General features: G+C 49.7%; 5 protein-coding genes and 1 pseudogene across 12 annotated transcripts; 4 read left to right on the forward strand and 2 right to left on the reverse strand.

Moving 5' to 3' along the window:
* The first annotated feature begins 1,188 nt into the window (after positions 1–1,188).
* AP3D1 (adaptor related protein complex 3 subunit delta 1) lies at positions 1,189–50,668 on the forward strand. Of its 6 annotated transcripts, none has more exons than XM_036282069.1 (32): positions 1,189–1,419; positions 16,037–16,132; positions 17,069–17,149; positions 18,890–18,970; positions 23,456–23,563; positions 25,012–25,141; positions 26,669–26,808; positions 26,981–27,054; positions 28,609–28,658; positions 30,238–30,287; positions 31,088–31,136; positions 32,046–32,191; positions 32,272–32,420; positions 32,496–32,726; positions 33,231–33,462; positions 34,165–34,310; positions 34,731–34,872; positions 35,929–36,000; positions 36,757–36,832; positions 37,080–37,276; positions 37,717–37,790; positions 38,046–38,220; positions 38,526–38,591; positions 39,207–39,308; positions 40,591–40,734; positions 41,192–41,239; positions 41,638–41,827; positions 42,067–42,155; positions 42,454–42,539; positions 43,438–43,559; positions 43,644–43,723; positions 49,500–50,668. In XM_036282069.1, the coding sequence occupies exons 1-32, from the start codon at positions 1,324–1,326 to the stop codon at positions 49,593–49,595; spliced, it is 3,618 nt and encodes a 1,205-aa protein (XP_036137962.1). In that variant the 5' UTR covers positions 1,189–1,323; the 3' UTR covers positions 49,596–50,668. The 6 variants fall into 6 exon arrangements, with proteins under 6 accessions (XP_036137962.1, XP_036137967.1, XP_036137968.1 ...); XM_036282073.1 differs by lacking the exon at positions 1,189–1,419 and adding an exon at positions 5,837–6,026 and having other exon boundaries at positions 16,037–16,128; XM_036282070.1 differs by lacking the exon at positions 1,189–1,419 and adding an exon at positions 5,839–6,026.
* Positions 50,669–52,011: 1,343 nt separating this feature from the next.
* IZUMO4 (IZUMO family member 4) lies at positions 52,012–54,867 on the reverse strand. The gene is given in 9 exon segments (XM_036241084.1): positions 52,012–52,510; positions 53,405–53,422; positions 53,425–53,469; positions 53,642–53,736; positions 53,833–53,859; positions 54,333–54,404; positions 54,492–54,572; positions 54,662–54,770; positions 54,772–54,867. Coding segments are annotated over 9 exon segments (651 nt in total). The 3' UTR covers positions 52,012–52,402.
* A 486-nt stretch (positions 54,868–55,353) lies between these two features.
* Positions 55,354–82,192, forward strand: MOB3A (MOB kinase activator 3A). 2 transcript variants are annotated; one of them, XM_036240787.1, is made up of 4 exons: positions 55,354–55,446; positions 71,682–72,224; positions 81,037–81,239; positions 81,627–82,192. In XM_036240787.1, exons 2-4 carry the CDS (start codon positions 71,804–71,806, stop codon positions 81,654–81,656), a joined length of 654 nt encoding a protein of 217 aa, XP_036096680.1. In that variant the 5' UTR covers positions 55,354–55,446; positions 71,682–71,803; the 3' UTR covers positions 81,657–82,192. The 2 variants fall into 2 exon arrangements, with proteins under 2 accessions (XP_036096680.1, XP_036096679.1); XM_036240786.1 differs by lacking the exons at positions 55,354–55,446; positions 81,627–82,192 and adding exons at positions 67,858–67,887; positions 81,375–81,502.
* LOC118615665 (lysosome-associated membrane glycoprotein 1-like) lies at positions 68,725–70,106 on the forward strand. Its single transcript, XM_036240785.1, is given in 1 exon segment — positions 68,725–70,106. A coding segment is annotated over 1 exon segment (1,275 nt). The 3' UTR covers positions 70,000–70,106.
* Positions 82,193–87,626: 5,434 nt separating the features above from the next.
* LOC118615667 lies at positions 87,627–88,308 on the reverse strand (annotated as a pseudogene).
* A 17,874-nt stretch (positions 88,309–106,182) lies between these two features.
* Positions 106,183–117,955, forward strand: MKNK2 (MAPK interacting serine/threonine kinase 2). Of its 2 annotated transcripts, none has more exons than XM_036240156.1 (14): positions 106,183–106,280; positions 106,427–106,562; positions 109,266–109,353; positions 109,453–109,554; positions 109,639–109,736; positions 111,690–111,769; positions 112,053–112,126; positions 112,362–112,466; positions 112,627–112,682; positions 112,818–112,913; positions 113,448–113,642; positions 114,216–114,380; positions 115,155–115,198; positions 115,764–117,954. In XM_036240156.1, exons 2-14 carry the CDS (start codon positions 106,512–106,514, stop codon positions 115,999–116,001), a joined length of 1,392 nt encoding a protein of 463 aa, XP_036096049.1. In that variant the 5' UTR covers positions 106,183–106,280; positions 106,427–106,511; the 3' UTR covers positions 116,002–117,954. The 2 variants fall into 2 exon arrangements, with proteins under 2 accessions (XP_036096049.1, XP_036096050.1); XM_036240157.1 differs by lacking the exons at positions 106,183–106,280; positions 106,427–106,562 and adding exons at positions 107,979–108,058; positions 109,011–109,044 and having other exon boundaries at positions 115,764–117,955.
* Positions 117,956–140,841: the final 22,886 nt, after the last annotated feature.

The raw sequence follows: 140,841 nt of genomic DNA on the forward strand, positions 1-140,841 counted from the left end.
ACATTCTGAAGACTCTCACTAAATGTTTGTTGAATGAATGACTGCTTTGAGGGGGGATCCTAGTTCTGACCCATGGTTATTCCCGTCCTACCCATGTCACAGGATTTAGTCAGATGTGCAGGAGATGCAGGATCCGTTCACTGCAGCGTTGGGTTTGCAGGTTCTTGACCTGCATCAGCTTTTATTTATTTATTTATTTTATTTTTTAATTCTCAACCGGGCCCTGGCCGGTTTGGTTCAGCGGTTGGAGCATCGGCCTGCGGTCCAGAGAGACCAGGGTTCGGTTCCCGCTAAGGGCACGTACCTTGGTTGCAGTTTGTCCCTGGCCCTGGTTGGGTTGTGCCGGAGGCAGCCACTCCATGTGTCCCTTTAACATTGATGTTTCTCTCTCTCTCCCCCTCCCACTCTATCTGAACAAAAAATGAAAAAAAAAAAAAAAAAAAAAAGTCCTTGGGTGAGGATTAAAAAAAAAAAAAAAATCCTCACCCAGATATTTTTCTATTTACCTTCATAGTGAGAGGGAAGGAGAGGGAAAGCGAGAAAAACATGGATCCCTGAGAGGAACACATCGACCAGTTGCCCCCGGCAGGGCCCTACTAGGGCCACGGACCAACCGCAACCGAAGTACATGCCCTTGACTGGAACTGAACCGCGATTTCTTGGTCCGTGGGTTGACGCTCTTACTGCTGAGCCAAACCGGCAGGGCAGCGTCAGCTTTCAGAATCAGAAAAGGCAGAGCTGGATTCTTCTCCAGGAACTTGCCAGCGAAGCTCCACGTGGGCATCCCGCCCACAGCTGTCATTTAGTAAGGGCAGAGGTCTCTTCTAGGGGGCGTGGCTATCACCAGAAAAGAGAAGGTGGGTGGAGCTCCAGAGGACACTGACCAATGAGAGGGAAGAGTCCTGAGCCGGAGCGGACACAGCTAAGTGGGCTCCAGGGGTGTTGTCCGCGTTTCCATTGGGTGGTCTGGTGTCGTCAGGGAAACGTAGTGTCTTCGTGGAAGGCGGAATTTCCGGGGGTGGACCGTCGGCTGCCCAGCCCGCCGTCAGCTGACCGGCCGCCATCTTGTCCGCCATTTGCAAGTGCCGCGGAGCGTGAGGGGAGGGAGCACGGCTGCCCAGCGGATTCCGCCGCGGTCGCCGCCGCGGTCGCCGCCGCCCCGCCCCGCCCCGCCCCGGACCTCCGCCGGCCTGGTCTAGGAGCCCGCCCCGCAGCGGCGGCCGGCAGCGCAGCGCTCCGCGGGCGGCAAGTGCAGCCCCCGACCCCCTGCACGGCTCCCGGCCTCGCGCCTCTCGGGGCTCCAGGTCGCCGGCGGCCGCCGTGATGGCCCTCAAGATGGTCAAGGGCAGCATTGACCGCATGTTCGACAAGAACCTGCAGGACCTGGTGCGCGGCATCCGCAACCACAAGGAGGAGGAGGTGAGCCGGGCGCGCGACGCGTAGCTGGCCTGTCCCTGCCCGTGAACCCAACCTGCGGCTTGCCCCAGAGGCGCCGCACAGCCGCTCCTCCCTCTCGGAACCTCAGTTTACCTTCGAGAGCCGAAGGCGGCCCCAGACGAGACCCCAAAGGCCCCAACTCGCGGTTCTCGGATACCTCGTCCCTTCCGCCTGGGGGGACCTGCCACTTGGTGGCCTTCCTCTCGGAGTCTCAGTTTACCGGCTCGGCGATGGGGTCCTCTTTCCCCTTCCCGCGATGACCCCGGAAGAGACTTCGCAGGTCGCCCCCAGAGGCGGCCCTCCAACCTTGTGTGTGTTTGTGGATTATCAGTTCAAAATACAGGGGCCCCGCCCCCGGCCCAGGCTTCTGGACTCCTGGTTGAGGGACCGTCCTGTCCGCAGGTCGCTCCTGGAGGAACCCCTTGTGAGATTAGCGCGTGTCTAGGTTGCTCCCTGGGGCCGGCCCGGAACTGGTTCTTAACTGCTGGGTCCGTGTCCCAGAGAAGGTGGGTCCTTCCCTCTTAGGGAGCGGGCGTTCCAGGCCAAAATAAGGAAGCTGCTGAGGGGTAGTGGAATAGAGAAGCCAACTTCAACTAGAAATCCAAAAGCCAGGGGGAAGGAAAGGTTTTCCAGAAGTAAAATTGTAACCGTGAGCACCATTGCCTTTCCCTCCCAACCTGTGACCTAAATTTAGGAGTGGGGACAGTTAGTGGCCACTAGGCCTCTAGCTTTGTGGAAAAGGACCAAGCAGGTCCTTACACGATGAGACATTAAAGAAAGTCCTCGCTTCTCCTGCTAGAGAAGGAGGCTACCCTGAGGAGAGCAGTTGTTTGATATTGTTCAGGTCCCACTATCAGATGCTAACCGGCACTCCAAACAATGGCGCCCAGGAAGTCTGGCATTACAGAATAGAAGGTGCAAGGAAGTTGAATTTGCTGGGAGGCATTTGCGCCCTCAGCCTAGGTCCCTCTGCTGGGAGCCTGAATTTCTGCCTCTGTGGCACTTTTTTCCGTGTAGGTGTGACCTCACTGAAATGTGATTAGGTTATTTTAGTTCATTTCCATAATCCTCTGGGTTTTGCATCATTTTGGAAAGCTCTCCCTAATGACAGTGGTTACAAATGTGTAGCTCTTTTTTTATTTTTTATTTTTTATCCTCACCCGAGGATATTTTTCCATTTTTTGTACAGATAGAGTGGGAGGGAGAGAGAGGAAGGAGAGAGAGAGAAACATCGACGTGAAGGGACACATCGAGTGGCTGCCACCCGCACGACCAACCAGGGCCGGGGACAAACTGCAACCGAAGTACGTGCCCTCAGCGGGAACCGAACCCAGGTCTCTCCGGACTGCAGGCTGACGCTTTAACCGCTGAGCCAAACTGGCCAGGGCCAAATGTGTAGCTCTTATCCTAATCTTTCGTTTTGAGTTGAAAGAGTAGCTGATTGTCCTTTATTACTGAGCAGCAGCTAAGCAAATTTGATATGCACCCTTAGATTTCTTTTTTTGTACTGGTTTCCTCCTCTGTTCAGTGGACATCACTGTGCAGCCTATTTGGGATTCTGAGGACAGGCCTGGTGTCTTTCTGACCGAGAAACAAATACTCTAGTTAGGGTATCTGGTTTTTTAGGAGGGTATGTCCATCATCACTAGGCAGTACCCTGATTTCTTTCTTTTTTTTCTTTTTTCTTTTTCTTTATTGGTTTTAGAGAGAGAGGAAGGGAGAAGGAGAGAGAGATGGAAACATCGATGAGAGACAACATCGATTGGCCGCCTCCTGTATGCCCCCCCACTGGGGATCAGGCCCACAACCTGGGCATGTGTCTTGACCAGGAATCAAACTGGCGACCTCCTGGTGCATGGGTGTGACGCCCAACCACTGAGCCACACTAGCCGGGCAGTACCCTGATTCTTGGTTTTTTCATTTGGAATTGGTGGAAATTAATAGCACTTTCCCCACAGCCTTGAGACCCATTGAACAGGGGTATTGATGGTGGAAGCATCTTGTAAGTAGCACAGGGCCAGTTTGGTGCTGGAAGCCCTCAAAAGTCCTAGGTTTCCTAATGGGCTTTGTCCTTGGCTTGTTGATGATTCCTGGCAGGGCATGGCATCTGGGTGCTGTGGTTTTGTCATCAGAAGATCCTTATGATCTCCAGGTGTCACTTCTGGCTTCAGATGTTTATCTTTGTTCCTGTAGGAGTGCAGTACATGACTACTGAGTTACTCTCCTAGTTCCCCTACTCTCTAAAATAGGCTCTTCCCTACTACCTCACCCTCTCCAACTGAGACCTCTGACAATGTACTTTTTCTGCAGCAGTATAGTTTCCCCCAAGAGTTTACTTTTTTTTTTTTTTCCTCACCCGAGGACATTTTTCCATTTTTTTGTACAGATAGAGTGGGAGGGAGAGAGAGGAAGAGAGAGAGAGGGAAACATCGATGTGAAAGGGACACATCGAGTGGCTGCCACCCGCACGACCAACCAGGACCGGGGACAAACTGCAACCGAGGTACATGCCCTTTGCGGAAACCGAACCCGGGTCTCTCCGGACCGCAGGCAGACGCTCTAACCGCTGAGCCAAACCGGCCAGGGCAAGAGTTTACTTTTTATAATAGGTTTTAGCTTAAAACTTCTGTGTGGTATCATAGAAATGAGGTTTAGCAGTGACTTTAAAAGCTGTGTGGAAAGGAAGGGTGAGTTAGTGGAGTTTGTATGAAATTTTGGAGATCAGAGTACAAGTACTTGGGCCTGTTTAACTGGGTGACCTGGGGAGAGCCCCTGACCTGTTTCTCATCTGTAAAGTGGGAGCAGCTGCTGCCTCCCCTCCTTGCTAGTGCTTATGAGGATGCAGTGAGTAACATAATGCAGGCTTCTATGAGCAGTAGAGCGTCCATGAAGTCATCTACCTGGTTATTTCCCAGTACTCAGCCTGTTACCCTTTAGTAGGTTATTAATTCAGTTTAATGGGTTATATTAAAAAAATAAAAAAGAAGGTGTAGCCGGTGTGGTTCAGTGGTTGAGCGTTGACCCGTGCACCAAGAGGTCGCTGGTTTGATTCCTGGTCAGGACACATGCCCAGGTTGTGGGCCCGATCCTCAGTGGGGGGCATGCAGGAGGCGGCCAATCAATGGTCTCTCTCATCTATGTTTCTCTCACTTCTCTCTGTAAAATCAATAAAGAAAAAAAAAATTCTGTTAAAAAAGAAGAAGAAGAAACTAGAAAATCCCAGATTTCATGTACATAAAATAGTTGTTTCTTGGAACTTTTATTTTGGTTTATGATACTGTGTATATTTACCATGGAAAACATTTTTTTGTTTTTCTTTTTGCATTTATCATCAATCAGATAGAGCAGGAGGGAGAGAGAGTGAGAAACATCGATGTGAGAGAGACACATCGAGTGCTCACCACCCACAGGACCCCAATCGGGGTCAGGGACAAACTGCAACCGAAGTGCATGCCCTCAGCGGGAACCGAACCTGGTACTCTGGTCCGCAGGCTGACGCTCTAACCGCTGAGCCAAATCGGCTAGGGTGGAAAACATATTTCTTAATATAAGTCCCAGAAGTTTAAAAATAGTGGTCTGATTTATACATTTTTGGAGTGCTTGAATTTATTATGCTTAAGATATAGCAAGGATAATGTTGGCAGGTAGGGGGAAATCCACTTGCAAATGTCCTTCTAAAAGCTTGGATATGACTAGGAAAAATTCAGTTGACAATGTTTTATTCTCATGGACACTTTTCATATTTGAGGGGAAACATTTTTGGGGGGGCGGTTAATCCTCATCTGAGGATATTTTTTCCATTGACACCTCCCCACCCCCACAGAGAGAGAGTGGAAGGGAGTGGGGAGGGGAGAGAGAGAGAGAAACATACATTGATTGATTGCCTCTTGCATGTGCCCCGACCAGGGCCTGGGATCAAACCTGCAGACCCAGGTATGTATTCTTGACCAGGAATCAAACCCTCGGCGCTCTAACCACTGTGCATACTGGCCAGGGCCAGAAACTTTTTCTTTAAATCTTTATAAAATTGTACCCATAACTTCTTGTAATAAACTCCAGTGTTTATTAAGTAAAAGGGGATAACACCTCTCCCTGTAAATCAGTTTGGTGTCTGTATTTTGCAAATTTTCCTGTCTGCATACAAATTGTGGGTGATTCTGAGTGTAGGTTAAGATTCTGTTGTGACTTGCCTGTGAGTGTATTAGTCTCACTGACAGTTTTCTGTGAGAGCGTAGGAACAACTCCATGAATTTATTTATCTAGTCCCCCTTGGATGGGCATTTTACATGGTTCCAGTTGTCTGCTGTTTGGGGCTGTAGTTCACTCCCCATTGAGCACAAGCTCTGCATGTACCTTTCAGTATTTGGGTAGAATAGGTTCTGGGAAGCGTTGTGTTGGCATCTGCTGCTTAGCTACCTGGTGCTGAGTACCTAGTGACTGCTCATCCTCCCTTTGCCTTTGCTTTTGTATTCAATTTAGAGGCAGGAGGGCCAGAGTCAGAGAGAAATGGATGAGACTGTGCTGCTGGCTGTAAAGATGGAGGAAGGGGCTACAAGCCACATATGCAGCTTCTCTAGAAGCTGGAAAAGGTTGGAACATTCTCCCTAGAGCCTCTGGAAGGACCAGCCCTGTCATACCTGTCTCGTTACAACAGCTATAGGAGACTCACACTGACCAGCCTGCTGGCCTTTGAGTCTCACCTCCTTCCCCCAGTTAGCTCTGCACAGCCACTGCTCCCTTGGCCTAAGCCCCTGAAGTTTTGCAGTTACATACCTGCTGCCCCATGCCACAACCCCTCATCCTTCTGAACCACATCATCCTCCAGCTGCTCTTCTGCCACTGTCTCATTTGCTATCCACTTTGAACAATACCAGGCCTGGGCTGGCCCATCATGCTTCTTGTCTCCACTTGTGCTTTAAAAGTCTAGCCCGCCAGTTATGAAATAAGTTATAAAGATATAATTATTATGGCATAGGGAATAGGGTCAGTAAAATCATAATAACTATGGTGACAAATGGTTACTAGACTTAAGGAGTGATCACTTTGTAAGGTATGTAAATGTTGGCTGACTATGTTGTACACTTGAAACTATTATAACATTATGTCAGTTATAATTAAAAATAAATTCAGGCTCTGGTCGGTTTGGCTCAGCAATTACCGCATCGGCCTGCGATCCAGAGAGACCCGGGTTCAGTTTCTGCTAGGGGCACGTACCTCGGTTGCAGTTTGTCTCCAGCCCTGGTTGGGTCGTGCAGGGGGCAGCCACTCGATGTGTCCCTTTCATGTTGATGTTTCTCTCTCTTTTCCTCTCTCTCCCTCCCGCTCTATTTGAACAAACAATGGAAAAATGTCCTCGGGTGAGAATAAAAATAAATAAATTTAGAATAATAACAACAACAAAAAAACCCACAAGATAATTCTAAGTTTTTTTAATTCCATCATACAGATGGGCCGATCTGCAGAGATGCACTCTAGAACCAGGCCCTTGAACACCACTGGGGACCTTTCTGGTGAAGTCTTCCTGTTTCACACAAGGGCCCCCTCCGCCGCCTTTTGCACGCTCCTCAAACTACCCACCTCTTCTTACCGATGCACTTTCCCTGGAAAGCACAGAAGCCATTGGGGCTGTTCATATTGCTGCTGCACCCCCAAACCTATGGGTCTATGTATCCTGCTCTATGGCAATGGTTCTCACTGGGTGCTTCTGTCCCTGGGGACACTGGGCAGTGTCGGGAATGTGGCTTTTGAGCTTGCCAGCACCTTGGAGTCCATGTGGGGTTTTGTAAAAACAGACTCTCTGGGCCTCGACCTGAGATATCCTGACCATGGAGAGCCCTGAAGTCTGGATCTTTTAAAAAGTGCCCCAGGGGGCTACCTGAGGTTGAAATGGCTATTTTGTTACAGCCCTCTGGGGCTCCATGAAGGATGTTTGTATCCTTTGTTGTAAATTAAATTCTGTCACAATGAAATGGATGCTGAAACTGGCATCAGTATTTCAGGACTCCATTTGCCCTTTGGTGAAGTGTGAATTGACATGGGATAGGCTGAGGTGTTGGAGAACTGGAACCATGCTTGCACTTCTGATTTCTTCTAAAAATATGTCAGTGATATATAACCATTTATCTTATACCTTAAAATATTTCTAATTTATATTTTTTTCCTTTTTTTAATAGATAATTTATGTTTTATTTATTTTTATTTTTATTTTTTATCCTTACCCGAGGACATTTTTCCATTTTTTGCTTAGATAGAGTGGGAGGGAAAGAGAAGAAGAGAGAGAGAGAGAAACATCGACGTGAAAGGGACACATCGAGTGGCTGCCACCCGCATGATCAACTAGAGCCAGGGACAAACTGCAACCGAGGTACGTGCCCCTAGTGGGAACCGAACCTGGGTCTCTCTGGACCGCAGGCCGACGCTCTAACTGCTGAGCAAAACCGGCCAGGGCAATAATTTATGTTTTAAACATAATTTTGTGGATCTAGATTATGTCTGTATACCCTGACCATTTTTTTTCCTTCTTGTAAAAGGGGGAATGATATTCTTTTTTCTGTCAGCAATGCTGTGTGGAATAAAAGAGTAATGTAATCACTCGTCCCACATTCTTCACTTTAACTTCATATAACTGTTTTAGATCAATGTCTAGTGCTCTGAGTATATTTTCCATATATAACCCTTACCTACCTTTTCCTGTGTGGAGGAACCATGATCCTGCATACCTATTTTATACCTAAAAGTAAGGTTTAGGCACTTTGTGTGGGTCTCATTTGTCTTCCCTGTGAGTGCTCTGAGTTACAGGGATGGATGTCATCAGTCTCTGTTCTGCCTTCACTCCTGAGGGATATAATCTTGGGTAGAAATCTGGGTCAGTAGTGTTTTCTAGCCTCTTGTGGTCTCCGTTATTTCTGACAATAAATTGACAGAAACTTATCTTCTGTATGTACCATATCATTTCCTCTGGCTACTTTTTAAAAAAATCCTCACCCAAGGATATTTTTCTGTTTATCTTCAGATAGAGTGGGAGTGAGGGAGAGAGAGAGAAACATCCATGAGAGAGAGACACATGGACTGGTTGCCTCCCGCATGACCCTGACCAGGGCCAGAGACAAACCACAGCCGAGGTACGTGACCAGAATTGAACCCAAGACTCATTGGTCCGTGGGCTGATGCTCTAACCACCAAGCCAAACTGACCAGGGCTTCTCTGGCTACTTTTAAAATTTCCTCTATCTTCAGTTTTTGGCAGTTTTACCACGATATGTCTGGGTGTGGTTTTCTTTTCTGTTTCCTGTCTGGGGTGTTGAGCATCTTGAACCTGTACATTTATGTCTCACCAAATTTCAGAAAGTTTCAGCATTATTTTTTCAAATATTTTCTGTTTCATCCTTTCCAGTTCTGAGACCCCAATTATTCATATGTTATACCTTTTTTTTCCCCCCCTCACTCGAGGACATTTTTTGTTCAGATAGAGCAGGAGAGAGAGAGAAACATCAACGTGAAAGTGACACATTGAGTGGCTGCCACCCGCACGACCCAACCAGGGCTGGAGACAAACTGCAACCGAGGTACATGCCCTTAGTGGGAACTGAATCTGGTTTTCTCTGGACTGCAGGCTGACACTCTAACTGCTGGGCCAAACCAGCCAGGGCCATATGTTATACCTTTTGACATTGTCCCACACTCCCTGAGGCTCTGTTCATCTTTTTTTTTTTTTTTTAATCCTCACCTGAGGATTATTTTACATTGATTTTCAGATAGAGTCAGAGGGAAAGAGGGGGGAGAGGGAGAGAAACATTAGTTGGTTGCCTCCCGCATGACTCCATCTAGGGCTGGGGATTTTTTTTTTCCCCAAAAAACTTTTTTCTCCTTCAGACTGGGTGACTTCTCTGGTTCTGCTTTTAAGTTTGCTGACTCTTTCATCTCCAATTTGCTATTCAGCGTCTCTCCACAAAGAAGTTATAAAAATACCTGTTAGTACATTAAAATCCTGGAGTGAAAATTCTAAAGTATAAAATATGCTACATCTATGATTTACAAATAATAAAATTCTACAAGTTAGAATTTCTGAATAATTTTTATAGAAATTTACTAAGAAGAACTAGAACATCAAATTGAGCTTTTGAAAAGCTATAATTTGTTAGGCACAATCCACTACCTAGTGCTGCTGCCACTAATGAAGTTAATCTGAAGGACAGAGATTTGTATAGTAGATGTACCAGGTTCTTCCATGCAACTGACTGAAGTGCTCTTTTATTTTTTTCCCTTATGTGTTTAATAGAAGTAAATGTGCATATGGGAAGACATTTAAATGGTACAGAAGGATCTAAAATAATAAGCAGCCCTGGCCAGTTTGGCTTAGTGGTTAGAGCATTGGCCCATGGACCAAAGAGTTGTGGATTTGATTCCCAGTCAGGGGCACGTACCTGGGTTGTAGGTTCAATCCTTTGCCCTGGTCAGGGTTGTGCGAGAGAGTCTCTCACATCGATGTTTTTCTCTCCCCTACCCCAGGTGAGAATTAGAAAAACAAATAAGTAATGTTAAACAGCAAATATCAGCCCTGGCCGGTTTTGCTCAGCAGTTAGAGCTTCGGCCCGTGGTCCAGAGAGACCCGGGTTCCCAGAGAGACCCGGGTTTGGTTCCCACTAAGGGCTCATACCTCAGTTGTACTTTGTCCCTGGCCCCGGTTGGGGTTGTGTGGGAGACAGCCACTCAGTGTTTCTCTCTCTCTCTCTCTCCCTCATACTCTGTCTGAACAAAAATGGAAAAATGCCCTCAGGTGAGGACTAAAAAACAAACAAACAAATATCAGCAAATGTGGTGTCTTCAAAGTCACTAAGAAGTCATATGAATAATTTACAAGCTGAAGTCAACCTTGGAGTCTCTATCTGAAAAAAATTCTCAGGCCTCTGGAACCATGTTGATTTTCTTACATATTAACCTCTGTTGTAGAGGAAAACCATTGCAGTCTGCTCCTTCTTTAAAAAAAAAAATTACAAAAGCAGCACTCCACTCAGAGAGAGCAAGTCTAGGCACCACCTCGGACTTCATGGATCTGGTCCTGTCACCTGACAGAGTCCCTGGTATCATCCAAGGGTAGGTGGCAGCTCAGCCGAGCCCTTCCTGAATGCCTCAGATCCTCCACCTTCAGGAAGTGCATAATACAATCAGCATGTAGGAGGAGGAGATAGGTGTCCTCAAAGAGATGTATTAGAAATGTTTCTACTCCCTCTTATAGGGCCAAAAGGGCCTGGGCTTGCCAATTGAAGTTCACACCATAAATTTAATACATATTTTTCTCGCCAGGTGGCTGAAGGGGTTCCTCCTTAAATTAAGTATGTGCTGTTCGGAAGATTTTGAATCTCTTGCAGAACCAACCAACCCAATGGAAGGAAATGCCTACGGAGGTCCCCTGCTGGAGGGTGGAGGGACAGTTGGTCTTGGTGTTACATCCTTGGGGTTTTGGACTTGTGGCTCCAGCGGTGCAGGTTCATGGCTGACAAGGAGGGTCTTGGTCCCACAGTTTCTTCTCTGCCTTCTGGATTCTGGAGTAAAGGCTGGTGTCCGGAGGAAGTCTAGGAACACCCCAGCCACGTGTGTCCATGTAACAGCAAAGCTGCCTTGGGTTCAAATGACCCGCCCATTTGGTTATTTTCTGTCACTTTCTCTGTTGGGATTTCCTCTTTTTATTCATTGTGAGTACATTTTCTTTGTTTTCCCTGAGAGCATGGTTACAGTTGCTGAATCGAAATCTTTGTGTGTTAATTTCAACATCAGGTTCTCTTAGGGCCAGTATTCCTTCATTAGTTCTTTTCTTCTTGAGTTTTCCTGTTTCTTATTTTGAATAATTTTGGATTGTATCCTGGACATTGCGAATGGGACATTGTAGAGACTCAATTCTGTTGTTTTCTGAGGAGTATTGATTCTGTGGCGAGGGGGTTTGTTAGGTGGGCAGTTAATTCATCTGACTGAAACTCCAGCTCTGCCTCTCTTACAGGGACACAAGGCCTGTGATAGTTTATTTTTATTTTTTTATCCTCACGTGAGGACATTTTTCAATATTTTGTTCAGATAGAGTGGGAGGGAGGGAGAGAGAGAGAGAAACATTGATGTGAAAGGGACACATTGAGTGGTTGCCACCCACACGACCCAATCAGGGCTGGGGACAAACTGCAACCGAGGTATGTGCCCTTAGCGGCAACCAAACCTGGGTCTCTCCAGACTGCAGGCCAACGCTCTAACTGCTGAGCCAAACTGGCCAGGGCTAGGTTTACTTTTTTAGCTTTGAGTGGGTTGTGTGGAATGTACCCATGCATTCATAGTTTTGGGGTTGGCCAGAGATTTGGGTGATTTTCTATTCAGAATGTGGGAACCACTCCCATCTCTCTTTTCTTTGGCATTTTTTTTCTCACTTTTTAGTGGCTGTGTTCACCCCAAACTCTGCTGTGGTTCTTAAAGCCAGTTGGACGCAGGTCTCCTCTCTTAATCTTAGTTTCTCTACATGACACTCAAGATAAAAGCTACAGAGAACAGGACATTTCCAAGTGCTGTTGCTTGTTCTCCAGTGTGTTTGGATAATTGCTTAACTGTTGAACAGTATTGGTAGGGAGCTTGGTCTGATGGGAGCTGCTTAGACATTACTGTAAGTGGACCGACATTACTGTAAATGGACCATGCCCAGCCCTCCTGAAAGCTGCCATAGGCAGATGGACCAGGACCACATTGTATGTCATCAGCCAGTGACTATTTGGGTTGTTTCTTCTTTGGGGCTATCACAAGTTGTACATTTGGGTGCCAGTATGTGTTTGAGCACCTTTGGGAGTGGGCACTGTATTCTCTCTTTTGAGGAGCTGCACTGTCTTCTATAGTGGCTACACTGTTCACTGCCCCCCCCCCCCATCCACTGTGTATGACCAATTTCTCCTACACTTGTGATTGTCTTCTTGTTCTTTCCCTTTTTTTTTTTTTTTTTTTTTTAATCCTCATCCGAGGACATTTTTCCATTTTTTGTACAGACAGAGTAGGAGGGAGAGAGAGGAAGAGAGAGAGAGGGAAACATCGATGTGAAAGGGACACATCGAGTGGCTGCCACCCTCACGACCAACCAGGGCCGGGGACAAACTGCAACCGAGGTACGTGCCCTTAGCGGGAACCGAACCCGGGTCTTTCCGGACCTCAGGTGGACGCTCTAACCGCTGAGCCAAACAGGCCAGGGCTTGTTCTTTCCCTTTTAAATCATTAATAGTCACGATCCAGGGGGCAGGAAGGGGTCATTCATGCACAGGGACAGGAGCTGAGGTCTCCTAAGCAGGATTTAGTAATCTGAAGCCTGTTGGAAGGATATGGTGACAGTTGTTCCATTGTACCTACTCTTGATCATAAAATATTCATAAAACATTGTGTGGCTGAGGGCACTAGAGCAGTTCTTTTCCCTGTGAGACTGCTGGGTGGCTGAGGGTCTCAGGGTGTGGTCTAGGGTGGCATGTGAATGGCAGGTGTCACTTGGCCACCCTTGAAGAGCTGAGCCTGGAGTGCTCAAGGTAGCAGGAACCCGCTGCTTGCTATTGCTTTGCATTACTGTCGCTTTCGTCTCTGGGAGGCAGGTTCTCTAGATAGTGCAGCAGGGAAACATGGACTCCCGCCACCAGCTGGACTACTATTGTTGTTATTGGTCAAATAACTGAGGGAGGCTCTTCATGCTTCATGGAATGCTGGACAAACTCATTCTGAGCCCCATGGTGACCGCTCCTTGCCTCGCAGCAGGTTTCAGTTCTGTTTGGGGCTGCCATGGTATGTCTCCTGGGAGTGATAGGAGGCTTGTGCCCTGCTGCTCCCAGAGGGCACATCAGTTGCTTTGGACCTCATGGATTAGTATTGCTTCAGGTCTAACCTTTTTGAATGGTGTTTTAGGAGATGTGCTGAGTTAGCAAGGAAACCCAAGGGACTTGAAAACATACGTGCACACAAACACCTGTACAGAAATGACCATAATAGCACTATTCACAAGAGCCAAAAAGTGAGAAAGATCCAAGTGTCCAAAGGGAAATGGGATAGACACAGTGGGATCTTTATGCACATGGTGGAACCTAAATGAAGCATTGATGATGCTTTTTGCAGCTTGAGTGATCCTTGACACGTGTTCAGAGAGAGGCAAGGGAGCCACCCACAGAGATGCTTAGTCAAGCTTGTGCCACTTTAGGAGAGGCTGCCTGGGTGACATACTCAGAGAAAAGGCACTGGGGAGCTTGTTGGGAAGGAGCTGTCTGGGTGTGGTTGGTACCCCGTGCCCTGGGGGCAACCAGGTGCCTGGGGCCCCAAGGGCAAGAGAGTCTTCTCACAGAAGGATCTTCCCCCAGACCTCCCCCATCCTGGCTCCCCATGCCTAGTCACAGCCCCCAGTGCCAACACAATCTGGCTTGCCTGTACTTTGTGCACCTAGACACTGTTTCTGGGTAGCCACAGGGCCCAGCCCTTCCCCTCACCAACCATCTTTCCCCACTCCCCTGGTCTCCCTGCCCTCCGGAGGATGGTGAAGGAATCACAGGCATATTATTTTTTTAATTGAATTTAGAAGGAAGGGGGAGGAGAGAGAGAAACATTGATGCAAGAGATGCATTAATCAGCTAGCCTCCCACCCCTGCACTCGCTCCAACTGAACCACACTAGCCAGTGCGAATCACAGGCATCTTATGACATTGAAATGGCTTTTTAGAAGCTGGCCAGATAGGTCAGTTGGTTAGAGCATTTTCCTGATATGTGGGTTCAGTCGCGGTTGGGCACATATAAGAAGAAACCAATGAATTAATAAAGTGGAACAACAAATCGATACTTTTTTAATAATTCTCACCTGAGGATATTTTTCCATTTATCTTCAGATAGAGTTGGGTGGGGGGGGAGAAACATTGATGTGAGAGAGACACATCGATTGGTTGCCTCTTGCATGCCCAGACCAGGGCTGGGGACCAAACCACAACTGAGGTACATGCCCTTGAGTGGAATTGAACCCGAGACTCTCTGGTCCATGGGCTGATGCTCTTTAACGGTTGAGCTAAACAGGCCAGGGCCAAATCGATATTTCTTCGTCTCTTATCCCCTTCTTCCTCTCTCTCCCCCTCCCCCTTTCTCTCTCTCTCAAATTGGTAAATTAGTCCAGCTGGTGTGGCTCAGTGGTTGAACTTCGACCCATGCACCAAGAGGTCCCCGTTTGATTCCTGGTCAAGAAGAAAAAAAAATTTAAATCGGTAAATTAAAAGAAAATTGTAGAAATCCAGCCAGAGTGGCTCAGTTGGTTAAGTATCATCTCGTGCACCAAAAGGTTGCCATTTCAACCCTGGCCAGTTTGCTCAGTGGTTAGAGCATCGGCCAGTGGACCAGAGAGACCCAGGTTTGGTTCCCACTAAGGGCACGTACCTCGGTTGCAGTTTGTCCCCAGCCCTGGTTGGGGTCATATGGGTGGCAACCAGTCGATGTGTCTCTCACATTGATGCTTCTCTCTCTCTCTCTCTCCCTCTCCCTCTCCTGTCCTCCCTCTCTCCCTCCCACTCTATCTGAAGATAAATGCAAAAATGTTCTCAGGTGAGGATTTAAAAAAAAAAGGTTGCCATTTCAATTACCAGTCAGGGCACTTTGGAAGGCAACCAATCACTGTTTCTCTTTTACATCATTGTCCCCCCCATCCCACTCCCACTCCTTCCTCTCTCTAAGCATGTCCTCTGGTAAGGATTAAAAAAAAGTTTTGTGCCCAGGCCGATTTGGTTTGGCTCAGCGGTTGGATCATCAGCCCATGGACCAGAGTCCCGGGTTCGGTTCCTGCTGAGGGCACATACCTCCGTTGCCGTTTGTCCCTGCCCCAGTTGGGGTTGTGTGGGTGGCAACCACTCAATATGTCTGTCTCGCGTGGATGTTTCTCTCTCTTCCTTCCTCTCTCCCTCCCACTCTATCTGAAGATGGATGCAAACATGTTCTCGGGTGAGGATTTTAAAAAAAAGTTTTAATTTTTTTATTTTATTTATTTATTTTTTTATATCCTCACCCGAGGATATTTTTCCATTTTTTGTACAGATAGAGTGGGAGGGAAAGAGAGGAAGGGAGAGAGAGAGAGAGAGAGAGAGAAACATCGATGTGAAGGGACACATCGAGTGGCTACCACCCGCACAACCAACCAGGGCCGGGGACAAACTGCAACCGAAGTACATGCCCTTAGCGGGAACCGAACCCGGGTCTCTCCGGACCGCAGGCCGACGCTCTAACCGCTGAGCCAAACTGGCCAGGGCTAATTTTTTTAAAGAAATGCATTTTTAAGTGACAGCTTTAGTAGATGTAGAGTTCAGTTGTGTTTTAGTATATCACAGCCTTGCCACCATCACACAGTCAATTTTAGGACATTTTATCATCCCAAAAAGTAATCATCCCCATCCTATTCCTTAGCCCCTGACAACCAAGAATCTACTTCCTGTCTCTGGATTTGCCTGTTCTGAACTTATCATATAAATGAAATCAAACACTACATGGCTTTTTGTTTTGGGTCTGGCTTTTTTCTGAAATAATTATTCTTAACTGTTTTAATCAGGCACTCATTATTTCTTAATTTTTTTTTCTTTTAGGCAAAATATATCTCTCAGTGCATTGATGAAATCAAGCAAGAGCTGAAGCAGGACAACATCGCAGTCAAAGCAAACGCCGTCTGCAAGCTGACGTATGTGAGTGCTTAGGCGGTGCTTCCGCATAGTGCCCTTGTCCTGCACATGTGTGCTGTTATTAACTCCGGCATCAATCCATCCTTCCATTGGTCTGTCGTTTGTTCACCTGCCAAATGTTGATTGGCGCCATCAGCTCCAGGCACTGGTCTTGGTCACACAGGGCTAATTCTTAAGAGTCAAGGGAGAGGTGAGCAATGATTATCAGGTGGCACAGAGCATGGTGGAACCCCCAACCCAGCTGGCCCAGGGTTCAGTGGGGCCCTTACTCTCAGCTCCCCTTTGGACTGTACTGAGGAGTCTGGTGGGTGGAGCTCTGAACTGGGCCAGGCACACCCAACCCCTCTTGGTCAGAGAAGGGAGATGTGGGATTTGCAGGGGCGGGGGTCCCATTGCATCATAGGTTTCATGAATGTAAAATTGTAGGGAATTTTTTTTTTTTTTTTTATCCTCACCCGAGGACATCTTTCCATTTTTTGTTCAGATAGAGCGGGAGGGAGAGAGAGAGAGAAACATCGATGTGAAGGGACACATCGAGTGGCTGCCACCTGCACGACCAACCAGGGCCGGGGACAAACTGCAACCGAGGCACACGCCCTTAGCGGGAACCGAACCCGGGTCTCTCTGTACTGCAGGTGGACGCTCCAACCGCTGAGCCAAACCTGCCAGGGCTAAAATTGTAGGGAATTTTAACCAGTACACAGGATGCTAGGATTTCAGTTGCAGATATTCATCATCCTGTAATGTTTGTTACTAATCCGTCCCTATAGTCTTCATTGTGAAGACTAACTGGTCAGAAGAATTGAAATGCCCAGGGTTGTGTGTTGAGTAAGCATATGTATTCAGAGTGTGAGTGGCATGTGTCCTTCTATGAGTTGGTATACTGAATGTTAGGGCTTAGGCTATGGCTTGTGAGTCACTGTTTCTCCATCCTTACAGTTGCAAATGTTGGGATACGACATCAGCTGGGCTGCCTTCAACATTATAGAAGTGATGAGTGCCTCCAAGTTCACTTTCAAGGTGAGCTTGCTTTGGGGCCTGAACCCTGTGGTGATGGGGACTGGGGAAAAACAGATTTCTCATTGGGGGTCCCTTGGGCATTCTTGTGGTCCATCCCATGGCCAGAGGCCACACTGTAAAATAACAAAATAGCGACCTATTCCAGTGAAACTAGTTACATAAACATCACATCTCCAATTTTTGTCAAATGATTTTTTCCCCCTTTTTCTTGATTTTAGAGAGAGAAACATTGATGTGAGAAAGACACATTGATTGGTTGCCTCCTACACAACCCCAACTGGGCCAGGGATAGAACCTGCAACTGAGGTACATGCTCTTCACTAGGAATTGAACCTGCAATCCTTTGGTCTGCAGATCTATGCTGTAACCACTGAGCCAGACTGGCCAGGGCTGTCAAATTATTTATCCTATTTACATAATTTTCTCTAAGTTTTAAGTCATATCAGTGAAATTATGGGTTTATAGGATTAGTTATATATTTTTATTTTATTTATTTATTTTTATCCTCAACCGAGGACATTTTTTGTTATTTTGTTCAGATAGAGTGGGAGGGGGAGAGAGAGAGAGAGAAACATTGACGTGAAAGGGACACATCGAGTGGTTGCCACTCACACGATCCAGCCAGGGCCGGGGACACACTGCAACTGAGGTACGTGTCCTTAGCGGGAACCGAACCCAGGTCTTTCTGGACCGCAGGCTGATGCTCTAACTGCTGAGCCAAACCGGCCAGGGCAGTTATATATTTTTAAATACAAATTAAAATGATTTTGTAGCTTTTCAAAAGAAATTAAAAAACAACCACTGATCATGTCACCCAGAGGCCACCATTTGTCACCTTGTCCTTTGGAGTCTTAGTCATCTGAGAGATATTACTCTCGAGCAATTTGGGACACTGATTTCTTCTCACTTGATAATATAGCAAACATGTTTCTTGTTTTAGTACACATTCTGAAAAATGATTTTCCACACCCTGGCCCATTTGTGGGTATTCTGGAATGTCCCTGGGTTGGCTCAGTTTTCAGTGAAAATACACACTGGCCAGGCAGCTGAGGCTTTTTCCAGCCCTAAGGGCCCTGAGCAGCTACCTGTGGATCTTTGTTGTGGTCAAGCCTAGGCTCCCTGTGAAGGACACCATTGTTCTGCCTCCTGGTTACTCTTGGAATGAAATGCTACATTTGCCAAAATTGGGATGGTACTCTGCATGTGTCTTAAAGCATTTGTATACATGTGTGAGTGTGACTAGGTAGCCGAATCAGCCTGGCAGAGAGATTTTAATCTAAGAAAATCAGTGCTTAGGATGAGTTACTGTATCAGATCGTGAAAGCAGTTCCTGGCTGAAGACCCCCAGGGTGGTTTTTGAATGACATCTCTGTGCCCACCCACCTGTGGCCCCCAGGCCTGGGGCTGCTTGGTTTCAAGATCAGGGCTGGGAGCTTCTGGGAAGACTGTGGTCCCCTTGTCTCACCTCTGATGCCATCTTTTTTTGTTGTCGTTGTTAATCCTCATCCTAGGATACTTTTTCCATTGATTTTGAGAGAGAGAGAGAGATCTGTGTGAAAGAGACACATCGATTGGTTTGCCTCCCGCACGAACCCCGACCAGGCCAGGGATCGACCTGCAACCAAGGTATGTGCCCTTGACTGGGAATCAACCTGAGACCCTTTGGTGTGAGGGCCGATGCTCTAACCACTTAACCACACAAGCTGGGGCTCTGACACATTTTTTTGTTACACTCAACAGCGCATTGGCTACCTTGCTGCTTCCCAGTGCTTTCACGAAGGGACTGATGTCATCATGCTCACTACAAACCAGATTCGCAAGGTAGGCTGCCCTTCCTGTAGCCCCTGTGGTCTCTGGGCTCCTTGGGGTCCCTACATGAATGTCTCTTCTCCACACTGGTTTTTCTGTCACTCATGTGAATGGAAAACACTAAGGTCAGCACGATCTCACTGTCATAGTTCCCTTATCAAGCAGTCTTCGGCCCTTGGTTACATCATTCCCAAGATACACCCACACATGGCAGAGCAGATCTGCCTTTTAACCTGGGCAGATGGGAGAGGTGGAGGCTTGTTGGCCTTGCCTCTTCTCCTTTTTATTTCTTGGCATTGGAGGGCTGTTTCCATGGTCACTCTTCTCTCTGGTCCTTTCCCTCTTGCAGGAGTGCCTGTTGAGGTTACATGCCCTTCCTAGTATGCTGGTTTTCTGCCCACTAGGTCTTTTTGAGTCAGACTGCATTTATATTTCAGTTATGTGTAAGTTTATGTTTTGAAATGGGTTTTGAAGACCATTGAGTAATAAATTTTCTCATTGACCCCAGTATGTTTCCTATGGTCAGAGGGGATGTCAGCGAGAATCAGAGACCCACCCTTTCCTGGCCCCAGACCACACATTGGAGGCAGTATCCCTAGGCTCTCAGTGACTGGGTGCCAGGGCCAGATCCCTATGAGCTCTGCTCACCCCACATGGTGACCTAGGAATAAGCACTTGGGTGGACACTGTGAGCAGGCAGGCTAGCTGTGCTAGCATTAGCCAGGTACTGGTGCCAGCACAGGGTGAGATATGGGTCTAAGAACTTAACTGCCATGCTCTCAGTTCTTGGAGGTGAGGAAGGGGGGACTCATGGCTGTGGGCCAGGTTGCGCAGCAGCACTGGGTGTTATACATGCCACGGGGTGGTGAGGGTTGAGCTTGGCTGGTAGTGGCCTTGAAGAGGAGGGGGAAGAGGGGAAGCACTCTGGGTGTGGGGTGTCGGGGATAGTAAATGGGAGGTTGGCAGGAAGGTGGAGGGGCTCTGGATACCTGATGCCAGCCCACCTGGTAAGGCCCAGCTTTGATTTTCCTGCTGGCCATATCTATACCTTGCCTTGCCACCTTGATTTAGACAGATTTATCATCAATTCACATTGAAATGTGTTAGAGATTTCTGATCCGCTCTGCTGGGCAGATGGCCGAAGCCTGAGAATGTCCTCATAATAAAGCAGATGATACATCCTGTTGTAGTAAGATCTGGCAGGTGACCTTGACAGCCACTCCTGCACCCTCTGCCTGTTGCCATCTTGGCTTCCCTCATAGGGTCCTATCTTTTTTTTTTCCCCTTTATATTTTTAGAGAGAGAGGAAGAGAGGGAGAGAGAGATAGAAACATCGATGAGAGAGAACATCAACTGGCTGCCTCCTGCATGTCCCCCACTGGGGACTGGACCCACAACCTGGGCATGTGTCCTGACCAGGAATCAATCCAGTGACCTCCTGGTACATAGGTCGACACTCAACCACCGAGCCACACCAGCCGGACTTTTTTTTTTAATCCTCATGAGAGGCCCAGGCCAGTTTAGTGATTAGAGTGCCAGCCCATGGACCAATGAGTTGTGGGTTTGATTCCAGTCAAGGGCACGTACCTTTGTTGTGGTTCGTCCCTGGTTCTGATTGGGTCGTGTGGGAGGCAACCAGTCAATGTGGCTCTATCACATTGATGTTTCTCTCTGTCTCTCTCTCTCCCTCCTTCCCCCTCTATCTGATAATAAGTAGAAAAATATCCTTAGGTAGGGAATTAAAAAAAAAATCCTCATGCAAAGATCTTTTTCCATTGATTTTTCAGGTAGAGTGGGAGGGACGGAAAGAGGGAGGGAGAACATCGATGTGAGAGAGACACATTGATTGGCTATTTCCCACACGACTCCAACCAGAGCCGGGGATCGAATTGCAATGGAGGTATGTGCCCTTGACTGGAATCGAACCCACAACCCTCTGGTTCCCAGGCTGACGCTCTAACCATTGAACAAAACTGGCCCGGGCACAGGATCCTATCTTTATGCAGTGACAGACCTATTTGCCACTGTCATTTCTTTCCATTCACATCCCTAATGTTGGCAGTCCCTGTGCATGCCATTTTAAACGAACCTGAGACTTCTGAACACAACTGCCACAGACCTGCCCGCTAGGGCGAGGCTGTGGTTCCCTCCTTTTTTTAAAAAAAAAATTTTTTTTCTTTTATTGATTTTAGAGATAGAGGAAGAGAGAGGGAGAGAGAGATATAATCATCGATGAGAGAGAACATCGATTGGTTGCCTCCTGCATGCTCCCCACCGGGAATCTGGCCCACAACCCGGGCATGTGTCCTGACCGGGGATCGAACCAGCAACCTCTTGGTGCATGGGTTGACGCTCAACAACTGAGCCACACCAGCCAGACCCCTCTTCTTAACAGTGACTGTCCTTGCCCTGGCTGATTTGGCTCAGCAGTTAGAACGTCAGCCTGTGGTCGAGAGACCCAGGTTCGGTTCCTGCTAAGGGCATGTACCTCAGCTGCAGTTTGTCCCCGACCCTGGTTGGGTCATGTGGGTGGCAGCCACTCGATGTGTCCCTTTCACACTGATGTTTCTCTCTCTTCCTCTCTCTCCCTCCCACCCTGCCTGAACAAAAAAATGTCCTCGAGTGAGGATTAAAAAAGAAAAAAAACCAATGACTGTCCTCTCCAAATACCCCTTTTTTAATCCTCACCTGAGGACATTTTTTAATTTATCTTCAGAGAGAGAGAGAGAGAAACATCGATGTGAGAGAAACAGCACATCGACTAGTTGCCACCCACACAACCCCAACCAGGGCTGGGGACAAACTGCAATGGAGGTATGTGCCCTTAGTGGGAACCGAACCCGGGTCTCTCTGGTCTGCGGGCTAACGCTCTAACCACTGAGCCAAACCTGCCAGAGCCAAAAAACCCATTTTTGAGAGTCCCTGTGGTATCTTCTCGTGGTGTCTACCTTCTGCTTGGCCCTTTGTGAATCAGAAATGGAAAGTCCTCCAGTCAGGGATCAAGTTCTGTGCTATGGGTTTAATATCCACTCCTCAGCCCTGGCTGGAGTGGATATTAAAAGTCACTATTTTTGCCCTGGCCGGTTTGGCTCAGCGGTTGGAGCGTCAGCCTGCGGTACAGAGAGACCCGGGTTCGGTTCCCGCTAAGGGCACGTACCTCGGTTGCGGTTTGTCCCCGGCCCTGGTTGGTCGTGTGGGTGGTAGCCACTCGATGTGTCCCTTCACATCGATGTTTCTCTCTCTCTCTCTCTCCCCATCTCTCTCCCTCCCACTCCATCTGAACAAAAAATGGAAAAATGTCCTCGGGTGAGGATAAAAAACAAATAAAAAAAAAAAGTCACTATTTTCGCCCTGGCCAGTTTGGCTCAGTGGTTAGAGCATCAGCCTGCGGTCCAGAGAGACCCGGGTTCGGTTCCCGTTAAGGGCATGTACCTCGGTTGCAGTTTGTCCCCGGCCCTGGTTGGTCGTGTGGGTGGCAGCCACTCGATGTGTTCCTTTCACATCAATGTTTCTCTCTCTCTCCCTCTCCCTCCCTCCCTCCCACTCTACCTGAACAAAAAATGGAAAAATGTCCTCGGGTGAGGATAAAAAAAAAGAAAGTCACTATTTTCGTATTAGCATAGTCTGTAATCTTAGCTCTTAGATGTTTTAGTTGGTTTGTTTTTTGTTAATTCTCAACTGAGGATATTTTTTCATTGATTTTTAGATAGAGTAGAGGGAGCGGGGGGAGAGAAACATCATGTAAGATAGAGACATTGGTTAGTTGCCTCCCACAAGACCCTGACCAGGGCTGTGGATTGAACCTGCAATCCAGGTATGTGCCCTTGACCGGCAATCAAACTCACGACCCTTCGGTCCTGAGACTGACGCTCTATGACCACTGAGCAAAACTGGCCAGGGCTTCAGTATTTTTCTTTTTACCACACATGCATATATAAAAAGTTTTTCGAAGTTCTTTAGAAAAATGTCATCACAAAAATGAGTTTGTGATGTAAAAAGAAAACTTTCCTAATGTTGAGATGAAGTGCTTCTGGGATTGGTCTTAGAACTAGAGTTTGAGGGCAGCAGGTGAGTGACTGTGGGGGCATAGGATCACATGTGCACTCCTCCTCATGGCTGGTTTTCCTGTTCACCTGCAGGATGAGGCATAGGTCTAACTTTATGCTTTGGGGCAGGGCCCAGAGGAGTGGTCCCTGGCTCTTGTATGGGAGACACACCAATGGAGGTAGAGGGGTCCCAGTGGGCTGGTGGGGCTGACTGGCCACAACATCTCCTCGGCCCTGGGTTCACAGGCAGGAAGCTCAGCTCTGGTCACACCCCTGGGACAGGGGCTATGCCAAGAATGAGGTACAGCCTCTACACCCATCCCAGATCTTCTCTTGGTGACAGCAAGGAGCTGGCTGCTCTGTGTTACTCTTTGGGCTGGTGGGGGCAGAGCGATGACCCGGGCGATGCTTGATTGGCACCTGCCCCTAACCTTTCTTCCTTTTTTTCCAGGACCTGAGCAGCCCCAGCCAGTATGACACTGGTGTTGCACTGACTGGACTGTCCTGTTTTGTTACCTCAGATCTTGCCAGAGACTTGGCCAATGACATCATGACACTGGTGAGTTTGTGAGTGTGCTGCCGACTCTGGGCATATGCTTTGTGAGCAATTTGAAATACATGGATGCCTGGAAAACCGAGACTAAAACGTCATGCCAAGAACACTTAGGCATATGGAAATGGGTCTGGATCCCTGAGATGGGAGGGGGAAACTGAGTCACTTTCTGATGTTGTTGTTGTTGTTGTTCATCCAAACCAGTGGATATTTTTCCATTGATTTTTGAGAGTGGGGGGAGGGGGACATCGATGTGAGAGAGATAACATTGATTGGTTACCTCCCACACAACCCCTTCTGGGGCAGGGAATCAAACCTGCAACCCAGGTGTGTGCCCTGGACCAGGCATCAAATCCACAACCCTTTAGTCCAAGGGCTGATACTCTAACCACTTAGCTGAACTGGCCAGGGCTGAGTCACTGTCTTCATCTCCATCACCTGATGGCACCAGGCCTCAGGCCCCTGTCATTCTCGAATTCTTACTTCATCTCCTTTGAAATAGTTCTACTTGGGGAAGGGGTGTGTGTTACTGGCAGGTGAGGTCTAGCTGAGGGCTTTCACCCTCGAGGTCAGGCATGTGACCCATCACTCTCTTACTGAGGTTAAGGTGATGGTATCAGTTGTCTCAACAGGCAGCATGGTCAGGGTTATCCCCTTCTTCTCCATCCCTAATGCCATTTATTTCTGTTTGGTCACAGTTTGACTTCTCACAGTTCAGTTGATCCAGAAGACATAACCCCAGCCAGTTCTGATCTCCAGGGGCCTGAAAGTTCATTCTAAATATGGATACCCTTCCCTGGCTGGTGTGGTTTGGTGGTTAGAGCATCGGCCCGCTCACCAAATGGTTACAAATTTGATTCCTGGTCAAAGACAAGTGCCTGGGTTGCAGGTTTGATCCCTGGCTCCAGTTAGGGCACATGCAGGAGGGAACCAGTCAATGTGTGTCTCTCACGTTGATGTTTCTGTCTCACCCCTTCTCTCCCTCCCTTCTACTCTAACAATCAATGGAAAAAATATACTTTGGTGAGGATTAACAAAATTAATTAATTAATATTCACCTTTTCTCCCACCCCCACTCTTCAGTAGGCCCTAATGAGTCCAGGGAGGAGGGTCTTGGCCTCTGGAGGACAAGCCTAGGGTCATGGATGCAGGGAGACAGTTTTTGATCCCACCCAGGACTGTTTTGTGATCCCTGGGCTTGGGACTTGAAGGTTGGAAGCTGGAGAGAGGATTTTCCTTTGGGAAATGGTGGTGAGAAACAGGCAGGTTTAGGAGGTGAACAGGGCAGTGTGGGAGGTGAGCACGAATGTGAGCAGGGCAGGTGTGGGGAGGTAAGACGTGTAGCTGATGTGGAAGGTTAGCAGCACAGTAAGGCAAGTGAACAGTGCAGGTGTGCAGGGCAGGTGCATGGGATGCAGTACCATGGGAGGCCCAATGGCACTCTGCTTTCATAGATGTCACACACCAAGCCGTACATCCGGAAGAAGGCTGTGCTGATCATGTACAAGGTGTTCCTGAAGTACCCTGAGTCGCTGCGCCCTGCCTTTCCCCGCCTGAAAGAGAAGCTGGAGGACCCTGACCCTGGTTTGTTGATTTGAGATGAGATGGGAATCGTACTAGGCTGTGGTGCTTTACCAGCATCCAGGACCTGATGGAGGGCGTTGTGAGGAAGGCATTGAGGGCACCGAGGACCTCTGTTCTACAAACCCCTCCTCCCCCGCACCTCTTTACTTTCTGGCACCACAAGAGGCAGCTTCAGCACTGGAATCCACCATTTCTCTAAGTAGCCCTGGTCCTGTTTATTGGTGTGGGATTTAGAAACAGAATGTGGCACTGGGTATGCTCATGCTCCTGGGGAATTGATCTTTTAGGCCCTCAGTAGACACCTGCACCCTGGGCAGGGGCCTTTCTGCCTGCATATTAATAGTCACAAGTTTGTTCTGATGCCTCAATGCGTTGACTCTCGTCCGTCCTACACCATGGGGCTCATTCTAGCATTCCTTCTGCCCATTATTTTCTCTCACTCCTTTCTCCTGTGTGGAAACCTGGGCTGAGCAGGTGTAAACTAGTTTCTCTAAATCCACCGTGGGTTCCAATGTGTCTGTGGGAATCTGCTGTGTGTCTCAGAGAATTGCAGGTGCAGAAAGTTCTGACTGGGGAAGTAGCAGCCAAGTCAGCCAACATGGTGGGCTAGGGGCAGGAGTTTTTGCTGCCCTAGGTGGAGGGGAGCACAGTCACTTCATGTGGTGGGCATCTTGATCCTGGGGTTACTTTGATCCTGCAGGTACCCACCTCACAGCCTTGGGTCCTCTCCTCTAAGGAGTGATAGTGGTCAGGGCCCCAAGGGGTTGGGGTTTGAGCTATGCCCACAGGTGATGGGTGCAGCACCTGGCACAAGCAGGAGCCCTGCACTCAGAATGGCCAGCCTGCCTCCCCATTACTGATGAGGACCTCTGTTATGCAAAGAGCTGAGGTCCAAGAAGGCCTTAGTGTAATGTTTGCCAATTCCAATGAAATAATCTGGAGTACTGGCTGAGAAAGACATGAGTTTATTAGGATATGTGTGCACCGGGGGCAGCCAGCTGGTGAAGTCTCTACAACATAGGCTTTTGTAGCACAGGGTTGTACAGAGTACAGAAAGCAAAGCAAACAGCATACAGGGTGGATGTGCTCATGTGCAAGCTGTGTGAGATCAAAATGCCAGCTATTTACAGTCCAGGTTCAAATCTGAAAATAGTTTTTTTTTTATCCTCACCCAAGGACATTTTTGCATTTATCTTCAGATAGAGCAAGAGGAAGAGAGAGAGAGAGAGAGAGAGAGAGAAACATTGAGTGGTTGCCACTCACACAACCCTAACTGGGGCTGGGGACAAACTGCAGCCGAGGTTCATGCTCTTAGCGGGAACTGAACCCGGGACTGTCTGGTCTGCGGGCCGATGCTCTAACTGCGGGGCCCAACCAACCAGGGCCAGAAAGTTTCTTTATGGCCATTCCTTGATGAGCTGGCCAGTATAGATGGCCTTCATTATAGTCCCACAGGGTCGGAGGGGGAGTTGGAGCTCGGGAAGCGGCTTATATTCTCACATACCACACACCCCTCTGATCTCACAGGGGTTCAGTCGGCGGCAGTCAATGTCATCTGTGAGCTGGCCAGACGTAACCCCAAAAACTACCTTTCCCTGGCCCCGCTATTCTTCAAGCTGATGACCTCCTCAACCAACAACTGGGTCCTCATTAAAATAATCAAACTGGCAAGTGTCCCCAACTTTCCCCCTTCTTGTGTATGGAAAGACTGTGAGGGTGTTCTGGGAGCTCTCAGTGCTGGGAGGCGGTGAGGGTTAGAGTTGGTCAGTATGCTCATGCGGAATCCCAGATGTTTCGTCCTGCTCCTGCTGCCTGTGACCTGGGCCTCTCGTCCCCTAGTTTGGTGCTCTGACCCCCTTGGAGCCAAGGTTGGGCAAGAAGCTGATCGAGCCTCTCACCAACCTGATCCACAGGTGAGCCTTGGAGACCTGTCCTCGGTCACACACACACCTGTCCTTGGTGCACCTGCTGCGGGAAGGCCTGTGCTCCCTGGGAGGCTGCCAATGTGTGGGAGGGGTGAGCCCAAGGAAAGTCTTAGAATGGAGCAGCAGACACACCCATTATGACTTTGGTGGAGATGAGAAGCTATGCCTTAGTACCTGCTGGCCCCCCAGGGACACAGGCTGGGTTCATTTTCTCTCATTCAGTTTTCGAAACAGCACAAACATAAGGAAGAAAGGTGCTCACTCAGCCCACTGGTCACAGTGGACCTTGGCAGTCCTGGTTGAAGGCCTTAAATGATCATTGTTGTTAATTCTCGAGTGTTCTAAGAGCTGCCAGGCCACTTAAGATGCCTGTAGTTGAATTATTGGGGCCAAGTGGCTGGAGACTCAGTAAATCTGCTTCCAGGTTCCCCTGGTGAGGGAGACAGGAGGAACCAGATCCATGATATTGTCTTCTCTGGGAAGCAGTGGTGGTGAGGGCCCCAAGTGGGTTGGGTTTAATTGTGCCCACAGGTGATGGGTGCAGTGCCAGGCACAAGCAAGGGCCCTACACACAGAATGGCCAGCCTGCTGAAGACCACCCCCCCAGTCTTCAAGATAGGTTTCCAGTGTCCTCTGGGCTTCAGGTTCCTTGCTCATAAACCAATCAGATGTTATAATTAGGTACAATAGGTTTTTAGGCTTGGGACTTTTTGGATTTTATATAAATAACCAGTCATGGAGTTTACATTGTAGCTGTGGTTTCAGAGAAGATTAACAAGGGGCCATCGGTGTTGTGAACTAGGGATGTGGGCGGCTCTGATAGCCTCTGCTCTCCATACTCTGAGTGGTCTCCATACTCTGGGTTTTGGGTAATTGGGCTGTAGCATTACCTGTGAGAATATCAGCTGAGTAGATACACTTGGTCCCCACTTCAGTCTTCGGCCTGGGCGTACTCCTCACATTTCCCTAGGTGCCCTTGGTGGGACGAGAGGGGTTAGGGCCACTGACTTCTGTGATCTGCCTGCCCTTGTGTGGCCATGTCTGACTGCCCCTCGGGCTCCTCCATCGGAGTAGAACTTGGCAGTGGTTGTCTGGGCTGGTAGAATTGTCTTTGTGCTGCCAGAGCAAGTGGAGAATTTGGCTTTTCCCTATGGGTGTTGCACAATTGGAAGGTTAAGGGAATAGGCTTCTGTGGAGGGAGTGCTTCAGGTTGTGCATGTGGTGAGTGGATGGGATGCTGTTACCTTCGGAGCATTCTGATGACTCAGGTGAGGGAGCAGCCTCTGGGCCTCACTGACCAGGCAGAGATACCAAATGCCAGGAGCCAAGACTCCTACCCTAGCCCCACCTTGGAGCAGGGTAAGTTGGGGGGAGTGGGGGCTGCTGGGCCAAAGAGTGACGCCATCCCCATGTGACTTTCAGACATTAGGTGTCATGGACCCATTGCTGTCATGACCATATTTTTTCAGACATAATGCACTTGGGTCTTGCTTCTCAACAGAGCAGCACATTGTTCTCACGTCTTCTTTTTTCCTTCTCCAGCACATCTGCCATGTCCCTTCTCTATGAATGTGTGAACACTGTCATTGCAGGTAAGAACCACAGTTACCTGGTTCTGAAACATGGCTGATGTTAGTGGGAGACCTTCCCTCCCTCCTGCCCCAGGGGGTTTCAGATGGGGACAGGAGGGTGCCCATCCTGGTGGTGTGGCCTGCGATAGGCTGGTCCCTAATGGTTGTCACCAGGCTGTGCCAGTGTGGTTCAAGGTTACTTGGAGTTGCAATTTCTCAATCTTCTCCATCCAATTCCCACTTGCTGTCAGTGTTGGATGTTTACTTCCATCTCTGAGCCACACCCAGCCCTGTGGGAAGTGTCACAGTCAGAGTCCACTGCCTTCACAGGCCTCCAGTGTCAGATCCCACTGTTCCTGTCCCATTTATCACATCTGCCAAACAGGCCCTTGTTTTTCCTAAGTATGTTAAATCAAACCATTTTCCCTGTAGGCACTTAGGTATAGGAATCCACAACACAGACTATGTGAAGTCCACTCATGGGTACTCCTCAGAAGGTCTTCTGAGAGGCCGTTTGTTGGGGTCAGGATTTGGCTCAGGGCCACACAAAACGCTGCTGATTGATGTCCACACCATTGATGAGTTAGAGTTCCTTTCCCCCACTCTGTATCTGTTGGAACTCCAAATGTTACTTCCAGGCCTGGCCAGCTGTCTCCTGGTGCAATATCTGAACCACGTGTCTGTGCAGCTGGGCCTCTTACAGACTGGCAGTGAAAGCTGGAGGCTCAAGGGGCTCAGCTTCTCGCTGCCTGCCTATCCATGTCCAAAGCTGTTGGGAAGCAGCCTCTCGGTCCCTCATCGTGGACCCATGGAGAGCCTCAAATTCAGTGATTCATAAGAAGCTGACCCAGGGTCTGTGCTCTGGGCCATGAGTGTCCCTGAGGGTCGATGACAGTAAAGGAGAGAAAGGGCCGGCTTACTGGGCAGGCTGGTGCCTAAAGGTGGTGACCACAGTCTCCAGAAAGTAGTCTCCTACATTTGGAAAGTTGATAAGGCAGACTGGGGCATGACCGGATCAGACATGGCCCTGGAGGTAGGTGGGGCAAGTGGGGATGCAGGCAGGGCAGTGGGCCTGAGTGAGGTTGTCCAGGGGCTGGCACGTTGCAGAGACAGTGGGTCTCATGCGATTGTGCCGAGCACCGGCAGGACCATGTAGCCTGATTTTCATAGAACTACTCTGGACAGAGATGCCTGGTACCCTTAGGGCTTTGATCTGCTCTCTTGACCACAGAGACTCAACCAACTCCCAGGGTTCTCACTGGGGGCTGGTCATGCAGGTGCCTCTGCCCAGCACATTTGAGATCCCAGACTCCTAGAGAAGAGCAAGTACTCGGCATGAACCGTGTTTGCAAAGTTTAGAGACAGTGCCTCCACTGCCATCAACTGTTTGAGGGCCAGTCTTGAAAGACTTGCAAGCCTGCCTTCCCAGGGAGAGTGGTCCGGCTGCTGTGTTAATTCTTTGCTTCACAAACATCAGCTGGGCCAAACAGTTCCCAATGTGGTGATATTTTCACCTTGGGTCCTTCCCACCCGGCACACACTGGACATGTTGAGTAGACATCTGCCTGCCAGGCTCTTAACCCAAGGTTGTCTGTTTCAGTTCTCATCTCCCTGTCCTCCGGCATGCCTAACCACAGTGCCAGCATCCAGGTATGTTCTGGGCCAGACACATGCCACAGGGTCCTAAGGCTCTGCCACTGGCTGGGCCTTTTCTCCCTTCAGTGTCCTTGGCCTGGAAACCTCCTTTCCCTGTGATCTGAAAGCTCCCAGTCCACTCCTCACATGCTCTCATCATTCATGCCTAATGCTCGGTACCCTGGACTGTGCCCAGTAGGGAGCAAGCCAGTGGCTGTGCATCATCTGCTTGATTTCCCTGGTACAGTTCTGAGTTTTCTAGCAGCTCCTGGTCCCCCCTGCAGCCACCTGAGTGTGTGCCTATGTCTTGTTCCCTGTCCTAAGGTCTCCCACCATTCTAGATCCCCGTCTTCTTTGTGACCCCTGTGAATGCTGTGTTCACCCCGCAGCACAAGTCCCATGGCCTCCCTGAGTGGCCCAGGAACCATTGCAATGGTCATTCCATTGTTTGGGGGGTTAAGTTTGTGTTTATTACATAAGTAATATGTAAGTAGATCCCTGGATATCATCCTTTTCCCAGAAGGCACCGCCATGCTGTCGTCTTGTGTCCTCACACACGTGAGCACTCGTGGAAAGCACCAGGGTGTCCTGTGCCTGTTTCTGTGGGTGCTTCCCATGCATCTACGTTGGGTATCTACTGTCTCTTTGTCCTCTGTGGCTCTGGCAGACAGCCCTCCTGAGCACTGGGTGCTCTGCAGTATAGAGGCCATGGTGTGCACAAGCCACCTTGTTCATGGGGGTGTGGGACAGGCTGGAGGTCACTGCGTTCATCATTGCTTCAGGAGATGTAACCAGTGTCATCTCCTCGTTTGCAGCTCTGTGTTCAGAAGTTAAGGATATTAATAGAAGACTCTGACCAAAATTGTAAGTTGCTCCCCTTTGTAGACCTGTGCGCATTCCTGTCAGGATGCATGAAAATTTCTTGTCATTAATTAGATGGGGTAGCTCATGGCTCCTTGGCGTCTTTCCTAACAGGCATAGAGCAACCCTGCTGGTCTTGTGTGCCTGCATGTACTCTTCTATTGTAAATGTGTTCTGTTGAGAGGTATCAGCCAGTGACACTGCCTAGTGCCTGACTACACTAACCAGGGCTTCTAAGTTCTGGGTGTGTTGACTGCTGTTTTTGAGTTCAGATATGTTTGTTTAAGCAGGGCCAGCCCGTAAGTTTTCAGCTTTGTTATCACAGTCTCTGCTCTTGTAGTTTGAAAGCCAATTTTAGTCAACATTTACGTACAGGTGTGGCTATGTGTCAATTTAACTTTATTTACAGAACAGGCTCAGGCTGGATGTGGCCTAGGGGTTGCAGTTTAACGCCCCTGGTTTAGATGTATTGGTGCTGCTCAGGGGTGGATAGTGGCCCCTGGTATGTGTGAGGTATGCAGTGGGCTTATTGGGGCCTGGGACTTCTCTGTCAACTCTTCTGTTGTGGGCCATGCAGGAAGATAGGTGTCATGTTAATTGCCACACTTAGAAAGCGTTGGTAACCACTTTCCTGACAGCAGAGGTAACAGTGCTGAGTGGGTATGGAGGCATTCCTTTCTTCTCACTGCCCCATCCTAAGTCCTGGCTGTTCCATTACACCCTCCAGAACACCTTTGGAATCTACCATATTGTCCAGGACACCTGGGGGCCATCAGTGAGGCACGTTCCCAGAGCGCCCAGGTGGTCAGGGCCAGGCAGCAGGGCACCTGCAGACTTGGCCTCTCTCTGTGTATCAGCCTTGAATCTTTTTGCAATGTGTTTGGGTTTAACCATATTTCACTGTCTCCTCAGTGAAGTACCTGGGTCTGTTGGCCATGTCCAAGATACTGAGAACTCACCCCAAGTCTGTGCAGGCTCACAAGGACCTTGTTCTGCAGTGTCTGGATGACAAGGACGAGTCCATCCGGCTGCGGGCCCTTGACCTCCTATACGGAATGGTATGTGCCCCTCCCGGGTTGGGTCTGTCACTGCTCTGTGTTCCCTCGCCCGGCTCCTCCCTCATCAGGCCCCCACACAGGTGTCCAAGAAGAACCTGATGGAGATTGTCAAGAAGCTGATGACCCACGTGGACAAGGCTGAGGGCACGACCTACAGGGACGAGCTGCTCACAAAGATCATCGACATCTGTAGTCAGTCCAACTACCAACACATCACAAACTTTGAGTGGTGCGTCCCCATGTGTAGCCTGGGGGACATGGACCAGCCTTATGGTGGGTGTATCTCAATGGCTCCCTTCTACAGGTACATCAGCATCCTGGTGGAGCTGACCCGGCTGGAAGGCACACGCCACGGCCACCTTATTGCTGCGCAGATGCTGGATGTGGCCATCCGAGTGAAGGCCATCCGCAGGTTTGCTGTGTCGCAGATGTCTGTGCTGCTCGACAGTGCTCACCTGGTGGCCAGTAGTACCCAGCGCAATGGGATCTGCGAGGTGCTCTATGCTGCTGCCTGGATCTGTGGGGAGTTTTCTGAGTGAGTGGGCTCAAAGGTGTTCCCAGAGCCTATGCTCATGAGAGGAAAGGATAAGGGAACGTACTTGGCGGGCCTGTCTCCTCGCGGGCCTGTCTCCTCCCGTCCCTGGCACCTGCCACACCAAAGCCTATTCTGCAAACTTGGTTTTCCCCATCATAGAGTGCTCTAGCTCTGGACTGCCACTTTCTCATTGAAAAAAAGTCTCTGTAAGCCCTGTGACCATCTTCACAGGCATGGGGTCTTTACCCAGGTTTTCTTCCTGTACTTGTCCATTACAGGTTGTTCATCGCAAGTTCTTGCTGGTGAACCGTGTCGTTCCCTTTTTTCTCTAAACTCTCTTCCTTTCAGCTACTCTGGTTGTCACGTTGTTGCCATGGTTTCTTCCCTTAAATCTCCTCCCTCAACCTCTCAACCCCTGATGCTGGGGGGTGGTTGGGAGTAGCCCACTCCTTTAGCAGAGTGTGCAGCCCCTCTTCTCCACTCATCCCGCCTCCCTGCCTTTAGGCACTTGCAGGAGCCCCACCAGACCCTGGAGGCCATGCTGCGGCCCAAGGTCACCACCCTGCCTGGCCACATCCAGGCTGTGTATGTACAGAATGTGGTGAAGCTATATGCGTCCATACTGCAGCAGAAGGAGCAGGACTCAGATGCTGAGGCAGCCCAGGAGCTCACACAGCTCATGGTGGAGCGGCTGCCCCAGTTTGTGCAGAGTGCAGACTTGGAGGTCCAAGAGCGGGTATGTGCCAACAGGCGGCAACTCTGGGGGGCACATGTGAAGGCCAGCAAGGGCGTTGGGGAGCATGTGGACAAATAGGAGTCAATTTAAGGGTGTGATCAGCAGACTCTGGGTCAGTGGGCTGCACTTTTGATTCCTGAGTTAGAACTCCACAATGCTGCTGGATATCTGGTCATGGCCCCTTCTGCACATCTTGCTTGTGGGCCTGTTTTTGTCCCCACACTTTCTTCTGCTGAAGGAACTGGGAACCAGAGCTGTTTCTTTCTTGGTTAGATTCCTCCACAGCTAAATGTTTCTTATGGAGCCCTGGCCGGTTTGGCTCAGCGGTTAGAGCGTTAGCCTGCGGTCCGGAGAGACCCGGGTTCGGTTCCCGCTAAGGGCACGTACCTTGGTTGCAGTTGTCCCCGGCCCTGGTTGGGTTGTGTGGGTGGCAACCACTCGATGTGTCGCTTTCACGTCGATGTTTCTCTCTCTCTCTCTCTCCCTCTCACTCTATCTGAACAAAATATTGAAAAATGTCCTCGGGTGAGGATAAAAAAAAAAAAAAAACCCAAAAAATAAAAAATAAAAAATGTTTTTTATGGAGCCTTGCAGGTGTTCTCAGTAGGGCTCCTGCATGGTTTGAGTGATACCCTGTGGTTGCCAGGTGGCCTTCAGAATCCCATTCTTGATTCATCCTTGGCTCTTTTGTGGTCCCCATAGGCATCCTGCATCTTGCAGCTGGTCAAGCACATCCAGAAGCTTCAGGCCAAGGATGTGCCAGTGGCAGAAGAAGTGAGCGCCCTCTTTGCCGGGGAGCTGAACCCAGTGGCTCCCAAGGCCCAGAAGAAGGTTCCGGTCCCCGAAGGGTGAGCCATGTGGCTTGTAAGAGGACATGGAGCCAAGGGGAGAGTTGGTGGCCCCAAGAAGGGCTATGGGAGCAGTACTAAACCCTAGGCAGGAGGAAGGGCCTCCTGTACCTTAGCCTTCCATAGGCTGGAGTGACCACCATCACTTAGACTATACCAGAGCTCACCACATCTTGTGGAACCCTATTGTCCCCATCCTTGGTGCCACTTCCAGGAACTGGGTCTGCTGGCAGTCCTTGCCCACAAATGGGGGAAGTGTGAGCCTGCATGAAGGCCCCAGAATGTGGGTAGGGTTATTAGCGGGTAACCCAGGCCCCAGGTTCCCTTGGGCTCTCTCACATCCTTTGTGACCCCTGCCATAAGTGTTCAGGGTTGGGCACACAGGCTGGAGCCGCTGTGTGACCTCGTTATGTCTTGCAGCCTGGACCTGGATGCTTGGATCAATGAGCCCCCTTCAGACAGTGAGTCTGAGGATGAGATGCCCAAGGCTATCTTCCATGATGAGGAGCAGCGGCACGCCAAGCAGCAGCCACCCAAGGCCGATGAGGAGGAGCTGGCCCGGGTGAGTGTCATGGCTCTAGGGCAGTTGGCTCTCTTAGAGCTGGCTTTGAACCCCAAGCTTGTGACACCTATGCATGGTCCTGCCGGATCTCGTCTGTCCTGCTGTCCTCCACGGAGCGCTGAGCCAACTCTTGACACCAGAGTTGAATTTTGTTGCAATGAGAAGCTTCTCTTGACCTCAGAGGTCCCTGGAGAGACCCATGGGGGCCTGACCTGCTGCCCAAAGGCCTGTAGGTGCATTTGACATACTTTTGTCAGCTCCATGGCCTTGTGGGTACAGGACTTTGTAACAGTATGTAAGGTTTACACAACCCTAAAAAGTACAGAGATGTTGTGTTTCCCCCGCTCCCCACCCAACCACATTCAGCTCCTCTCTTTCTGAAATTAGGGACACCACACCTCACCCCAGGAGCCCCTCCTCTACCCTGCTTATGAACTGCCCTGGGCCTCCCCAGGCTGAGCCTTTGGGTAGTGTGACCTGGCACCTGTCTGTGCTGTGCCCTGGAGTTGAGGGGCCTCCTCACCTGAGACCCCGACCTTGAACTGGATATGGTAGTCCCTCCCTCCTGGGATTATTGGCGCCTGCCTATCTCCAACCTGCCACTTTCCACTGCTGACCTCAGTATCCCTGTTAGTCAAAGACCCATAATGAAAATACTAAGAAACCCTGTCCCCCACCCAGTGCCTGCAGCACAGAGGTGGCCCATACCTGGAAAGGAACAAGGGCTTACGCCCTGGCCGGTTTGGCTCAGCGGTTAGAGCGTTGACCTGCGGTCCGGAGAGACCCGGGTTCGGTTCCCGCTAAGGGCACGTACTTCGGTTGCAGTTTGTCCCTGGCCCTGGTTGGTCGTGCGGGTGGCAGCCACTCGATGTGTCCCTTTCGCGTCGATGTTTCTCTCTCTCTCTCTCTCTCTCTCTCTCTCCCCCTCCCTCCCACTCTATCTGTACAAAAATTGGAAAAATGTCCTCGGGTGAGGATAAAAAATAATAATAAAAAAAGAAAGGAACAAGGGCTTATACTCCATGTGTTCACTGACCTTGAATCTTGTCCTCACAGCGTCGAGAAGCCCGGAAACAGGAGCAGGCCAACAACCCCTTCTATATCAAAAGTTCCCCGTCCCCCCAAAAGGTGAGGCCTGCCTGGAACATATTCCAGGGACATCCCTGGCCCTGCTGGGGCCCCGTCGTTTTTGGGGGGACCAGGAGCCACCATCTTCAGAGCAGCAGTGGGTTGTCTTCATAGATCCATGTGTCAGGACTGAGAAAGGGTTTCCAGGCATGGGACTTGGGAGAAAGCCAGTCTCACACATGGTACTCAAGTTCAGGCTACTCTGACCAACAGGCAGAAAGACTGCAGGGGTGGTGCCTCTCTGTAGGTGGGTGCTGCACACCGGATTGGGGGTAGCACCGGCTGCCTTCATTGATATCCTCATCTGGTGAACTCGCAATGGAATGCACAGTGGGCTCCACACAGGAGATGTGGCTCTGTGGAGTAGGCACTCAGGTGCTTCCCTTCTTGGAATAGCTGGGTCCCCTAGTGACTCTGCTTGGACTCCTGAGAGGCCCACAGACCTTTTCCTACCCACAGTGCAAGAAGGTACCTGTGTCATCTGCGTTCTTTATCCTGCCATTGGGGTCATGTCTGCCATCTCACTGAGATTTCAAGCCTGCTTAACTTTTCTTTCTTGGGAAAAGAGGATTCAAAGGAGGGAAAGTCAGTGGAAGTTTTGTGTCTTCATCTATACTTGTTCATGCTGTAGATAAGCTCCTAGGAGGACCCCTTGCTTCCCAGTGTCATTGGCACCCCTCTCACTGGGCAGTGACCCCCGTCCTCAGGTGTCACCATCCATCCTGCCCAGTAATGTTTTGCCGTTTGCCTCTGCAGCGGTACCAGGATGCACCGGGTGTGGAGCACATACCTGTGGTGCAGATCGACCTCTCAGTGCCCCTGAAGGTGCCAGGCAAGTGTCTATACAGTTTAGGGACAGGGAGCCCCCTGCTGGCAAGGGTGGCGGGAGACCTGGTTCCTGACTATCATTCAGAAAGCCCCCACCTGCATCTTGTGTCTCAAGGGGCAATGCCTGCATGTCCCTTCACCCTCTAGTGCATAACTGGTTGCAGGGTGTTTCTCCCCTGCATCCCAGACTGCCCACACATGGCTCTGGAGCTAAAGTTGGGTGGGGCTGAGAGCTGTGTCCATGCCTGTAGGGCTGCCCACATCAGAGCAGTACGTGAAGCTGGAGGAGGAGAGGCGGCACCGGCAGAGGCTTGAGAAGGACAGGCGGAAGAAGAAGCGAAAGGAGAAGAAGGGCAAGCCGCGACGCCATAGCTCACTGCACACCGAGAGTGACGAAGACATTGCCCCAGCTCAGCAAGTTGACATTGTCACTGAGGAGATGCCTGAGGTCAGCCTTTTCACCTGACAGTCTTCCTCCCATCTCCATGTAACCTGGGTGGTCAGAGGGCCCCATTCAAGTGTACTTCTTCATTGCCACCATCTGTATGCCCCAGGAAGTCCGAAAACCAATGCTGTTTTATGCCTAATCCTGCAGGCCAGGGCTTGTTGAGCTATGAGTAGATGTGTGTGTGTGTTCTCCCTTCCCCAACCTGCCCTTCCGCTCTCCTGTATGTGGCGTGGAGGTGCTGGCACATCCCTACCTTTTGGGCTGATCACATACACACGTAACTGTGGACCTGGGCATTTGTTTCTGAGAAAGGGGTGGGACCTCCTGTTAGGCTCAAACTCAGGGTCCAAAAGGCTGAATGTCATTGGCACCCCTTTCACTGGGCAGTGACCCCGAGTCTCATGGCCTTGTGGGTACGCCGAGTCTCTTTCTTCTCTCAGAATGCTCTGCCCAGTGACGAGGATGACAAAGACCCTAATGATCCCTACAGAGCCCTGGACATCGACTTGGATAAGTGAGTTTGGGGCTGGGGCTGGGTAGCTGCCAGTAGGGCTGGTCTCAGGCTTAGGCTTTCCTGGTGTTTCTCTGTCCTTGCTGTCCCACTCCATCCTTTACGTTTTTTAACACAATGTGTGCGGACAGAAGGGGTGGCAAAGGGTTCATCCTTCTCTAGACCTTGTCACAGGCCACACATATGTTTAGTGGCAGGGATCAAGTGCAGGAGGACAGGCCCGGCTCTTCCTGTGACCTGCCCCCACCCCACCCCCAGGCCCTTAGCCGACAGCGAGAAACTGCCCATCCAGAAACATAGAAATGCTGAGACCTCCAAGTCCCCTGAGAAAGAGGATGTACCTGTCATAGAAAAGAAAAGCAAGAAACCTAGGAAGAAAGAGAAGAAGCACAAGGAGAGAAACCGGGAGAGAAGGAAGGAGAAGGAACGGAAGGTGAGGCCCGCCTGTGGATTTCGTACCCCTTCCTCCCTCCCTCAGTGCAGGCTGGCGACAGTATGGAGTAAGGCCAGGCACCCCAGCCTTTGGCAGCACTGAGACTTGTCACAGCCTGTAGTGATGGAGGGGAAGGGGAATTCTTGCCAATCTCCCTAGGTGGAAAATCCACACTTTTTTGTGGTTGCATGCATGTTTATCCATGTGGCCCTGTTTCTGGTGGGGGCCTCCTTTCGGGTTCCATCTAGAGTTTCTTGGGCCCATCTTGCTGCTTTGGCCAAAGGCCTGTTTTTCTGTGGTTTCAGAGTGAGGACTTAGATTTCTGGCTGTCCACCACACCGCCACCTGCCACCACTCCAGCCCCATCCACGGTAAGACCCTGACAAGTGCATGTGGTGATCCCACAAGGTCCTCATCTGGGTGGGTGCACTTCACGGCCTTGGACAAGCTGCCTCTCCAAGGAGTGCAGGAACACCCCGTCTGGGTATTGCCCACATCAGCCCTTCTCCTCCATCACCCATTGGACCTTCCAGTGATAGACCCTCACATAGGCCAGCCAGATTTGGGACAGTGTTCATGCCTCATGTCTTGCCTAGGCAGTGGCTATAGCATTATGGGGGTGGTTGGGTGGCTGGCCATCAACATAGAGCCTGGTGCCCCCACCTGAGTTAGGCAGCAGCCTTGAGCAGTTACTTTATGAAAGTACATGATGCTTAGTGGCTCTAGGGTCTTGTGCATTGACCCCAGTTAGTGCCAGTTAGTCTCAGACCAGGCTTCCTCTCCTATCTGTTGGCCACTTGCACTTCCTGGTGGCCACACACCTGCATGCTGACAAAACATCTGGCATGCAAGAGGAGTCCCAGGCCATGTCACTCACAGGGTGTCCCAGCACAAGGGCAGAAGATACCTTGTTCTGGGCCCTGGCTACCCTCTCCCCCCCCTCCAACATGACCCCTCCCAAGCCTCCACCGCTGGGTTCCCTGCAGGAAGAGCCAAGGGTGAACACAGTCGTTGAGGAAGAGTGCGAGGAACCCAAGAGACAGGAACAAGATGATGAGGAGGAGGAAGAGGAGCGAGACTCTGAGAAGGTAAGGATTCCCACCAGGTCTTTTTTTTTTTTTTTTTTTTTTTATCCTCACCCGAGGATTTTTCCATTTTTAGTTCAGGTAGAGTGGGAGGGAGCGAGAGGAACAGAGAGAGAGAGAGAAACATCGATGTGAAAGGAACACATCGAGTGGCTGCCACCCGCACAACCGACCAGGGCCGGGGACAAACTGCAACCGAGGTACATGCCCTTAGCGGGAACCGAACCCGGGTCTCTCAGGACCGCAGGCCGACGCTCTAACCGCTGAGCCAAACCGGCCAGGGCCCCACCAGGTCTTTTTATGGGGGTGGGCTGTGTACCTACGCTGAGGGCTGTTGGAAAGACCAGGTTCAGGGGAGAAGGATGGTTACCAGTGGGGCCGTCATCCTTCTGATGGTGGTCTCCTGTTGGTGTGCTTATGAGGTCCTGGTTTTCATGACAGCTTTTTTGAGTTATAACTCATACCATAAAGCACACCCTTTGAAGTGAACTGTTCATGGTACTGGTTGATAGTATAGTCTCAGAATTATGCAGTCATCTGCCTAATTCCGGAACGTTTTGTAATCCCCCTTCACCTGAAAAAAAACTTGTCCCCATCAGTAGTCTCTCTCTCCCTTCCCCCTTCCTCCTCCTCTCTCTCTCCCCCCCATCCCCTCTCTCACATACACACACACACACACCCTGACAACCACGAATCTACTTCCTGTCTCTGGATTTGCTTGTTCTTGACATAAATGAAATCACATACTATGTGACCTTTCTATCTGGCTTCTTTCACTGAACATCATGTTTTCAAGGTCCATTGACATTGTGTCAGTGCTTTACTTCTTTTAATGGCTGAGTAATGTTTCAGTGTGTGGATGGACACATTGTGTTTATCCTTTCATCTGCTGAAATACTTTTGGGGTTGTTTCCACTTCTTGGCTGTTGTGAATCCTTTGGCTATAAATGTGTGTGTGTAGATTTCTGTGTGGACATAGATTTTCATCTCTTGGGTGTATTCTGAGGAGTTTCCTAGTGGCTAGGCTATCATGTGAGAATTCTTGCTCTTTTTCCTTATGTGTTTTCACCCAAGTACATAGCAGCTGTCCAGCAATGAGTTTTTATCTCAGCCAGACTGGGCCTCATCCATTCCCCATGGACCCTGTGAGATTGCTGGCCTATCCACCATGACATGTGATGCTTACCTGGGTACAATTCATCCCTGTGTCTTCAGCCATGGGACATGAAGGGTGGGCATTGCCGGAGAAGTTTGGGGTTGATCCTGACCTATCCTCTGGCTTCAGAAACCTTCTAAGCATAAGAAGAAGAAGCATAAGAAGGAGAAGGAGGAGAAACCCCAAGAGAAGAAGAAATCCAAGAAGAAGCTTACTGCGAATGATGGGGTGGCAGAGCTCCTAGAGAACGGCGCTCTAGATGAGCCTCTCCCGGTGAGGGGGTGCTTCACTTGCCTCCTGCTGGCCATGGTCTCGACTTAGGGAGACTGAGCCAAGTCTAGGAGCCAGCTTTGGCAGGCATTAGGGCCTTAGGCGATGGGCTGGTGGCCCCTGGGACCTGACTATGGACACTTGGGGCAAGGGAGGGGCATCTCTCTTGCCCTACTGGTGTCAAAATCTCCTGGGCATAAACTTGTGTTGTCGGGGGGGGGGGGGGGTTCTTCTTGCAGTCCTAGTATTTCAACCTAGAGCACTTGGCAGCTTCCGACAGTCTTTTATTTTTATTTTTTGGTACGTGCCCCTATCGGGAACCAAATCCAGGACTCTCTGGTCCACAGGCCGACGCTCCAACCACTGAGCCAAACCGGCCAGGGCACGACAGTCCTTGTTTTGTGAGTGGGTGCTTTGAGGCTCCGGTGACCCAAAGCTGAATCATTTCCTTTGTTCCCAGCCCATGTCCAGCTACTCCCTCCTGGCTGAGAATTCCTACGTTAAAATGGTGAGCAATGCAGCATTTCAGAATCACTGGCAGGTAGCTTGGGAACCCTGTGTATGAGAGGGGGAGGTGGCTGCGCCATGGGGGCACACATGACTCCCACTGTGCATCCCCCATTGGCAGCCTCTCCAGGGAAGGAACCCCACTCCACATTTATGACAGCAAGGCCTGTTCATCGTGGGCTTGGCCAGGAATAGACTGGATGGCAAACTGTTCTTGAAGAAAGGACAGGAATAGCTAAATAATGCAGACAAAACAAGTTTTCAGTGAGGCTGGGAAGCATTCCTTTGCACTTTTCCGAGCTAATAGAACACGTGTTGCATTCCCTTGGGTCCTGTGCCAGCTCAAAATGGGTCCCATGGGCTCCTACCACAACCATTGACCCCAGCTTTGCTCTGCAGACATATGACATCCAGGGCAGCTTGCAGAAGGACAGCCAGGTCACTGTGTTCATTGTACTGGAGAACCAGAGCAGCAGCTTCCTGAAGAGCATGGAGCTCAATGTGCTGGACTCACTCAACACCAAATTGGCCCGGCCAGAGGGCTCCTCTGTCCATGACGGTGTCCCCGTGCCTTTCCATCTGCCCCCAGGTGAGCAGTGGCTGATGTCTAGGGCTCAATGGAGGCCAGGTGTTCTCTCAGGTTTGAGCTCCTCCTTATCACACCTCCTTTCTTCAGTCCTAGGGGCGCCCACTCACCGCTTTCGGGGGGCTGGCTAGGCCCCTCCTGGGCCTGCCTTGTGCTGCTTCTCAGGACAGCCTGCCCCCCCCTTCCTTCTCTGTCCCCACCCTTTCCCACTCTCTTTCCGTCCCCCCTCCCCCTTCCACCAGGCATCTCCAACGAAGCTCAGTTTGTGTTCACCATTCAGAGCATCATCATGGCCCAGAAACTCAAGGGGACCTTGTCCTTTATTGCTAAGGTATGTAGGACCTGAAGCAGTGGAAGGGCCTTTAGTAACCCCTGCACTACTCTGAGGACACCCAGAACCCAGGGCTGGATGTCCAGAGAGCTAGTGAGGCCCTGAATGGGAGCCACCTGGCTACACCTGAGTTCAAAGGGCCAGCCTGCATTCCTCACTCACCCTGCTCTGGAGCTCTCAGGCACATCCCCACATCCCACTGAACCTCTGCCTGAACTCACAAGCCTGGCCCCCACTCCCTACTCACACAGTCCCTCCTCCCCACTCACTCTGTACCCCCACTCCCCTGCTTCCACAGAATGATGAGGGCTCCACCCATGAGAAGCTGGACTTCAAGTTGCACTTCAGCTGCACCTCGTACTTGATCACAACTCCCTGCTACAGGTACATGAGCCTGCCTGCCTTCCCTTCCCACGTTCACCCCCCGAGTCCCATGGGGCAGCCACAGTAGGCCCACCACACTTTACTGCTGTGTAAGGCTCTCTCTGTGCAGTAACCTCAGAAAGTCCTCTGACCTAAGGTGTGAAAGAGCACAAGTGTTGGGCGACCAGCTTGTATGTAGTGCAGAAAGTTCGGCTGTTCTGCTTTCGGCAGCTCAGGCCACATAGCAAACACCACAAGCCAAGCAGCTCAAACAGCAGACATTGGTTCTCTCAGCCTTGGGAGCTGGAATCCAAAGTCAAGGTGTTGTCAGGGATGGTTTCTCCTGAGGCCTGTGTCTTTGGCATGTAGATGCTGTTTTCTCTGTGTCCTTACATGGTCGTCCCTCTGTCCTGATCTTTGTTTATAAGGACCCAGTTATGTTGGATTGGGGCCCACCCAAATGACCTTAAGTACCCCTTCAAAGACCCACATCTCTCAATGTAATAACATTCTGAAGTCCTGGGGTTCGGGACTTCAACATGTGAATTTTGGAGGCACAGTTTAGCCCATGACATCTTTTTTTAAAATTGATTTTAGAGAGAGGAAGGCAGAGGGAGAGATAGAAATATCAATGAGAGAGAACATTGACTGGCTGTCTCCTGCATGCCCCCCACTGGGGATTGGGCCCACAACCTGGGCATGTGCCCTGACCGGGAATCAAACCGGCAACCTCTTGGTGCATGGGTCAATGCTCAACCACTGAGCCACACCAGCCAGGCATCTTATGACATTTTATAAGGTGCTTGGAGAAGTTATATGTATACAGGAGGGGTCCCACCCCTAGAGTTGGGGGCTTTGTCTGCCTTGATGCTGGGGGTCTGCCTGTTGTTAGACTCCCTGTCCTATGTCTTTCCCACAGTGACGCCTTTGCCAAGTTGCTGGAGTCTGGGGACCTGAGCATGAGCTCAATCAAGGTTGATGGCATTAATATGTCCTTCCAGAACCTTTTGACAAAGATCTGTTTTCATCACCATTTTTCTGGTAAGGGATTTGATGGGACTGGGAGGTGGCACAGCCTTTGCTCACAAGTGGCCACATGGGCCTTACCCACTTGCTTTGTTGCAGTTGTGGAGCGAGTGGACTCTTGTGCCTCCCTGTACAGCCGATCCATCCAGGGTCACCATGTCTGCCTGCTGGTGAAGAAGGTGAGCCTGCATGAAGGCAGCTTTTCTCATCACTGACCACCATGCCCCTCACACCATGTCTCCTACCTCTAGTCCCTGCAGATTATCCTATGTAACACATGGCTGAATTTCAGTCTGTGACTGCTCTACTGAGGTCTGTGAAGCCAGTGTTCGTGAGGACAGTTGGCCTTGCATTTTCTGTCTGGTTTGGGCATGAGGACACCCATGGCCTCATTTCCTGGAAGAGGTTGTATTTCTTCGGTACACGTGTTGCAGAATCCACCAGGGACACCATTCAGGCTTGGAGGTTTCTTTTTTGGGGAGATTTTTACCTGCACATTCACTTTCTTTAATAGTCATGGGATCCGCGATGTTTCTATTTCCCCTCAGGTGAATGTTGATAGTTTGTGGTTTTCAAGGATTTAGTTTGCTTCACCTAAAGTTACTAAATTGATGTGGGCTGTCATTTGTGCTTCTCCTGTTGTTCTTGGCATGTCCAAGTGGTCAGTAGTGATAACATTCCTTACTTCCTGATGTTAGTAGTTTGTGTCTCCTCTCATTTTTTTTGGTTATCCTAGAGTTTATCAATTTTATTTCTTTATATTTTATTTTGCAATCAAGCTTTTTTTTTTTCTCTCTTCCTTTATTGATTTTAGAGACAGGGAGGGAGAGATGTAGGAACATCGATGAGAGAGAACATCAACTGGCTGCCTTCTGCATGCCCTCCACTGGGAAATTGGCCCACAACCTGTGCATGTGCCCTGACCGGGAACAGAACCAGCGACCTCTTGGTGCATCAGATAGAGTGGGAGCGAGGGAGAGGAAGAGAGAGAGAGAGAAACATCGACGTGAAAGGGGCACATTGAGTGGCTGCCACCCGCACGACCCAACCAGGGCCGGGGACAAACTGCAACCAAGGTACATGCTCTTAGCAGGAACCGAACCCGGGTCTCTTTGGACCACAGGCCCATGCTCCAACCGCTGAGCCAAACAGGCCAGGGCTCAATCAAGCTTTTAATGAAAAGATCATAAAATAATAGTTCTTCATTACTGTACATTAAGACTCCACACTTCTGAATGGAGATACCAGTTGTCGGTGAATTGCTTCTCTTTTTCTTTCTTTTTTTTTTTTTTTAATCCTCACCCAAGGACATTTTTCCATTTTTTGTTCAGACAGAGTGGGAGGGAGAGAGAGAGAGAGAGAGAAACATCGATGTGAAAGGTACACATCGAGTGGCTGCTACCTGCAAGACTAACCAGGGCCGGGGACAAACTACAAACGAGGTACGTGCCTTTAGCGGGAACCGAACTCGGGTCTCTCTGGACCGCAGACCGACGTTCTAACCACCGAACCAGACAGGCCAGGGCTGAATTGCTTTTCTGTGACTCTTGAGGGCCTGTTTACTTACAGCTCTGACCTGAATTTATCCAAACACTTTTAATTTTATTCATCTTTTCAGAGATCAGTATAAAAACTTTGGGTGGAATGTGGGCCCCTCACTACCCTGTTGTCCCTTGACCCTCCCTCTGTGAGCAGTTGTCACATTGCACTTGCAGGCATCAAAGATGCCATTGTGTCACATTACACTTTGTTTTTTCAGTCCTTAACAAATTTCAGAGAACTAGGAAGCACAAATTGTTTCATTCGGCCATGTTTACCATTTTTATTGCTTTCTTTTTTTTTTTTTTCTTTTAATCCAAGGACATTTTTGCATTTATCTTCAGATAGAGGAGGGAGAGAGGGAGGGGGGAGAGAGAGAGAGAGAGAGAGAAACATTGATGTGAGAGAGACTTATTGAGTGGTTGACACCCACATGACCCCAACCGGGGCTGGGGAAAAACTGCAACCGAGGTACATGCCCTTAGTGGGAACCGAACCCGGAACTCTCCAGTCCACGGGCCAATGCTCTTAACCACTGAGCCAAACTGGCCAGGGCTTTTTTGCTCTTTCATTCCTAACGTTCATGTCTTCTTCTGGTTCAGTCCCTTCTGTCTGAAGAACTTTATTTAGCAATTATTTTAGGACAGGTCTGTTGGCTATAGATTTTCTCAGTTGTCCTTCATCTGGTTATTCTTTATTTCATCAGTGCTACTTTTGCTGTATATACATTTCTGGCTTTGCTAATCTTTTCTCTTGGTACATTGCTCCTGAGTTTATAATGGATTTTATCCTGAAAAACCCATCATAAGTCGAAAATTCATTTGAGGCCCTGGCTAGGTAACTCAGAGTGTCATCCCAACATACCAAGATTTCAGGTTCAGTCCCTGGTCGAGTGGCTCGGTTGGGCGTCATCCCATGCACCAAAAGGTTGCTGGTTTGATTCCAGGTCAGGGCCCATGCCCATATTGCAGGCTTAATCCCTAGTAGGGGGCTTGGCAGTCTGTTAATGTTCTGTTTTCACATTGATGTTTCTCTCTCCCTTCCTCTCTCTCTAAAAAATCAATATAAATACTTTTTAATCAACCAATGAATGCATAAATAAGTGAAACAACAAATCAGTTTTTCTCTTCCCTCTCTAAAAGAAAATAGTAAGTTTAAAAAAAAAATAATGCGCCCTGGCCGGTTTGGCTCAGCGGTTAGAGCGTCGGCCTGCGGTCCTGAGAGACCCGGGTTCGGTTCCCGCTAAGGGCGCGTACCTCGGTTGCAGTTTGTCGTGTGAGTGGCAGCCACTCGACGTGTCCCTTTCACGTCGATGTTTCTCTCTCTCTCTCTCCCTCCCACACTCTATCTGAACAAAAAAAATGGAAAAAATGTCCTCGGGTGAGGATTAAAAAAAAAAAAAATTAATAATGCATTTGATACACCTAACCCACCAAAAATCAGAACTTCGCCCAGCTTGCCTTAAAGGTGCACAGATCTTGCCCTGGCAGGTGTTACTCAGTGGTTAGAGTGTCGGCCTGCATTCCGAAGGGTCTTGGGTATGATTCCCAATCCAGAGCAAATACCTGAATTGCAGTTTGAATCCCTGGCCCCGTCAGGGCACGAGCATGAGGAAACCGATCAATGTGTCTGTCTCACATCAATGTCCCCCACCCCTCTTCCCTCCCTCTCTCCCTTCCACTCTTTTTTTTTTTTTTTTTTTATCCTCACCCGAGGACATTTTTCCATTTTTTGTTCAGGTAGAGTGGGAGGGAGAGAGAGGAACAGAGAGAGAGAGAAACATCGATGTGAAAGGAACACATCAAGTGGCTGCCACCCGCACAACCCAACCAGGGCCGGGGACAAACTGCAACCGAGGTACGTGCCCTTAGCGGGAACCGAACCCGGGTCTCTCAGGACCGCAGGCCGACGCTCTAACCGCTGAGCCAAACCGGCCAGGGCCCTTCCACTCTCTTTAAAGAAAAAAAGAAATCTATGGAGCCTGGCCAGTGTGGTTCAGTGAATTGAACATTGTCCCATAGACTGAGAGGTCCTGGTTCAATTCCCAGTCAGGGCACATGCCTGAGTTATGGGCTCAACCCCCAATACGGGGTTTGCAGAAGGCAGCCGATCAATATTCATTGATATTTCTGTCTCTCTCTTTCCCTTCCTCTGTTGGGGGGGGGGGGATTAAAAATTTTTAATCTAGGATTTTTAATCCTCAGGTGAGGATTAACAAGAACAAAGGGTGTGCAGAACACAAGATTCAAAAAAACAGCTGCATCCAACACAGCACACTGTGGAGTATATGTTGCATACCATCATGATCATGAGGCCAGTAGGTGCACCTAGCATCACGAGAGAGGTTGTACCACATATCACTAGCACGGAAGAGATCCAAATTCAAATTTATTTATTTTTTTATTGATTTTAGAGAGAAAGGAAGGGAGAGGGAGAGAGAGGGAGAAACATCAATGAGATTGGCCACCTCCTGCATGTCTCCCACTGGGGATGTAGCTCACACTGGGCATGTCCCCTGACCGGGAATTGAAGTGGCGACCTCTTGGTACATGGGTTGACATTCATACTGCTGAGCCACACCAGCCGGGCACCAAATTTAAAATTTGACATTGGGTTTCTACTCAATACAAGTTGTTTTCACACTGTCTTCAAGTCAAAAAGTCAGAGACTGGCTATACTTTAAAAATATGCTATTTCCACTTGGAATCCATGGTTTCTGATTAGATGAGAAGTCTGCATTCCTGTGCACTTTTATTCTTGTTAATGGAAATGCAAGTTTTTCTCTGGCTGTTCTCAGATATTTGTCTTCAGTTTCCAGCAGATTATGATGTTTCTGGGCATTAAATTCTTTGAGTTTGCCCTGGCTGGTTTTGCTCAGCGATTAGAGCATCAGCCTGCGGTCCAGAGAGACCCGGGTTCGGTTCCCACTAAGGGCATGTACCTTGGTTGCAGTTTGTCCCCAGCCCTGGTTGGGTCATGCGGGAGGCAGCCACTCAATGTGCCCCTTTCACGTCGATGATTCTCTCTCTCCCTCCCTCCCACTCTATCTGAACAAAAAATGGAAAAATGTCCTCAGGTGAGGATTAAAAAAAAAATTATTTGAGTATCTGTTTGGAGTGTGCTGAACTTGGTGAATCTTTGCATATATTTCTTTTGCAAAATTTAGGGAGTTTCTGCTTTTATTAACTATTCTTTCAGCACTGCAGGGGTTTTTTTTGTTTTTGTTTTTCTTTAGAAGAGAGGAAGGGAGAGGGAGAGAGAGATAGAAACATCAGTGAGAGAGAACACTGATTGGCCATCTCTTGCATGCCCCTGCACTGGGGATTGGGCCCACAATGTGGGCATGTGCCCTGACTGGGTATCGAACCAGCGACCTCTTGGTGCATGGGTCGACGATCAACCACTGAACTACACCAGTCGGGCTCAGCACTGCATTTTTTATTCTGTCCTTCTGCGAGCCTAAAGACCTGAACCCAGACTTTCTGTTGCCGTTTTTTTGAGTCTTTGAGGCTCTGTACACCCTGCTCTGCCCCAGCCCCTTGTGCTGTCTGCTCAGACTAGAATATTTCTAGTAATCTGCTGTCAACCTGACTGACTCTTGGCTTCTGTTGTGTCTTTATATTTTCCATTTCTTTGCTGAGGTGCTGTTTTCTCTTTGTTTCAAGAGTTGTGATTGTTTCTGGGAGATTCTTATAACAACTGCTTCACCACCTTTGTCAGATTAGTCTTACATCTGCTTCATCTCAATGTGGGTGTGTATCAATTGTCTTTCCCAGGGAACTGAGTTGTCCTGGTCTTTGTATGCTGAGTAATTTGGGACTGTATCCTGGACATTTTGAATATGCCAAGACTCTGGGCCTTAAGTCTCAGGGAGAATGTTGACGCATAGGCTTCAGCTGCAGGACTCCTGGTTCCATTGCTCATTAGTTTCCACAGCCTTTGTCCTCCAAAGTGCGGAGCTGCCTTGCATGCCCTGTGTGTGGGGCCAGGGCTGGGTGGCGCTCTGTGTTCTCAGCATTGGTGTGTTGGCTCATCAGGGCGAGAGCCACTTGTGCTCAGCCTCAAGCAGACCTTCAATTCACAAAATTTTAGAGGTCACTTTGCCTGAGTTCCTCCCCAGAACTGTCCAGACTCTGGGTGCTCTTCTTGAGGTTCCTTACCATAAAGTAGTCACTCTACTCTGTCAAGCTCTCCCCAGCCACTTCCAGGTTCTGGGTCCAGGTTCCACAGCTCCTCATGGGAGATGTGGTTGTACATGCTTATGTCATCTACCTGGGACCCTCCTCTGTTCATATTTTTAAAGCACCCATACATAGGACTGCATTTGGGAAAAAATCAAAAGTACAATACATGTAGTTGTGAGGCAGGATTTTCATGTAGTTTTCAACATACTGCACGGTGTTTTCCCTTTTTCAGGGTGAGAAGTCTGTATCGGTAGATGGGAAGTGCAGCGATGCTACATTGCTCAGCAACCTGCTGGAGGAGATGAAGGCAACACTGGCCAAGTGCTGACTGTTGTTGCCAAGGCCACCACGGAGAGGACGTGAAGGAGAGACACATTCCAAGTGCTAGTTTCTCCTCTGTCGCATGTGCTCATTCAGCCCTGCATTAATTTAAGTCCACTGTCATCACCGGTTAGACCTTGAGGTCATATGTTCATTGATGTCTCCTGTCATTTTTTTTTACTTTGACTCTTTCCACTCTCTTTGGGGAGAAACCCCGTTCTAGTCTCCAAACCATCAGTGACTCCTATAGCCGGGGCCAACTACACATGGCCGCAGGAGCTGCCCAAGGAGTGAGCGTGACCACGGTCCAAGCCAGGACCTAGTGGGTCCAGGTGATGGGTGTTCAGCAGACAGGGCAGGGGGCACATCCAGTCCCACAGTCCTCAAGTTTCCATTTGGAGGGTGAAAAATGGGCTGGCTACTCACCACAGTGACATTCCCCTTTATCCCTGGTCAGTCAGTTCTCTCTCCCCAGGACACATGGTGGGGAAAGGGTCATGCAGGCTATTGTCCATTGCATTCTGTGTCCCACTGCTGTGCTTGTGTGCCAGGTAAATAACAGCAGTGAACTCTAAGGCACAGGGGGCTGCCCTAAGGGTAGGGATTCATTTGGGATCCTTAACAGAGCAGAGACTGGACATTGTTGGTTTTCATTGTTTCCTTTTCAGTAGAATATGTCTTGGTTGACATTGCTTGGGGTGAGCCACAGGGTTTGCCCTCCCATCAAGCCTACAGCTGCCGGGAGGGCCTAGTCCTGGGTTCCATGGCCCTGATGGTGAAACACATGCGTCCTGGGGAGGCTGAGTCCCTTAATGCGCCTCATAGGCAGGGCAAGATAACTCTGGCCCACCCTGGTAAGACTTTCCTCAGAGATGATGGTCCTCAATGATGTTTTAACTATCTTTTTGATGAAAACTGTCACTTTAGCATGTAATCTATTGCGGAATCTAGTGCAGTGATTCTAGAATCTCGAAATTGTATGATGTGTTATATAAGAATTTGCTATCAACATTCCCGTGTAAAGGAGACATATCACGCTGCTGTCATGATTTTGTGTCAAGATGATCCAATAAACTTGCAAAACAGATGTTTATATGTTGGGGGGCTGTCACACCACATTCTGGTGGGGGGGGGGCTGTGGGACAGCCTCATGGAGGTCACAGTATGCTGGAAAGTTCTGTCCCCCACCTTGCACCCTTCATCCTCTCAGGAGGTGACATGATCCCTGCATACCATCCATAGGGTCCAACAGACTGGCCATCACCCTCCCATTCCCAGGAACCACACTGCTAATAGGTGTGCTGGTGACTGAGGGTGAGTGGTGGGAGCAGATACTGAAAGGAAGGCCCTGCTGCTGTTAATACACCACATTGCTACTGGTTTTCCTGACACCGCATGAATAGGGGTAACTCAACCTGGTCAGGCTGTGTCAATGGTTAGAAAGCCCAAATCAACCCTAATTTGAATTCCCAAGTGTGGGAGGGTGTGAAGGCACAGACCAGCCCCATGCTAAACCCGGTTTGGAGCACAAATAAGGAAAAGGCCTCAGCAGCCCTGCCTTCTACCACCTTCAGCCAGCAGGCTCCTCCCACTTCTCAGTGGGAAAATATGCATCATGCAGCACACCATCCCTTGATGGGCCCTCCTGCTGGGAAAGCCAAAGGCCAAGGCTGCAGACACAGCAGTGACAGAGTGACCAGGATCCTATCCTGCTGATAAGCCAGCCCCGTTCCTGGCACACTGCTGTGCTTGTTGAAGACATCCCATGACTCCACTATTTAACGGAGTCTCTCATGCTGTTTTATTTTTATCCTCACCCAAGGACATTTTTGCATGTATCTTCAGATAGAGAGGAAGGGAGAGAGACATCGAGTGGTTGCCACCCACATGACCCCAACCGAGGCCGGGGAGGTATGTGCCCTTAGCAGGAACCGAACCCGTGTCTCTGGTCTGCGGGGTGATGCTCTAACAGCTGAGCAAAACTGGCCAGGGCTCCTGTTTTGTTTAAATCCCGCCAAATAAACAGTCAAGTGAAAACTTCGCTAGCATTTTATTAGGTAAACTAAAGTAGGAAGGCATGCAGGGTGTATGGGGGTCCTCAGTAGCAATGACTCTCTCCACTACCACCCCCAGCCCCCACTCCCAAGCAAGGATAAGGGATCTGGAGGAAGGTACCTTGGGACAGCACTTCCAAGCCTCCCTCCCATCTTAGAACAGCCAACCAGCCTGGATCAGAACCCACCCACTTCGAGTGTTTTCAGAAGCAGTACTGTAGGGTTCCTTGGGCTGAGGTTCAACCTCACATGAGCTAGTGACCTGAGCCCCAGGTTACACTGAAGCTAGCCCTATTTCACCAGACTGCATCTCACTTTGAGTCACCAGAACCATCTTGCTCCCAGGTTCTTTTCCAGGTGAGCCTGTCCAGGTACGCTCAGGTAAATCAGTCAAATTGGTGTGGGGACCCCGGTCCTGTGCCCGTGACCAGATGTGCCTTGCCCAGGGATCTAGCCCATTGCGCCACATGGTTCTCCCTGCCCCCACAGGGACTGCACCATGATGAGAAGTGTCAGACATTTAATCATCCATAATACAACTCTGTGATCCCACCTAGCATCTGCAATATACAGGCCATCTCCCTTCCCCTCCTCCTGGCCCTGGCACTATCTGGGCTCCGATGGGGTTGTATGGGGACCCCAAAGAGCAGCAAGCCTGCTTCACAGGGTTAGGATGGGACAGTCCAGCTGAGTCCTGGCCCCACATTACAGCTTGGATGGGCCCAGTGGGCCTGACGGCCATCAGTGCTATGTCAGGCACTCAGGCATTTTCCAGGGTTAGGTTGGCAAGGTGTGGGGGCTCTAGACCAGTGAAACTTGGTGATATCAGGCTGCAGAGAAACACAGGTGCCTCAGTACTTCCTCTCTCCTCCCCATGTGCTCCTAACTGCTGGGTGTTTGCTGGGGGCCTGGGCCTCTCTTCTCATCTATGGCATGTGACAGGGTTGCAGACCCTCAAAGCTAAACTCAGGAGGCCCTGCCTGTTTTCTTTTCCCCACCCAACTCCCATGACTAGGGAGGGCTGCAAAAGTTTGTGGGTGGGTCTATGATAAATTGGCTTCTGGGTTTTGATCTTGAACTTAGGCACAACCCCTGCCCCTGGAGCTGCCATTTGCACCCCCTCCTCCTGCCCCCAGCCCTGCAGATTCCTCCCTCTGGGTGACTCATAAGGCTGGAGTGGTTTGGGGCATCCAAGTGGTGAAGAGGAGGACGTGTTCATTTATAAAGTGATCATAACGGATACAGTCGCACAGGTGATATCTGGCATGGCCCTGGTGCAGAAAGCCCTGCTTGGCTGTGTGGGCTCTGTCGAACACCCCCATCCATCTGCTACCACTAACCTGGAGAACCTCACACTACCCTATTCTTCCTCCCCACACCCCTCCAGGCCAGGGCTATGGAGAAGAGAGGCAGGGCAAGGGAGGGAATCTCATCTTGTATTGGTGCCCTGTCTAAAACACATTATGGGTCCCTGGTTAGCCCTGAGTTTAGGGCCCAGGCCCCCCCAACTAGGGCGCATCCATCATGGGAAGCTCTCCTAGATTCTGACATACACTCAGGGCAGGGGTAAGACCAGACCCTTTGTGGAGGGACCCTTCAACCAGGATGATCTGACCCCCTTGTGCCAGCTGAGCTGAGACCCTTGAGGGAGGAAGAGACTGGGGTCCCAAGCACAGGGGCCCAGTACTGCTTCCTGGTAGCTATCCTCACACATACCCTACCACCTCTGATAAAACCCACTTTGGATTTGGTGAGGGGGCACTCATTTGTGCCAATTATTTCTACAACTCACATGTAAAGGAGGAGGCCCTGCATAGCTGTCTTCCACTGCACCAACAACTTGTGGGGACACGGAGTATGGAGCCAGTGTGGCTCTGAGTTCAGAGGGCCAGCTGTGTCCACCTCATCCAACGCAGGTGATGAAAGGTAGGCAGGAAGCGGAGGAGAGGCCCCCTGGGGAGAGCTTTGGACCCCATGGATAGTAGGACCCTCAGCACACCATTTTGCCTGAGCCCTACTCACAGTGGTAGCCAAAGCACACAACGTGCAAGTCAGTGCAGTTGCTACAGAAGATGGTATCGTATTGGAAGATACCTGAAACACATGAGAGGTGACTGGGGGTTCCCATCAGCCTCCAGGCCCCTGAGCTGCTGCCCCCACACGCCAGGGTCTGGACAGAGGCTCGCTCACTACAGTGATGCTGACAATCAATGCAACCTGTGTGGGGACAAGAGCATGGATGTCACCTTATCAGGTCATCTGTCCCCACTCCAGCACACCCTCTCAGGTCTGCCAAAGGCATAGATCTATCTGTCAGTCACTTGGAGTGGCGCCTAACCTGAAATGGAGTGACCATTGGGTAGGCTGGCAGCAATACTCACAGTGCCTCTAGAGACTGGTTGGGGAAGGTGGCAGGGAGGTAGGGGTGGGATTTATCTTTCAAGGGGCCCTGCTGGTGCCCACGGGATGAATGGGTCCCTTCCTCAGGGAGATGCCCTAGTTCCCAATTTCTGTCCAGTCCCATGCTGGCTGCAGGCTCTGAGTTCAAATGCGGGGCTACACTGAGACCCTATCCATATCACTCCTGGCTCCCAGCCCCCAGCCTATAAGGGGACTCTGAAATACTCCTGTGGCCCTGGGTTCCCGAGGTCCTGAGCAGCATGCCCCTCCCTCAACCCTCACTGGTTCACTTTCAATGATGGCATTCTAGAGGAGGTGCACCTGCTCCCAGATGATGGCTCGAAGCTCCTTGGGGAAATACCCTGATGGGGGGAGGCAAGAGGAGGGAAGTCAGGGTTCAAGCAGTGGGCAGACAGGGGTGTCCTGGGGCGGGTGGGCTGCTCCCTTACCCGGGAAATACATCTTCCCTTGGTACAGCTGATCCATCTTCTAGTACACGGCGTTTGCCACTTGGTCTAGCTTTTCCCGGGCTGGGGGTGGAAGGAGGAGGCGGGTGAGTGGCCGGGGTCGGGGGTCTGGCTGGGCTGGGAACGGGCCCGGGTGCGGCACCCGCACTCACTGATCTTCGCGGGGATGGCCAGGCGCAGCTCCTTCATCATGTCCTGGCTCCAGTCAGTGAGCAGCGAGCCCGACTCGGGAATGTCGCCCACCTACCAGGACTTGAGGTTTCACGTGATGGCTGTAGAACTTTGAGAAGTTGCCATGGCAATGCAGGCAACCGCGGGCCAGCGCAGCCTTCAGGCCCAGGCCCAGCAGCAGGGCCATGGCCTGGCCGCGACCGCGACCAACTAACCCACGGCACCTCCCGCGCTGCATCTCCCGCGCCACGCCTCTCCGTCGTGCACCAACTAACGGCGCCCTCCGGTCCCCGCAACGGAAAACCTAAGACGCGGGCTCAGACTCCAGCCCGCGCCCACGAGCCGCCGCTCCCAGAAAGTCTTCATTCCCCAGATCCGCCCAGCGCTCAGACCGCGAGCCTCGTTTGCGCCCAGGGCGCGCACAAGCTTCTCCTTCTAGGCCATCCCCTGCCCGAAGCCCCGCCCCATAGTCCCACTACAGCGGAAGCTCCTCCCACAGGCTTCAGACGCGCGCAAACCAATGGCCGCGGCCAGTCGCCGCGTGCGCCCCCTCTCGGTTTAGACCTCCGCCCACCAGCTCCGCTTCCGGGGAGGCCTCAGTCTGTAGAGGAAGTAGATCCGGCCGGGCGGGGCCGGGCGGGGCCGGGGCGGGCACTGGTCGGAGTTCCTCCTCGGCGGGAGTCTAGGTCCGGGCTAGCGGGCGGCCGGGGTCGGAAGTTAGCGGACGGAGGCGAGCGCAGCCCTGCTCATCGGCGTGAGGTGGCAGGTGGGTCCTCCGAGGTGCGAACGCGAGTGGCGGGAATTCTGGCCCTTCGGGAGGGGCGAACGCGGGCGCCGCGAAGGGAGTAGTCGTGGTCTCTCGGTCGCATTCGTGGCTACAGGTGTCACTTGGGGATCAATCACGAGCCGTGTCACTAACTATCGCTGGGCCCTGGCCAATTCCACAGGATTTCAGGGCTCCCAAATCACGGGAAGTCGGCCTTTTAGACGCGCACTGGGCAAGGGCTGGGCGTGACTCTGCACTGGCTGGTGGGCTGGCATTTCTTTTAAATGACCATGTATTTTATAAAATGTCACTGAAAGGGGAAGGGAGTTGGTTGGAAAATACAGAAAGTGACAAAGCAGAAAATAAATCATGGGTGACCTACCCCCCAGAGAGTCAGTGTTAATTTTGGGGTAAAATTCTTCCGGTCTTTTGAGGTTTAATTGGCATACAATGCACTGCACATATTCAAAGCACACAGTCGGGTAAATTTTGAATATGATGCACATGTATTTTTGCATATTTCACAGCCCAGGGGCCTGTCTGCACTATCTGGTTTTGGACTTGCTGGTGTTACACGTGGCCTCTGGGCAGCTTCTTTCTCACCCCTCCCTTCACCCAACATAAAGGGAGCTCTTATCAGCCCATTTTACAGACTCAGTGCTGAGTGATGCTGGGGAGCTGCAGACTCCCAAAAGCCCTGAGCCCTGTTCATATCCCACCCCCTACCACCCCACCACCACCACCACCCTACATCTTAAGGAATGAATGATTTCCCCCCCCACACGTGTTTGGGGTAGCCTGTGTGGGTCTGTTATCAGAACTCATTGAGGGAGTGTGTGTACTGAATGGAGTGAGAACACAGCAAGTGAAAGTCCTGGTTGCCCTGCCCCCCCCCCCCATGCCCCAGGACACGGTGATTCTCTCCTTCCTCCTAGAAGGCACCTATTGTTTCTTCACCCCAATCCTGCTCTGATGGCTGTCTTTCTCCTCCCTGGGGTCCAAATTGACACCCACCTCAGACAACAACTGTCCCACTGCTCCTGTCTTCTGACAGGTGGGTATCCCCACTTTTAAAATTCTCTGGAGCTGAGCTGTCCAGGGAAGCAGCCACTGACTACATGTGGCCAGTAAACCCTTGAAACATGACTGGATTAAATTAGGACCTGTTATAATACGTGCAAAATGAACACCAGATCACAGAGACTCATGTATTTTAAAAAGGCAGAATATCTCCTTAATATTTTCTATATTCCTTAGGTGTTGAAATGATATTTTGTTGCCCTTGGGTTAAATAGAATATATTATTACTACTGATTTTACCCGTTTCTTTTCATTTTCTTATTTTTCAGTGTAGATACTGGAAAATTTGAAATTAAGCATGGGTGCACATTATATTTTTAGTGTCTTCCATGGTGTTTATTTTTTCTGCAAATACATGTTCAACTCTTGCTCTCCTAGGCTTTGTGGTTTTCTGCTTCCTCTTTTTGGCTTTAGTAATTTCTTTTTTTTTTTCCTTTTTATTGACTTTAGAGAGAGAGTGAGAAACATCGATGAGAGAGAACATCAGTTGGCCGCCTCCTACATGCCCCCCACTGGGGATTGGGCCCAGAACCCTGGGCATGTGCCCTGACCTGGAATCAAACTAGCGACCTCTTGGTGCACAGGTCAACGCTCAACCAATGAGCCACACCAGCCGGGCGGCTTTAGTAATTTATTCAAAGGAGTGATCTACTTAAAGGATTTAGCCAATTGCTTGGTGTTTTGTATTTGGTGAATTAGTGTTAGCTATAATTTTTTTTTTTATCATCCCCCGGGGACATTTCTGCATTTATCTTGAGATAGAGCGGAAGGGAGAGAGGGAGGAAGAGAGAGAGAGAAACATCAAGTGGTTGCCACCCACATGACCCCAGCCTGGGACTGGGGACAAACCATAACCAAGGTATGAGCCCTTAGTGGGAACTGAATCCGGGCCTCTCTGGTCCACGTGCCGATGCTCTAACCACTGAGCAAAACCAGCCAGGGAAGTTGTAATTTTTTAATAGACTACTTTTTAGAGCAGTTTTGGGTTTATGGCATAACTGAGCAGAAGGCACAGAGATTTCCCATTACCTTCTACCCCCACATATGCACAGCCTCTCACACTGTCAACCTCCCCAACTAGAGCAGGACATTTGTTACAAGGATGAACCTACACTGATTCATCACTATTACTCCAAGTCCATGGTTAACATAAGGGTTTATTCACTCTTTGTGTTGTACATTCTGTGGGTTGGGACAAATGTATAGTGACATGTGTCCACCATGACTATGTTATACAGAGTAGGTCACTGCCATAAAAATCCTCTGTGTTCTGCCTATTCATCCCTCTCTCCCCCAACCCCTGGCACCCACTGAACCTTTTGATGTCTGTATAGCCTTTTCCAGAATGTCCTAGAGTTGTAATCACAGTGTCACCTTCTCAGACAGTATTCTTTCTCTTAGTTAGTCTCCCTAAAGGAGAGAGTGTCTGTATCATCTTTGCATCTCCTACAAAGTTGAGCTTAGTGTTCTCCATGTACAAGGATGACTGTCATCAGCTGAAGTCTAAGTTCTCTCTCTCAGCAAAAGTTATATCTTCGTCCCTCAGGGGATTTGTGGAAGTGCTAGTTCGGTTCCTGAACTTTTTTATTTTTAATCCTCACCAGAGGATATTTTTCTGTTTATCATCAGATAGAGTGGGAAAGAGAGAGGGAGAGGGGGGAGAGAGAGAGTAACATCGATGTGAGAGGGACACATCGACTGATTGCCTCCCGCATAAGTCCAACCAGTGCCAGAGACGAACAGCAACCCAGGTACATGCCCTTGACTGGAACCAAACCTGCGACTCATTGATCTGCGGGGCTATGCTCTAACCACTGAGCAACCAGCCAGGGCCTTTCCTGAACTTTTTAAACAATTCATATTCTAACAAGTTGAGGCCAGGCTGTTTCTTTGTGTGTGTGTGGGGGGGGGGGGGATGGGGGGGGGGATACGTGCCCCTAGCAGGAAACGAACCCCGGACTCTCTGGTCCATAGGCCGACGCTCAACCACTAAGCCAAAGTGGCTGGGGCTGGGGCAGGCTGTTTCTTATGTGGAAATCCTCCTGCTCCAAGGCTGAGCTCTTAAGTTCATGGAAAAATCAGCTATTATCTTTTGGGAGTTGTTCTCACATCTCCAGAACCTCATAAACTGGAATTTTAACAAAATCCCCCACCAGCAGCTAGGAAGTTGGGTTTTTACTCTGGGAAGTTCCAGATGTGCCCCAATTGGTGAACTCTTTTTCTGATTTCCTGGAATTTCAAAGTTCAGATAGCTTAAACAGAAAAGGGGAATCTGACTTAAGAAACTGGATTTTGCACTGGCCTGTTTGACTCAGTGATTAGAGTGTCAGCCCTCAGTCTGAAGGGTGTTGGGTTCGATACCCAGTCAAAGGCACATACCTGGGTTGCAGGTTCGATCCTTGGCCCCGGTCGGGGTTGTACAGGAGGCAACCAATTGATGTATCTCTCTCACATCCATGTTTTTCTCTCTCCTTCTTTCCCTTTCATTTTATCTAAAAAAATCAATGGAAAACATCCTTAGCTGAGGATTAGTAAGAGAGAGAGAGAGAGAGAGAGAGAGAGAGAAACTGGATTCTGGGAAGGACAAGGTTATTCCTGCAGCCAAGTCCCAAATAAGACATTTGGGGCTAGTCAAGGTCACTTTGTGGGGGGCTTTACTGGGCACTATGGAGTGTTGAGCAGAATCCCTGGCCCCCCAGACATTGCCTGGGGTCTTGTGGGGGCAGGACCACCCCCGGTGATACCCACAAGTGTAGCTGACTTACTGGGAACTCTTCACAGTCCCCTTGGAGAGAATTGCCACCCTTGAGTGGATGGGCCTGGCCCCCTCAGTGGACAGCTCAGAGCTGTAACTCCTTCCCTCCATTGCCCCCTGCCTCTGAGGTCAGTGCACAGTCAAGTCCATATCTGAGAATCCTGATGTGAAAAGGAAGTGTAGTCCAGCTGGTGTGGCTCAATGGTTGAGCATCGTCCCATGGACCAAGATGGGACTGGTTCGATTCCCGGTCGGGGCCCATGCCCAGGTTGTGGGCCCGAACCCCAGTGGGGGGCATGTAGGAGGCGGCCAATCGATGTTCTCTCTCATTGATGTTTCTGTCTCTCTCTCCCTCTCCCTTCTTTCTCTAAAATCAATAAAGAAGAAAAATAATAAAAGGGTCGAATTTATGGGGTGTGAATTATATCCCAATTGGGCTGGAATCCGTGGAACCCCTCAACAGCAACTGGCCTGGAGCAGCCCCCACAAACCTTACTTCCTGCCTTCCTACAATACATGTTGGAGAACACCACCCACAAAACCATGACCTGAGCACAAAAGGCCAACAAAATGCAAATCCCCACCCTGCAGGATGTCGGGGGCCTTCCTGCACAGGGAGCTATGGTGATATTTTAAAATGCACATTAGGATGGTGGAAGACAGTGCTAGGGCAAGGCTTCTACAATGGGACAGGTACCCTAGGCCTCGAGCACCTTTCAGCTAAATACTTGGGCTGCTGGCCTGAACCTAGGGACTGATCTCCCAGATTGGGGCCTGTCCCTCCACCCCACCCCCACCACCAGGTCAGGGTCGTGTCAGCAGCAAAGACAGGATGTGGAGGCACTGGAAGGAAGTGGTAATGGGCCGGGCTTTGCTGCACCTCTTGAGGCTAAGACCATTGCTTAGAGGAACTGTTTTGTTTTCAGGAAATAAAGGAGGGGTGGGCGTGTATTGGGTCGGGAATTTTGTCATCTTACCTTGTGTCATTCTAGAAGCTTCTAGATGCCACACACATCTCATCTGTGGGGAAAACCAAGGAGCCAGGAAAGCCGTTAGCATTGAATTCTGAGATGATTCTCCCAACCCTCCCCCACGCCAGTGCCCTTGGAGGTGTTCTAAGAATATCAAGAAGAAAGGCGCTGGAGACCATAATGGGGGCAGCAATGAGGACTTGTTCAAAGCTGGCCACCCCTCAGCCATGGGATTTGTGTTTCTAATACAACGTTATTTGTCTTTGATGGGAACTCTGCCCATCCAGGATGTATTTCAGAAAATCATTGCTTCCACTTAAAAAAACTCCTCCAACCTTCTGAAAAGAGTCAGAAAGGCGAGCAGGAGCCTTGCATGCCCCTTCCGCTGCCTCACTCCATCTTCCAGAACCGTCTGTGCGATGGCATGAGAGAGTGTGGACAAAGACAAGGTGGCCTGCCTGGGGGGCAGTGGGGCTGCCACTTTCCTGAGGCTTGGCTGGGCAGGGGCTCCTCCCCAGGGTCTTGTCACTGTCCCTAAGGCTCCTGTCTTCCTAGGTCTCATAGCCCCCCAGTGATATCAGAGGTTAAACTCCCAAAGCCATCACCAGAGAGGCCCCAAAATAAATAGAAGGCAGCAACTGGGCCCTGGAGGGGTGCAGATTTCTTTGTGTTGGGATCTCTCTCAGGGTAGAAGGTTTACTTCAAGATAAATAGGAACCTGGAATAGAGGCAGCTATAGGCTCTGAGGCCTGGCTTGACCAGCCCCACTCTGCTGGATGAGGGGTATAGCCCCCACTTCATATTCTCATTACCAAGTGAAGCTACCCTTGCCCCAGGTAGAGGGACGTTTGGAAGCTGAAATAAGACCAAGGATGAGAAAGTGTCTCCATGGTGCCAGCAGGCAGTGGACCCAGAAAAGGTGGCTGGCTTTTTTGGGTGGCCCACAGGGCTGCCCAGCCCTGGGGGATGCAGCTAGTCTCTATGATAAGGGTCAGGGAGGTGGCCTCTTTTTTGTTGTTGTTTTTTAAATATGTTTTTATTGATTTTTTAAAGAGAGAGAAAGGGAGGGAGAGAGAAACATCTGTGTGAGAGAGAAACATTGATCAGCTGCCTCCTGCACTCCCCTCACTAGGGACTGAGCCCACAACCGGGGCATGTGCTCTGATCGAGAATCTAACCAGTGACCTCTCAGTCCATGGGACGATGCTCAGTCCCCTGAGCCACACTGGCCGGGATGTTGTTATTATTTCCATTCATTTTTAGAGAGAGTGGAAGGAAGGGAGGGTGAGAGAGAAAAATATCGACTTGAGAGACACATCGATCAGCTGCCTTCCACATGCCCCATGACTGGGGCCAGGAATTGTACCCTTGACCCTTTGGTGCACAGGCTGACGCTCTAACCACTGTCCCACACCAGCCAGACAGGGGAGGTAGCCTCTTAATCTGAGCTTCCAGGTTTGAGACTGGGCCCCATCCTGTCCTTTCATGGTAGGAAAGAAGGGCAGATGGAGCTTTTCTGGCAGCTGCTTTCCCTTCTTGGAGGCTCTACCTTCCCACCCTCCAGGCCTTGGGTACCCAGGGCTGCGCTAACTCTCCAAAACCAGGGAAGGGGGCTGGTATGGACTCTGTGCTGGCATTGCAGAGGTTTCCAGTGGGGGCGAGACCAACCTGGAGGGCGCCTGGCACTGGATTTGGTATCAAACAAGTGGAAGCTGGCATAATGGACAGGTGGTGAATTATGGAGGCATATGGCCCAGCAGAAAGAACTACAGCTTCACTCGCACAGTCCAGGATTCAAGTTCAGGCTCCTCCTACCAGCTGCATGGCCTGAAACACTGACTTGGTAATCAGTAACTAGTTACTACTGAATCATTATCTTCTAACTCTGGGTCAGTCATGCCCCCCAAGGGATGCTGGGGCAATGTCTGGGGACACCTGTGGTTGTCACAACTAGGGGTGCCCCTGCCATTGAGTGGATGGGAGGTGGGGCCACCCCACAGTACCCAAGATGGCTCCCCGCAGAGAGTGACCCAGCCCCAATATCAGCAGTTCATGGGTGGAAGGGTTGGGAGAATAGCCAGGCTGGGCCTAATCTTCCCCTACTGTAAAGTGCTTAGCTGGTTATTAACCGAGGTGACAGGAAGTGACAATGGCAGCCAAGTCCAGATCTGAGGAAGGAAGTGAAGGCACTTCTGGTCTGGCAGGAGGCACCAGGTCCTTTTTGCTCCAGAGCACAGGTGGTCAGTCTTTACATGGGCCTAGTTCACTCTGGGGCAGATCATTCACTGCACCTTGTAGTTTGTGTAGTTGTTTTATTTGTTTGTTTGTTTTTATCCTCACCCAAGGACATTTTCTTTCTTTTTTTTTTTTTTTTTTATCCTCACCTGAGGACATTTTTCCAGTTTTTGTTCAGATAGAGGGAGAGAGAGGAAGACAAAGAGAGAAATATCAACATGAAAGGGACACATCGAATGGCTGCCACCCGCACAACCCAACCAGGGCCGGGGACAAACTGTAACCGAGGTACATACCCTTAGTGGGAACCGAACTCGGGTCTCTGTACTGCAGGCTGACACTCTAACCGCTGAGCCAAACTGGCCAGGGCAGGACATTTTTCGATATTTTGTTCAGATAGAGTAGGAGGGAGAGAGAGAGAGAAAACATCGACGTAAAAGGGACACATCGAGTGGTTGCCACCTGCACAACCCAACCAGGGCTGGGACAAACTGCAACTGAGGTACGTGCCCTTAGTGGGAACCGAACTCGGGTCTCTCTGTACTGCAGGCTGACGCTCTAACCGCTGAGCCAAACCAGCCAGGGCTTGTGTAGTTTTTTGTAGTTGTTTCACATTTCATAGCAAATAACAATTTTGTAGGTAGTGTCTGCCTCGGTTTGAGCCAAGAGGGAGCATCTTTAGTTCTTCAAGGTTCCTAGGGCGGAGGCTCAGCTAGCACTTGCTCTGCTTATCTCTCACTCACCTTTAAAAAATAATAGCTTTGCCCTGGCTGGTGTGGCTCAGCGGTTAGAGCTTCAGCCTGCAGTCCAGAGAGACCCGGGTTCGGTCCCCGGCCCCAGTTGGGGTTGTGCAGAAGGCAGCCATTCGATGTGTCCATTTCACGATGTTTCTCTCTCTCCCCCTCCCATTCTATCTGAACAAAAATGGAAAGATGTCCTCGGGGGAGGATAAAAAATAATAATAATAATAATAACAGCTGTAGCCCTGGCCAGGGCTAGATATGCCAAGCTTGTAGATTTCAATCTCTGGTCAGGGCACATACAAGAATCAACCAGTGAATGCATAAATAAGTAGAACTACAAATCAATGTTTCTCTCTCTCTCCCTCTCTTTCTCTGTCCCTTCCCCTCTCTCTCTCAAATCATCTTTTTAACTCTAAAAATAACAGCACTGGCTGGTTTGGCTCAGTGGTTCTCAGCCTTCCTAATGCCGTGACTCTTTAATACAGTTCCTCATGTTGTGGTGACCCTCGACAATAAAATTATTTTTGTTGCTGCTTCATAACTATAATTTTGCTACTGTTATGAATTGCTATCGGAAATATGTGTTTTCCGATGGTCTTAGGCAACCCCTGTGAAAGGATCGTTTGACCCCCAAAGGAGTCACAACCCACAGGTTGAGAACTGATGGGTTAGAACGTCAGTCTACAGACTGAAGAGTCACGGGTTCGATTCTGGTCAAGGGCACATTTATCAGTAGCGATTCATCCCCGGCCCTGGTTGGGGTCTGCGGGAGCCAACCAGTCAATGTGTCTCTCTCATGTCAATGTTTCTCTCTCTCTCTTTTCCCTCTCCCTCCCATTCTGTCTGAGATAAATAGAAAAATATTTTCAGGTGAGAATTAAAATAAATAAACACAATAACAGCTTTTAAATTATGTATTTTATGAATGTAAAAAAAATTTTTTTTTTCTTTCTTGAGTTTTAGAGAGAGGAAGGGAGAGGGAGAGAGATAGAAACATCGATGAGTGAGAACATTGACGGGGTGCCTCCTGCATGCCCCTCACTGGGGATCGGGCCCAAAGCCTGGGCATGTGCCCTGACTGGGAATCAAACTGGCCTCCTCTTGGTGCATGGGTTGACGCTCAACCACTGAGCCACACTGACGTGGCTAAAAAAATTTTTTTAAATAATAGCTTTATTAGCTGTCACTCACATACCGCCTACCCCACCCATTTAAAGTGCACATGCACTGGCATCTAATGTCAGAGTGGTGCAACCACCACTTCTATCTAGTTCCAGAATGTTCTCACCTCCACAAAAAGAAGTCCCGTCCTGCCCTGGCCAGTTTGGCTCAGCAGTTAGAGAGTCAGCCTGCGGTCCAGAGAGACCCGGGTTCGGTTCCCACTAAGGGCATGTACCTCGATTGCAGTTTGTCCCCGGCCCTAGTTGGTCGTGTGGGTGGCAACCACTCGATGTGTCCCTTTCACATCGATGTTTCTCTCTCTCTTCCTCTCTCTCCCTCCCACTCTATCTGAACAAAAAAATGGAAAAATATCCTCGGGTGAGGATAAAAAAAAGAAGTCCCGTCCCTGTCAGCAGTTGCCCCATCTCCTTCACCAGCCCCTGACATCCAGAAGCCCACTTTCTGTCTCTGGATGTGCCTGTTCTGGACATTCCACATCAATGGGATCACATGCTGGCCTTTTGTGTCTGGCTTTTCCCACTGAACATGTGTTCAAGGTCCATCCACGTTGTAGTGTCAGTGCTTCACTCCTTTTCACGGTTGAGTGACATTACAGTATATGGATAGATCATGTTGTGTTTGTCACTTGTGGATGGACGCTTGGGTTGTTCCCACCGTTTGGTGATTTTAATAAATCTTGTTGCTGTGGGCATTCATGTATAGGTTTCATGTGGATGTGTGTCGTTGCTTCTCTTGGATCGATACCTAAGAGTGAGTTGCTGGATCAGATAGTAACTCTGTTGTTTAACTGCCAGACTGTTTTCCACAGTGCTGTACCCTTTCATGTTTTTACCAGCTGGGCACAAGCATCCAATTTTTCCTGGTCCTCACCAGCACCACCGGTGGTCTTTTTTTTTAATCCTCACCCAAGGATATGTTCATTGATTTTTTTTTTTATTATTGATTTTACAGAGAAAAGAAGGGAGAAGGAGAGAGAGATAGAAACATCGATGAGAAAGAACATGGATTGGCCACCTCCTACATGTCCCACACTGGGGATCAGGCCTACAACCTGGGCATGTGCCCTGACTGGGAATTGAACTGGCGACCTCTTGGTGCATGGGTCAATGCTCAAGCGCTGAGCCGCACTGGCCAGACTGTTCGTTGATTTTAGAGACAGAGAAGCACCAATGTGAGAGAGAAACATCACTCAGTTGCCTCCCGTACCTACCCTGACTAGGGATTAAACCCACAACCTGTGTATGTGTCCTGACCAATTGAGCCACCCAGCCAGGGCTTGTGTGTGAGGGTAATTCACTTCTCTTTGCACTGGGGTTTCTCCTGTCCTCCAGCCCTGCTGTCTTTGGTTGGCTCCATTGTCCCCATGCTCAGCTTCTGTGTTTTACATGGCTCAGGCCAAACAGTAGGGAAGCTCTGCCAGATTTCACCAATTGTGTGAAATGACCGAAATCAGGTTCTCTTCCTCGTTACTCCTCCCCTCCCCCCTGGCACTGCTGACACTGAGACCAGGTCACTCTCTGTGGAGGGCTACCTGGGCACTGTGGGGGGTTGAGCAGCATTTCTGGCCCCCTCCCACTCAATGCCAGGAGCACCACCAGTGTGACAACTATAAATGTCCCCAGACACTGCCCAGGGTCCCCTAGGGGCAGGATCACCCAGGTGAGAACACTGGTTTAGGTATTTATTTATTTATTTATTTATTTATCTATTTACTGATTGATAGATTGTTACTCCTCACCTGAGGATATTTTTTCATTGATTTTTAGATAGAATGGAAGGAAGGGAGGGAGAGAGAGAGAGAGAAACATTGATGTGCGACACATTGATTGATTGCCTCCCCCAAACCCCAACTAGGGCCAGGGATCAAACCTGCAACCCAGGTACATGCCTTTGACAAGGAATTGAACCCATGACCGTTCGGTCCGCAGGCTGACACTCTTAACTGCTGAGCCAAACTGGCCAGGGCTAGGCTTTTTTTATTATATATCTGAAATTAAACCAAAGGCTTTTAGAAGGCAGAGCCTGGCCTTCTGACATGAAGTGTCCATTGAGTACATAGAGAAGTACAGAAGGATGGCTCTGGTGGGCTCTGCTGTGTTTCCTCTGACCCCGGCAATGGGAGGGACTTGTATTGGCAGTGGTTCTGAAGGAATCTCTCGAAGGCCAGGTCCCAGGAGCCCTCCACCCTCAGAGACTCTTCCTGTGCCCAGAGATGGGCAGGGCCAAGCCTGAAGGAGGCTCTGGGCTCCAGGATGTGGCCCAAATCATGACTCAGCTCTCTCTAACTTTGCTGAAATCCTCAGCACCCTTGGGCCATCTTGTACCTGAGTCACTTCACCTTGGCCCCAGCTCACTCACTGGGGCCCGGGAAGAACGAGACTTGACCATGGCTACACCTTACTGCACTGAGCTGGGTGCTGTGTTCAGAGTGAACATGTTCTTCCCTTTGGCTGAGTTTGGCCTTGGCAGTGCTGACCTCGGTGGATCATACTCTGTTGCCGCATCCCTGTAGAAGATGTGAGGTCCAATCCTCTTAGTTTGTGATCATTTGCTGCATGGTATGCTGTCTTGAGGGTGGGTAACCAGACAAGCCTGCTGGCCACATGTCACAGAAATGAACTCCCACTGTCAACAAAAGAATGTCCAAACCTATAGAAGGATCTTATAATAATTTATTAGAGGTTTTTTGAGCAAAACTGAGGACATTTCTGGATGCTAGTTCTCAAGGGATTGAGAAAATGCTTCCGGAATGGCCATTTGCATTTCTTTTTATGTATTGGGAATCAAAGGAGGGACAATAAGAAAGGTTACATGAAATCATTGGTGGGGGTTTAAGGAGAAAGCAAAGTGGGAAATCCTAGGATTGGGTAAAAAGTAAAATGGAGAGCCCTGGCCGGTTTCACTCAGTGGTTAGAGCATCAGCCTGCAGTCCAAAGACTTGTGGGTTTGATTCTGGTCAAGGGCACGTACCTTAGTTGCAGTTTGGTCCCCGGCCCTGGTCAGGGTCAAGCGGGAGGCAGCCAGTTGGTGTGTCTCTCTCACATCAATGTCTCTCTCTCTCTTTCTCCCCCTCCCACTCTATCTGAAGATAAATGGAAAAATGTCCTCTGGTGAGGATTTAAAAAAACAGTAAAATGGAGAGACACATACTTCTTGTACATTGGAGGGTACAGGATAGTTAACATTTGGCATTTACAGTAAATAGGAATGGAATGTGGGCAACAAGATAACACTGAGGAATGTACCAGCTGGTGCGTGATTACTCTCCTGGAAGAAAAAAATCACTCTAACATTTCCAAGGTGTTAACCTAGATGCACAAGAACAGAGGGCAGGGCTCACTTAAGGTAAAGACTTAGTTGCTGTTTGTCCCCGGCCTTGGTTGGGGTCGTGTGAGTGGCAACCACTTGTCTCTCTCACATCTACTCCCTTTCTCCCTCCAGCTCTATCTGAGGATAAATGCAAAGATGTCCTCAGGTAAGGATTACAAAAAAAAAGAAAAAGAAAAAGGGGATGGGGATTTACTATAATACTATAAATGGTTATTTGCTACCTCTCATCGGTGAACGCCCAAAAGATCCCCACCCCTACAGCCCCACTGGCCTCCACTCTCCCTCTGTTTCCACCATGTGCACGCTCCCGGGAGGGCGTCCACCTGGGCCTGCAGATGGAGACAAGGAGGCAACAGGTCGGCTGGTTCCATCATTGTGGCAGAGTGATGGTGATATTGGTGGTGATGCAGTGATTGCAGCCTGAATGTGAGCAAGGCCTCTGGCTTTGCATTTTCATTTCATCCTCTCTCCTCTGAGATGGAGCTTGTTAGTCTCTTCACATAACAGAGGAGGAGACTAAGCACAGTCAGGAGAAGGTGGATCAGGTGGGAGACTGAGGCCTTCATAGCAGGAACGTGGGCTGCAGCACCCACATGAAGGCCTTGTCCCCAGAACTGGTAGGTGTCTGGCATGTTCCCATTTAGGCACAGACAAGATCCAGACAAGCTCGTCCAAGCTTCTTAAATGCTGTTCTTGGATGAATGGTGTCCCCCCAGATTCATATCCACACATTGGAAATGGGGTCTTTGCAGATGTCATCAAGATGATCAAATAATGAGGTCACGTGACAGCGTGGGTGCCGCGGCTTCACGTGATGGGCGCCGGCGCCGGGGTCTCTTTCCTGCCGTGTGCGCTACAGCTGCTGGGCCTCTAGACCACAGGATCGACTGGCCAGCCGGCCGTAGCCCTTCACCAGCGCCCTCCCTCCCGCTGCCCAACCACCCGACCCCTCCCGGCTCCTGCTCTGGTGAACCTGGTTCCCATGGCGGCCCTTGGTGGTGCCCAGCGGCAGCCACTGCTCCTGCTGTTACTCGAGTTAGCAGGCCTCATGCATGGTGCATCAGCAGTGTTTGTGGTGCAAGATGGCATCAGGACAGCTTGTATAATGACTAACTTCTCTGCTGACTTCTTGACCAACTATATTACCAAGACTGGCCCTAAGAATGTGACCTTCAGCCTGCCATCTAATGCAAAAGTATTAAATACCAGCTCCTGTGGTAAAGAGAATGCTTCTAACCCCAGTCTTGTGATTGCTTTTGGAGGAGGACATACACTGAACCTCACTTTTGCAAGAAATGCAACTCGTTACAGGGTTTAGTTGATGAGTTTTGTTTATGACTTGTCAGACACACAGATTTTCCCCAGTGCAATTTCCAATGAAACCAAGTCTAATGAATCCATAACTGACATCATGGCAGACATAAATAAAAAATACAGATGTGTGAGCAGCAACCAGATACACATGAAGAATGTAACTGTCACTTTCCATAATGCCACCATCCAGGCATACCTTTCAGATGATAGCTTCAGCAAGGAAGAGACGCGCTGTATGCAAGATGGACCTTCTCCAACAGTGTCACCAACAACTCCCCACCATTCAACATCCCCTCCTCACCCTTCTCCCCACCCTTCGCCATCCCCAGTGCCTGAGAGCCCCTCGGTAAAAAAGTACACTGTGAGTGGCACCCATGGAACCTGTCTGCTGGCCAGCATGGGGCTGCAGCTGAATGTCACCTACAAGAAGAAGGATAACACGACTATGACCAGAGTGTTCATTATCAACCCAAATAAGACCCAAGTCACTGGGTGCTGCGCTCCTCAGCAGGTGACCCTGGAACTCCAGAGTGAGAGCAGCACTTTCCTAGTCTTCCAGTTGGGAATGAATGCAAGTTCTAGCCATTTTTTCCTGCAAGAAATCCAGTTGAACATGACTCTTCCTGATGCCAGAGACCCCACCTTCAAGGCCACCAACTCACTGAGAGCACTTCAGGCCACTATGGGGAATTCCTACAAGTGTAACACCGAGGAGCAAATTTGGGTCACAGAGGCCTTTTCTGTCAACATTTTCCAAGTACAAATCCAGGCTTTCCAGGTAGAAGGTGACAAGTTTGGGTCTGTGGAAGAATGTTAGCTGGATGAGAATAACATGTTAATCCCCATCACCGTCGGTGGTGCCCTGGCAGGGCTGGTCCTTATCGTCCTCATCGCCTACCTTATCGGCAGGAAGAGGAAACATGCCGGCTACCAGACGACTTAGCACAGCCGCAGACCAGCAGAAGCTACGGGGCCTGTGTTCATTTCCCTGAGCTTAGGTTGATGTTGAGGGAGGCATACTTTATTGCAAACTGATTTTCAGATCTGCTTTATCCAGTGTGAAGTTCATCTGCAACATTTACTATGCACAAAAGAGTAACTATTGCAGTGACGGTGTTAATTTTGCTAACGGGGTTAAATATTTTGCTAACTGGTTAAATATTTTGCTAACTGGTTAAACATTAAGGAGGGGAGGGTAAAGTACTTTTCTAATTGGGCACTAACTCCACTATCATTTGACTTTTTATGGTTCTGCTGTTTGGTCTCTCTTCATTCTTGACTCAGATATAAACTTTACAAAGGGAGGTTCTCTGGTCTTAAAACTGAAGAAAGCTGGCTAACTGTTAGACTGACACAGTTAAGAAATTAGCAGAGAAAGAGAATTTTAAAACAGAAGTACTTCAGCCCTGGCCAGTTTGGCTCAACGGTTGAGCGTCAGCCTGCGGGCCAGAGAGTCCCAGGTTCGGTTCCTGCTAGGGGCACGTACCACACACACACAAAAAAAGAAGAAGTACTTCAAAAGGTGAAACTCTGGAATGCTTAAGTTGAGCTTTAGAAGCCAAGACATCCTGGCCCCCACAGGTTGTACAGCTCAACACTCGAGTGAGCATTAAAGCGATTGGTCTTTCCATGCTCTGCCACTCAAGAGCTGGCACCTTTTTAAATAGAAAAAAAAAATGGGTGTTATTTTTATTTACTTCTTTTTTTTTGTAAAGTGATTTTCAGTCTTCTGTTTGAGATTCAGGGTGATCCTGTGTCTGCACCTGCGTACAATAATCGGTTTCACTCTGATTTATCTGCTTGCAGCTCAGGCGGGCTGTGCACTGAGGATCCCTTCATGTACCGCATTGCCGTAACAATGTTAATAAAATGTCTCTTTCTTTAAAAAAAAAGATGATCAAATGAGTTCCCACTGGATTAAGATGGGCCCTAATCTAATGTTGAGATTTAGACACAGAAGAACAGAGAAGCAACAGGAATTTATTCCCTCTCAGCCCTAAAGGGTGTCTGCAAGGCTGGTCCCCTCTGAGGCTCAGAGTGAGTGACTGTCTCATGGCTGTGGCAGTGATCCCTGCGATCCCTTGGCCTATAGACAGGTCACTCCATCTCAGTCTCCGTTATTACATGGACTTTTCCCTGTGTGTCTGTGTGTTTCCTCTTGTAAGGGCACACGTCATCTAAGTTCCCACCTGGATAATCCAGGACAAGCGCATCCTAAGATCCTTAACTTAATCATGTCTGCAAAGATCCTTTTTCTAAATAAGGTCCCATTTGCAGGTCCTGGGGATGTGAACATGTCTGTACAGAGGCCGCCACTTAGCCCTCTGTGGTCACCCTGTGCCCGTGCATGTTTTAGTACACTCTGTCCCACTTTATAGTAAGTGTGTGGGTGCTGGGGGCAGGAGTAGGATGCTGGCTGGCCTGGGCTCTCAGAGGTCCTGACTCAGCATCTGCTCTGAAGCGGTCGTGACATGCTTGAGGGCAGTTCTGTTTACTGAGGAGCCAGCACCCTTTTGGTAAAACTCAAAACCACAAGTCCTTGGAAAACTCCCCAGTGTGGCCCACTCTTGCTTCTAGAACAGGGTTTCCAGGAACAGGTGACAATTTTTCCTCTCTGTATTCCAGATCTCAGGGAAGACCTGGGAGCTAGTGAATTTCCACTTGCCTCTGGGTTGGTGGCTGACATCAGCATCCTGCCCAGCCCCCTTTGTGGAGGCCTCACTCAGGAGCGAGCAGTGAGGACCACAATGTCCAACCCCTTCCTGAAGCAGGTCTTCAATAAGGACAAGACCTTCCGCCCCAAGCGCAAGTTTGAGCCTGGCACCCAGCGATTCGAACTGCACAAGAAGGCACAGGCATCACTGAACGCTGGGCTGGACCTGAAGCTGGCCGTGCAGCTGCCTGCCGGCGAGGAGCTCAATGACTGGGTGGCCGTGCATGTGGTGGACTTCTTCAATCGTGTCAACCTCATCTACGGCACCATCAGCGATGGCTGCACCGAGCAGTCCTGCCCCATCATGTCGGGAGGCCCCAAGTATGAGTACCGCTGGCAGGACGAGCACAAGTTCCGCAAGCCCACAGCACTGTCGGCCCCACGGTACATGGACCTGCTCATGGACTGGATCGAGGTGCAGATCAACAACGAGGAGGTCTTCCCCACCAACGTTGGTGAGTCGAGCAGCCTGGGATGGGAGTGTGTTTTTTTGTTTGTTTGTTTGTTTTTGTTTTTTTTTTTGTTATCCTCACCCGAGGATACTTTTCCACTTTTTGTACAGATAGAGTGGGAGGGAGAGAGAGGAAGGGAGGGAGAGAGAGAAACATCGACGTGAAGGGACACATCGAGTGGCTGCCACCCGCACGACCAACCAGGGCCGGGGACAAACTGCAACCGAAGTACGTGCCCTCAGCAGGAACCGAACCCGGGTCTCTCCAGACCGCAGGCCAACGCTCTAACCGCTGAGCCAAACTGGCCAGGGCGGGAGTGTGTTTTTTTAATAACAGCTCTACTGAGCTAGAATTCACAAATTGTGAAATCCACCCATTTAAAGTATAAGTTCAGTGGCATTTAGTACATTCACAGGGTTATGCAGCTATCCCTTCTTTTTGTTTGTGTGTGTGTTTGTTGTGTTTTGTTTGTTAATCCTCACCCGAAGATGTTTTTCTTTTTTTTTTTTAATCCTCACCCAAGGACATTTTTGCATGTATCTTCAGATAGAGTGGGAGGGAGAGAGGGAGGAAGAGAGAAAGAGAAATGTTGATGTGAGAGAGACACATTGAGTGGTTGCCACCCATACTACTCCAACCGGTGCTGGGACAAACTGCAACCAAGGTACGTGCCCTTAGTGGGAACTAAACCTAGGACTCTCAGATCTGCGTGCCAATCCTCTAACTACTGAGCCAAACTGGCCAGGGATCCATTAATTTTTAGAGTGGAAGGAAAGGAGGAGGAGAGAGAAATCGATTGGTTGCCTTCCACACAACCCCGACCAGGGGGCCAGGATTGAACCTGCAACCCAAGTATGTGTCCTTGACTGGGAATCGAACTTGTGACCCTTCAGTAAGCAGACCAACACTCTAACCGCTGAGCCAAACCAGCCAGGGCTACAACCATCCCTTCTAATTCCAGAACATTTCATTACCCCAAAAAGATTCCCTATCCCCATTAGCAGTCACCCCAGCCCCTAACAACCACCAATTCACTTCCTGTCTCTGTGGATTTGGCCTTTTGTGTCTGGCTTCTCTCACTGAGCATCATGTGTTCAAGGTCCATCCACAATGTAGAGTGTCAGTGCCTCACTCCTTTCATGATTGAGTACTATTCTACTGTGTGGGTGGGCCATGATTTGCTTCATGTTATATTATGGCTCTTGAGATGGGGAGATTATTCTGGATTATCCAGGTGGGCCCTAAATTTCATCAGAAGGGTCCTTGTAAAAGAGGCAGAGGGACATTCAATGCACAGAAGAGAAGGTGATGTGACAACAGGAGAAGGAAGAGGGAATCATAAGCCCAGGAATGCCAGCAGCCTCCAGAAAGGGAAGGAAATGAATTCTCCCTGGAGCCTCTAAAAGGAAGCAACCTTGCCCACACCCTGACGGCAGCCCTTAAGTCTGATGTGGGCCTTCTGGTCTCTAGGACGGTGAGAAAGCACATGCAAGTTGTTTTGTTGTGTTTTGTTTTGTTTTTAATAGAGTGTGAGAGGGAGGGGGAGAGAGAGAGAGAAAGAGAAACATCCACAGGAGAGGGACACATTGACAGGTTGCCTCCTGCACGACCCTAACAAGGGCCAGGGACAAACCTCAACAGAGGTATGTGTCCTTGGCTAGAATCAAACCCACGACTAATTGCCGACACTCTAACCGTTGAGCTAAACCAGCCAGGGTGCAAGTTGTTTTAAAAGCACTATGTCGGCCCTTGTTGGTTTCGCTCAGCGGTTAGAGTGTCGGCCCACAGACCAATGTGTTGCAGGTTCCGGTCAAGAGCTTGTACCTGGGTTGCATTCGTCCCCGGCCCTGGTTGGGGTCGTGCAGGAGGCAGCCACTCAATGTGTCCCTTTCATGTCGATGTTTCTCTCTCTCTTCCTCTCTTTCCCTCCTACTCTATCTGAACAAAAATGGAAAAATATCCTCAGGTCAGGATAAAAAAAAAACCAAAACCAAAAAAAGCGCTATGTCGGCCCTGGCTGGTTTCGCTCAGTGGTAGAGCGTCGGCCTGCAGACCAATGCGTCCCGGGTTTGATTCCAGCCAAGGGCATGTACCTCGGTTGCAGTTTGTCCCCAGCCCTGGTGGGGGTCATATGGGAGGCAACCAGTTGATGTGTCCCTCTCACGTCGATGTTTCTCTCTCTCTCTTTCGCTCCCTCTCTCTCTACCTGAAGATAAATGGAGAAATATCCTTGGCTGAGGATAAAAAAAGTAAAAGCACTATGTCAGTGATAATTTGTTACAGTAGCCCTAGGATACCCACACAGAGGCCCTTCTCCCTTTCCCCATTGGCATTGACACAGCATCATGGAAATCAGTAAACAGGTCTCAGGTCCCAGCTCTTAGTTGCTGACAGGTTCTGCACATGGTCAAGTTTCTCACTCCTCTGGACCTCACTCATCCTTTGTACAGGATACAGGCCTGCCACTAGCAGAGGGCTTTCAGAGGCCTGAGAAAAGACCAACTCAGAATAGACACTTTCCCAAAATAGGGTTTCACAGATGCTCCTACCCACCTATCAGGTCACCAAGTCTTGCTGTGGCCCTGGAGTCCATATCTGCACGTGCTCCCTGTTCTGACTCACAGCCTCCTGGGTCCCCCTAAAGTCCTGACAGCTCCTGAAGGGGTCCTCATCCTAGAACTTAGACCCTGAGTTCCTCTAGTCAGCTCCTCACCTGTGGAATGATAATTTTAGCAGTTTTACCAAAGAACCACAAATCTGTTGTGGCAAGGACAGCCCAGCTGGTCATCAGAATCACCAATCCCAGGGCCAGGCTGCACAGTGAAGAAAATGAGTACACATTGGGCCCTGGCCTCTGCCACATGGCCACATCACAGGATCTGGGGTCACCACTGCTTTCCTTGAGAGCCTGTCTCTCCCAGGCCACATCTTTCTGAGCTATATGCAAATCCTGGGGCCCCTCAGACTGTTTTGATTGACCCCCAGCCAGGAAGGTGGAATGGAATATTTTGCATGGACAGCTGGCCATCTCTGCTTGTCTTTGGTGCTTCCAAGAACCAGAGCCTGCTGGGCATTCCATGGGGTAAGATATATGGCTGAGCAAAGAAAGGATTGGGTCCAAATTTCATCCCAGTCTCCCACACCTGTGCCATTGACACCTGTACATCTACTTAGGCCCCAAGCCACCAGCTCATGCTCTTTAATGTGACATTGGGGTGGCAAACTTTTCTGTAAAAAACACAATAACTTGTACCTCGGTTGTAGTTTGTCCCCGGCCCTGGTCGGTTGTGCGGGTGGCAGCCACTCGATGTGTCCCTTTCACATCGATGTTTCTCTCTCTCTCTCTGTTCCTCTCTCTCCCCCCCACTCTACCTGAACAAAAAATGGAAGGATGTCCTCAGGTGAGGATAAAAAAAAACAAAAAACACAATAACTCTTCCTTGGCACTGCCTACGGAGGTGGCAGCCATCTCCTACCGGCACCATCACTGCCCTCAGACCCTTCATAGAAACCCAAGATTGTCAAATGGAGGACCAAGAAATTCATCCAGCACCAGTCAGACCAATACATCAAAATTAAGTGTAACTGGTGGAAACCCAGAGGCATTGATGATAAGGTACACAGAAGATACAGGGGCCAGATCTTGGTGCCCAACATTGGTTATGGGAGCAACAAGAAAACAAAGCACATGCTGCCAGTGGTTTTGGAATTTCTTGGGCCACAGTGTCAAAGAGTTTGAAGTGCTGAGATTGCTCATAACGTCTCCTCGAAGACCCACAAAGCCACTGTGGAAAGAGCAGCCCAGATGGCCATCAGAGTCCTCGATCCCAATGCCAGGCTGCACAGCGAAGACAGTGAATAGTCAGATTGTGTACACATTGTATTTGTGTTAATAAAACCATAAAATCCTAAGGACAAAGAAAAAAAAAAGACCACACAGTGTATCTTTCAGGCTTTATGACCCAGAGGTCTGTGTCTACTACTCAGACCTGCCATGTAGTCCAAAAGCTGCCATAGACACTATGTAAACCAGGGGTGGGGAACCTTTTGTCTACCAAGGGCCAACCATTTGGATATTTATAACATCATTCATGGCCCATACAAAATCACCTTAAAAATTAGACTTCTACCCCTGGCTGGTTTGGCTCAGCGGTTAGAGCGTTGGCCCGCAGACCAGAGAGTCTCGAGTTCGGTTCCCACTAAGGGCACGTACCTCGGTTGCAGTTCGTCCCCGGCCTCTGTTGGGGTGTGTGGGTGGCAGCCAATCCATGTATCTCTTTTCACATCAATGTTTCTCTCTCTCTCCCTTCCTCTCTCCCTCCCACTCTGTAGGAAGATAAATGCAAAAATGTCCTCAGGTGAGGATTAAAAAAATTAGCCTTCTATATTTGGTCAAACTAATTTGGTGAGGTATGTGATGTTAGCTGGTATTGATTTCATGGGCCTAATACCACCCGATGGACTGTCACTCCCCACCCCTTACAGGTGGGTCTGTGTTCTAATAAAACTTTATTTACAAAAGCGGTAGTGGGCCACATTTTAACCCCTGCATGAGAATACTGTTGCAAGTGTGGGCTGTGCGGTCCTGGAGATTACATTTCTTTTTTTTTTTTTAATCCTCACCCAGGACATGCTTAGAGAGAGAGAGAGAGAGAAACATCAATTGGTTGCCTTACATAAGTGCCCCTAACCAGGATTGAAAACCCACAACCCAAGTACATATCCTGACCAGGAACTGAACCAGCAACCTTTCAGTGCACAGGACAATACTCAACCAACTGAACTACTCTGAACAGGCCTAGAGATTACATTTCTAAGCCCTTCTCCTGGGCTGGGCTGCTCTAAATCACTCCCCTTCCTCAGCTTTACCCTTGCTGTCTGCTGGTACGCCCTCTCCCAGGGAATACAGTCAAGAGAATACAAGAGCCATCAGTTCTTAGGTGGGGGAGGTGATCTGGCCCCAGACACAGAGGAGGGAGCAGAGCCAGGCTGGACTTGTCATGTACAGAGAGTCTGTCCTTTCCCAATTACCTTTTAACTGGACACGTCTCAGACTTTCCCCAGTGGCGAGCAGCTGTCAGCTTCCCATTCAGGGCTGCGGGTCCCAGTCTTGCTGCAGACACTTCATCTTGAGCTTTCCTACACATGGATGTCCTGCACTCCCCTGGACCTCTTTGGGATGTTAGCCATCTGCAGGCCTGATGAGCACAGTGCTATCTAGCTGATAATATTCCATCTCCTGAGAGGTCCCATCTCCTGAGAGCATGTGCCTAGTGCACTGCCGCTTTCCCATGGTTAGCCACATCTGTGTGTCCTCAGCTGGTCAATCAGCCTCTCAGCCCCTCTCTTCAAGGATGGGCTGGTCTGGCCCTGGCTGGGTAGCTCAGTTGGTTAGAGATCATCCTGATATGCCAAGGTTGTGGATTCAATTTCTGGTCAGGGCATATATAAGAATCAACCAATAACCCTGGCTGGTTTGGCTCAGCGGTTAGAGCGTTAGCCTGTGAACCAGAAAGAATCAACCAATGAATGCATAAATAAGTAGAGCCACAAATCTCTCTCTCTCTCAAATCAATTTTTTTTTAAAATAGATGATGGGCCAGCCCTGGCCAGTTTGGCTCAGTGGTAGAGCGTCAACCCACCGACCAGTGAGTCGCAGGTTTGATTCTGGCCAAGGACATGTACCTCAGTTACGGTTCATCCCCGGCTCTGGTCCGGGTTGTTCGGGAGTCGATGTGTGTGTGTGTGTGCCTCTCTCTCCCTTTCTCTCCCTCTTACTCCCCACTCTATCTGAAGATAAATAGAAAAATATCCTCGAGTGAAGATTTTAGAAAATGGGCCAGTCTGTCAGTCCTGGTCCCAGGCACCTTCCTAGTATAGTGCTGGTTGGATCTCATGAACATGTATGTGGCTTCTGTCTTGCTTTGGGGATGAAGAGGACATCTTGGTGGAGGAAGCAGGCAGGAGTGGGAAGGAACCCATAGGTGCTCACAGCAACGTGAATGTGCCTAATACCACCAAACTGTCACCTAGAATGTCTCGCATAGGGAATCTCATTTTACCACAATTTTTTAAAAAATTTTTCTTTATTGATTCAACTTTTTGTTGTTGTTGTTAATCCTCACCCAAGGATATTTTTCTTTCTTCTTTTTTGAATCGTATATGAGCATTTATTCCAGTATTGCTGGCAGTGTGGGAGAGCAGTGGCTCATCCCTGACAAATCTGCTCTGCACTCCCTCTGTAGCTTATATTGGGTAGCTATGTGGGGAAGGGCAGGTAGGCAAAAAAGAAATAACAATGGGTAACACAGTTAAAGATTACAGGCATGAGGAATATCAATGGGTAAAATGGTTACAGAATACAGGTATGGGGAAGTAATGTGGGCTGGGGTTGTCTGCCTCCAGGGCTCCAAGGTTGTTAGTCTTTCCATGATGTGATGTTGAGCAGCTTTCCCTTGTTCTCAGGTAAGGAGGATGGATAGCATTTCTGAGGTCAACTCCCAGGGTATACAATTCCCAGCCAGGTCAGAATGGGCTTTCTTTAATCAAGACAAAGCAATCACGATTAACAGAGCAAGGATATTTAACATTTCTTATAACTATAACTAATGCCCTACTAGGATTAATTCTCAATTATTCTATTATTCTCTCCCACCCTTTTCATTCCCTCCTGTTGATTTTATCATCTCATATTTATGACATTAGTTTTAAATGGAAAGTGTCTTGCTTAACTGTATTATTCCTGGCCTATTATATTTCCCCTTATGGATTTGGGCTCTGAATCCTTTCAAGGGAAAGGAGCATCGAGTCTCTTCTGTAACTGCTTCCTGCTGATGGCGGTGTCGGGGAGGGCGAAATCCAGAGATTCTCCCTTCCTTCCTCACCGGGGTGGTGCTACCAGTGTGAGCCAGGTTGCTGGAGTCTTAGATATGGCGGATGTCTGTCCCCACCAGGGAAGGGCTCACCAAAGGAACAAAGGCCTCTGACAGCACGCTTCTCCTGGAGAAAGCCCCCTCTCCAGCCCTCGCTCCAGTGCCAAACAGCTCAGTTCTTCCCTGTATGTCTCTGGCGCCCCTCGAGCTGCCTCCCCTCCAAGCTTAGAGGGAGGGAGTCCGATAAGTCCATGTGCGGGCCCTTTAAGAGGAGCTGCCTGGGGCTCCAGCTGCCTCAGCCTCACTGAGCCTCAGTTCCCACTGGTTTTTCCAGCCAGAAGTTATGGGGACTTCTCTTCCTGGCACTGGACCCCTGATTGGGGCACCTGGTGTGGGACAGGGACCCCCTCAGGGAGGACCTTCCCAGCTGAGGTATCCTCCTGATTTTTATCCGTCACACGTGGGTGTGGGACCAGCCCAACAGCCCCCTCCCCTCCTACCGGTCTTGATGTGGCTGCTGCTTTAATTCTGTAGTTGTAGGACTTCCTTTCAGCTTGATTTCAGGCGGTTTTAAATGATGGTTGTTCTGTAGTTTAGTTGTAACTTTGATGTGGTTGTGGGAGGACGCGATACCCCGTTTACCTATGCTGCCATCTTGACCGGAAGTCTTTACAGATGACTTCTATAACGAGGCCTATACTGTGTGAGTAAGCAATTATATAAACAAGAACACAGGCATACATTCTATGAAACAGAAGAACACAAAACTAAAAGGTTAATGTATACAGTAAATCATAAACCAACTGAGAAGATTTCTAGATGTAAGGCTTCCACTGGAATGAAATCACACAGTGACAGTCTGACAATCTATCAGATTGTCTGCATTTAGAACATCTTTGGTGATGTCATCAGATGCTGAGGCAATAGGGTATTTTTCTATTGATTTTTTAGATAGAGTGGAAGGGAGGGAGGGAGGAGGAGAGAGAGAGAGATTAATGTGAGAGAGACACATTGATTGATTGCCTCCCACACAATCCCACCGGGACCAGGGATTGAACCTGCAACCCAGGTACATACCCTTGACGAGGAATTGAACCTGTGACCCTTTGGTCTGCAGGCCAACGCTCTAACCACTGAACCAAACATGCCAGGTCTATTTAACCACAGTTTTGAAAAGTAATTAGCCCTGGCCAGTTTAGCTCAGTGGTTAGAGAGTCAGCCCGTGGACCAGAGAGTCCCAGTTCAGTTCCCGCTAGGGGCACGTGCCTGGGTTGCAGTTCATCCCCGGTCCCAGTTGGGATCGTGTGGATGGCAGCCAGTTGATGTGTCTCTCTCATGTCGATGTTTCTCTCTCTCTCTTCCTCCTTTTCTCCCTCTTGCTCTATTTGAAGCTAAATGCAAAAATGTCCTCAGGTGAAGATAAAGAAAGAAAAAAAAAAGTAAAGAAATTAGCCCTGGCCGGTTTGGCTCAGCGGTTGGAGCGTCGGTCTGCGGTACAGAGAGAACCGGGTTTGGTTCCCGCTAAGGGCACGTACCTCGGTTGCAGTTTTTCCCCAGCCCTGGTTGGTCGTGCGGGTGGCAGCCACTCGATGTGTCCCTTCACGTCGATGTTTCTCTCTCTCTCTCTCTCTCTCTCCCCCTCCCGCTGTATCTGAACAAAAAATGGAAAAGTGTCCTCGGGTGAGGATAAAAAAAAAAAGAAAGAAAAGAAATTAGCCCTGCCTGGTTTGGCCCTGGGACAGACACCTCCCACCCAATCAACACTTGGCTTCAGGAGGATACCAGAACATGGGCTCTATGAACTTGGGCAGGCTTCTCAGCCTCCCTGAGGCTTGCTAGTTTCCAGGCTGGTTCACGCCCCCAATCCAAGGGTGGTGTGGTTTCAGGGCCAAGCTGGGCCCCTGAGGCTGCTTCCTCAGCCCTGGCCCTCTTGCTGTTCACAGGCACACCGTTCCCCAGGAACTTCTTGCAGGTGGTAAAGAAGATACTGTCCCGGCTGTTCCGTGTGTTTGTGCATGTCTATATCCACCACTTTGACCGCATTGCACAGATGGGTTCCGAGGCGCACGTCAACACCTGCTACAAGCACTTCTACTACTTTGTCAAGGAGTTCGGCCTCATAGACACCAAGGAGCTGGAGCCGCTAGTGAGTGGGGCAGGGATTGAGGGGACCAGGGAGGGGGACACTGGGGCACCCGAAGGCAGGGGCCAGTAAACTGGATTTTGTGAATGGTTTTATTGGCACACTCGGCCATTCAGTTACTACTGCCACTGCTTTCAGCAACAAGAACAGAGGTGAACACCAGACAGACACCATCTGACCCTCAGAGCTGACAGAGTAGCCTCGCAGGCCCTTCACAGAGTTTGCCACACCCAGCCCTACATGAGCTGCTGTCCATTCTCTCTTCTGTAAGGTTTGGCCTTAAATGAGGCCCATGAGTCTCTTGAGAGTGCATCCCCTGCTTTTCTGTAGGTGTGTGTGATTTCTGTCGCCTCTTATGTCAATACCTGATGTCCTGCTTGTTCTTAACAGAAAGAAATGACTGCACGGATATGCCACTGAAAGCCCCTTGGCCCCACTTTCACTGCAGCAGTGCCAGGGACACTCAACTTGAGGGCCACCTTCCTGGAACATGGACTGTGTTTTCGGCCCCAGCGGCTCAGTGACTTCCACAGCTGTCCAACAGTGACCTCTGTGCCCCCAATGCTGCACTGGACACTGGAGTTGAGTCCTTTCTCTAACTCTGAGGTGGCAGTTTCTGTGGGTCCACGCACATTGGGGCCCAGCTTCCCAGAGCCCCACGGCGGGAGATTGAACTTGAAACTCTGTGATTCTCTGTGCTGTGGGCAACTGGGAAAATCCACTTTATCTATAAAGCACTTGGATCTGCCAAAAGGCTGGAGCTCTGCCTGCCCTTCACAGGCCTGTCCCTTAATGTCCCTAGCGTGCCCAGAGGCTGCGCAGGCTCTGGGTCAGCAAGACAGGGACTGCTTCAGCCAGGCCTTCAAGCCTCAGTTCCCTCACAGCAAGCCTCCTGCAGCCTCATGTCTGTGTCATGACAGGTACGACGTGGCCCTGGCTCCCTTCCCCCCACTCCTCTCTTCCTTAGTCCTCTTCTGTTCCTTTAGTTCCTCTAAAACATTTTGCTCATCTGTCACAGTTCCCCAGACCCTGCATCCGCACCCCAGGTGTCCTTTGGCCTCTTCACATATCATAAAAGATTGAGTTTTTATACAGTCTCAGTGATAACTACCTTGAGATATCAATGGAAAACAGCTTTTTTTTTTTAATTCCTCACCTGAGGATATTTCTCTACTTATCATGAGATAGAGTGGGAGGGAGGGAGGGAGAGAGACAGAGAGAAACATCGATGTGATAGAGCCACATTGACTGTCTGTCTCCCGCATGACCCGACCAGGGCGGGAAGCGAACCACAACTGAGGTACGTGCCCTTGACCAGACTCAAACCTCATACTCATTGGTCCACGGGCTGACGCTCTAACCGCTGAGCCAAACCGGCCAGGGCAGCTTTTTGTCTATAAATAGTGAACTCACCTCCCCTCTAAATAAATATCCCTCCATTATGAATAACCCAGGATGACCCTCCCAGAGAGCCTGTCCTGAGTTTGGGGGTCTCTGAACTTGGCCTTTCTTCAGGTTCCTTCCCACTTTATGTGAAACCCTTGGTATAGCCCTTCGTGGCCAGGGGACCAGAGTCCCAGCGCTGTCTCTCCAAAGAACAGGAGCATATGACCAGGCACGGAAGTGACCTCAGAAAGCCACATGCTGCCCCTCAACAGTGGCCTTTTTCATGGCAGTCCTTCCCACCCAACCACACCCACCTCTGAGGATCTCTGGGTGTCTGGAATGCCCACAGAAGAGAGGCACCAACAGCTGACACCGAACAGTGCAATTAACACAACCTCAGCCTAATCCTTCTGGACACCACCCGGTCCAGCTCTCAGATCCCTGGGGACATGGACCCTGTAGGACTGCAGAAAACCGTCCAATTGAATGTAGTTCCATTTAAATACAAAACCAGGACCAAATGCCAGAACCACTGTGTCCCTCCCAGGTCACCACTCCCAGGCCAGGTTGGAGAAGGTGGTGGGGACTGTGGGGCAGGAAGGGTCTCCTCCCCACCCTCTTGTGCCTGTTGGGTATTCCCACATGAACATCAGAATAAATTGTGCCATTTTTGTACCCTCTGCTGCTGGCTGTCATTTCTGTTTTCCTGGAAGGAGGGCCTGGTGCCCGAACACATCACTGTCATTGTCATTGGGGTGCTCTTGTCCCTAAGGGGTGAGGAAATAGATGTCACAATTGCTTGTGGTCCACCAAAGCACCCCCAATAGATAAACAGATGCAAAGAATGTGAGTAGGTTAGAATTTCATGGGGTGCAGAGTGGGGACTATTAGGATGAAAGTGTCAAAAACAACTTCGCGTCCCCCAGTGTCTGACTTACTCCCCCCACTCACCCAATGTGATTCTAACTCTTTTTAAATTTTTTTTTTCTGCCCTGGCCGGTTTGGCTCAGCGGTTAGAGCGTCTGCCTGCGGTCCCGAGAGACCCGGGTTCAGTTCCCGCTAAGGGCACGTACCTCGGTTGCAGTTTGTCCCCGGCCCTGGTTGGTCGTGCAGGTGGCAGCCACTCGATGTGTCCCTTTCACATCGATGTTTCTCTCTCTCTTCCTCTCTCTCCCTCCCACTCTACCTGAACAAAAAATAGAAAAATGTCCTCAGGTGAGGATAAAAAAAAAAAAAAAAAAAATTTTTTTTTCTTTATTGAATTTAGAGAGAGAGAGAGGAAGGGAGAGATAGAAACACCGATGAGAGAGAACATCGATTGGCTGCCTCCTCCGTGTCCCCAACTGGGGGTTTGGCCCACAACCTGGGCATGTGCCCTGAACTGGAATCAAACCACCGACCTCTTGGTGCATGGGTCGACGTTCAACCACTGAGCCACACCAGCTGGGCTCATGATTCTAACTCTTTGTCTTTTTGCCATGTGAGAGAATTTTCCAGGAAATGTACCAAGTGCAGAAGAATTGACTGAGAGGGAAGAGAGCCGTTACTAACTAGCCCTGCAACCTTGGACACGGGACAGAGTGACACTCAAACTTTTCTCTCATATGTAAAAAATGAAAGCAGACATCTTCCTCTCAGGGGCTCCTTTCAGATGTAAAATGTCACGGTGTCAGAGCCAGCAGGATTTGGTTTTTTTGCAAGAGGGGTTGCAGGCCATGCCTCTGGGGGAGAGCAGGTGGGGAAAGGCGCCTAGTGGACGGAAAGGGCTATGCGGAGCCACTGGGCGGACTGGCAGCAAGGAACCTGGGAACCCAGTGTGGCTTCTGGCCCCTAGAGGGCGTGCTAACTCTGGGAAAGGAGAAGTTTCTCTTCCAAGTGAATTAATTCCGTGTTATTTGTAAATACCTTCTGTAGATACTATTACTCCTTACTGTTTGGTTTGCAAGTGTACCACAACAATTTCCAGGACCAGTTTAAGAATTTGGGAGCTGTTACTGTTATTTGGAATAATGGCCCCCCCAACACATCTCCATCCTAGTCCAGGGATCTGTGGACATGTCGTTCCCACAGGGTAAAGGGACTTTGCAGATAGGATTGAGTTAAGGCCCCTGAGATGGGGATGATCCTGGATTTCCTAGGGGTTGGGGGAAGGACAGTGTCCTCACAGGGTCCTTATAAGAGGGAGGCATGAGGGTCACAGAGCTGGAAGAGGCTATGCAAATGGAGGAAGGGACACAAGCCAAGGTTGCAGCACCTCCAGAAGCTGGAAAAGGCCTGAAACCATTCTCCCTGGAGCTTCCTGAAGGACCAGCCCTGCCCACAGCTGGGTTTAGCCCCATGAGACCCATGTGGACTCCTGACCCCAGAGCTTTAAGGGAATAAATTTATATTATTTAAGCCACTGAATTGGTTACAACAGCCATAGGAAGTCATACACTGTTTTTTTTATCCTCACCAAAGGACGTTTTGGCATTTATCTTGAGATAGAGTGGGAAGGAGAGAGGTAGGAAAAGAGAGAGAGAAACATCGATGTGAGAGAGACACATCGAGTGGTCACCACCCGCATGACCCCAACCAGGGCCAGGGACAAACTGCAACCGAGGTACGTGCCCTTAGCGGGAACCGAACCCAGGACTCTGGTCCGCGGACCAATGCTCTAACCACTGAGCAACCGGCCAGGGCTATACACCCTTTAGAAAGAAGTGCTTTGCACACAGAATGCCCTGGGACGCATTAACTTGGGCTCCTGGAACACAAGACTTAGAGGTGAGTTTATAAAAGACTCCACCCAGCTCTGGCCAGTTTGGCTCGGCGGTTAGAGCATTGGCCTGCAGACCAGAATCCCAGCTTCGTTTCCCGCCAAGGGCAGGTACCTTGGTTGCAGTTTGTCCCCGGCCCCGGTTAGGATCGGGTGGGTGGCAACCAGTCGACATGTCTCTCTCACGTAGATGTTTCTCCCCCCGCCCCCCCTGCTCTATCTGAAGATAAATGCAAAAATGTCCTCGGGTGAGGATTAAAAATAAATAAATAAATAACTCCACCCTGAGCCTTGGCCGGTTTGGCTCAGCCGTTAGAGCATTGGCCTGCAGACTAATGAGTCATGGGTTTGATTCCAGTCAAGGGCAGGTACCTTGGTTTTGGTTTGTCCCAGGCCCTGGCAGGTTGTGCGGGAGGCAACTAGTTGATGTGGCTCTATCACATCGATGTTTCTCTCTGTCTCTCTCCCTCCCTCCCACTCTGTCTGATAATACATAGAAAAATATCCTCAGGTGAGGAATAAAAAATAAATAAAAGACTCTACACTGAGAGTCACTTATCCCAACAGGACAGTTCATCCCCAAACTTGTCCTACCAGGAGAGGTAATGGGAGGCAGCTACTGGTGCCTGGAAATCTAGTCAGATGAATGGTGGTAGAAAGAACCAGCAGTGTTCAGCTTGGACAAGACTAGTTGGCCATGTTCCCTCCTGGCCAGTGCCCAAGGGGCTGTCATTTAGGAGTGGCTGTGGATTTGTATCATCCCAACAGACGGGACAAAGAATGGCAGAACAAGGCAGAGGGCAGCCTCTAATGTATCTAAGATATGTTCTTCCAGAAACTCAAGACCTCAGTGGGGCCATCCTAGAGGATTAGGAGCACGGTTACTGAAAGTTTCCACATCAGGGCAGGCACTAGCTGCATGTGCCTTGTTTAAATTATAATTTAAGATTATTCCTCAGCTCTTCCCTTCATGGTAGCCCCTGTCAGTGGGGTCTTGATAGTCACTCATTTCCACCATGAGCAGGAGGCTTTTATCCTTCAGCAATGCTTCTAAAAGCAGTTCCTGAGTCAGAATGAAAGTCAAGGTAGAGACTGTTTGAATCCTTGCCAGTTCATAAAAAAACTAATGGTTAAGTCTTGGAATTTGATGACTAGTCCTCATCTTGACTTCCAAGTGGAGAGGGAGCGTGGGGTCATGGAAAGGGAGACAAGCCTGAGTAACATGGGGGAGACAGCACTGTGGAAGGCTGGGTGATTTGGTGAAGCCCAGATACACATATACACACACACTCGCCTCTCTGTTGAGAATCATGCATTTTATGAGTGTCCCATAGCTTAATGAATCCCCTCTTAATTTTAGCCATTATTTTATAACTACAATAAATATTTCTCTGGTCATTTTTTTTTGGTATGTGCCCCTAGTGGGAACCAAACCCGGGACTCTCTGGTCCTCAGGCCAATGCTCCAACCGCTGAGCCAAACCGGCCAGGCGGTTTATCAAAATTTTTTACATATGGGCTTATAAATGTTTTTTGTTTTGTTTTAAATTTTTTTTTCTTTATTGAGTTTTAGAGAGAGAGGAAGAAAGAGGGAGAGAGAGATATAAACATCAATGAGAGAGAACATCGACTGGCCACCTCCTGCATGCCCCCCACACACACTGGAGATGAGACCCACAACTTGGGCATGTGCCCTGACTGGGAATCAAACCAGCGACCTCTCGGTGCATGGGTCGACGCTCAACCACTGAGCCACATGGCCAGGTTTTTGTTTTGTTTTTAATCTTCACCCGAGGATATATTTTTCTATTTATCTTCAGACAGAGGGGGAGGGAGAGAGGGGGATAGAAAGGTAGAGAGAGAGAAACATTGATGTGAAAGGGACACATCTACTGATTGCCTCCCACATGACCCTGGCCAGGGCCAGGGATGAACCGCAACCGAGGTACGTGCCTTTGGTCACAAAGTCGGAACTCATTCATTGGTCCACAGGCTGACACTCTACCACTGAGCCAAACTGGCCAGGGCTAAATGTTTTTTGTTTTGTTTTGTTTTGTTTTCCTGAGAAAAGTTTCTTTTGCCCTCTAGAAGGAGATACCCTGCAAAGTTCTATTCTGCAGGAAAACAGCTGTCCCTATCGCCCTCCCTTGTCTTTATCCAAGTAAAACAAACAGCTGCTCCCCCAAGAGAGGCAGTGACAGTCCCGCGTGCCCACCAGCAGCCATGGTCTACATCTGGTTCTTCTGCCTACTCGGGCCTGCTCTTTGGCAAATCATCACCCATCTGTTGGAACCTTCCAGACTGTGCATCCCACATGTATTTGATGGTCACCTTGAATTCAGCCATCCCAAATCGGAAAAGCTTCAGGATGGGGGCCTGCTCTGGGTTCAGCATGTTACCCTCCTTGCACACCTCATAGTCGAATAGCAGGGTCACCACACCTCTCCCGAGGACAGTGGGCAGGCCCAGCTGACTCCACTGTGGCTCCATGGAGTGGGGGAACTGCTCCAGGGGCCCCGGGGCCAGGTTCACGGTGAAAGGTGCTTTGTTTCCAGCTCGGGTATAGTCCATTCCATGTATTTTGTGAACCACTCATTCACTTCCTCCTCAGTGCAATTGGTGAAAAGGAGACCAACTTCACCCCTCAACTTCCTGCTGACCTGATGTAGGTTGTCTTTGTACTCATCAGATGGGCTTCCACTGAAGGTCACCATCATCACTTTGTTTTTGCCAAAGAACATCTGGCTGTGCTTCCAGGCATTTCGAATACCCTTCAACTTGTTCCTCATGTTGGCCCCAGAGAGGATTAAATGTACTTTTACATGTCCACACATTTCTGAAGCTCTTCTACCAGGTTCTATTTCAGTTCCAAACCTTTCTTAGCAGTTTTGGTCAAAGAGACATTCTTGCTGTGCTTGGATTTGGCCATCGCTCTGCAGGCACCTGCAACAGAAGGCCCTGTTCCTTATAAATGTTTTTATATACTTGTTTATTGTTTATAAAAGCTTTTCTATATATAATTTATCGTATGTGTTACACAAATTTCTCCCAGTTTCTTGTTTGTCTTTAATTTTGCTTAGGATCATTTTGACATATTTTTCCTTTTTTTTCCGACTGTCACATTTTTTGTCAATCTTTTCATTGATGGTTTCTACCCTTGGTGATAAACTTATAGACTTGGACTGGGGAAGGCCTTTATGTAAATAATTGCCTCCATTTTCTTCTTATTCTCCATGTTGTTTTTTTCTATTTATATTAAACACTGGGTAAACTAGAGAGTTTCATTTTTTTTGTATGGTGTAAGGTAAGGTTCTACAGAAATCTTTATTTGTTCGATAACAAATGAACCCCCATTCCAGCACCATACAGTGCTTCTGCACTAATCAGAAGGCTACTTATTTACACAGGGGTCTGTTTCGGGATTTTGTAGGAGTTTGTCTATCCCACCTCCAGTTTTAATGTACCTTACAAAGTTAGAGTAATTTTAATATCTGGCAATGTAAGTTCCTTGTTATTTTTGTTGTTGTTGTTGTTTTTATCCTCACCTGAGGACATTTTTGCATTTATCTTCAGATAGAGCGGGAAGGAGAGAGGGAGGAAGACAGAGAGAGAAACATTGATGTGAAAGAGATACATCGACTGGCTGCCACCCACCCCACCCCACCCGGGGCTGGGGACAAACTGCAACCGAGGTACGTAACCCTAGTGGGAATCAAATCCAGGTCTCTCTGGTCCGCGATCAGACGCTCCAACCACTGAGCCAAACCGGCCAGGGCTTATTTTTGTTTTTATATTTTCTCAACTATTCTAAATACTTAGCATAGTAATATTATATATAGGATAGTAATAGTAATAGTATACTTAGAATAGTATTAGTTTGCCCTGGATGGTGTGGTTCAGTGGTTAGAGCGTCAGCCTGAAGACCAAGGGGTCTCAGGTTTGATTCCCACTCAAGGGCATGTACCTGGGTTGCAGATTCAATCCCTGGCCCTAGTTGGGGTCATGCAGGAAGCAACCAATCGATGTATCTCTCTCACATCAATGTTTCTCTCTCTCTCTCCCTCTCTCCCTTCCACTCTATTTAAATACAAAAAAGTCAATGGAAAAATATCCTCAGGTGAGGATTAGCAAACAAACAAACAAACAAAAAGAATAACATTTAGTTCATAGTCCAGCATAGTCTAGGTGAACTTCAGAATTACTTTAAGTTTAAAAAAATTACCTCTGGGCCCTGGCCAGTTTGGCTCAGCAGTTAGAGCATTGGCCTGCGGACCGGAGAGTCCTGGGTTTGGTTCCCACTAAGGGCACGTACCTTGGTTGCAGTTTGTCCCTGGCCCTGGTTGGGGTCATGTGGGTGGCAGCCACTTGGTGTGTCTTTCACATCGATGTTTCTCTCTCTCTCTTCCTCCCCCCGCTCCCTCCCACTTTATCTGAAGATAAATGCAAAAATGTCCTTGAGTGAGAATAAAAAAAAAAAATTTACCTCTGGGGTTTTGGTGAAAATAGTAAATTTAGAAAATAACATGGGCCCAGATTGTCATTCTGAGACATAGCTTGGTACCCAGGGGCCTCATGTATCTCTCCATTTATTCCAGTGGTGCATAAGTCACATGCCATAAAATTCAACTGAGTGATTTTTAGTACATTCCCAGAGTTGTGTAACCATCACTATTAACTTCTAGAATATTCTCATCACCCCAAAAAGAAGCCCCATCATTATCAGCACTCACTCCCCAATCCTCCCCCAGGCCCTGACAACCAGGAACCGACTTCCTGTCTCTGAGGACCTGCCTGTTCTGGACATTTCACATCTGCACATTTTTTTATTTGTTTGTTTGTTTTTGTTTTGTTTTTAATTTATTGATTTCAGAGAGAAAGAGGAGGGGAGAGGGAAAGAGAGAGAGAAACCCTAAGTTGTTGTTCGGGATCAAACCCCAAATCTTGGCGTATCATGACCAAGCTCTAAACAACTGAGCTACTTGGCCAGGGCTTCATGTTTCTTTTAAAGTTAATTCTTAGTTATTTTTGGTTGTGACTATGCAACCACGATGGCTTTTTTCCATTGTACTTTCTGGATGGTTATGTCTGGAACATACAGGAAATCTCTTGATTTCGCCATGGATTTTGTAACTGGCTTCTTTTCTGAACTTTAAGCTGATCCTCCTGCATTTTCTAGGCTGAGGCTCACACCTGCAGATAGCATTAATTGAATATGTTCACCTTTTTGTTGTTGTTGTTGTTAATCCTCATTTGAGGATATTTTTCTATTGTCTTTTTTAGAGAGAGTGGAAGAGGGAGAGAGAAACATTAATGTGAAAGAGACACGTCAATTGGCTGCCTCCCACATGACCTGGACCAGGGCCGGGGATCAAACCCAAAACTCAAGCATGTGCCCTCTAATGGAATTGAACCTGCGACCCTTTGGTGGGTGAGCCAGTGCTCTAACCACTGAGCGAGCCATCCAGGGAGAATATGTTCACCTTTAATCACCAGAATTAGTAGATACTATTTCATAGATTATGATAATTGGCAAAATTAAATTCAGTGTGATAGATATATATATATACATATATATGTAAAATATCAAACAGTCTGTATATTTTTAGATTAATTGGAGGGACAAAGACAGGAAAACAGCACCTACAAAAGATAGGATGCCCAGAAAAAAGCAATGATGAATTTTTTGAAATATTTTTATTGATTTTTTTTTTAGAGAGAGAGGAACACTGATGTGAGAGCAAAACATTGATGGGCTGCCTTCTGCATGCCCTCTACCAGGGATTGAGTCTGCAACCTGGGCATGTTCCCTGACCTGGAATCAAACTGGCAACCTTTTGGTGCATAAGACAACATCAAACCAAATGAGCCATACCAGCCAGGAAAATGATGAATATTTTAAAGCATGACACAAGACTGGCTCATGGAAAACCAAATGCAGCTGTCATTGATTAGGGTTGGCTAAAGGCAGCCTACTGCCTGCTTTTTTCAATAAAGTGTTATTAGCACATAGCCCTGCTCACTCAGTTGAACATCATCAAGGAAGCTTGCCCTACAAAGCAGAGCTGAGCAGCTGGAAGAGTCCCCAGCCCCACCCCTCTGAGCTGAAAATAGCCACTATCTATACTTTACAGGAAAAAATTGACCAACCCTGATACAGAGATCGTGGTTGATTCTCCTCTTGAAATGTAAGGACCTCTCTCTTTCATCAATGTTTCTATCTCTCTCTCCCTCTCCCTTCCTCTCTCTCTAAAAGCAATAAAGGAAAAAGAAAAAGAAAAAAAAGCCCAGCTGATGTGGCTGTAGTTGAGTGTCGACGCATGCATTAAGAGGTCGCTGGTTCAATTCCCTGTTATGGCACATGCCCAGATTGTGGGCCAAATCCCCAGTGGGGAGCATGCAGGAGGCAGCCAATAGATGTTCTCTCTCATCAATGTTTCTGTCTTTCTCTCCCTCTCCCTTCTTCTTTTTTCTAAAATCAATAAAGAAAAAAAAATAAATGAGGACCTCATGAGGGAGAAAAACCAAAATCTTAACACTTTATTCTTTTCTGACAGATATGAATGGTGGCGATGGTTGCACAACTCTACTAAAACCCCTGAGCTAGCCCTGGCCAGTTTTGCTCAACGGTTAGAGCGTCAGCCTGAGGACCAGAGAGTCCTGGGTTCGGTTCCCGCTAAGGGCACGTACCTCGATTGTGATTTGTCCCTGCCCTGGTTGGGGTCGTGTGGGTGGCAACCGCCCAATGTGTCTCTCTCACGTTGATGTTTCTCTCTCTCTCTTCCCCCCTCTCTCCCTCCCACTCTATCTGAAGATAAATGCAAAATAAAAAAATGTCCTCGGGTGAGGATTAAAAAAAAAAAAAAAAAACAAAAAACCCTGAGCTGTGCACTTCCAAGGGGAGAATCTTTTACATGCATTATATCCTGACAAAGCTGTTATGAAAAAGGATTAAGAGTTCAAAATTGATCAGGCAAAGTTATGTCTAAGCCAAGGAAACCATGAAAAAGCAGGAATTGCAAGGGTAATATAGATGGGACAAAGTACACTTACACTGGTCAAGTTTCCTAATTAATATATTTGTAGGAAAAATAGTTAGAAAACATATTACTTAGATTCATTAATGAGATATAAGTCCAAGGGAAACATGGTAAAATGATTTCATAAATATTTAAAGTTCCTTTTCTGAGAGGCTAACAATATATATTATACTGATATATTAAGATCTAAGTTTATTAATATGTTAATTATTATGTTACATATAAATTTATTAGTATATCTATATATAATATAATTCTTGTATATATTAAATTAATATATAATTAAAATTAAAATATTTTATATATAAGGTTTATGTTCTGGCTATTTTTAAATTTTCTTACTTGACAACTAGAGAACCTCTTTTTCTGCCAGAATATCATAAAAACATTCATGAAAATTGATTTTCTTTTTTAGTTATTGTATATTTGACTCTATGAAAAATGTCAAATTAAAAAAAAAACATAAGCCCTGGCCGGTTTGGCTCAGCGGTTAGACCGTCGGCCTGCGGTCCTGAGAGACCCGGGTTCGGTTCCCGCTAAGGGCGCGTACCTCGGTTGCAGTTTGTCCCCGGCCCTGGTCAGTCGTGCGGGTGGCAGCCACTTGATGTGTTCCTTTCACATCGATGTTTCTCTCTCTCTCTCTGTTCCCCTCTCTCCCTCCCACTCTACCTGAACAAAAAAATGGGAAAATGTCCTCAGGTGAGGATAAAAAAAAAACAAAAAACATAAAACCAAACATTGTACAGGCCATTGCCTCTAGGCGAATGCAGGAAATCTAGAAATTAATAGCCAGGGTTAAATACTCTTGGCTGTGCAAAGGTTCAAAGCCTTCTGGATCCCTCTGGAGAGAGAGAACAGCCCAGACAGAATTCAAGGGAAGAATTCTAGCTGTAGGGTCAGAACACCTAACAAAAAATGTAAACTTTTGCCCGGCTGGTGTGGTTGAGTGTCAATCCATGCACCAAGAGGTCGCTGGTTCCATTCCCAGTCAGGGCACATGCCCAGGTTGTGGGTCCAGTCCCCGGTGCAGAGGTAGCCAATCCATGTTCTCGCTCATCGATGTTTCTTTTTTTTTTTTTTTGTTCAGATAGAGTGGGAGAGAGAGAGAGAGAGAAACATCAACATGAAAGGGACACATCGAGTGGCTGCCACCCACACAACCCAACCGGGGCCAGGGACAAACTGCAACCAAGGCACATGCCCCTAGCGGGAACCGAACCCAGGTCTCTCCAGACCACAGGCCAACGTTCTAACTGCTGAGCCAAACCGGCCAGGGCTCGTTGATGTTTCTATCTCTCTCCCTCTCCCTTCCTCTCTCGGGGAAAATGTAAATTTTCCCCGACCGGTGTGGCTTAGTGTTTGGATCATCAGCCCATGAACCAAATTGTCTTAGGTTCAATTCCCCGTCAAGGGCTTCAGGTTCAATACCCAGCCCCAGTTGGGGTGCATGCGGGAGGCAACCAGTCGATGTCTCTCTCACATTGATGTTTCTCTCTCTCTCTCTCTCTCAACCCTTCCCTCCATCCCTTCCACTCTCTTTAAAAAAAATCAGTGGTGCCCTGGCCGGTTTTGCTCAGTGGTTAGAGCATTGGCCTGCGGTCCGGAGAGACCTGGGTTTGGTTCCTGCTAAGGGCACGTACCTCAGTTGCAGTTTGTCCCCGGCCCTGGTTGGATTTTGTGGGTGGTGACCACTCAATGTGTCCCTTTCACGTCGATGTTTCTCTCTCTCTCTCTCCCCCTCCCACTCTATCTGAACAAAATATTGAAAAATGTCCTCGGGTACGAATAAAAAAAAAAAATCAATGGAAAAAATATCTTTGGGTGAGAATTAACAAGAAAAAAAGAAATGTAAACTTTAAACATCAGCTTCCTGTGAGTAATATGGAGATTGTATATCTGTGTCTTTAAGAGAAGCTGTATTAACTATTAGTTATTAATCAGGAAGTAGCTGTATTCGTGGGCTCCAACTATGTAACAAATAACCACAGACAAAGCCACTTAAGACAACACACCGGCCCTGGCCGGTTTGGCTCAGCGGTTAGAGCGTCCACCTGCGGTCCGGAGAGGCCCGGGTTCGGTTCCCACTAAGGGCATGTACCTCAGTTGCAGTTTGTCCCCGGCCCTGGTTGGTCATGCGGGTGGCAGCCACTCGATGTGTCCCTTTCACATCGATGTTTCCCTCTCTCTCTCTTCCTCTCTCTCCCTCCCACTCTGTCTGTACAAAAAATGGAAAAATGTCCTCGGATAAGGATTAAAAAAAAAAAAAAAAAAAGACAACACACCGGCCCTGCCACAGAGATGGGCTAAGTTGCTATCTGGCTACCCTCAGGGGCAATGCCTCCCCCAGCACCAAATACATCAAGAAGATCCTGGAGAGCTTGGGCATTGAGGCAGACAATGACCAGCTCAACAAATCATCAGTGAGCAGAATGGAAAAAACGTCAATTGTTATCACCCAGGGTACTAGCAAGCTGGCCAGAAATCCTGCTGGTGGGGCTGTGCCACTCCAGGGTCTGCAGTTCCTGCTGCTGGTTCTGCCCCAGTTGCCTCAGAGAAGAAGGAGTCAGATGACAACGTGGGATTTGGCTTGTTCGATTAGAGTCCTGCTCCCCTGCAAATAAAACTGTCTTTACTGCGGTGTGGCTCAGTGGTTCATCGTTGACCCATGCACCAAGAGACTGCGGGTTCAATTCCCAGTCAGGGCACATGCCCAGGTTGTGGACCAAATCCCCAGTGGGGAGCATGCAGGAGGTTGTCAGTCAATGTTCTCTCTCATCAATGTCTCTCTCTCTTCCTCTCTCTCTGAAATCAATAAGGAAAAAGAAAAAAAAATTTTTTAAACCTCTCTTTACATTTGAAGGGGGAAAAAAGCCTGGCCAGTGTGGATTAGTGGATTGAGCATCGTCCCGTGGACTGAGAGGTCCCAGTTCGATTCCTGGTCAGGGCACATGCCCGGGTTTCAGGTTCAATCCCCAGTGGGGGTGTACAGGAGGCAACTGATTGATGTTTCTCTTTCACATCGAAGTTTCTATCACTCTCTCCCTTCCTCTCTCTAAAAAAAAAAAAAAGCAATACATGTTCACTATCTCACAATGTCCATGGGTCAGAAATCCCCTGCTCAGGCTGCAGTAAAGGCATTAGCAGGGCTGGGGTCTCACCCAGAGGCTCAACTGGGAACTGATCAACTTCTAAGGCCTTGTGATTGTTGGCAGAATTCAGCTCTCTGCAGGTGCAGGACTAAGAGCCTCAGTTTCTTGCTGGCTGCCATGTGGGCCACCCCAACATGGCCATGTTCTTCATTAGAACCATCAAGGGAAAGTGGACCAGAAGGCCATCACAAGTTGATGTAACTACTGCCACTCATTGGTCAGAAGCGAGTCAGGGGAGGGAACCACAAAAGGACATGATCACCTGAGAACTGTCCAACTTTCTCTTACTAAGTGGAAGTGACATTCAATGAGTCACAGGTCCAGCTCCATTACATGACAGGAACACCAATCAGGTGGCTATTTAAAGACATGAAGGCAGTTGGAGTTATTCACCTCTAGAGACAGTGCTGCTGGAACATTCTTGACAATTCCTCCTGCTTTGCTTCAGGAACGTCTCTCTAGACCAGTTCCCCCGCACTGCTGACACTGAGCCAGATCATTCTCTGTGAGGCTATCCTCAGCACTCTGGGGTGCTGAGCTGCATCCCTAGACCAACCCACTCATGCCAGAAGCTCCTCCAGTGTGACAACCACAAACGTCACCAGACATATCACTAGGTGCAAAGGCTCTGGGTACATTCCTGGCACAGGGTGTTGGTGCTTTCCCAGTCTGCCTCTGGGTAGAGTTTGGCTACCCCTGAGCACATGTTCTCTATCATGCACAGTTCATTCTCCTGAAACTTCGTGTGAGAAGCAGGTGTTTCCCAGTGTCATGAAGCACACTTCCTTCTCAAAAGTGCAGTCTCAGCTCTTGGTCTGCATGTTGCAGACTCTCAGGGATCCTCACTGGTTCCCCTCCTTTGTTCACACACAGATTCTCTCTTTCATAACCGATCCAGGCCAGCAAATGTGCCAGGTGCTGTAGTGTGTGGCTATTTGTTTTTTTTTTTTTATCCTCGCTTGAGGATATTTGTCTATTTATCATCGGATAGAGTGGGAGGGAGGAAGAAAGAGAAAAATCGATGTGAGAGGGACAAATCAACTGGTTGCCTCCCATACAACCCAACCAAGGCTAGGGACGAACTACAACCGAGGTACGTGCCCTTGACCAGAATCGAACCCGTGACTCATTGGTCTGCGGGCCGACGCTCTATCTGCTGAGCCAAACTGGCCAGGGCTGTCTATTTGCTTTGTGTCCAGTTTTGGTCAACAGGAGAGCGGGCTTCCCTTGTGCCCCAATGGCACAATCAAGCTCTCTTGGTACTTTGCACAATCGTGAGCCTCTACCGTGCTGGGCTCTGTCATTAAATATCTTTATTGAGATATAATTGACAAGCCACACAATTTATCCATTTATAGTAAGTACACGATACAGTGGCATCTGGTGCATTCAGTGTTGTACAATCATCACCTCCATCTAGTTCCAGAAAGTTCTCACTACCCTAAAAGAAGCCTTGTTCCCATCAGTAGTCATCCCATCTCTTCCCCAGCCCCTGAAAATCATAAACTCACTTCCTGTCTCTGTGAATTTGCCTTTTCTGGACATTTCACATAAATGAAAAAACACACTGTGTGGTCTTTTGTGTCTGGCTTCTTCCACTGAGCATCACGTGTTCAAGGTCCATCCATGTTGTGATGAGTGAAAGTGCTTCACTCCTTTTCGTGGCTGAGTATTAATCCAGTGTGTGGATGGGCTCATTGTGTTTGTCTATTCACCCACTTGATAGGTCGTTGTCACCTCTGGCTGTCCTCAATCATGTGCAGAGTTTTGTGCCTTTGTGCCAGGAGATATGTTTTGTAGCCCCTATTTACATGGCACTTCTGCTGACCTTCTTTTTTTTTTTTTTTTTTTTGTACATGCCTCTAGCAGGAACCGAACCCGGGACTCTGGTCCGCAGGCCAACGCTCCAACCGCTGAGCCAAACCGGCCAAGGCACTTCTTCTGACTTTCTGAAGCTACCATCAGTCATCACCCAGGGCGCGGGGGGTGTTCCTAGATATTTCTGGAGCCATCTGCCCTTTTTCCAAAACCAAAAACAGAGGATGAGAAACAAAATCAGCTTCTGTGGTCTGGGTGGGAATTATGCTCACAGGAAGGCCACCACACTGGAAAATAGCTAGGAACAGCTGTGTCCACCCCTAGCAGATGAGGTGGAAGCCAGTCCCTGTGCTCAGGCCAGCGGGGTCACCATCACCCTATTGCTGGGCCTCAGGTGTCTGTATGAGTTTCCTTCAGATGCCATGGTTACTGGGCCCCCTGCAGCACTTCACTGGAAAGGCGAGATGAAGTCAGGCATGCTCACCCATAAGCCCCCAGCCCAGGCCCCCAGTGCTGATTGACAAAGTTGCTGGAACCTCTCCCTCTGGGCCCTGATCTTGACCTCAGTGACAGATGGGCTCCGAGACTAGCTGGGACCCCATAGTAAGGTCCCTAGTCAGTCATGATGCAGGAAGGTGGCCACAAGCCCAGGGTCCCTGCAGACACCTTGCATCTATTGGATCCTCTGTACTTTCCCTGCTGCCTGACCCACATGTGTGAGTGTATCTTTCTGCCTGTTCCTCTGGTTCAGCTCAGAGGGCCATCATGAGTTTTGACTACCCATGTGGGCCAAGAAAGAACAAGGTTTCCACTAGGAGTCCTACAGGAAAGGCCCGGAAAGAGTGGACCCATTTCACCCTCTGTCAAATGACCATCCTTGCCTGTCAATCCAATCCCCAAAAGCCACTGAGGAGCCATGCCTATAGGTCGTAGCAGCAACAGGAGACCTATGCACCTTCATCCCTCAGGATCAGCCTGGAGAGACATCATGGTGGTTTCCTAGGGCTATTGTGACAAATCGCCAAAATCTGGTAACTTAAAACCACACACATTTATCACTTCACATCTGGTGGCCAGATGTCCTCAAAGAGCTAAAATCCAGGTATGGGCAGAGTGGTTCTTTCTGGAAGTTCCAGGCGAGAATCTGTTTTCTGCCTTTTCCAGCTTCTAGCAGTGTCACATCCTTGGCAGGTGGTCCCTTCCTCCATCGTCACAGCCCACCCCAGTAGTATCTTCACAAACCCCAAAGAATCATGGATATATGGGCAAGTTTCCCTCTGGCCCTGGACCTCAGGGGAGTGTGGAGGCCACCAACAGCTTACAGCCCACCCAGACCAAAGTCAGCCCTTCCCAGCACACCTGCTGGAAAGCAGCAAGACTGCTTCTAGAACAGTTGAAGGCCTTGGGACCTTGGAGGCATGTCCAGCTGCATGCTGGTCATCTTTTATGTGTCAGCGGGGGTGGGGACACACAAAAATGTTTAGAAATTACTTAACATTAGTGGTGTGCATTCTCTTTCATTTTACTTTATTTTATTTTTTAATCCTCACCTGAGGATATTTTTCCATTGCTTTTTAGAGAGAGAGGAAGGGAGAGAGAGAGAAACATCAATGTGAGAGAGGCACATCAATTGGTTGCCTTCCCACACGACCCCAACTGGGACCAGGGACTGAATCTGCAACCCAGGTACATGCCCTTGACCAGAATCGAACCCAGGTCCAAGGGCCAACGCTCTAACCACTGAGCAACCGGCCAGGGTTCATTTTACCTTATTTTTAACTGTTATTAGCCTTACAGAAAAGTTGCAAAATTATACTGAGAGTTTCCGAATGCCCCCCACCCAGTTTCCCTAAAGCTAACATCTTACATCATGGATATAAGGAACAAGAGAACAAGATCAAAGCAGGACACCCCAGGTTAGTGGAATCCAAAGGTGCTGGTGTGGGGTTGATTAAGTGGTAGAAAGGAAGGCCACCGGGAGGAAGCTGAGTCCACATCTCGAAGCCTGCTATGAACTAAGAACCCTGCTATGGACTAAGAACCCTACCAAGTTAATTGCCCCCCTTCTGCCCTAAAGCTCTGGGCCCTGCCACCCCTCCAGATGCCAGCCCTGTTCCTTGAGGCTAACTAGTCTTGGCAGGGGTCCCAGCCTCAGGCAATCTCCATTTCCCATGGGCCACCCCAGGGAGGCAGTCTAGGCTTGAGATATGCTGGGTGCAAGAGAGTGGAGAGACGGGCCTGTCCATAGTGGGAAAGGTGGGGGGGGGGAGCGGGGGAGGGGGCGCTGTGGCTATGATCCCTGCCCCTGGGAATCCACAGGGTCCAGATTCTCATCACCACCACCCCTTTGCTTTCTGCTGTCACGACAGAAAGCCCGTGGGGATAGTGTCTGGCACTGAAACCTGAGACAGGGTGGAACCAACCTCCCTGCCCCTTTAGGTGGGTAAGGAAGGGTCCTTGTAAGTGATATATCCTGGCTCTGGGGGAAAGGGTTGAGTGTAGGAGCCCAGGCCTGGGAAACAAATCCAGCCCCCACCTGCCATGTGGCCTTCTGTGGCGCTTGCTCGCCCTAAAGCCGCAGGGCGTGGAGACCCCCATCGCGGGGTAGGGGGGCGTGGATGACCTGTGGGGTGGGGTGCGGGAGTTAAACGAGGTCTAGTTGCAAACTGTGGCGCCACATAAATGCAGGGGGAACCCTTATAGGAAGCCACAGGCTCTGAATGCGTTGTCTCCACGACCCTGCAATGCGCACCTAGGGAAACCGAGTTTCAGAGAGCGATGGAAGCTGACGGCATAGTCTCTACTGCGCGCCGTGCCTTAGGCTCTGAACCAGGAGGCAAGCAGAGCGCAAAAAGATGCCTGCGTTCCCTTTAAAAGGGACGCAACCTACTCGCGCTGCCCTCATAATAATAACCCCATTGGCTGGAGAGCAAGCCAAGTCCACTCTGCTTTGCTCGGTCCCTAGAACTCTATTGGTCCAGCGTCAGGGCCCCGCCTCCCACTCCCTGAGAGTCCGGGCACTGCGCCAGATACTTTGACGCAAACGGGTTGCTCTGGCAACTGCTCCCTCCGCGGAGCAGATTTGACTCAGCGCCAGAGTCCCGGAACAGGCGCGGTCGCTGGGGGTTCCCAGAGCTGGTAGCCCGGACTCCGGAGTCCATCGCGCCCCACGCGGGCGCCCCTCGCCGTCCGTTACCTCTGGGCAGCCGAACAAATGGCCTCGCAACGCGGATGAAGAGGAGGCGCCTCGGGAATGGCATGCCTGGAGGAGGTCAGGCATGCCTGGCGGAGGTCACGGCGTGTGAACGGGCTGGGCGCCCTGGGCGTCTGGCTGCAGAGGCGCCAGGTCACACGCCCGGCAGCAGATCGGCTTGAGCTTTTAGCAGCACAAGCAAATTCAACCCTGGGAGAGGACATTCCTGGAACATGGTTCCTGCAACGGCTTGTGGTCAGGAGGAACCTGCCACAGAGGCCTCGGTGGCCCTTGGTGGGTCCAGCAGTCCAGGCTTCCCGGGCTCTCCTGTCCCCTGGACATGTCGCCTCTGTCCCCTGCCCCATCAATGTACCCTGGCCAGGAAGCCAGGTTTTCTCTGTGGGGCCTGGCTGGACTCCCCTCGTTTTTGCTCATCTGGAAAAGGAAAACTAGGACGTGCCCAGGGTTAGTGCCCGAATGAGCCTCTTAGGGCAGCAGTTACAAAATACCACAGATTTAGGGACTTTATTAGACATTTATTCTGTGACAATTCTGGAGGCCAGAAATCCAAAATGGGCTAACCTCCGGTGTGGGCAGAGCTAGTTCTTCCCATGGCTCCAAGGAGAACCTTTCCTGGCCTTTTCCAGCTTCTAGTGGCACCGCATCCCTGATTCATGGCCCCTTCCTGATTTCACAGCCAGCAGCACCAGTTCTTCCATCTCTCTTGACTCTGACCCTCCTGCCTCCCTATTATGAGGACCTTGTGATGACACTGGGCTTCCAGGGAATCCAGGTTCATCCACATCTCAGGGTCCTTGACTTAATCCCACCTGCAAAATCCCTTTATCTCATGAGGTGACACATCTGCAGGTGCAGGGACTAAAGAGGGGACATTTTGAGGATCTTTATTCTGCTGACCCCAGGGTGTGATTGAGCTTTCTGAAGGATGGGGCCAGCTCTGCCCTCTGCCCTGTGTCTGGCCCTAGGAGGATTATCATTAGCACATCATGTAAACTCAGTGCCACTCCAGGCCTGTGCCCTGGCCTGGCAGGGAGCTGCCCCAAGGAGGTGGCCCCTGAACCACAAGGCCTGGAGTCAGCCATCAGGGAGAGGCCCTTGGCTTCAAGACAAGATGATTTGGGAGCAGGTGATTTGAGTGGTGTGTCCTGGTCAGGCCCAGGGCTTCCCCCACATCCACCCCCCTTTTCCTCTCTGGCCCTCAACACCCATCCAGCCACACCTTGCCCCTCCTGTCTATCCTCCTCTGACTGTGCCCTTCCTAGGAACTGTACCCATGCCATGAAAGACCCCCACCCTCTTCAAAACTAGGGCACTTTGCCCTGGTTGGTTTGGCTCAGCGGTTAGAGCTTCAGCCCACAGACCAAAGAGTTGCGGGTTCGATTCGGTCAAGGGCACGTACTTTGATTGCAGTTCAGTCTCCAGCCCTGGCCCAAGTCATGTGTGAGGCACCCAGTCGATGTATCTCTCTCACATTGATTTCTCTCTCTCTCTGTCTCTCTCTCTTTCTCTCCCTCTCTCCCACTCTATCTGAAGATAAATGGAAAAAATATCCTCGGATGAGGACTAAAAAAAAAAAAAAAACTAGGGCACTTTGACCTGGCTGAGTAGATCAGTTGGTTAGAGGTTTTGTTTTGTTTTGTTTTGTTTTTTAATGTTTTTTTTTTATCCTCACCAAAGGACATTTTTCCATTTTTTGTGCAGATAAAGCGGGAGGGAGAGAGAGGAAGAGAGAGAGAGAGAGAAACATCGATGTGAAGGGACACATCGAGTGGCTGCCATCCGCACGACCAACCAGGGCCGGGGACAAACTGCAACCAAGGTACATGCCCTTAGCGGGAACCGAACTCGGGTCTCTCTGTACCGCAGGCCAACACTCCAGCCGCTGAGCCAAACCGGCCAGGGCTAGAGGGTTTTTTTGTTTGTTTGTTTTGTTTTTTAATCCTCACCCGAGGACATTTTTCCATTTTTTGCTCAGGTAGAATGGGAGGGAGAGAGAGGAAGAGAGAGAGAGAGAAACATCGACGTGAAAGGGACACATTGAGTGGCTGCCAAAAATAGCCCTGGCCAGTTTGGCTCAGCGGTTAGAGCGTTGACCTGCGTTCCGAAGAGACCCGGGTTCGGTTCCTGCTAAGGGCACGTACTTCGGTTGCAGTTTGTCCCCGGCCCTGGTTGGTCGTGCGGGTGGCAGCCACTCGATGTGTCCCTTCACGTCGATGTTTCTCTCTCTCTTTCCCTTCCTCTCTCTCCCTCCCACTCTATCTGTACAAAAAATGGAAAAATATCCTCAGGCGAGGATAAAAATAAATAAATAAATAAATAAATAGCCCTGGCCGGTTGGGCTCAGCGGTTAGAGCGGTGGCCTGCGGTCCAGAGAGAGACTAGGGTTCGGTTCCCACTAAGGGCACGTACCTCGGTTGCAGTTTGTCCCCGGCCCCGCTTGGGGTCGTGTGAGTGGCAATCAATTTATCTCTCTCTCTCTCTCTCTCTCTCTCCCTCTCACTCTATGCAAAAATGTGCTCATGTGAGGACAATAAACAAACAAACAAACAAACAAACGAGGGCACTTGTACATGATGCCCCAGGTCACCATTAGGGAGAGGTCAGCTGGGAACAGGAAACCTGGCTCCCCAGAGAGTCATGTAGGTGTTTAATGTCTTGGATGTGGGAGAAAAGCCATGATAAGCCAAGTGTCCCATCCTCAGTCACTGGGCAGGGTGGTGCCCTTTGGCCATCTGCTAAACCAACCCTGCCCACCCTCTGGCCCTTGGGACTTTTAGTGACTGACCCCTGAGAGGCAGGACTTGAGCAGTACTATCCCCTTTCACAGTGGGGTAGGCACCAAGGCTGCAGAGGCACCCACAGCTGGCAGCTCCTGGCCTCACCCACCCCTGCTTTCCTTTCTCCCTGCCCTACCCCCTACACCCTCAAGGAGGACTGGGGCCCTGGCTTTGTCCCCAGGACTGCTGAGCCACTGGAATGGAGCTAGCCATGAGTCAGCCAGCGGGAAGGGACACTTACAGCCACTTGCATCAGATGTTCCTGCCTCATGGCCCCATTGCCAGAGGCCCTAGCCCATGACCCTCACTTTTCTGGGACCTTCTGGGGCTTGTGGTTCCTTCCCTGGAGGAGCCAGACAGGTGGCAACATGCAGAGGGGGTGCAGGCCAGTCTGGGTGCCAGCCCAAGACTCTGAATCCACCTGCCTCCCACACCCACAGCCACCCCAGACTCTAGTGCTGACCCTGATTCTAACCCCCTAGCTTAGAATCTGGGCTGGGATCTGGGCTTCTCCCACAGCAGCTTAGTGCTTGAGGGCCAGCTCTGTGACCCCAGCCTCAGGTGCTGGGCTCTGAGCAGAGAAGAGAGTGACCCTTCCCTAAAGGCAGGCTTGTGAGAATACTGTAATAGTCCCCATACCAGCCCCATAGCACCCTGCCTCCCTCATGGGCACCCCTGCTGTCACGTGTACACATACCAAGTAGACGCATGCATGGGCCCCACACCTCCATGCTGCTTCCACAGATGCATAGGATTTGCTCTACACAGACCTAGGCTGTGCCTCACTGAACGTGCACAGACACACGTACACACCCCAGCCTGCTCGCACTTGCACACACACCAAACTGGTGCCTTATTTCTTTTTTAAATTTTTTTCTTTATTGATTTTAGAGATAGGAAGGGAGAGGGAGGAATAGAAACATCGATGAGAGAGAACATCAGTTGGCTGACTCCTGCATGCCCCCCAGTGGGGATCAGGCCCACAACCTGGGCATGTGCCGGTGAATCAAACCTGTGACCTTCTTGTATATGGGTCAACGCTCAACCACTGAGCTACACCGGCCAGGGCTAGTGCCTTATTTTTAATGTTGGGGGACAAAGGTATTTACTGTCACTCCCTGGTAGGGTTGCCAGAAAACATACAGGATGCCAGTTAAATTTGAATTTCAGATAAACAATGAGAACTTGCTTGGGATATATTTATGCATGGGACTTATCCCAAGCAAGTATTCTTTGTTTATCTGAAATTCAAATTTAACTGGCATGCTGTATTTTTATGTGGTAACTCTGGGAGCCCTACCTGCTGGTTGTGGAGGCCCTGAGCAGCCCTGGGATTTCCTGGACACTGCCCATGAGGTGAACTCTGCACTGACTGAACCCCAAGGATGCCTGACCAGGTCAAAGTGGACACCGGCCAACGGACCTGCCTCTTCCTTGCTCAGAGGAGGCAGAGAGAAGCAGAGGGCTCCCAGGTTGGTAATCAGGACCTGCCTGGTGTCTCCCCTGGGGTTCTGGGGTAACCTTATATATGACATAGGCTAAGAGCCACCCTGCAGAAGTGAGACTTCTCCCAGGCTGGCTGGAGGTGGAGAGGGCACCTCCTAGAGAGCCGGCTCCCTACACCTTCTGCCAAGGCTTGTCAAGCTCTCTCCATGACTTAGGTGGGAAAGGCATTTAACTGCCTGTTTCTCCTTTTTTCTGGCCGCCACTTCCCAGCCCTGCTCTGGGAGCCTCAAGCTGGCTTCTGGCCCCCGAGGGCAATCCTGAGTCCCCCACCTCAGGCTGGCCATTTTCCCTGTCATCCTTGGTGGGGAGTATCCTTGTCCTGAGCCCTGACTGTCCTGCCCACCAGCCCTGGCTAGACCTGCCCCTTGCTGACTGTCACTGCCCGCGCCTGAATGAAGGAAATCTGCCGCCCAAAACCGGGAAGCCTTAAGTAGGGGCCAGCCTTCCTGCCTCACCTGCCTGGCAGGTTCCTTCCACCTAGAGACAGGTCGGATCTCTCTCCAAGAGGCCGGGGAGACCCCTTGGGCCAGGCTGACTGTATCCTAGACTGGGTTGGGTGCCCCAGCCAAAATGGGATTGTTTTACCTCCTGTCCTGGCCCAACAATCCATCACTCCAGAAGAAACCCTCCTTTGCAGGACTGAGGAAGGATCCTGCATAGATCTTAGTACTGATCCCCTACTGTGGTCCCTTTTCCCTGCCAACAACGGGTTGAACTCTTGGGAGTTCAAAGCGTGTTGGGTGTGCCTATGGGGCAGAGGGGGCCAGGATCTGGAAGCTGCAAGGCAGGTTCTAGAGCAGGAGCGTCGCCAAAAGGAGTCAGTGTATCCTAGGCCCCGGACAGCACACCGGGGTAGCCGCCAGAGGGCGGGACCCGGCTCCAGCTCCGTATCGGAGTCCCGCAGGCTGCGGGGAGTTTCAGGCAGCCCCTCCCACAGCCGCGGAAACCCTTCCTCGATCACGCGCCCGGAACCACGCGCGCTGCACAGCGCAAGCGCACAGACAAGCCTCACAGGCAGAGCGCGCAGCCGCACTAAGGCCCAGAGCGTTCGTCCAACTCCGCCCCCGCCGCGCGCGTGTGGGCGGGGACTGAGGGGCGAGCCCTACGTCGGGGGCGGGGCTTGGCCTGGCCCATAAAGGCGGCGGCGGCGCAACGCGCGCGACTCCAGGCGGCGGCGGCGGCGGCGGCGGCAGGGGCGGCGGTGGTGGCGGCGGCGGCGGCGGCGGTGGCGGCGGCGGCGGCGGCCCAGGTGGAGGGGTTTGCGGCGGCGGCTGTGGCGGTGGCGGTGGCGTCGGTGGCGGCGGCACTGTTCCCCGCGCGGTTCGCGCAGCGGGGTTCGGGCTGCGTGTCTCAGGTGGTGGCGGCGAAGGAACTGCGCCCCCGGCCCGAGTCCGACTCCGGTGAGTGCGGCCAGCGACCCTGGCCTGGCCTGGCCCCCGACTCGGGCGTGGGGATCGGGCTCCGCGGAACCTCGCTGCCTGGGCCTGTGCTCCCGGTGCGCCGGCTGCGGCCACTCACGCCCTTCTTTGTCTGCTCCCGCCTGCAGGGTCCTCTCCCAGGCCGCCCCCCCGCCCACGGGCCGCCCCCCGGGCCCTGCGTCCCCTCCCCCGCTGGCGGGGCCCGGACAGAAGATGGTGCAGAAGAAAACAGCCGAACTTCAGGGCTTCCATCGTTCGTTCAAGGTGAGAGCTGGGATGGTTTGGGGGGCGCTCCAGGTTGGTCCACCCGAGTGGCCGGTGGAGGCGCGGAGCTTACCCTCAGGATCTCCTGGGGCTCGTGCTGCCCCCCCCACCCCACCCCCGGCCTTGGTGTGCACCGGTGGGGAAATCAGCGGCCGATAGTTCAGTCTTATTCACCCTGGGTTCCCTGGAGCCATTCCTCTAGGAGTCCTAGGTGAACCATGGGGCCCCTGTATGCGGGGCCCCTTGGTTGTGTGTTCCCTGCAAACCTCAGTCGAATGTATAGTGCTGGGTGGGGCGGCAGCAGGCCATAGTCCTGTCCCCGACACTGTGAGGTCCTTTTTCCAGAAATGCCAGACAGGGCTAGAGGCCTTTCTCCTCACATCCTCCTTATGTAGCCTGCAAAATAGAGGTGTGGATTGTGTGTCCCCCCAGTCCTGCACCTACCAGACATCCCAGGCCTAAGTGCTATTTCCTGTTGGAGCGGGAAGTCTCTGCGGTGGCACCAAGGCTTTGAGTTCTGCTCTCAGATGAGCAAGTGTGTGGGGGTCGGGCAGGTGCTGGGCAGGGGCCCCATGGGGCCTGGCCCATGGGACGCAGTGATGTCAGCAGCCACCCCACCCCGCCTACTGAGTTATGTAATGGCTTTCCTGGGCCTCCTTGGGCAGGGACCTGTTGCCCTGCAGAGGAGGCAGGACCTGGGGGTTGGGGGTGTGTGTATAGACAAGCCAGACACCAGGATGGGAGGAGCTATCCTGGAGTGTTTGGGTTAGAATTCCCAGGCCTGTCCAGCCAGCGTTGCATGCCAGCGCCCCACCCCATACACATCTGTCATCTTTGCTTACCCCCCTCAGGGTAGTGACAGCCTTGGCATGTCCAAGTGGCTTGGGCTGGGTAGGAAGGGCATGGACAAAAGATGTCACTGGTGGTGGTCTGTTAACTCATGGAGCTGTGTCTGAGCTGAGACAGGGTCAGTGGGCAGGGCCAGCTCTGCGGTCAAAGCATACTCAAAACTTTCTGGATGGTTCCAGCTGCCTCTTGCCAAGGCCTGCTGACTGGAGGCCGGCAGCCAGCCCTGGGCCTGGCCCGCCTACACTGCTTAAGCCTGAAGGCTGGCCTTTGTAGGCCACCCAAGAGCTCTGTGTGTGCCCTGTGCTGATGTGGGACTGTGGGAGTCCAAGGGAGGGAGTAGGGACACTGGACAGGGAATCTTGGCTCTGAGGTGGCCCTCCAGGGTCCATCTCTTCTGAGTTGGGGGCTGGTACAGATGTATGGGAGCAGTAAGGGGACCCACAGTTCCCTCAGATCCTAGTGCCCTTATTTGATTGTTGGGGCAGCTTTCTCATGTTCACTCTACATCCTGATCACTCTCTTACTCTCCATTTGTGGCCACCCTGGAGCCTCTCCTTCTAGGTAGAATGACAGAGACTTATGAGAGCATTGGTTCTAGTCCCCATGGGGGCCAGACTCCTCAATGGGCTGGAGCAGGGGCTGGTGGATGAGCATCAGCAGACTGACTTCATTGCTCTCTTCCTCCCTCCTTCCCTGCACCTCCTAGCAACTATCTGCAGGGTGGGTAAGGAGGCTGGGAGGGCCTGCCTGTTTTTCAGCTGCTCCCTCTGACCTCTGTCTGCACCCTCTGCAGCTGGCCTGGCTTGCAGGCCTCCTGTCTGCAGGAATTTGGCCTGGCAGAGTGGGCCCCTCTGGGTTTCCCTGGGGCTTTCCTGGAGTTCCTTCTCTATTGGATGATTCTCCTGCCACAGCCAAAGCCCCAGCTGTCATGAGGCCCAGAGAGGGGCAGTGACTTGGCCCAGGTGACCCAACATCAGTCCTGGCACCACAACTATGTATATAGGCCCTCCCTATGCCCACCAGGGCCCTGGCTGCCTGGTCTGTCAGGATATTGGGAACTAATTAGAACTGACTCCTAAAGGAACTTGGCTGGGCCTCAGTATCCCTCAGCCTTTATGCGAGGGGCTGTCAGTTCTCGTGCAGAATCATCTGCTCTGCAAAAATGGCATTTATCCTTCTGTTTGTCCCATTGGAGATTTCTTCAGTTCCCAGCTGCCTATCTTCCTTGGGCCCTCCTCTCTCCAGTTCTGGGGGTCACCTGGTGACCTTGATCAGGTCCCTCACTGACAGGGCTGGTTTCTTCACTGGGCACTTCTTTCTGGGGGGTCTTTGGGGGTGAACAGGGATTCAGGTGTGGCCCAAGCTGAGAGTTGCCCAGTGTTCATGCTGGAGCCCGTAGATGCCTCTCCTGAAGCCACTGAGGGAACAGTGGGACAGGAGGGAGAGCAGCATAAGGCAGGGAGGGTGTTGCCACCCCATTACACAGGAAGAGCTGAGCCCACAGGCCGTGGGAAAGCAGGCAGGGTAGCTAGCTAGGAGCCCCGCCCTAGAGCTGGTGACTCATCCCCCACTGACTGCTCTTTGCCTTTGATCCCCAGCTTGCTGTCCCCATTCTACAGGTGAACAAACCAAGGTGCCCACAGTAACTCGCACTTCCTCATTACTGCATGGCTGCACCCTCTCCCTGGTGGCCTCAAGGGCCCTGGGCTGGGGATAGAAGGGCTATTAACTTCATGGTCAGGCAAAGCCAGGCTTTGTCCCCCTTGGCAAGTGTACACAGGGCTTGGTCACCCTGTGATGGGATAGCTCTGGCAGCAATAGGGCTTAAGAGCTCTCTCCTCTTTTCCCCTACAGGGGCAGAATCCTTTCGAGCTGGCCTTCTCCCTAGAACAGGCCCATCCCGGGGAGACTGACTTCAGCCTGGATTGCCCAGCCCGTCCTGGTGAGGGGCCTGGGAGGGAGAGGACTGTGGGTGTGGATCAGGTGGGGCCTAAGAGCCACAGGGGCCAAGTGGGCCTCACATCCAGGTCTCCTGGTGCAGATATGCCCACGAGCCAGCCCATTGACATCCCAGATGCGAAGAAGAGGGGCAAGAAGAAGAAGCGGTGTAGGGCAACTGACAGCTTCTCTGGCAGATTTGAAGGTCAGTGGGGTTGATGGGGCTGGGGATAGCAGGAAGATGGCTAGGCGGCCCAGGACGGCTCTCACCGCCATCCCTGCTCTTCAGATGTCTACCAACTGCAGGAAGATGTGCTTGGGGAGGGCGCCCATGCCCGTGTGCAGACTTGCATCAATCTCATCACCAATCAGGAGTATGCGGTCAAGGTAAGCACAGTACCCTCACCTGTTCCCTTCTCCCCAGCAGCGCCTGAGATCTGGCATTCGAGCTACCAGACTCAATGGAGAAATCCAGTGTCTAAAAATGACCCCAGGGCTAGTGATTCAGGTCACCCCTAGGAATCCAGATCAGCCTGGGCTGAGCCCCCCAAGTCCGGGCAGAGATGGGAAGTGACCATGAAGTAAGTATAGCCCCTTATATAAGTGGCTGAGGACCTGGTGCCAGAATGGCCGTTGAGAGTGGGGTAAGGGTTGGAGAGGCTTTGGTCAAAGCTTATGCTCACCTGCTGGGTTACCTCAGGCTTGTCTCCAGGCACAACAAGTGCTTACCTGTATGGATTACTAGGATTAAAAGGCAACACCATACTTAGGGCCCAGGGGGCTCGGGATTCAGGGAGATCAGGGCAGAGCCTCTTTCATGCCCCATGTGGCCTCTGACCCAGGGTGCGGCCTGGAAGCTCTGGCCCTGTGGCCTCTGTAGTTTGGCCAGACTGTTGGATCCTACATTCCAGGAAACCTTCCAGGCTCCCTACATGACCCTGCATCAGGGCTAGGTGGGGTCATGGGAGGCTAGCTGCCCAGGCAGGGAGGTCAGGTGCTCCCTGGCAAGCAGGGCTGACCAGAATTTTCAGGCTTTGGTGGAAGTCTAGTTAGACAAAAGTGGCTGTGGGCAGGGACTGCCCCTGGAAGCTCCCAGGTGGGGTGGGGCAATGGTGTGAGAGAATTAGATACTTATAAAGGAGCACTTTCTGCATACCAGGTGTGCAGGTGTATCTCTGAGTACCTTTCTTCTAAGGACCTGCTGAGAAGCCTACCTTACTCTCACTATTGGACAGATAGGGAAATTGAGGCCCTGAGTCACACTATGTCTGACTTCCCAGAAGGCCATCCACTTTTCCGAGGAACTGCAATTTTCTCTATGAGGTGGGGTCTTAACCAGATTCCCAAGGGACAGGATGAGGTTCACTTTGTTGAGAGGGGTGTGGTTGGAGGCTTTGTCTCTGGCGGCCCTAGAATCTGTTTTTCTGTTCTTCTTTGGGACAGGTGTATTTGTCATTAGACAGGTGGGACTGCATAGGCCCAGGCCTTGGTCAGTGGACTTGTCTGCCTGTCTACTGCAGGAGCCTGGCCTGTGGAACATACCACATTCCTTTACTCCAGACCTTAGTGGTGGGCAGGGAGCCCTGAGCATGGGTGGTTACCCAGCCTGCCCACCTGCCCAGCATGAGGGGACCCGAGGCACCTTCTGACCCCACCCCTCTGTGAGCAAAGGTGGCTGGGGGGCATAAGGGGGCTGGGCCCAGAACCCTCTGGTTCTTAGAGCTCCTGGGTACCGGAAAGGGTTGGAGACTGAAGTGCAGGTTGGCTTCCTAAGGCTCTGGGGTTTGGGAGGCTGTGTCTGCTGGTGGGCAGGGGGGCCAATCTGGGCTTGCCTGAAATACCCAGGCATGTGCGGCCACCAACATGTACCCAGACTGGTGTGGAACTGGGGAGGCAGGTAGGTGCCCTGAGAAGTTCCCTGGGCGTGTGGGAGCCAGCAGAGTGGTTCCTAGACTCCTGGTCAGGGAGGGGAGGCCACTCAGTCCAAGAGATCCTGATGTTGTGAAAGTGGTATTTTGTAGGGGCCCCATGCCCCACATGTATCCCTGAGGCTTTTCGGTGTTGGGAGTGGATAGGGTCTGGCTCCTCTCTGCCTCTCCTTCACTCATCCCTCCTTTCGTGCTGCTTGGGCAACACATTGCCCACTACTTGTGCTGATGCTGCAGTTCTGACTGGCAGATTCTGGGTGCCCATAGGAGAACTTTGTTTTCTAGAGCTTAACAATCTAAAGCTGTAACAGTTTCAGGTGTAGCACAGGGAACGTTTCTGGCGGAGGCCCCTCGGACCGTGGAAAGTCTAGCTGACCTAGCTGCTGTGTCCCCCCACCCCCACACGTTTCAGATTATCGAGAAACAGCCCGGCCACATTCGGAGTAGGGTTTTCCGGGAGGTGGAGATGCTGTATCAGTGCCAGGGACACAGGTAATGTGACCCACCCTCGGCTCTGAGCCATCACTTAGTGGATGAATGGGCCTGAATGCCTCTTTACCCCCAGCAAGCGATTAAGGAGTTCCCACTGTGTTCCAGGCCATTGTGAGTGGACCCAGTGTTAGGCAGGCAGTCTGAGGTGGGCAAGGTGGGAGCAGGCCTGTGGACCCAGTCCTAGCCTTCCTGTGGGCAGGTGGGGGTGAGGAGGGTGGACCCCTCATGAGCTGGGCATACACAAGGACTTTAGAAAGTTTCACTCCTGCTCCCTACTCCCCAGGAACGTCCTAGAGCTTATTGAGTTCTTCGAGGAGGAAGACCGCTTCTACCTGGTGTTTGAGAAGATGCGGGGTGGTATGTGGGGCCCGGGAGACATGTCCAGTTAAGTTTTAATGGGCTATGGACTCAGGACCACCATGGAAGACATTTCCAAGGGGGCTTGTAGGTTCTAAGCTTCTTATCCACTTTGAGCCCAAGGAGGCGGGAGTGGAGGCTTCCCTGCCAGGTGGGAGTGGGTGCTGGGCAGTGGCCTGGGGTTACAGAGGTGATCCTTACACGTTTTTTCCCCTCCGCCATGGCCTGGCCACAGGCTCCATCTTGAACCACATTCACAAGCGACGGCACTTTAATGAGTTGGAGGCCAGCGTGGTCGTGCAGGACGTGGCTAGCGCCCTGGATTTCCTGCACAACAAAGGTGGGGTTGGCTGCTCAGGGTGCCACCTACTTTTCGCCAACCTGCCCAAAGATGCCTGGGTCCCATGAGTGTCCAGTCTTGCCCCTAGTACACCTGCCTAGGATTCCCCAAAGATGCACCCACCCCACCCATTAACTATCCCTGGTGGTTCTACCCACAGGGATTGCCCACAGGGACCTAAAGCTGGAAAACATCCTCTGTGAGCACCCCAACCAGGTGAGGGGTGCTGGGGGTTGGGGGAGTTGGCCTTCCCTCCAGGATGGGGCCCTGTGCAGGCTGGACCAGACCCCCAAGGCCAGGACTCCCCTCCCAACTCACCTACCTCACTATCCCTTCCTGACTCCCTCCCAGGTCTCCCCTGTGAAGATCTGCGACTTCGATCTGGGCAGTGGCATCAAACTCAATGGGGACTGCTCCCCCATCTCCACCCCTGAGCTGCTAACCCCGGTGAGGGCCTGCGGGGGTCAGGGGGCGGGCTGGGAGGGGCAGGGCAACGGAACAAGACTACATTCTGTCCCTAAGCTGCTAGTTTGAGACCTCTAGGCAGGCCTGGCAGGCCTGGCCTGGCGGGGCGGGTGGGGCGGGGCGAGGCGGGGCGAGGCGAAGGGCAGGGCGTAGCGCTGGGCAGCTTGGGGCAGCTTGCGTCTCAGTGCTGGGGCCTTGGAACTCAAGCTTTCGCTTAGCAACAGGCGCTGATTGGCCCTTCGGGTGTGAAGGGGCGGGGCTGCCATCACGCAGGAAGGGGCAGGCTTCCAGCACCTGTTGTTTGGGCAGGGGGGTGCCTTAGTCAGATGGGGCGGAGTTGGCACCAGTTATCAGCCTGTGATTGGCCGGGCAGGGCTGTCAGTCACAGCGGGCTTGGGCTCAGGTGACAGGGCGGTCCAGCGTCTCACAGTTATGCGGGGAAGTCCCTGCTGGTGGCATCCCTGTCTCAACATCCTGTCGTCACCCCTGTCACCCCCCCCCCCCCCCCCCCCGCAGTGCGGCTCTGCTGAATATATGGCTCCTGAGGTGGTGGAGGCCTTCAGCGAGGAGGCCAGCATCTATGACAAGCGCTGCGACCTTTGGAGCCTGGGTGTCATCCTCTACATCCTGCTCAGTGGCTACCCACCCTTCGTGGGCCATTGCGGCAGCGATTGTGGCTGGGACCGCGGTGAGGCCTGCCCAGCCTGCCAGGTGCGAAAAGGGACCTGTGCACTCCCATTCCCTTCCCTGTGCGATCCTTAGGGCCTGGCCCCTGAACATTGATCACATTCTGGCCTGATCTTCTTGGGTTTCTTGAGGTTCTTCATGTCTGACTTATAGCAGAGAGCAGTTCAGTCAGGGAGCTGAGGTGCGGTGAGGCCTATGGTTTGGGGTGACCAGGTTTTTGAGTTCTGTGCAGGATTTGAGGGTCAAGATTCATATCCTGGAGCCTTCAGGAGGCCAGCTGTCCTGACCAGCTACCCCCAGACTTTTGTTACTCACTTTTTTGGCTTTTCAACCTGCCCCCCAACCCTCCCTACCCCCTGTCCTGCCAACTGATCCCAGGGCCCTGAGCCCAAATTCCACCTCACTGTCTGGGTAGCCAGTCTGGGGTCCTTGCACCTGGTTGCTGGGCCACAGGTCAGACCTGGGAGCCCTGACAGAGCCTGTCCCTTAGTAGTGTCCCAGCTCTCTCTGAGTCCAGGCTTGCCCATCAGATGTCAGGGCTGACTGAGTCTCGGCTACTTTGGCTGCAGCTGACCCCTCCTGCACATGTTCCCCCAGAACATGCTGTTCGAGAGTATCCAAGAGGGCAAGTACGAGTTTCCTGAGAAGGACTGGGCCCACATCTCCTTTGCTGCCAAAGACCTCATCTCAAAGCTGCTGGTTCGTGACGCCAAGCAGAGGCTGAGTGCTGCTCAGGTCCTGCAGCACCCCTGGGTGCAGGGGGTGAGTGCCAGCCCCATTGGGGACAGCTGGGCTTGGGGGCCTTGCTTCTGTCTAGCTTCCAATGGGCTGGGATTGTGACTTAGAAAAAGTGTGAGAGAACCTTTGGGGCCCAGTGTCAGGACCCCTTGTAGTGTGGGTCTGGGGTTCAGTTAGTCATCCTCTGGGGCCAGGCCCAGTTATGAAATCTCCCCCACCAGGTTAAGGTAGGGGCTGGAGGAGCTACTTAGCAAAACCCCGGCCTGTGCCCTGGAGGCACTGGGGTCTCTTCTAACCTGGCACAGAGCAACAGACTAAGGTCAGCAGGGGGCAGATGGGTGGATGGCCAGCCTCTGACAGCTCTGTACCCTTCAGTCCCAGAAGAGCCTGATGTTTGTTCTTATCAGTGGTTATCCTTACTGGGGCCACCAGGGCAAGGAGCCCCTTGGGGAACAAGGACCACCTGCTCAAGGCAGGCCAATGGTGCCACTGGGGGTGCTCTGAACTCCTTTTGGGAGTATCAGGAGACCTATGGATTGAGAACGGAGAAGGGCTGGGCTGAGAATGGTTAGGTGGGGTAGCTGGTGAGCAGGTAGGCCTGGGGAGCCTCTGGGCCCCACCACCATAGACACCTGGGCTCCTGCAACATCTGTTCACCCCAGCTTGCCTCAGCTTCCAAGCAGGCGGATCTTTTAACCCTTGGTGCTGTCATAGCCAGCTGGGGACCTAGGAGAGTTGGCCCTGGGGAGGATGAGCCTGGCTCTGTTCTCTAGCCCCGCCTCTTTGGTCTCCTTGCAGTGCGCCCCGGAGAACACCCTGCCCACGCCCATGGTCCTGCAGAGGTGAGGCCTGCATTGGGTCTCAGGCCCAAAGAGGGGAGCCCCTAGTGCAGCAAGGGCAGTTAAAAGTTAAGGTATTCAGCCCTGGCTTGTTTGCCTCTTGGGTTAGAACATTGGCCCACCAACCAAAGGGTTTCAGGTTCTCTTCTCGGTCAAGGGCACATACCTGTGTCGCAGGTTCAATTCCTGCCCTGCCCTGGTCAGTGTTGGATGGGAGGCAACCAATCGATGTTTCTCACATCCATGTTTCTCCCCCATTACCTCTTCCCTTTTCTTACTGTTTCCTGAAATCAATGAAAAAATATCCTCGGGGGAGGATTAGCAAAAAAAAAAGTTATAATGTTTTAAAAAGACAATAAATTATCTTAATGTTGTAGTGGAAGCCATTCAGGCACTGGGGGTCCTTGTATGGATGATGGATTAGGTCCTGGGCTGGAGGGGGTTGAGGGTTGGGTTCCATAGCCCTTTCTCCATGGCACTGCACAGATCCTGGAGGTCCCAAGGGAAGCAGAGGGTGTACCTGGCAGCTACCTCCCTCTCCTTGGTGACTGCCCCATCTTGTCCCCAGGAACAGCTGTGCCAAAGACCTCACGTCCTTCGCAGCCGAGGCCATCGCCATGAACCGGCAGCTGGCCCAGCGCGAGGAGGACGCATTGGAGGAGGCAGGGCAGGGCCAGCCCGTGGTCATCCGAGCTACCTCACGCTGCCTGCATCTGTCCCCACCATCCCAATCCAAGCTGGCCCAGCGGCGGCAGCGAGCCAGCCTGTCTGCAGCCCCTGTGGTTCTGGTGGGGGATCATGCATGACCCCTCCCTCCTTCTGTACATATGTCGTTCCCTCCCCCATCAGATCTCAAGATTTTTTTAAGCTATTGCCAGCCAGTGACCAGCAGGCTGTGCTACCTTCCTTCCACCCCCCCTTGGGTTCACGCAGCTTAGCTGGGGGGGTCTTTTTATATAAAGTTTTTGCTGTTGGGTTTTTCCTTTTTTTCTGTCCCCCACCCCCATATTTTTTCTTTGAATGGTGTTAAAAGTGAACAGGCACCCTGGGAGAAGAGCAGAGGGCATATGTGCTGCGAATGCCCCCGCCCTGCCACCCTGGCTCCATGTGCTTACCTGTACTGTGAACGGCCCTGTGCCCGTGGCCCTTGCCCAATGTGACTCAGGAGAGGAGGATGTTTGCCGTCTTCCAGAGCTGGGGGGTCCCGGAACACACCTGCACCCCCTCCCCCTTCCCAGCCCTCACAGTGTTCTCAAAGCCAGGCTGACCCTGCACCTCCCTTTTGCCCCAAAGGTAACCTGGTGGCCAGTAGGGTCTTGGGTGTGGGCAAGCGGAGTAAACAGCCACCCACATGGACACCACCTTTTACCCCACCTCTGACTGAACCTTTACCTTAAATTGCAGCTGACGGGGAGGGGCTGTACCCATTGCCACTACCCCCCACTCTCCACTGGGGGCTCTGTCTACACAGGTTGGGGGGCACTGGAGGAATGGGAGGGGCTGGACTGGTACCCGTCAGCCAACATGGGGGACCTGCAGACCCCCCCCATCCTGGGCACCCGAGTGCCCCTTCTCAGGGCTCAGTCTGACCATGGCCACGTCTTGCCTCCTGTTGACCCTTGGGTTGGCATGGAAACTCTGCCAGCCCTGCCTCTTCCTCTAACTGGAGCCAGGGCTGATGGGGGTTCCTGCTGAATCCTCACCCCCAAAGGCAGCATTCCTGCTCTGCCCACCCTCAGGCACCCAGAAACTGCCCTTGCCCCCCTCTCCCCCACCCAGTGCCCAGGTCAGATGTTGAGGGACCTGCTTGACTTGAGGAGACTCTGACACCCCTCTTTGTCCTTGGGTGGGAAACACTATGCAACACAAACTTCCTCTTTCTTCATGAACATGTGTTTCTGCCAGAGTGGTGGCCCCCCAGCCCTCACCAGGGCAGCTCGGCCTGAGTTCTGGCTGGGTCTTTCAGGCAAGCCAGCTGGATAGCCTTCTGGTGTCTAGTTTTTCATCCTGTTTTGTTAGTTTTAAAGAACATCAGTTGACTTCCCTTTCCTATTCTTGAATACTTGAATGTCAGGGGGCCTCGTGAGTTGGGGGTCTTGGACACTGCTGCCCCGCCACCCCCAGTCTTGTACAATTGCAGTCTGGGGGCTGATGCCTGTCTGGCCACCTGTATCTGTGGACTGGCCTTTCCAAAGACCCTGGGGTGGGGCAGCTGCCCCCACCTCCATAATTTCTTGCCCATCAGTGACTTCATGTATCACAACTGGGGATTCTGCCTTTTTGTCAAAGAAATGGGGCCTCACTGGCTACAGATGCTGTGGCCACTTCAGTCTGGAAAGCTGAGCTGTGAGCAGCATTTTTTTCTCAAAGGTGGAACAACTTCCCCCATCACGTCTACAGTGCAACCAGGAGGACTGACTAGAACTTACTGTGAATGAGCACCTGGGGCCCAGGGGCCCAGCTGCTAGGCTGCTCTGGTGCTGGGGGAAGGGGAACGGCAGTGTTTCCATGTTAGGATGTATAAAAAAAAAGACAAAACAATTCAATTTTTTTAAAGTGGGGGAAAGACATCCAAGCACTTTAACTCCACTGTACCAGGTAAACTGATACAGCTCAAGTTTTCCTTGACACCAACCGTCGATGCCGGAATTTTGTATTCTGTTTTATAAGGATTTAATAAAACTCATAAAAACTGGTTTTCTGTTGCTGCATAACAAGCTGCCCCAAATCTAGTAGCCACAAACTTCATTGACAGTGATCCTGTGATTTAGGAATTTGGACAGGGCGTGTGGGGCTGGCTTGTCCGTGGGGTCTGTGAGGGTGGGGATCAGGCAGTGCTCAGCTTGCCCGTCCAGTGTTGGTTCCTTGAGCCTTCTGTGACAGGCTTCTCTGAGCATCATTTGTGTGTGGGGGTGTTTTTTTTTTAGGATGCCAAGTTTTATTTTTGGGGGGGAAGGGACACCATACTTCTGTTCCATTAAACTTTTTTTTTTTTTGCCCTGGCCGGTTTGGCTCAGCGGTTAGAGCGTCGGCCTGCGGTCCTGAGAGACCCGGGTTCGGTTCCCGCTAAGGGCATGTATCTCGGTTGCAGTTTGTCCCCGGCCCTGGTTGGGTCGTGTGGGTGGCAACCACTCGATGTGTCCCTTTCACGTCGATATTTCTCTCTCTCTCCCTTCCTCCCACTCTATCTAAACATAAAATGGAAGAAATGTCCTCGGGTGAGGATAAAAAAAATAAAAATTAAAAAAAAAAAAAAAAACTTTTTTTTTTTATCAGTACAGAGTTCTTTTTACACTTATGCCATGAGTTCATAGGGAATGGGTTCCATCAGCTCAGGCTCCTTTCCACTGGTTCTCACAAAATGTGCTTTTCTGGGTGGAGCTGAAGCTTCAGTTGAACCCAGGTACTTTTCTCCTTGGCTGCTTTTTCTGATCCTTTCCTTCACATGTTTCAGGAAGCTGTCTCAGCTCTTAGAGTGCTTAATATGCTCAATATGTACGTAAATTCTCGGCAAGAATCTTGCCCTTAAGTTGTTCACAACAATGCCCATTGCATGCTGGGTGACATGTAGACTCTTCCAGATTGCCATAGTAACATTTGTGGGGCATTCCTTTTTGAACAGTGCCCATTCCCTTTATGTCCACAACATCACCTTTCTTAATATATTCGCATGTTATGTGGCCAAAGGAACAACTCCATGTTTTCTAAAAGGCCTAGAGAACATATAGCGGGTGCCTCTCCTCTTTCCCTTTGTGTTAGTCATGTTGGCAAATTACTGGAAGAAGGAGGTTCTGCCCCCCCCACCCCGCGCCAAAAAAAAAAAAAACCAGCATGTTTTTCAGAGTGCATACAAATTAGTACCGGTGTTTTACTACTTTTCATGGCTGAGTAATATTCCAGTATTGGGATGGGCACCATTGTATTTATCTGTCCATGTTACCACTTTCGGCCACTGTGAATCATGTTTCTGTGGACACATGTGCATAGGTTTTCTGTGAATGTTTTCATTTCTCCTGGTGGACACCACAGGAAAGATGGGAGCAGGGCAGAGACCCAATCAGATGTCGCTTTTGGAAGGACCATTATTGCCACCATGTGGGGTGTAGATGAAGTCTAAAGGACTCAACTGTTGTCACCCTCGAAGCAAGCTGGGTGAGGGATGACAGGCCTGGTCGGTGTGTGTGTGTGTGGGGGGGTGTTCTTGGTAGACAAATGGCAAATGCCAGGCATAGTGAGGAGGTGACCTGCCAGCACCTGGGGACGACCTGGACTCAGTTGGAGTGAATTGGGGACTTTCCGGGCTGTTGGGAGAGAAGGCACACCTGGCAAGGCGTAGACTCTAGGATTCCCTGTGAGTGAGGTGCAGCAGGTCACCCCTCTCCTGCTTAGAAACCCTCCTCTCACCTGGCCCTTCAGGAGGAATCCTGGGCCCCCTGAGCCTGTCCCCTGCCCCCTGCATTTCTTCAGCTACCTCCTAGACTCAACCTCTGCTTTCCCCTCCAGGACCAGGACCCGAGCCTGGCCCCCAAAGACCACATCTGTTTCCCCAAGCCTCTCTCTTATCCCTTGCCCAGCCTGGCATATGTGTATGGACAGGGAAGGGTGGATGCCACGTGCCAAGCCACTACCCTCCCAGGTGACACAGCCCTGCCCAGCCATGCCAATGACCGCTCCCTGCCCCCTGTTGCCTGCCAAGTCCTGTGGCCGGGCACAACTTGTTCTCTGAGCCTCTGCTGTGGATTTTATGTTAGTGGTTTCCTCTTGGCAGATCCCGCCCTTCCAATCTCTCTCCTCCAAGAGCAGCAGGAAAATCCTGGAGCTGGAGCAGCTGGGATCTTTTCCCAGGCTGGTGACTGTGGCTGCCCTGCCACTCTGGGCCATCTTGACCTGGGTAAAGGGAGATGCCAGCTTGGACTCTACAGTTGCCTGCTGGCTCTGGCCTCACATGTCCCAGTACAGGGCTGTCAAAATCACATCTGTGACTTGGGAAGCTACTCTGAATTCCCCTTAACAAGACAGCAGTGCTGATGTTCAGTGCTAATAATAGGAGAAACAGGAGGGGCTATGGAAACTATTTGTATTAATGGTACAGTTGTTTTTTAAATAACTTTTTAAATCCTCACACACACACACACACACACACACGTGTATATATATAATTTTTTTTTTTTTTTTAGAGAGAGAAGAAGGGGGAGAGAGAGAGACATTGATGTGAGAGAAAAGCATCCATCGGTTGCATTCTATACATACCCCGACCAGGGATCAAACCCAAAACCTGGATATGTGCCCTGACTGGGAATTGAACCCACCACCTTTTGATTCATGGGATGATGCTCCAACCAACTGAGCCACATTAACCAGAGCTAAACCTAAAACTTTTTTTTTCAGATAGAGTGAGGGAAGAGAGAAAGAGAAACATCGACGTGAAAGGGACACATCGAGTGACTGCCTCCCTCACGACCCCAACCAGGGCTGGGGACGAATCACAACCGAGGTACATGCCTTTAGCGGGAACTGAACCTGGGACTCTCTGGTCCTCAGGCCTATGCTCTAACCGCTGAGCCAACCTGGTTAGGGCCTAAACCTAAAACTTTAAAAAGATTTTTATTTTTATATTTAAAAAATGAAGTGAGAGAAGCCACACAGTGTGATTCCATTTATGTGAAATGTCTAGAATAGGCAAACCACAGAGACAGAAAGTGGGTTCATGGTTTTCTGGGGCTGGGGAGGGGATGGGGTGACTACTGATGGGGGATGGGGCTTTTTTTGGGGGGTGATGAAACATTCTAGAATTAGGTTGATGGTGATGGTTGCACAACATGGTAAATGTACGTAATGCCATTGAATTGCTCACTTTAAGAGTGCATATCTTAAAAAAGGAAAAGATGGCCCTGGCCAGTTTGGCTCAGCGGTTGGAGCGTTGGTTGGCCTGCGGTCCGGAGAGACCTGGGTTCGGTTCCCGCTAGGGGCATGTACCTCGGTTGCAATTTGTCCCCGGCCCTGGTTGGTCGTGCGGGTGGCGGCCACTCGATGTGTCCCTTTCACATCGATGTTTCTCTCTCCCTATCACTCTATCTGAACAAAAAAATGGAAAAACGTCCTCGGGTGAGGATTAAAAAAAAAAAAAAGGAAAGGATGATGGACTGAGTTTGTGTAGGTCTGGTACACAGCAGGTACTCAATAAATATACCATGTAATGACTCATCACCCCAAAGTGTGGGGAGGATGCCAGCACATGCACCTCCTCTCAGACGTAGAAGTTTTCATGTGTCCCTTTCACATAGATGTTTCTCTCTCTCTCTCTCTCTCTCCCTCCCACTCTATCTGAACAAAATATCAAAAAAATGTCCTCGGGTGAGGATAAAAAAAAAAAAAAAGGCTTCAAAAGTGGCTTTGCTTGCCTTAAAAAAAATTCTCACCCAAGGATATATTTTTATTGATTTTAGATAGAGAGGAAGAGGGAGAGAGAGACACACACACACAGATGTGAGAGAGAAACATTTATCAGTTTTGCCTCCTGCACAGGCCCCAACTGGGCATGGAACAAAAACCTGGGTATGTGCCCTGACCAGGAGCGTTTGGAAACCACAGCCCTCCAGTGCACAGGACGATGCTCCAACCAACTGAGCCACACTGGCCAGGGCTGTGCTGCTAGTTTTTGCAGTGACTATTGTAGATTCACATGCTGCAAGAAATAGCACTTTGCCCAGTTTTCCTCGGTGGTAACATTTTGCAAAACTCTGTTACAATGTCACAACTGCAATATTGACATTGCTACAATACATCTTATTGTGAAATCACCACTTTTACTTGTATCCACTGTGTGTGTATGCAGTTCCTTCCTTGTCCACCTTCAAGTCTCAAAGCAAACAGTGCATGTATTCAACCCAATGAAACTCAGCTTAGCCTCTGTTCTCACCTGGAAATGAAAGGGTATCAGACTGGACTGTCAAGCCAGGTGGCTTCCAACAGAACTTTCTGGTATGATGGACATGTTCTCCATCTGCACTAATACCGTGCACATGATGTGTGGCCAATGAGAATGAGAAACAGAATGCTTCAGTTCCTTCATTTTTAAAAATATTTTTATTGATTTTCTTTCTTTCTTTTGTTTTGAGAGAGGAAGGGAGAGTGAGAGTGAGATAGAAACATTAGAAACATCAATGAAAGGGAAGCTTCGAAAGGCTGCCTTCTGGCCCTGGCCAGTTTGGCTCAGTGGTTAGAGTGTCGGCCAGAGAGTCCCAGGTTTGGTTCCCGCTAAGGCTACGTACCTCAGTTGCAGTTTGTCCCTGGCCCTGGTTGGGGTTGTGTGGGTGGCAACCACTCGATGTGTCTGTCTCACATTGATGTTTTTTTCTCTCTCTCTCCCCACCTCTCTCCCTCCTGCTCTATCTGAAGATAAATACAAAAATGTCCTTAGGTGAGGATAAAAAGAAAAAGAAAGGCTGCACACTCCCTACTGGGGATCGAGCCCACAACCCAGGCATATGCCCTGACTGGGAATCGAACTGGGACCTCTTGGTACATGGGAAGATGCTCAACCACTGAGCAATCCAGTCACACCCAGCCGGGTGGGTTACTTTACCTGAGGATATTTTTTCCATTGATTTTTAGATAGAGTGGGAGGGAGGAGAAGGGGGAGGAGAGAGAGAGAAACATCTATGTGAGAGACACATCTGTTGCCTCCTGTACGACCCTGACCGGGGCCAGGGATCAAGTCAGCAACCAAGGTACATGCCTTTGATCAAGAATCGAACCCATCCCTGGCCAGTTTGGCTCAGCGGTTAGAGTGTCAGCCCATGGGCCAGAGAGACCCAAGTTCAGTTCCCACTAAGGGCACGTACCTCGGTTGCAGTTTGTCCCCAGCCCCAGATGGGGCCGTGTGGGTGGCAGCCAGTTGATGTGTCTCTCTCTCATCGATGTTTCTCTCTTTCTCTCTTCCTCCTTCTCTCTCTCCTGACAAATGTAAAAAAATGTCCTCGGGTGAGGACAAAAAAATAAATAAATAAATAAAATAAAATAAAATAAATTTTAAAAAAAAGAATCGAACCCACAATTCTTCAGTCCCTGGTTCGACTCTCTAACTGCTGAGCCAAACTGGCCAGGGTGGGAACTTCATTTTTATTGACTTAAATTTATGCCGCCTAGCAGGGTTGCTGGGGCCTGGTGGGGGAACACGGATTCATCTCTCTCTTTAAAAAAAAAAAAAAATATATATATATATATATATATATATATATATATATATATCTCCTCACCCGAGGACATTTTTTCATTTTTTGTTCAGTTAGAGTGGGAGGGAGAGAGAGGAACAGAGAGAGAGAGAAACATCGATGTGAAAGGGACACATCAAGTGGCTACCACCCGTACAACCAACCAGGGCCGGGGACAAACTTCAACCGAGGTACGTGCCCTTAGCGGGAACTGAACCCGGGTCTTTCCGGACCGCAGGCTGATGCTCTAACTAACTGCTGAGCCAAACCGGCCAGGGCAAAATATTTTTTCTTTATTGATTTTAGAGAGAGAAGAGAGAGAGAGAGAAACATCAATGACAGAGAACATCAATTGACTGCCTCCTGCATGCCCCACACTGGGGATCGAGCCCACAGCATGGGCATATGACCTGACCAGGAATTGAACTGGTGACCTCTTGGTGCATGGGTCGACGCTCAACCACTGAGCCACACCGGCTGGGCTCATTTCTCTCTTTTTATTTATTTATTTCATTATTATTATATTTTATTTTGGTACATGCCCCTAGTGGGAACTGAACCTGGGACTCTCTGGTCCGCAGGCCAATGCTCCAACCACTGAGCCAAACTGGCCAGGGCATCCCTGTCTTTTTGGAAAAGGCTCAGCTTCTGCGTTGTCTTGAATTTTGCCCTGAGTGCTTAGTTGGTCCCCAGCTCTCATAGCCTGTGTCTGTTTGTGCTGAGCCCTAGGCACACAGTTGATGCTCAATAAGTGCTTATGGAGGGAGAGGCCAAGTGACTGAGGTCTCTGGATGGCTTTCTAACCCACTCTGTTCCCCCTGGGTGAGATTGGGCTTGCCCAAGCCCAGGCCCTATTTTGCCCATCTGTAAAATGGGGTTGGGGCATCCTCCTATCTTCCACACATCTCCATGGTGCGGTTCCTCCAGGTTTCATGCTCTGTGATGGCCACCTGGACTAAAATACTCTGCAGCGGTGGGTGGCATCTGGGTGGGTCACCAGGACCCCTACTTGAGATCAAGGGGTGAAGGCAGGAGATAAGGACCCAGTGGGAGCAGAGTGCGGTGAACCCCTGCAATTGGGGCCTCAGGCGAGGAGGGCCCCTCCAGGCATCCCAAGCAGAGAGGAGGAGGCAACTTCAGATGGGAAACAGGCATGGAGCTGTCCCAGTCACTTGCCCTCAGACAAACAGCTAATGTGTCTACAATCAGACGGGGCTCTCCAGAATTCAGGCCCCCTCTGCCTGTCTGCCTCTCTTTCTCTGCTTGATCCCTGCCTCCCTCTCCTCTCTTCCTTCTGATCATAAAACCAATATGTATTTGCTATATGCCCAGAACTATTTTATTTCCCATAAATAAAAATATATAAAATATATTTGTGCCCTGGCTGGTTTGGCTCAGCGGTTAGAGTGTGGGCCTGTGGTCCCGAGAGACCCGGGTTTGGTTCCCGCTAAGGGCATGTACCTCGGTTGCAGTTTGTCCTGGCCCTGGTTGGGACGTGCGGGTGGCAGCCACTCGATGTGTCCCTTTCACGTCGATGTTTCTCTCTCTCTCCCTCCCTCCCACTCTATCTGAACAAAAACCGAAAAAATGTCCTCAGATAAAGATAAAAAAAAATGTATATATATATTTGTGCTGTGGGTTTTTAACAAATTTGTAAGTGAATAAATAAGGTGTCCACACTGGGGGAGGCAGTGATTATGGTTTTCCTCCCCGTAGGGTGGGGGAGGGGAGGCCCCATCACACTGTCTCTGCTTACAGAGGTGTTCTCCAGCTGCATCCTGGGACGTCAGGTGATGTCACTGTCACCAGGTGGGTTGTGTCTGTGGTTTGTTTTGCCTTCTGGGTTGGGCAGGTCCTGTCAATTGGTACTTCCTTTTGGTGGCCAGGTTGCAGGTGGAAGCTGGGGAGGGCCGATTTCTCCATAGGAACAGCAAGAATTTTGTAGTTACTGTTTAATGGGGACAGAGTTTCAGTTTGGGAAGGTGAGAAAATTCTGGAGCTGGATGGTGGTGATGGCTGCCCAACAATGTGACTGTACTTGATGCCCCTGAGCTGTGTACTTAAAAGTGGTTAAGGTGAGCCCAGCCGGTATGGGCTGAGCGTTGTCCCATGGACTGAAAGGTCCCTGTTCGATTCCAGGTCAGGGCACATGCCCAGGTTGCAGGCTTGATCCCCAGTAGGGGGCATGCAGGAGGCAGCTGATCCATGTTTCTCTCTCACATTGATGTTTTCACCTCTCTCTTTAAAAAAATAAACTAAAAATAAAAATAAATTTAAAAAAATATATTTTTTTTATCCTCACCCGAGGACACTTTTCCATATTTTGTTCAGATAGAGTGGGAGGGAAAGAGAGAGAGAGAAACATCAACATGAAAGGGACACATCGAGTGGTTGCCACCTGCACGACCCAACCAGGGTCGGGGACAGACTGCAACCGAGGTATATGCCCTTAGCGGGAACCGAACCCGGGTCTCTCTGGACTGAAGGCCGATGCTCTAACCGCTGAGCCAAACTGGCCAGGGTAAAAAAAATTTTTATAAAGGTGATTAACATAAGCCCAGCTGCTGTGGCTCAGTAGTTGAGCGTCGACCCATGCACCAACAGGTTGCCGGTTTGATTCCCGGTCAGGGCACATGCCCAGGTTGTGGGCCTGATCCCCAGTGGCGGGCATGCAGGAGTCGGCCAATCAGAGTTCTTTCTCATTGATGTTTCTCTCTCTCTCTCCCTCTCCCTTCCTCTCTATAAAATCAATAAAGAAAAAAAATTTTAAGTGGTTAAGATGATAAAGTTATGTTAAGTATATTTTACTACAATAAAAAAGGTAAAGTAAACCAAACAAACCCACATAGGCTTATTACTGGCTCCATTCCTAGATGGCTGGGGCCCATCTGTCCCCATCTCCCTACTCCCAGGCATACAGCCTCCAGTGAGACAGAAAGGCCAGGCTTCCGGAGGGACTTTCCCTGGCCAGTCACGTCCCTTCCATTCATAAATCATTGGCAAGACTGTTCACCAGAGCCCACACAGCCCCAAGGAGTTAGGGGTGCAGCTCTATATGCTGCTGAGAGCACTGGAACATGTGGAGAACAGCAGCCCCGGCACCCCATCTGAGGTCAGTCTGCTGCCCCAGTTCATGGCCATGTCCCTGTGCCATGGGGCTGGCTCTGAAGCTGGGATGGAGCAAGAGCTGCACCTGGGATGGGGCTGGCATGTGGGAGCTTCCCAGAGAAGGAGTTGTGGTGCCAGTACTGGAAGGGCAAAGGGACCCCATGGAGAGAAATAGGTGGGGTAGGGCAGGACCCCATGCTGCCATTTGCTTCAAGTCACCCAGCCAGTACGGTAGTGACCCTGCTTTGCAGGCAGGCAGGCTCCCTTTCACTCAGCAGCTTGTGGGTTCACAACCCCAATGAGTCCCGATGGAGAGGGTTGCTCACTTGACACCATGGAAAACAGAACAGAGACGCTGATGTCCTGTGGCCTCTGTCCTCCCCAGATGACAGCAACGAGCATCTCTCGACTGTGCAGAGTTGGCCTCCTGCCTGTCCCTTGTAACATGTGCCATATGCCACGCACTTCACTCTTCCCAGTGCTGCCTCTGGCAAAGAGACATCATGACTCCTTTTTTTTTTAATCTTCACCTGAGGACACTTTTTGCATTCATAGAGGGAGAGGGAGAGAGGGAGGAATAGAGAGAAGCACAGATGTCCGAGAGACACAGTGAGTGGCTGCCACCCACACAACCCCAACCAGGGCCAGGGATAAAATGCAACTGAGGTATGTGCCCTTAGCAGGAACCGAACCCGGGACTCTCCATGATGGGCTGACGCTCTAACCGCTGAGCCAAACCGGCCAGGGCTAGACATTATGACTCTTTGATGTAATCTCTGCTGAATGGGGGGAAAGCAAACCTCAGTGCTAGGCCTCATGACTAAGGAGAGAACCTCGTGATTTAGAGGGTTTTGGATTTTCCATATCCTGAAGAGATAAGTGTGAGGAGGGATGAAGGTAGGACCCCATTACTTTGGCTCAGGTGCCCCCAATCGTTTACCTAAGTTTCCTGAGAACTGCACAATCCTTCCTGACCAGGGTGCAGTTCTTCCAGAACATCCCAGCTTGTTAAATGCTTGGTCCTGGAGTATAACAGTGAACCCCAAAGCTTGTAAAACAGGTCATTGGGTCAATCTCTAGAGTACGTGACACGGGAACAGAATTTGCTACTCAGCTGAGTTGTAAACAAATCAATGCATCATTCACAAGAGTCATTCTGACTTTTGTAGGCCCTTCTGTTTATCTGAAGAATCATAGATCCCCAACTGGAGTTTTTCCCTTTGATGTCTCTTTTGAGCCAGGTTTCCCAGAAACAGACCCGAGACAAGAACACATACTTGGACTAGAGCGATGCGAGTAGTGTGGCTACGACTCATGTGATAAGATTAGTGACCTGGCTGCTCTTTCATGACTCAGCTCATTATCGCAACACTAGTGAAATTCTTGAATCAAGAATTTCATGGAGACCCTGGCAGGTTTGGTTCAGTGGTTAGAGCATTGGCCCATGGACCAAAGGGTCATGGGTTTGATTCTAGTCAAGAGCATAGGTTCGATATCCGACCCCAGGTGGGGCATGTGTGGGAAGCAACTAATCGATGTGTCTCTCTCTCATCTCTCACATCGATGTTTCTCTCTCTTCTTCCCTTCCTCCCTTCCACTCGCTCTAAAATATCAATGGAAAAAATATCCTTGGGTGAGGACTAACAAAAAAAAATTTTTTTTAATTGATTTTAGAGAGAGAAAGGGGGACAAACATCAATTTGCTGTTCTACTTATTTATGCATTCATTGGTTGATCCCTGAGTATGTGCCCTTCACCGGGAATTGGACCCGAGAAGCTTCGGTCCTCGGGCCGACACTCTGCTGAGCCAAACTGGCCAGGGCTTAAAAATTTTTTTTAACAAAAAATAAATCCAGGCAGAATGCACTGGCATCAGCCACTAATTGGGGTCACTGATCCATGTGTAGGCGGGACCCCTCCTGGGCCAGGATGTCAAGGAGAAGACCGGGTTGCTTGTCAAAAGTGTTTCCCGCTAATGTAGGCCAAGTGGAACCAAGAAGCATCAACCCACAGCTGATTTCATTGGCAAACTCCTGATGTGTGTGTGTGTGAAGCAAACCTTTACCTCTGCCCTCTTACATTCTGTACAGGGGGGCCTTGTAAATTAAACTAGTGAAAGACATTTTAACAGGAGGCATTATTAATTTATATCTTTATTAATTAAACATATTAATTTTTAATTTTACGTGCTTGAGACATTACAGAAGTAAGTGAATGCCTAAAGGAACTGCGAGGTTTGAGAGCAAGGCCACTTATAGCAGAGCAAATGAATTTTAGGAAAGATAAATGGACCTCCAAGCCCAGCACAAGTACCAACCATCTGCTGGTCACTGTAGCTCAGATCGGGTGGCCTTGGGCAGAACACAGGTGATGGCTGACCTGAGCATGACCTCCTGAGAGGCCCCAGAGCCAGCGGACCCAGTGAACAGCTTCAAACCACTTTGAAGCACCACCCAACCATCTCCACAAGCGTCACACTCAAGGGGCAGACTCAGTGGGTACCAGAGCTCTGCTGAAGTAAATCATGCTCTGTGGGGTGGGCCCCTGCACAACTGATCTCCATAATGTTTGCAGCCAGTACCTGCAGCCAATTCACCTTGGGGTAAATCCCGCCCACTGACATGCCAACAGCAATCCAGGCTCAACAACAGGAGGATGCACACAACCCACATAGAGGGCCACACCTGGAGTGCCCAACTTAGGTGAACAGAGAACAGGGAGGCTGTGCCACTGGACCCTACATGCCACCTACTACATTAGGTCATTCTACCAAGATCAGGACATGTAGCAGCTCTGCCAAATACATAGAAACAAACACAGGGAGGCTGCCAAAATGAGGAGACAAAAAAACATGTCTCAAATGAAAGGACAGAACAAAACTCCAGGAAGAAAAAAAAATAAACAAAAAGGAGACAATCAATCTACTAGATGTAGAGCTCATGACATTAGTTATAAGGATGCTCAATTAACTTAGGGGAAGAGTAGATAAATTTAGGGAGAACTTCAACAGTATAAAAGAAAAGGACATGGAAAACAAAAAAGAACCAGTTAGAGCCCTGGCCGGTTTGGCTCAGCGGTTAGAGCGTCGGCCTGCGGTCCAGAGAGACCCAGGTTCGGTTCCCGCTAAGGGCGCGTACCTCGGTTGCAGTTTGTCCCCGGCCCTGGTTGGTCGTGCGGGTGGCAACCACTCGATGTGTCCCTTCACGTCGATGTTTCTCTCTCTCTCTCTCTCCTTCTCTCTCCCTCCCCCTCTATCTGAACAGAAAATGGAAAAATATCCTCGGGTGAGGATAAAAAAAAAAAAAAAAAAAAGAACCAGTTAGAAATGAAGGATACTCTAACTGAAATGAATAATTTACAGAAAATTAATAGTAAAATAGATGAGGCCAAGAATCAAATCAGTGGTTTGGAATATTAGGAAACAAAAAACACTCAATCAGAACAGCAAAAAGAAAAAATAATCCCCCCAAATGAGGAGAGTGTAAGAAGCCTCTGAAACAGCTTCAAATGTACCAACATTTGCACCATGGGAGTGCCAGAAGGAGAAGAGAGAGAGAGAGAGAAATTAAAAACCTATTTGAAAAAATAATGACAGAGCCCAGCTGGTGTGGCTCAGTGGACTGAGTGTCCTCTCATGGACTGAGAGGTTTTGGTTTGATTCCCCGTCAGGGCACATTCCTGAGTTGCGAGCTCAATCCCTAGTAGGGGGTGTGCAGGAGGCAGCCGATCCGTTTCTCTCTCACTTGCGTCAATGTTTCTATCTCTCCCTTTCTCTCTCTCTAAAGAAAAAAAAAAAAAAAAAAAAAATGCCAGTGTGACTGAGTGGTTGAACATCAACCCATGCACCAAGAGGTTGCTGGTTTGATTCCCAGTCAGGGCACATGCCCAGGTTGTGGGCCAAACCCACAATGGGGGGCATGCAGGAGGTGGCCAATCGATGTTCTCTCTCATCGATGCTTCTATCTATCTCTCCCTCTCCCTTCCTCTCTCTCTAAAATAAAGAAAAATAATAATAATAATGATAGAAAACTTCCCTAACCTGGTGAAGAAAATAGACATACAAATCCAGGGCCCTGGCTGGTTTGGCTCAGTGGTTAGAGTATCAGCCTTCAGATCAAAGGGTCATGGGATTGATACCTAGTCAAGGGCACGTACCTGGGTTGCAGGTTCATTCCCTGGCCCTGGTCAAGGTCAGGAGGCAACCAATAGATGTGTCTCTATCACACTGATGTTTCTCTCTCTCTCTCTCTCTCTCTCTCTCTCTCTCTCTCTCTCTCTCTCTCCCTCCCTCCCTCCCTCCCTTCTTCCCTCCCTTCCTCCCTTCCACTCTATCTAAAAAAAAAAAGTCAATGGAAAAATATCATTGGGTGAGGATTAACAAACAAAAAAAGACATACAAGTCCAGGAAACACAGAGAGTCTGAAACAATATGAACCCAAAAAAACCCACACCAAGACACATCATAATTAAAGTGCAAAAGGTTAAAAGCAAAGAGGTAATCTTTTTTATTTTTTTTATCCTCACCTGAGGACATTTTCCATTTTTTGTTCAGGTAGAGTGGGAGGGAGGGGGAGGAACAGAGAGAGAGAGAGAGAGAGAGAGAGAGAAACATCGATGTGAAGGGACACATCGAGTGGTTGCCACCCGCACAACCAACCATAGCCGGGGACAAACTGCAACCCAGGTACGCGCCCTTAGCGGGAACCAAACCCGGGTCTCTCGGGACAGCAGGCCGATGTTCTAACTGCTGAGCCAAACCGGCCAGGGCAAAGAGGTAATCTTTTTAAAAAATTTTTTTCTTTGTTGATTTTTTTTTTAGAGAGAGAGGAAGGGAGAAGAGAACATTGATTGGCCGCCTCCTGCATGCCTCCCCGGGGATTGGGCCCACAACCTGGGCTTTTGCCCTGACTGGGAATTAAACCTGCGAACTCTTGGTGCACGGGTCAATGCTCAACCACTGAGCCATGACAGTCAGGCCAAAGAGGTAATCTTAAAAGCATCAAGGAAAAGCAGTTAGTTACCTACAAGGGACCTCCCACGAGAATATCAGCTGATTTCTCAACAGTAACTTTGCAGACTGCAAGGAATTGGCAAGAAATATTTAAAATGATGAAAAACAAGGACCTACAACCAAGGTTACTCTACCCAGCAAAGCTGTCATTTAGATAAAGAGTTTCCCAGACAAGAAAAAACTAAAGAAGTTCATCACTACCAAACCAGTATTATATGAAATAGTAAAGGCTCTTCTTTAAGAACAATAAAATGGCAATAAATACATATATATTAACAATTGAATCTAAAAAACAAAATAAAGCCCTGGCCGGTTTGGCTCAGTGGTTGGAGCATCGGCCTGCAGACCAGAGAGTCCCGGGCACGTACCAAAACAAAAAAAAGATAAAAAACAGAATAAAGAAACAATATAAACAAACATACAAATTCCTAAAGATTCTCTGTGTAAACAGCGCCATCTAGAGGCCACCAATAGCTTAGGAAGGGCTGTAATGGTTCAAGGAACCCTGGGAGAGAAACTCACACAGGCGGCATGTGTTTGAACAGCAAACTGCAAGAAATGTCAATAAGGTGAGGCCAAAAAGGCTTGGTGACTTTCCCTTGTCATACCTGGGGCCAGGATGGGCTTACTTTCTGCATTCACAGCTAATTCTGTGTCTTGGAGAAGATGCCAGACCTGAAGGTAAAATGTAATATTATTATATCAACAGAATTTAACTGAGATATGGTTTACTTAGAGTGACTTACACAGATCCTAAATTTAGTTTCATGAATAATTTAGGCGGGAACCTATGTCACCCTCGCCCCTATCAATATCTAGAACAGCCCTGGCTGGATGGCTCAGTTAGTTGGAGCATCGTCCCCTACACCAAGAGGTTGTGGGTTCAATCCCTGGTTGGGCCTATACAGAAGGCAACTGATTGATGTTTCTCTCTCTCTCCAAATCAATAAAAAAGCTTATCCTCTGGTGAGTAATTAAAAAAAAAAATCTAGAACATTCCTGCCTCCCAGGAAATTTCTTTCATTCTTCACAGAAGTTGTGCCTGTTCCAGAAATTCATCTGGTTGGGAACACACCTGATGTCCTCAACGTCTGGCTAAAGAACTGTGGACTTGCAAATGTATGACACGAGGTAAGAAAGTTTGTGTTGAGAGAAATTTTAAACACTTTTTGTTGTTGTTCATCCTCGCCCGGGGATACTATTTCCATTGATTTTTTTTAGAGAGCTGGAGAGTGGAAGAGAGGGAGGGAGGGGAAAAGAGAGAGAGAGAGAAACATTGATGTGAGAGAGAGACATTGATTGGTTGCCTTTCGCACATGTGCCCCAACCAGGGTGGGGATCAAACCCACTACCCTTCCATGTGCAGGCAGACACTAACCACTGAGGGCTTTAAGCACTTTTTAAAACTTGAAACATAAAAATCTTTATTGACAGCCCAGCCAATATGGCTCAGTGGTTGAGTGTCGACCTGTGCACCAAGAGGTCACCGGTTTGATTCCTGGTCAGGGCACATGCCCAAGTTGTGGGCACAATCCCCAGTGGAGGGCATGCAGGAGGCAGCCAATCGATTTTCTCTCTCACAGATGTTTCCATTTCTCTCTCCCTCTCCCTTCCTCTCTCTCTAAAAATCAATAAAAAAATTTTTTTAAAAAAAACAACCTTTGCCCTGGCTGGTTTGGCTCAGGGGTTAGAGCGTCGGCCTGCGGTCCAGAGAGACCTGGGTTCAGTTCCCGCTAGGGGTACGTACCTCGGTTGCAGTTTGTCCCCGACCCTGGTTGGTTGTGCGGGTGGCAGCCACTCGATGTGTTCCTTGCGCATCGATGTTTCTCTCTTTCTCTCTTCCTCTCTCTCCCTCCCACTCTATCTGAACAAAAAATGGAAAAATGTCCTCAGGTGAGGATAAAAAAAACCAACAACCTTTATTTTTATATCCTCACCCGAGGACATTTTTCCATTTTTTGTTCAGGTAGAGTGGGAGGGAGAGAGAGGAACAGAGAGAGAGAAACATCGATGTGAAAGGAACACATCGAGTGGCTGCCACCCGCACAACCGACCAGGGCCGGGGACAAACTGCAACCGAGGTACGTGCCCTTAGCGGGAACCGAACCCGGGTCTCTCAGGACCGCAGGCCGACGCTCTAACCGCTGAGCCAAACCGGCCAGGGCCCAACAGCCTTTATTAATAGATGCATTCTTCAGTGGCTGAACATGTGAGATGTTTAAAAAATAAATACAGGTTATGTAAATTATACCTCAAAAGTAATTTAACCACCTTTGACCACCCCATGGGTCCTTAAAATGGTGATTTGAAAAAGCATGGTCATCAATTCATCAGCTTTTGTGTTTCATCCTAAAGATGCTCTTTGATCAAAATGATCAGCTTCACCTTTCTCAAGGCTCTAACACTTCAAAGTGGGGAGCATGGCCCTGAGCAGTGGTTAGAGAGTCGGCCCGTGCACCAAAGTGTCACAGGTTCGATTCTTGGTCAAGGGCATGTACCTGGGTTCTAGGTTTGATCCCAGTCCCAGTCACAGGGCACATGCAGAAGGCAACCAATTGATGTGTCTCTCTCACATTGATCTGTCTCTCTCTCTCCAAAAAAAAATATCAATGGAAAAAGTTATCCTCGGGTGAGGATTAACAAAAAAAAAAAAAAGAGGGGAGAGCATGGCAGTTTCTTTCTCTAATCAGCAGTTTCTTCGCTGATTTTTTTTTAATCCTCACCTAAGGACATTTTGCATTTATCTTCAGATAGAGCAGGAAGGAGAGAGGGAGGAAGAGAGACAGAGAAACATCAATGTGAGAGAGATACATTGAGGGGCTGCCACCCACACGACTCCAACTCGGGCTGGGGCCAAACTGCAATCAAGGTACATGCCCTTAGTGGGAACCGGGACTTTCCAGTCCGCGGGACCAACGCTCCAACCACTGAGCCAAACCGGCCAGGGCTAATCACAGCTGATTTTTAAGGGTTTTTGTTTGTTTGTTTGTTTTATCTTCACTTAAGGATATTTTTTACATTAATCTTCAGATAGAGCTGGAGGGAGAAAGAGAGGAAGAGAGAGAGAGACACACACACATCAACTGGCTGCCACCCTCACAATCCCAACTGGGGCCGAGGACAAACTGCAACTGAGGAACGTGCCCTTAGCGGGAACCGAACCTGGGACTCTTTGGTCCACGGGCAACACTCTTACTGCTGAACCATACTGGCCAGGGCTAAGTTTTTTTTTATTGATTGTTTTGTTTTATTGTTTTCTTGAGAGAGGGGAAAGGGGAGAGAAAGAGAGAGAGAGAGCAAGCGAGTGGGAGAGGGACATCAATTTGTTGTGCCACTTATTTATGCATTCACTGGTTGATTCATGTGTGTGCCCTGAGCAGGGATAGAACCCACAACCTTGGCATATTGGGACGATGCTCTAACCAACTGAGCTACCCGGCCATGACTCACAGCTTATTTTTTAAATTGTATTCTTGCGCTGGCCAGTTTGGCTCAGCGGTTAGAGCATCGGCCTGCGGTTCAAAGAGACCCGGGTTCGGTTCCTGCTAAAGGCACATACCTTGGTTGCGGTTTGTCCCCAGCCCTGGTTGGATCGTGCAGGAGGCAGCCACTCCATGTGTCCCTTTCACGTCGATGTTTCTCCCTCTCTCTCTCTCTTCCTCTCTTTCCCTCCCACTCTATCTGAACAAAAAATGAAAAAATGTCCTTGGGTGAGGATAAAAAAAAAGTGTATTCTTAGGTGCCCGGCCAGTGTGGCTCGGTGGACTGTGCATTGTCCCATGTTCTGGTTTGATTCCCGATCAGGGTACATTCCCAGGTTGCAGACTCGATCCCCAGTAGAGGGTGTGCAGGAGGCAGCCAATCGATGTTTCTATCTCTCTCTCCCTTCCTCTCTCTCTAAAAACAATAAATAAAAACATATTTTAATAATGTATACTTACTGCCCGGCTGGTGTGGCTCAATGATTGAGCATCAGCCTATGCACCAAGAGGTCACTGGTTTGATTCCCTGTCAGGGCATATGCCTGGGTTGCAGGCTTGATCCCCAGTAGGGGGCATGCGGGAGGCAGCCAATCGATGTTGATGCTTCTCTCATCAATGTTTCTATCTCTCTCTCTCCCCCTTCTTCTCTCTAAAGAATCAATAAAAACCTTAGTTTCAAATCTTCACCCAAGGATATTTCTCCATTTATCTTCAGATGGGGGGGAGAAACATTGATGTGAGAGGGACACATTGACTGGTTGCCTCCCACATGATCCCTACCAGGCCTGGGGATGAACCGCAACCAAGGTACGTGCCCTAGATCAGAATTGAACTCTCGACTCATTGGTCCACAGGTCGACGCTCTCACTGCTGAGCCAAACCTGCCAGAGCTCAATAAAAACATTTAAACAAAACGTATACTTACAAATTTAAAATGGTTTCAAATTTAGGGTTTCTTTTCTTTTCTTTTTTTTTTTCTTTATTGATTTTAAAAAGAAAGGAAGGGAGAGGGAGAGAGAGATAGAAACATCGATGAGAGGGAACATTGATTGGCCGCTTCCTGCAAAACCCCCACTGCAGATTGGGCCCACAACCTGGGCATGTGCCCTGACCATGAATCGAACCGGCGACCTCTTGGTGCATGGGTCAATGATCAACCACTGAGCCACACCAGCTGGGTAAATTTAGGGTTTCTTATGAAAAGCTTTTAGTTTAAAATACAATCAAGAATAATATATGCTCTGGCTGGTTTGGTTCAGAGGTTGGAGCATCAGCCCATGGACCAATGAGTTGCAGATTTGATTCCAATCAAGGGCATGTACCTTGGTTGTGGTTGGTCCCGGGCCCTGGTCAGGGTTGTGCAGGAGGCAACCAGTTGATATGTCCTTCTCACCTCAATGTTTCTTTCTTTCCCTCCCTTTCTCCTTCTCACACTATCTGTAGATAAATGGAAAAATATCCTCTGGTGAGGATTAAAAAAAATAAAGAATAGGATACATTAACAGAGAATGGCATATGTCAGGGTTGAGTTATATTCTAGGATAGATAAGACTGAAAATCCTTGCAAACAGAAGAGAAGGTGTCTGAAGACAATGAAGGAATAAAGTGCAAGGGAGGGATAATTGTTAGAATAAATTCTCAGAGCTAAGAGGAGATGGAACAAGGCAGAGCTAGCAACCCCGTGTACAGTATCGGGAGAGTGGCTTGATACAATTACATTACAGTCACAAGAGAGAATGTTATGCTTCTGTTACAATAACTGTGAAAAAACATAGGCTATGTTTGGGTTATATAATGTTAAATGAGGGAAAAAATAAACATAAAATGGTTTATGAGCTGCTATAAAACAAGATGTATGACTGGAAAGAAATTGTACAATACTTAAAATTGTTGTATTAAGGTAATTAAAGGAGCCCTGGTCGGTTTGGCTGAGTGGTTAGAGAGTCGGCCCGCAGACCAATGAGTTGCAGGTTCAATTCCGGTCAAGGGCATGTACCTCAGTTGCGCTCCAGTCCCCAGCCCTGGTCAGGGTTGTGCAGGAGGCAACCAGTCGATGTGTCTCTCTCACGTCTGTTTTTCTCTCTCTCCCTCCCACTCTATCTGATGATAAATAGAAAAATATTCTTGGGTGAGGATTTAAAAAAAGATAATTAAAGGAACATTCTTTTCTTTTTAATGTTATTATTATATTTGTCTTTTCAATTAAAAAATGTTTAGAAGGCACAATAAAAAAAAAAAAGACTAGGGGCTGCCCAGCTAGTGTGGCTCAGGGGTTGAGTGTTGACCCATGGACTGAGAGGTCTTGATTTGATTCCCCATCAGGACACGTGCCTGGGTTTGGGGCTCAAACCCCAGTAGGGGGCGTGCAGGAGGCAGCTGATGGATTGTTCTCTCTCACATTGATGTTTCTATCTTTCTCCTTCTCCCTTCGTCTCTCTCTAAAAATCAATAAAAATATTTTTTTAAAAAATAGAGTATATTAAAATTTAACACTTTTTCTTATTTCAGAATATTTTGTTATGTTTTACTGTAAGAAAGATCTCATATTTTTTAAAAATTCTGATTCATCTCTGCAGCAAATAAGGCAGACACAAAAAGACACAACATTGGGGATCATGCATCATAGCCTGTTTTAATCCCTGCAGAGATTTGCATATTTGCATCACAGTTGAAATGGCTAAAGTTTTCTGGATTCCCTATATTTTCTTTAATAAAAACTCTACAAGCAGGTGAACTACTAATAATCTGACTGATATCTTTTGTGAAAACCTTTTTATTGTGAAATGTAATACATTTTCAAAGCAGTGCATGCCATGCAAATGAATAATTTAACAAGTTATTATGTTTTTATTGATATATTTAGAGAGAGAGAGAAACATCTATGTGAGAGATAAACATCCATCAGCTGCCTCCTGCACACCCCCTACTGGGAATTGAGCCCAAAACCAGGGCATGTGCCCTGACGGGGAATCGAACTGGGACCTTTCAGTCCATGGGAGGACGCATAATCCACTGAGCCACTCCAGCTGGGTAACAAGTTATTATGAAGCCAACAGAGGACCACTGACAGGATCTGAGAAGTCCTCCCCCAACTCCTTGCAACCTCAAGACCCATATGGACCTGGTCCTCTCTTCCCCCCGTGTATCTAGAAACTTGACTTTTTTATTTATTAAAAAATTTTTTTTTTTTTATCCTCACCCAAGGACATTCTTTGCATTCATCTTCAGACAGAGCGGGAGGGAGAGAGGGAGGAAGAGAGAGAGAGAGAGACATCAACGTGATAGAGACACATCTAGTGGTTGCCATCCACAGGACCCCAACCAGGGCCGGGGACAATTTGCAACCGAGGCATGTGCCCTTAGCAGGAACCAAACCCAGGTCTCTCTGGACCGCAGGCTGATGCTCTAACCACTGAGCAAAACTGGCCAGGGCAAAACTTGACTTTTTAAAAAAATTGATATTAGAGAGAGAGAAACATCGACTTGATGTTCCACTTATTCATGCATTCATTGGTTGCTTCTTTTTTTTTTTATCCTCACCCGAGGACATTTTTCCACTTTTTGTACAGATAGAGTGGGAGGGAGAGAGAGGAAGAGACAGAGAGAGAGAAATATCGACGTGAAGGGACACATCGAGTGGCTGCCACCGCACGACCAATCAGGGCCGGGGACAAACTGCAACCGAAGTACGCGCCCTTAGCGGGAACCGAACCCGGGTCTCTCCGGACCGCAGGTCGATGCTCTAACTGCTGAGCCAAACTGGCCAGGGCTCATTGGTTGCTTCTTGTATGTGCCCTGACCAGGGATTAAACTTACAACCTTGGTATATGGGGATGATGCTCTAACTGACTAAGTAACTGGCCAGTGCTAGAAACTTGAATTTTATGATTATGACTTTCTCACCTTGCTTATTTCTTTACCACATGAGTATGCAGGCTAAATAAATTTAGTTTTGCTTTTTTCAAAAATTTATATAAGTGAAATTATACTGCATGTATTCTTTGGGTCTGGTTTATTTAAATTATTCCATGTAGCAGAGATTATTCATTTTCATGACTGTATATATCCCATTGTATGAATATATAATTAGGTTGACTTGAGTTACTTTAAGTTTGGAACTAGTACCAAAAAATGCTGCTATGAATATGTCTGGCTACATATGTGCATGTGTTTCATTAGAGTATATATCTAACAGTGGAAGTGCCAGGCTGTAGTGTTCGTGTATGTTCAAACTCACTTGAAAATGGTAAACTCTTTCTCAATGTTGTTGCATGAATTTACATCTCCATCCACCACAGGATATGATAGCTCCCATTGGTTTATATCTTTGCACCACTTATTAGCACACCTGAATATTTGTTCCCAACCTTTTGGGTCTGTGGTGCTATCTCATTTTTATTTCCCTATTTACTAATAATGTTGAACACCTTTTCATAATTAACTGACCATTTGTATTTCCCCCTTTGTGAATCATCTAGCCAAATATAGCCCAGTTTTCAACTTGGCTGCCTGACTTTTTCCCAGTGATTTCTAGGAATTCTTTATAAATTCTAGATAGCTATAAGCGTTTTAACAGTTGCATGCATTACAAATATCTCCTTTGTGATTTGCTTTTTCACTCTCTTAATGGTGTCTTTGAATAGTTCTTAATTTTAATATAATCCAAAGTATCATTCTTTTCCTTTTTTGTTATATGACCTATTTCAGAAATCCTTACCACAAGGTTACAAAAGTATTATCCTGCATCATATCCTACAATGTTATTGTTTTATCTTTCATATTCAGGTTGTAGTCCTCCCCAGTTTGACTTTGGATATGGTGTGAAGTAGGGGTCACATTTTATATTTTTTCAGTAGTGATATCCAGTATCATTTATTGTAAATCAACTCTCCAGATGTGGATATGGTCTGTCTTGGGCTCCTAGTCTATCCATCTTCTGTCCTTCAGCCCCCTTTTTAATGACTAATAACTGTTTTAGAAGTCTTACCAGCAATGCGGACAGTATTGTGTGTGATGAGAATCCATCAAGTATAATGGTTCTGTGACCCACTATCCATGCATCTCAGGGTCTCAACACCACTGGTAACTTTGCCTGAATCAATAATTTCATGAAGAATTACAGACTCTTGGCGATATCACCTGCTTTACCAGCCTTTCCATCCTGGTGAGCCCAGAAACTCTCCAACTTCAGAATGAATGTGATGCCATCTGGTGGGGCCTGAGCAAGCTGTGTGCATTTGAGTTTCATTGCAGGTGGGCAGTTGCTGGGTCTATTACTGAAATCTTTAGATACTGAATGGCTTCTGTTGTTTTTCCTCTGTCTCACAGAGTGAACTGCTTAGAGCTGACCTCCCCAACACACCATTGTCAGTTAAGAACTGATGGCTGAGTCCTGGCCGGGTTTGCTCAGTGGTTAGAGTGTCAGCCCACAGACCAAAGAGTTGCAGGTTTGATTCTGGTCAAGGGCACGTACCTTGGTTGTGGTCTGGTCCCCAGGCCTAGTCGGGGCTGTGCAGGAGGCAGCCAGTCGATGTGTCTCTCTCACATCGGTGTTTCTCTCTGTCTCTGTCTCTGTCTCTGTCTCTGTCTCTCTCCTTCCACTCAATCTGAAGATAAAAGGAAAAAATATCCTCAAGTGAGGATTTAAAAAAAAAAAAGAAGAAGAACTGATGGCTGAAAGCTACCAAATGAAAAGTGTCAGGAGTCAGAACATCAACAGAGAACATGAACTTAAACACCTGGACCAAAGGTCTAGGGTGGATTGTGCAATGACCACAAATTCCTCCCATTCCAAAACATGCCCCTTTGCAATGGGACTTTGAGGCTTCTCCC

This window comes from Molossus molossus, unplaced genomic scaffold (assembly GCF_014108415.1).
Source record: "Molossus molossus isolate mMolMol1 unplaced genomic scaffold, mMolMol1.p scaffold_m16_p_4, whole genome shotgun sequence".
Taxonomy (NCBI): domain Eukaryota; kingdom Metazoa; phylum Chordata; class Mammalia; order Chiroptera; family Molossidae; genus Molossus; species Molossus molossus.

Coding starts and splice junctions, on each gene's coding strand:
- MOB3A (XM_036240786.1), top strand. Junction 72,225..81,036: donor GGTCTTCCCCACCAACGTTG/GTGAGTCGAGCA, acceptor TGCTGTTCACAG/GCACACCGTTCCCCAGGAAC.
- MKNK2 (XM_036240157.1), top strand. CDS start 107,991: ATGAGAGCATTGGTTCTAGTCCCCATGGGGGCCAGACTCCTCAATGGG. Junction 112,467..112,626: donor GGATTTCCTGCACAACAAAG/GTGGGGTTGGCT, acceptor TTCTACCCACAG/GGATTGCCCACAGGGACCTA. Junction 113,643..114,215: donor AGGCCTGCCCAGCCTGCCAG/GTGCGAAAAGGG, acceptor ATGTTCCCCCAG/AACATGCTGTTCGAGAGTAT.
- AP3D1 (XM_036282069.1), top strand. CDS start 1,324: ATGGCCCTCAAGATGGTCAAGGGCAGCATTGACCGCATGTTCGACAAG. Junction 30,288..31,087: donor ACCACAGTGCCAGCATCCAG/GTATGTTCTGGG, acceptor CCTCGTTTGCAG/CTCTGTGTTCAGAAGTTAAG. Junction 43,724..49,499: donor TCTGCCTGCTGGTGAAGAAG/GTGAGCCTGCAT, acceptor TCCCTTTTTCAG/GGTGAGAAGTCTGTATCGGT.